The 140,181-nt window shown below is 52.6% G+C and overlaps 4 protein-coding genes, 3 long non-coding RNA genes and 1 other non-coding gene across 9 annotated transcripts; 4 read left to right on the top strand and 4 right to left on the bottom strand.

Moving 5' to 3' along the window:
- The first annotated feature begins 20,659 nt into the window (after positions 1 to 20,659).
- PDE8A (phosphodiesterase 8A) lies at positions 20,660 to 47,184 on the top strand. The gene is made up of 22 exons (XM_090263790.1): positions 20,660 to 20,712; positions 22,094 to 22,284; positions 23,878 to 23,934; positions 24,861 to 24,915; positions 25,190 to 25,278; positions 27,943 to 28,021; positions 29,421 to 29,558; positions 31,442 to 31,524; positions 33,030 to 33,081; positions 33,181 to 33,223; positions 33,735 to 33,812; positions 36,628 to 36,698; positions 36,958 to 37,122; positions 38,338 to 38,386; positions 38,595 to 38,730; positions 39,817 to 40,015; positions 40,909 to 41,126; positions 42,721 to 42,853; positions 43,479 to 43,646; positions 44,235 to 44,364; positions 45,203 to 45,314; positions 46,770 to 47,184. Exons 1-22 carry the CDS (start codon positions 20,686 to 20,688, stop codon positions 46,804 to 46,806), a joined length of 2,310 nt encoding a protein of 769 aa, XP_090119916.1. The 5' UTR covers positions 20,660 to 20,685; the 3' UTR covers positions 46,807 to 47,184.
- Positions 47,185 to 55,153: 7,969 nt separating this feature from the next.
- RPS17 (ribosomal protein S17) lies at positions 55,154 to 59,619 on the bottom strand. The gene is made up of 7 exons (XM_090263829.1): positions 59,586 to 59,619; positions 58,950 to 59,011; positions 58,019 to 58,267; positions 57,577 to 57,728; positions 56,959 to 57,064; positions 56,408 to 56,473; positions 55,154 to 55,282 (listed from the first exon to the last, which is right to left on the bottom strand). The coding sequence occupies exons 1-7, from the start codon at positions 59,617 to 59,619 to the stop codon at positions 55,202 to 55,204; spliced, it is 750 nt and encodes a 249-aa protein (XP_090119955.1). The 3' UTR covers positions 55,154 to 55,201.
- Positions 59,620 to 59,799: 180 nt separating this feature from the next.
- On the bottom strand, positions 59,800 to 103,255 carry CPEB1 (cytoplasmic polyadenylation element binding protein 1). 2 transcript variants are annotated; one of them, XM_090263859.1, is made up of 12 exons: positions 103,148 to 103,255; positions 93,120 to 93,294; positions 83,784 to 83,972; positions 72,762 to 72,988; positions 69,990 to 70,242; positions 68,016 to 68,129; positions 67,627 to 67,731; positions 66,636 to 66,772; positions 64,321 to 64,519; positions 63,199 to 63,293; positions 62,618 to 62,698; positions 59,800 to 61,273 (listed from the first exon to the last, which is right to left on the bottom strand). In XM_090263859.1, exons 1-12 carry the CDS (start codon positions 103,160 to 103,162, stop codon positions 61,163 to 61,165), a joined length of 1,701 nt encoding a protein of 566 aa, XP_090119985.1. In that variant the 5' UTR covers positions 103,163 to 103,255; the 3' UTR covers positions 59,800 to 61,162. The 2 variants fall into 2 exon arrangements, with proteins under 2 accessions (XP_090119985.1, XP_090119986.1); XM_090263860.1 differs by having other exon boundaries at positions 67,642 to 67,731; positions 103,148 to 103,254.
- Positions 103,256 to 103,726: 471 nt separating this feature from the next.
- Positions 103,727 to 108,732, top strand: LOC149992114 (uncharacterized). The gene is made up of 2 exons (XR_016508441.1): positions 103,727 to 103,834; positions 108,223 to 108,732. It is a non-coding gene; the product is annotated as an uncharacterized LOC149992114 (long non-coding RNA).
- A 929-nt stretch (positions 108,733 to 109,661) lies between these two features.
- AP3B2 (adaptor related protein complex 3 subunit beta 2) lies at positions 109,662 to 131,254 on the bottom strand. Its single transcript, XM_090263611.1, has 26 exons — positions 131,079 to 131,254; positions 123,679 to 123,754; positions 123,465 to 123,539; positions 123,057 to 123,152; positions 120,036 to 120,196; positions 119,738 to 119,804; positions 119,469 to 119,651; positions 119,097 to 119,380; positions 118,937 to 118,991; positions 118,555 to 118,626; positions 118,200 to 118,262; positions 117,767 to 117,899; positions 117,382 to 117,491; positions 116,653 to 116,829; positions 115,139 to 115,325; positions 114,031 to 114,149; positions 113,479 to 113,587; positions 113,041 to 113,152; positions 112,568 to 112,751; positions 112,388 to 112,448; positions 112,001 to 112,107; positions 111,592 to 111,820; positions 111,141 to 111,225; positions 110,880 to 110,977; positions 109,990 to 110,128; positions 109,662 to 109,892 (listed from the first exon to the last, which is right to left on the bottom strand). Exons 1-26 carry the CDS (start codon positions 131,189 to 131,191, stop codon positions 109,742 to 109,744), a joined length of 3,246 nt encoding a protein of 1,081 aa, XP_090119737.1. The 5' UTR covers positions 131,192 to 131,254; the 3' UTR covers positions 109,662 to 109,741.
- Positions 131,255 to 134,622: 3,368 nt separating this feature from the next.
- Positions 134,623 to 135,182, bottom strand: LOC149992112 (uncharacterized). Its single transcript, XR_016508431.1, has 2 exons — positions 135,148 to 135,182; positions 134,623 to 135,005 (listed from the first exon to the last, which is right to left on the bottom strand). It is a non-coding gene; the product is annotated as an uncharacterized LOC149992112 (long non-coding RNA).
- A 1,514-nt stretch (positions 135,183 to 136,696) lies between these two features.
- On the top strand, positions 136,697 to 138,657 carry LOC149992110 (uncharacterized). The gene is made up of 2 exons (XR_016508432.1): positions 136,697 to 136,796; positions 138,364 to 138,657. It is a non-coding gene; the product is annotated as an uncharacterized LOC149992110 (long non-coding RNA).
- On the top strand, positions 137,418 to 137,544 carry LOC149992111 (small Cajal body-specific RNA 15). The gene has a single exon (XR_016508551.1).
- Positions 138,658 to 140,181: the final 1,524 nt, after the last annotated feature.

The following is a 140,181-nucleotide window of genomic DNA, read 5'->3' as shown; positions in this document are numbered from 1 at the left end:
TGCCATGTTTCTCTGGAAACGTGAACACCCAGGCAGGGTCTCAGCGGATGTTATCCCAGCGTGCCTTCCAATTTCCTAGAATCACAGCTGGGATAACATTCTTCTTTCTCCTATCTTTAGGCAATGATTTATCTTTGGGTTGAATGGTAGTTTCACTGAGGAATAAATGACAGCATTTTATTTGTCTTCTACCAAAAAGAACGGAACATAGTTCACATGCTTTCTCATGTTTTGTTTTGGCAAATTGTCTACAGTTCGCCTTTTCATCAAGAAAGTATATGGAATAAATATATCATACACATTGCAGAATGCATTTGGTTTATCGTTGGGTATTTTCTCTACGTCGTGTACGAATTCTTTATTTCTTGAGTTGGAATGTCGCAAGCCCTTTTGGAATTTGAACAGTTTGTCAAAGTTGTTGATTTTATAACGCCTCTATCTTGGAAAAAAAAAATGCCACATGACATTGCTGAAAGAACATCTCGAGACACTTATGTGGTATTCAGTCAGGCAGCTGGAAAGAACCTGTTAAATATTTAGGAAGTATTGCTCAGGAAGCTGTTCTGCACCACGGGCAGCCGTCAGCTTCTCACACAGACTCCTGGTCCGGCTGCGGGGACAGACACGGGGACCCCAGAGCAGGGAACAACCTCATCGCTGGAACTGCCCTGCCTGGCGTTGTTTCAAGAAGGATTTGAGCTAACTTAGTACTTACTGTAGGATACGAACACGAGAGAAGGGAGTGGGGGCAGGGAACACAGGGGTGGGCTTGTTCCTGATGTCAGGAGCCGGGTCAGACGACCGGAGCCTGGTGCGAGGAGCTGCACGGTCGCCAGGGAGAGGGTCCCACATCTGGCTGTGAGCTTTCACAGCCTTAGCAAATCGGAGGACAGTCCCAAAGTCCCTGAGACTCAGGAGAAGTGTAGCTTCTGATCCGCAGCCTCTAGAAACTGCTGTCCTGGGCTCCTTTGAACAGACAAGGCACTCAACAATGGCCCCCTAATAAATGTGGGGTGAGTGTCCCTCACTGCCAGCTGCAGGCCCATGCCCTCTGTGAGCTGCAGGTGGGGCCACAGGAAATGGGCCAGGGCACCTGCTAATTTGATCTAGGACTTAAACTTTGTCTGGGGACATGTGCTATTATCAGTTTTGTCAACCATTTACAATTTCTCTTCTGTATATCGTCTGTTACTTCGGCCATTTCCTATTGGAGAATTGGAGGGCTTCTTTTTTCCCCCCCAAATAGTAAGAGATTTTTTAAAAAGTCAAGAATGTTAATAATCCATTTACCATTCGTGGCAAAAATGTTTTTCTAGTTTGGCTTTTAAACTTATGGTGAGTGTTCTTAGGATTGCTCACTGAAACGGGTGCGCAACCATGCCGAGGGGGACACGGGGTTAGGGCGGCCAGCTTGAGAAGGGACACGTGTGGAATCTCAGGAGGCGGGGAGTGTTCGGGGACACAGAGAAAGTACCTGGGCAGTTGGTGGCCCAGGGAGGTGTCGGAAGCCAGGTGACACTTGCTGTGTCGTGGCAGTGGGACGTGCCTGAATTCTGTGTGTTCAGAATTCCGTTCTCAGTCTGCTGACACCTGTGACCGTCTGCCTGGCTCCGTCACTGCCTGTCTCAAGAAACCTTGGCTAGATTTGCTGCCAGACCCTCCTCCTCCTGACTGTGTAATTCCCACCCTCCCTATTCACTTGGAGGAGATGAAAGTCATTTTATTCTAGTTCCATTCTCTGGGACTCAGGCCCATTTCTAATGCCTGGGCCTTGATGCTGTGGACATATCTCATTTTAAAATCGTACACCCCGTCTTGGCTACCTGTCAGCACCACTGCGTCCCCACAACTGAGGCCTCCTTTGCGTTCAGCCATCCCCTCTTCTGACCCTGGGCCTCAGGGATGAGCTCCTGCCGGCTGACAGGGGTCATGAGGTGGGAGCCCCAATGAGGGTGCATGGAACATTCTGAGAATCTACTTAGTGACCCAAATGGCCTTCAGAGTGTGACCTGCAGGAAAACTTCTGAGCCAGTGTTAGTCCATCAGGCAGTGCCCCTGAGCTGGTGTTGTATCCTGGGTCCACTAGTCATGTTCCGGAGAACAAACAGTTTATGTGACCGCGTTTGTTCTGGCCTTTCTCATGACAACTCTGAGGTCAAGCCTATTTTAAGCCTGAGAAATATGTCCATCCCTATTTCCTTTTTCTCTCCTTAGAAATGGAAATCTCGGCGACCCACCGCATTCCCTCCCCAGGAAACTGTTCTCAGAAACGGCCCTGAAAGTAACGTAAATCCCTCCGTGTCCATCTTCTCTGCACTTCCGTTGCTCCTTTTCACCTGGATGTGGGGGGTGCCCTGTTCTCCTTTGCCGCTCGAACCCGACAGAATCAAGCAAGAATGGTCAGGAGGTGGGTTCTGGACCCAGACAGTGCAGTCCGAATCCCAGCCCTGCCACTCCCTGCCTTTCGACCTTTGGCAAGGCACGTGACCTCTCTGGGCCCAAGCTCTGTTATTTGTAAATTGGGGGTAGGCATCAAAGTTTGATTAAATTGTGAATCTAAGACCATCTGTTCAATTCCTAAAAAATAATGAACACTCAATACATAGTAGTTACCTAAAACGGAAGGCTCAATTTTGCTGTTAGAAAAAGAATGGTTTTAATATATAGTCTTTATTATACTCTAACAAGTATATTAGGGATTTCTTATTAACAATATATTTGGAAATTACTTTTGGTGAGTTAAATGATTATTTAACACCTAGTTATGCACTCTACCCTGGGGAACAAGGGAAGAAATAGAGTACTATTATATAGGTGTCTATAATCCCCACCCCCCACCCCTAACTTTGAAAACAGGAGAGTGGGAGAGAATTCTGGAGAATCAGATCCACTGTCAACTCTAGCAATCATTTCCTGAAGAATAGCCCCTTGCAGAGTCCCATAGAAATCTGGACTGTGAACTGGGGCTGAGACCTCCAGAGGGTCCCTTTTCTTTCCTTCCGCAGTTTCTGGTTGCTTGGCATCAATGGTGACATTAAATGACACTGCATTTGCCGGCGGGAAAAGGGGAAGCAGAGGGGTGTTCTGCAAGAGATGGAAGGTGGTACTGACACCCAGAATGGACAGATTTGGACCTAAGCAACGTGGGTCCCGAAGGGCTGGATGGAGAAATCACAGGGTCAGCGGGACTCTGAGACGTGGGGAGAACTGACTCTCCGCATCCTACCTCCCAGGCTGTGCAGCTCAGACCAATTGGTAACTTCTCAGAGGGCTACTTTTCTTGGTGTTCTTACATCCAACCTTACAGATTTTTAAGTAGGATTAAGCGAAATGACATGATAACCATTCCCAAAGAGAGGTCTTATCAGTTCTCCATCATGTTAACCTCTTGTTTGTTTCCTGTTTAAAGGATTCTCTGTAATTAGCTGACTCATTCCTTTGAAACATTTTATGGTGGAGAATTTACAATATGTACAAAAGTAGAGACCAAGCGTTACATTTGTTGCAGAACTAATTAGCCCCAAATTCTGTGGCTCAGGAATTAGAGAGCAGCTTGGCTTGGAAGTTCTGGATCGGAGCCAGAGGTCAGCTGGGGCCGCAGCCACCCAACGGCTGGACTGGCCCAGAGGCTGTGCTTTCTGAGGTGGTCACGTTAGTGCTGGGTGTCTTGGGGGGGGGGGCTGGGGGGCTCAGTTCCTCTCCCTGTGCCCCTTCCTCACAGCGCTGCACAAGTATCCTCCCCACGTGGTAGCTGGCTTCCCCCGGAGCAGGCCACCCGGCAGCCACCACAGAGCTACGGTGTTCTTTTCCGTCTGGTCTGGGAACTTGCGTGTGGTCAGTGCCACCCGAGGCCACTGGTCACGTACATCGGTCCTGACTCACTGAAGGAGAAGACCACCCGGATCTCGTGATCACCATCCCACCTTTAATTCATTAGTCGTTGCAAAGGGTCATATTCTAAATCACTCCTTTCTCATTTGGATAGTATCTCCGTGCAATGTCAGAAGCAGAGAAGGTACTGTCTTGTTCTTCTAAAGCAGTGTCTTGTTTCTAACTCTGGCAGGGAAGTTCAAGTTTTTCTCCATTAAGATTTATCAGACTTTTACACCGACTAAAAGGGACAGTGGAAGGAAATTCTGTAGAGAAAACGGTGGTGTTTTTGTTGCGTTTTCTGCTTTTTGTTTTGCTTTTTTTTGCAAAATGTGGGTGAGATATATTCAACATAATGGTAGTAAATGTGATTGTCATCACTTGGGCTCACAGTCCAGTCGATGGCGTAGCTGCGGGGGTGGTGGTGGGGGGTGGTCACCGTCCTGTGCAGAGAAAGAGCGGTTGACCCGATCCGAGTGAGCATTAAAAGTCCCTGCCACAGTCCAGAACCCTTTTTGGCGCTAATTCTTTCACCTTTTCAGTTTCTCCCACGGTTATTGGCCTGTTCTGGTTTTATTCTCCTTTTATAAATTTCATCGTGTTTCCAGAACATTGTTGAAGTCAAGATTTTAAAATATACTTGCAACAGATCCCGAAAAAGCATGATGTGACGGGCATTTCAAAATGATCACTTGGATTTCGTCTTCATGATGTATAGTGACAGCTACTGAGTGGGAGAGGGCCTTCGCAGCTGTCGGGCAGAGGCAGCTTGTGTTTGGTGGCAGCGGTGGCAGCAGATGCGCACAGATCTGGGGCATGTTTTGGAGGTAGGATCTGTAGTGGTGGTACACAGGGTCGTCAAGCAGTTTCTTGCTGTTTCAGGACAAGATAGGCAGTTTGTGCCTGATGAAAATCAACAGACTGATTTCTTCACCAGTCATTTCTTGCTGTTGAAAACGGTTTGTGGTTGATTTACATTCTTTATCTTATCGTGGGCTGGTAACAGTTGGTTTAGAGGCCGCACCAATCTCTAGTGCTTCCATTTTAGGGGCCTGCCGTGATTTCAGTTACTGGTCTCAGACTCTTGGACATTTTGATGGTTTCCCTCCTTCCACCCCACATACAAGCGGGTTTTTTTTTTTTTAAAGATTTAGAAATAAGTAATATCGCTATGAGAACCTTATTTATATAATTGTCAATAGATTTTTAAAGATTTCTTTAGGATAGTTTCTGGAACTGGATTAAGGATTCTGGAACATATTGACAGATTCTTCTCCAGAAAGCTTGTATACACTTCCAAAGGGGTATTTTTTATCACCATTAACATTTTTTTTCTTTTTTCAAAAAAGTCTTTCCTAATCTAGATGACAAATAGTATGTCATTATTTGAATATTTACTTGATTACTATTAAGACTGAACTTTTTTCATGTATATTTTGGAATTGATATTTTCTTTGCCAGTTGTTTATGTTCTTTGATCATTTTTATTTTGGGATATAAGTACCCTTTACATTAAGGATGTTTACTCTTTGACCCCATAGTGAAAATATTTTTCTCTATTTTAAAAATAGGTGTTTGTGTTTTTTGCTTCATGTAGAAGATTATCCTTTTCAGAATCTCATAGCAGCATAGCTGCCTTGGGGGTAGTCAGGGCTCTCCGCCTGCTGGGGGGACTGCTGCAGTGTGAGGGCCCCGGGAGTTAAGAGCTCTTGCGTCAGGGAAACGTGTGTGGGTGATGGATGATACTAAGGGATTATTTTTAATTTTGTGAGTCGTAATAATGGAATTGTGGTTGGTAAGAAGTATTTATGGGTGAAAAATGTCAGATTTGCTTTAGAACACTAGAGCAAAAAAAGGATGGATGTATCAAATGTGTCAAAATTATAATACTTATTGAATCTGGGCAAGGGGCATAAGGAGATTCTTTATACTTTATTTTTGTGTATGTTTGAAAATGTTCATGATACAGATTTTGAAAGGGTTCTTGGGTCTTTGGAGGGCTTGGGGGTCGTGGTGTATCTTTGGAGTCCCTGAGGCTAGGATTGTCTTCTTAGCCCCTTTCTCCTGGCACTCTGAAGGTGCTGGGCGGTCTGCAGCACAAAGGAGCCACCCTTAGTCAGGAGTGAGTCCAGGAAGGAGGCGCATTACTGCCCCTTTATGTCTGTGGGCATTTGCAGATAACACATATCCTCTCTCAGGTACAAAGTTCCGAGCATATCAGTTAAATCAGTTTATTAATCTTCCAAATCCTGTTTCTGTGTTTGCTTTGGGAGAACCCAGCCTGCCACAGGAGGAGAGAGGCATTACCACAGTTTTGGTTTTGGATGGTTTCTCTTTGTGCTTCCCACAATTTGGGGCTTAAAAAAGGCAAAACTATTTTTAAATTTTGAAATAATTTCAGACTTACAGAAAAGTTGAAAAAAAGTATAGTACAGAGAATTCCTGCATACTCTTCATACAGATTGCCCAAATCTTAACATTTTACTGTGTGCTTTTATCGTTTAATTTGTCTGCATCCATACTGTTGCTTCCTAAACCATTTGGAAGTTGCAGACATGGTGCGCTGTTACCTTTAAATACTTCAGTGTGTGTTTCTTAAAAACTGGTAGTTTCTATAAGCAGTACAATTCTCAAAGTCATGAAATCAATATTGCTATAGTACTGCTGCCTAATCCATAGACCTTACTCAAGTTTTACCAATTGTCTCACCGATTTCCTTGATAACAAAATAAAAATTACTTTCTAATCTAGGATCCATCCTGAGATCACTCATGTCATCTTCAACGTGAGGTTACTGCTTCGCATTTGCCTTTTGGGGTGTAGGCACTTTTGAAGAAGGGAGGCCTGTTCTTTTGTAGAACTGTTATTTACTTCCCCTTGGCCTTTCTCTGCACATGGCAGAAGACATAAACAGAAAATAGTTTGCGTTCTGCGTTCCCCAGTTGCCCAGAATTTCCCAGCCTATTTGTCCACGCATCTCATTCTCCTGCTGATTGCTGCCGGTACCTACGTGCCCGGCAGCGGTCGGGGCTCATTCTGGTTTCCCTGTGTCAGGGACGGCTGCTGCTGCGGTGGCACTTAGGTCCTCCTGAGCAGTGACGTGAGCTGACCAGTGCCCCAGACACAGTTTGGCAGAAACTAATGACCTGTGTGCAGTGCATGTTCAAGAATACACTGAACAACAACACGTCCTGGTTTAAAAAAAGAACCGCCGCCCCAGATTACCCGATGCAGCAGTAGGACAGGCCCGTGATGGGTCCGCGATGACACGCCGTGACTAAATCAATTAAGTCAGTTTAGGCTCTTTCAATGGTTTCCAGGTCTACTTTCTGGTTGGCCTTTTCTTTCACTGTCTGAAGCTCAGAAGTGTGTATTCTTGCTTTTGTGGTCACTGAGAACATAATATAAATACGCTTTTCCTATCCCAAGGCCACCGTAAGTCCTGGATATGATTTGAGAGCTGTTCCAGCCCGCACTCTCACAGCCTGTGATGTGGACCTTCCCTCAGGGGCCTTCCCTGTGGTGACTGACTCCCGAGGAGCTCTCGCTGGCTCACACATCTTCCCTTCCCAGGGACAGGTCCCTCAGCCCTCAGCGCTCCCTGTGGAGGCTGTCCTTCCTGGGAGTCCTGTCCCAGTCATGAGTTTCCTGCCCCCAACCCCCTCCAGGGCCAGTACTATAAAATTAGCATAACTAGTTACTTTTAAGGAAAAAAACTAAAAGCCGGGTTAGCCAATTACGGTTAAGGTCTCTGGTCCCAGGCCTGCTGGGCACTCTCCATCCACCAGAAATGCTTCTTACTCTCTCTCCCATTTAATTTTTTTAAGACTCTGCTAATCCTTAACAGATCGATCTAACTTTTATATTTAGATGAAGGTTACTCATTAACAGAAAAGTTTGAAACTGTTCGCATGGCTGACAGCACTGAAGGTGGACAGAAGTAAATAGGCAGCCTTCAGACTGAAGCGCTTTTTGTGGGGCACGAGCCGCTTCACCGCCTGGTTTGACAAATAGATATGCAGGGACATTGGACCATCCTTGGGAAGCTGGGATACCTTGAGACTCAGACCAGAGTAGTGGGACCCACCTTTGCACTTCAGAGTCTGGCCCCAGTGGGTCTCAAGCTTTTTTGATGGTGGCCCGTTTACGTGGGCCAAACACCCCACTGTCTGCCTTACACCGGCTCACCCATCCCATTGGTTCCCAGCCACAGAAAGTCAACCTTAGGGAGCACAGAGGCAGCGGGGGCTCCGACTTCGCAGGGCTGAAGGCCAGGCTCCTGGCGTCAAGCCGGTGTTCTGAGCCCGTGGTTGCCAGACTGCTCCCCCATGGGTCGTGACATCACTGTTAAAGCTCACGCCCGGCACTATTGTCCCAGTTACTGCCGTGTGACCAGGCACCCCACGCTTAGTGGCAGCACACACCAGTCATTTTAACAAGGTTAATTCTTCTACCCGTGTGTACGGTATATCCTTCCATTTCCTTGTATCTTCTTTAATTTCTTTCTTCAACATCTTACAGGTTTTCAAATATAGGTCCTTTATCTCCTGGTTAAATTTATTCCTAGGTATTTTATTCTTTTTAATGCAGTTGTAAATGGAATTGTTTTCTTAATTTCTCTGATCATTTATTATTGGTACATATAAACGCAGCCACATGGACAACAATGTGGTGACTGCAGGGGAGGGAGTATAACGGGACGAAGTGGTAATGGAAAAAATACAATAAAAATAAATAAATAAATATTAAAAAAGAAAAATGCAACCAATTTCTGAATGTTAATTCCATGTCCTGCTATTATACTGAATTTACTTATTAGTTATAATGGCTTTTTTAGTGGAATCTTTTGGGTTCTCTCACTATAGTATATGTTACTGCAAATAATGACAGTTCTACTTCTTCCTTTCCAATTGGCATGCCTTTTATTTCTGTTTGTTTTCTGATTGCTGTGGCTAGGGCTTCTAAAACTATGTTGAATAAAAGGGGTGAAAGTGGTCATCCTTATCTTGTTTCTGATCGTAAGGAAAACATGTTCATCTTTTCACTGTTAGTGTGATGTTAGCTGTGGGTCTGTCATAGATGTTGAAGTATATTCCCTCTATTTTCCACTTTGCTGAGAGGTGTGTGTTTTGTTTGTTTTTTAAATGATAAATGGGTGCTGAATTTGGTGAAATGCCTTTTCTGCATCTATGGTAGCATGTGATTTTTATTCTTCATTTTGTTTACATGATATATCATGTTTATTGATTTGTGGATATTGAACCAACCTTGCCTTCCAGGAATAAATCCACTCAATCATGGTGTGTGATCTTTATAATGTATTGCTGAATTCAGTTTGCTAATATGTTGTTGGGGATTTTTGCATTCATGTTCATCAGGGATATGTAGTGGCCTGTAATTTTTTTTTTTTTTTTTTTTTTTGTGCCACTGTATTTCTTATTTGGCACCCTAGACTGAGGCCCAGAGTGGTAAGTGACTAACCTCCGGCCACACAGAGGCAGACAGGACTAGACCTCTGTCTCTGTCTCTCACACCTTGGTTTCCAGTTCCTGTAACACCACTCTGCCAGATAGTTTTGAGGGAGGGAGTATAATTAGCATCACCCATGGGTCTCTCAAGGGCTCTTGTTTCTGCTCTCTTCTCCTGGGTGCTTTTGTTCACATGGACCTTTCTCTGCCTCTCTGCTACCCAGGTCCTGCCTGCCTTTCCAGAGCCAGCCTGATTCCTGCCTCCCCTGCTTTCCTCCATCAAAACCACTGACCCTCTTCTGTGTTCCTGTGGCTGAGCAGCACACGAGGCAATACATGCAGTGACAAGCATGGGCCTTGAGAGTCACACAGCCTTGGGACCAAGTGCCACACCCCCAAGTACTTACTAGCTGTGTGACTGGCAAGTCAATGAACCTTGCAGAGTTCTATTGTTAGATCTGTAATTGTAAAGAACAACAACTGTTTCTACTCTATACAGTTGATGTGAGGACTGTCAGATACCCCCGGGTACACAGTAAATACCCAAGTGTTACACGCTATTGTGGGCGGCGGCCTGATTACTGTTAATAAATCACTAAAGGCTGATCACCGGCCTTCTCCAGCTCCAGTTCTTCCTGCGCCTGACTGCTTATTGCTGAATCCATGGCTACCCAGTTTTGTGAGGAGCATATCCTAGCTTACAGGCTACCTACCCTCACGCACTTCCTGGAATATTTTCTGTGGACAAATTTTACTTAAAGTCCTTGTACCCTGCCGCATGCCACTCTCTGCCCCCTGGAGTTTTGCTCATTTGTGTGGGGGATGTTTTGTTGGAAAAACTGTTGTCTCTGTAGTCTGCTGAGAGAAGAAACAGAACGTCTCCTTTCTTCACAGTTACAGCCAGCTTTGAGGGGCCCTGTCTGCATAGCTCTTAAGTCTGTTAATTATGGAACTAGAGGAGAAAAGACAGTTTGATGAACACTCAGACCGCACGCAAGAGCAGACACCCCCTCGTTGGACGCCACAGCACAAGCGCACCTCGGGCTTTGAAAGGAGCAGTCTGTGATCCTCTTGACCATTCTCCTAATTAATAACCTGTAGAGATTGTCCGTCCTTGTGTAAGACTTGGATAATTAGGTTGTTTGGATTTTCTCTGTCTTGTAAATGAAAAACCAGGAAAACACAGTGTACGTATTATACAAGGAACAAAGGTCCTGGAAACAACTTTTAACAAGAGGCCTTAGCTACCTAACTTTTAAAGACCTAGGTCTGCTTGTTTTATGTGTAAAAGCCAGTGGAATAAACCCTCATTTTCTCTCCTTTTACAAGGAAACTAAAGTGTGGAGCTTTATTTGAGGTTTTAAAGGGCATGACTTCTGGTTTACGAGATTGTTTATTTTAAAATTTAAACATTTCAGTGTCTCATGGTACTCTAGTAGGTAAAAGTTAGCATCAATATCATGTAAATATTACAATTATAATTTAGATCTGCCTTTTCAAGAAAATACTCAGTTTTAAGAGAAAAAGCATGGGGAAAGGCTGATTTATACCCATGTATTAAACAGGGATTACTTTAGGCTAATGAGATTTCAGGTAACAGCATTTTACTTTTTTCTTCTGTGCTATCTGGATTTTGGGATAACTATGTGTTACTTTATATTTAAAAAAATTACAAAGTTTTTTTCTTTTTGGAGGAAGAAACATAGAACTTAAGATTGGAACATGGTAAAGTAAGCCTTTCTCTATACTGCCCTGGAAAATTATCCCAAGCACCAGGGAAAAAAAGGAACAGAAATGTAAACTTTATAGTTGAAGAAATTCGATGTCTGAAACCCCAAGCCAGAAAATAAGTGGAAAAGGTTTTTGAAAGGTTGAATCAGGAGTATGGGAAGGAAGTGGACAGAAATCACTTGCAGCTGCAAATCTTGGGAAAAGAAAAAGAACGCCAACTAGCAAATCATGTTTTGCAAGGTGAGAGACGCACCCTGGAGTTCAAAACCAAAATGTCTTGTTTGCAATAGAGGCACTGAGGACCCGAGCTGGTGGGAGGAGCTTCACAGGAGCCAGTGTGAGTTCGAGACGCGGAGGAGGCTGCCTTGAAGGAGGGTGCCAGCAAGGGATGTCTGCAGGGGGGTCTGACCTGTGGTGGCAGACGGGAGACTCCACACTGGTTGGGGGCGGGTAGAGAGAACCTAAAGACGATCATCCCCCCCTCTGTGTGCACACATACACAGTCCTGCCAGGAAAAGGAGGAGCGCTCCTTCTCCCAAATGAACCTTCTTTAGGTAACCAACTGGACCGGGAAAAACTGCCTTCCAAAGTGAGTCATCACAAAATAGACCCATTCAGGATCTAGTCAAAGATAATTATAAGAAAAAATGATGAAGAAACATAAAAAAATAAAAAATAAAAAAAAGATGACCAACAGACACGGGAAAAATACTGGCCCAGAACAAACGAAAACGATGACCAAATATTTCACAAATGAAAACCCACAGTCCACCTCTGTAAAGACCTGGAGCACAGATCAGGAACACTGGAGATCGGGGAAGAGATGGCAAGCCAACAGGAAAAGAAACCTGAGTTCAGGAACAAATGAAAACGGTCAAGGAAATGAAGTTGAAGGGAAAAGGGAAACAAGACCTGCAGAGAACACAGGAATGAAGTGAGTGAGCCAGATGAACTAGAAACAGTTAAAAAAGATCACAGAGTGAATGCTGGGTATAAACAAAAAGTACAAAAGTTCCCTAAAGAAGGATACAAATAATAGAGAAAACAAAAACTTTAAAGGTATAAATCAAGAAAAGTTGCCAGAAATGAACTTGAATCTACAGTTTGAAAAGACGCACTGTACCCAGGGAAAATTAACCTAGAACCATGCGATATATCCCAGGAAAGCTATTGGATTTCAAATGTAAAGTTTTTTTGCAAAGACAGGCTTCAAGATCAACTTATTTATAAAAGAACAGATTTCGGTGCTTCATATCATCAGTCAACACGGGAGAACGCTGAGAAATCCTTTAGAAGAATCAGTTTGACCCAAGGATTTTACAGTCAATGAAATAAAAAAAATAAAAATTTATCGTTACCCTAGGACTTCGTTTTCATTGCTTTTAGAGAGAGAGAAAGGGAGAGAGAGAGAGATCTCAGTGCAAAAGCGAAGCATGATTGCCTCCTGCAAGTGCCCGGGCCGGGGATCACACATGCCCGGCCCTGAGGACGAACCCGCAGCCTGGGCATGTGCCCTGACCAGCAACCGGACTCCAAACAACAGAGCCACGACCGGCCAGGGCAGGGCCCTCATTAATAGAGTTTAGTACCGATGGGACCCGACTGAAAACGCAGGCCATGCAGCAGACACATCAACCCTGCCAACTTGAAGGAAGCTCAGAAGCCCTGTCGCCTTCCTTGGGGTCTCCCCCTGGTCCAGCCTGGCGGCCACCCGCCACCTCCACTCTGAACAGCGGTCGCTATTTGCGTCCTTTTCTCCCCGCTGCTTCCCCTCGATTCTTCATCCTACATCCTTTCAGACCACAGCTCCGGCAGGTGTCTGAGTTCTGGGAGGTCACCCTAAGTAAAATGGGGGCAAACCCTCAGGCCAGGCAGGCAGAGCCACCTTGCGTGAAAAGCAGTTGGCCTTAAACCTGCACGTATCCCATCAACCTCCCCTCCCGCTAAGCAGCACACTAGCGCTCGGAGAGCAGGGCCGGGTGCTCAGCGTGGCCGTGGGCAGGCGCTGGATCTGGGCTGAACGGTAACCCGAGGGTCCCCTTAAAGGTCCCAGCCCGTGACGCTAGCCCACCAGGCCGAGGGGACCCCCAGCACAAAGCGAGGGAGGACTGGGGCAAAGCTGGGAGAAAGGCACGGCCCCTCCGAGGGAACTGCAGTGGGAGGGACACAGCAGGAGCGTCTCCAAAGAAACCACAAAAATGCTTTAAAAATGCGACAGGCCCACTGGTGAGGAGCCGTCCAGCAGCACCAGCCAGGTGAGAACTTCCCTCTGGTCCTTTGCTCTGCGCCCTGCCTGGGAGGCGCGCTGACAGCCAGGGAGGACCTGAGGGGACAGAACCGCCCCCGCCCCTGCCCGTGTCTCCCAAAGGCACCCTGCCCAGGCCGCTGCCCTGCTGCGGGAGGGAGAGAGGCCTTTCCTTCCAGTGACAAATGAAGTGCTGATAAGGTATCTTTTTAAAGTCAACTTTTAAAAAGCTAAAGCAACGAATGCATACATCATTAGGGTACAGCTTGATGAACTTTGCCAGTGTAACCAGCACACGGATCAAGGGGCAGAACATTCAGGGACCCTATAAGGCCTCCTGGAATTTTCTCTCAGTCACCCCATCCCTGCAAAAAATCTGCTACAGATTCGTCTGGGCAGATTCAGACTGTATATAAATGACGCCGACTGAGCCATTTCCGTTACTGAACTGAGGCTGTGCTTGTGACTTGAGGAGGGGTCTGAGTCACAGGCTCCCAAACTCAGTGACTTCCACTGGGTGCTCAGGATGCCGGCCGTGCTGGGGAACAGGCTTCGCAGACGTGAGCAGTTAAGTCCCGCTGGGTCAGGGTGGGCCCCAAATCCAATGACAGCTGTCCCCCCGCCCAGCAGTGTGCTTCTCTGAGACACCCTCAGTGTGTGGGGAATCTGTGCCTCCCCACGTCTCTCAGCTGCCTCCCTGTTTACCGAAAACTCAAGGAGAAATTAGCCTGTGGTAAGTGAGGTGGTCTGCCTTATTTCATTTTCTGAAGGTAATTATAACTTCATGTTTTAGATTTCTTTCTTATCACTGCCAGGTATGTTTGATACCTTTTCCATTTCTAATTACTCTTTATTGGGAAAGTTTTCTGACACTATTAAATTCGCATGATGAAATTTGAGTTTCATTTTGCTAGTGTGTAAAGATATTTTAAATATATATAGATGTACATTCAAAATCTATTAATGCAGACAATATTTTTACTTTTGTTATTGGTCTTACACTTTTTTATTACAAAATCACATAATCGTATCTTAACGTTTTTCTATGAAAAGTGGCGTTTGAACCAGGATTACTTCCTGTTTGGTGCATCATGCTTCATATCAGATTCAGTCATGCATACTCAAAATCAATGCTGTTTTTTCACTTGTTATAATTTAAATGGAAAGTAATTTTTCAAAAGAGGCACATTCTGTGATATCTAAACAAAACATGGTTGAAAACAGCAACTGATACAGGGAGCCAGCATGCCCAAAGTAACACTAGACAAGAAGCTAATCACACAGAACTGTTTGAATATTTGGTTAATTGAGGATATACTCAACTGTAACAGAATTAAAGATTGCATCATTTCTTTGGAGGCCTTTGAGAATGAGATCGAATAGCCATTCACTGGAAAGATTCCACAGTGAAATGAGAAAAAGAACAGAATGATTTGTAACATAACCCAGTCAGGAAACCTAGCCAGTCTTCATTCCACTCGAACAATTTGTATTATTTAACCTTTTTTTCGTAGCTATTTCCTTTAGGAAGATGTGTTATCCAAACACGAAGCAGTGTCAGGCATGTCTGTTATTCAGTAACGGGGTCAGTCAGCCTTGACCAAGCACCGTACTTTTGGGGGTTCAAATTTTATGAAAGTGAGTAGAGCTCAGAAGCTCAGTTCAGGGGTGGGGGGGACGACAGACCACGGTTCTGCTGTGAGGCAGAGAAGGCCACTTGTCCGCAGGCACAGGTAGACCTTGCTCAGCTTGAGTCTGGAAGGATGGGGAGGAATTAGGGGAGAAGCGGAAGCACGCAGGCGTGTGCCCTGCTGAGCAAGCCGCGTGGCCGCAGTGCGGCAGGCAGTGAGGGACTCGGGCTTTGGGGGAGTTTGGAGAGGTAGGGGGGCGGGGGGTGTGCTTGCAGCATTGGAGGCCCTCCCTGGGGCACTGGAGCCCCTGAAGGCCTTCGCATGCACTGTATTTATGGATCATCCGTTTGACTCCTTTTGAAACTCAGCATTCGGATGCTTTTGTGCTTCAGATTAATAACTTAATGCACCCCCCACACACACACCCAGTACGCAGCTTATCTGTTGAACCCAGGTAGTAACGACAGCAGGGAGACAGAACTGACTCTGGACTTTGTTCAGACAGTTAGTACAGGAGAACTACAGGAGAACGTGTAAGTGTAATAGACGGGAAATGAGCAAAAAGATGTATTAAAATAGGTTGCGTTCAGTATTTCTGTACATCCTGTAGAGAAATATGTCATTCCCTACAGATTCTCAGGCACTGGTGAAATTTCGGGGGCCTGAGTCCTGTGTTAGGACTTGTGTGGATGTATTCTCATTACTAATTATTACTGAAGTCAAGCGGAAATGGTATCAGCAGATGTGCGGGGCTCGTAGTCACACTGAATACACTATTCATTTAGACAAAAAGATCATTTCTCAATTCAAATCGGAATATTCTAATTTAAGGCCTCAATTGGTGGGGTCACATCTCTATGGAAACAAAGCTTCCCACTGTACAGTGGCTGCATGAGCCGCTCACTTCTGCGGACACACAGAAGGGGGATGCAGATGCTGCTTTTCCATTATTTTTCCCCCTCAAAACTCTTACAAAAGAAGAGACTCTAGCTGGTGACGCGTGTTTATGTTTTATAAAATTTAAAATATCCATTCAAATTCCCTTGTAAATATTTGCTGTTCACGTCGACTGACGGGACAATGAGGGTTAGGCGAGGGGGCGAGAGGAGACCAGGACAGCGGTCGGTCGCAGAGCACTTGGCCTGCTTGGGGAGGAGGACCGGGGATGGCGTTGGCAGCTTTGCCTCCAGGCAGAGCTTGGTGCCATCTGGTGGGTGGATCTGGAAAGGACCAGGCTGCCCGGCACCAGCTTCTGTAGGCTCTGCCTTGCCGAACCCCAAAGCCCACGCGACACTGATATAAAGCTGCAAGTCACACATCAGAGCGCAGGCCTGGGAGTCAGTGGGTTTGATGGTGTGCTGCCCATCAGCAAGTCCTGATCACCCCCCTCCACAGCGTACCCCGAAAGCATCCACTCACCTCCGTGGAAGCTGCCAGGCTGAGCTGCCCCCCTCTCTCACCGGTACTTCTCTGGAAGCTTCCTTACTGCCCTCCTGGGCTCCGTTCTCACTCTCCATTCTCCACAAGTAGCCAAAGGGCTCTTTTTAAAAAATGGAAATTAGATCACATCACTTCCTGGTATAAAACTCTTCAGTGGCTCCTCATGAAAACAGAGTGACACTCACGTTTCTTGCCCTGACTTGGAAAATGCTCCATCTCTCGCCTCCTGCCTGGCCAAGACCTCACCTGCCGCCCTCTTTTCCTGCCTTCCCTCCAGCACTGCCCTGTCCCCACCACAGTCCTGAGCTCAGCCCTTCCCTTTGCCTGTGGTCCGTCCCCTGCCTCCTCCTGCTGGCTGCCCCTCCTCATTCGGACCTCGCCTTCCCCTTGCTGCATCAGGGCGGCCTTCCTTGACTCTGATTCTTGACTCGATTGAGTTTCACTGTGAACAGTCACTCAAAATACCTTTCGAATGCCTGCTGGATGCCAGGTGGTGTTTTGGGTATTGGAAATACAGCAATGAATAAAGCAGATACATTTCAGTCTCCCTAGAACTTCCAGTCCCCCACGAGACAATAAAGGAGATAAAAAACACAGTAAGTAGTGTGGCAGTTGGTGACTAATGGCTACGGAGGAGAAAACAGACCAGGTGAAGGATCAGGGAGCGTCGGGGCCGTGGGAATTTTAGACAGGTCGGAATTACATATCTATTTCCTCTTTCACCCACACTGTGATCAGGACTCATAGCCTAGTAACTCTGCCTTTTAGAGTCACATCTTAATGATGTTAGGGCAGGAAAAAAGGAGAGAGAGAAAAAGAAAGAAAGAAGTGAATTATGTGTTTCATCAAAGCTTCTAATAGTAATTTAGTTCATGTTTCTATAAGGCATGTTTACAAAAATCACTTTAAAATATTAAAATACAAATAGCCTACTCTGATATCCTAATGTTACAATCTTTTTATAACAATAAATTTAAATACATAAATATTTAAAAATCCAAGGCTAAACTCAACAACTTGTATAATTACCCGTACCAGCCTATGAACATACTGTTTGTTTTTGTATTACCTAAAAATAATCAGTTGCTTTTGAAGCTAAAAGATGAACTCAAAGCTACGTTATTAAGATTAATTAAAAAATAATTTTTCTCGTCTAAATATTAGTGTAAGAAATAAATATTAGTAAGAGGGCTATGGCCTGAAGCATGAGGTCAGTTTGATACTGACTTTCATACACAAAGGATGAGCACAAGAATTCCAGCAGTTCTGGTCCCCTATCCAGAGCGGCTGGGAAATTGTTTATTTTTGAGGGCCCACTGCTGACGTCAACTCACTGAGTAATGTCATCAGATTTCCTGGTGGGGCTTCTTTTGGGGGCCAGGAGGGGTGGTAAGCAGTTGTCCGACTTGACTGGGCCACTGCGGCACAGAGGTCCTGAGAGCCGGATGTGCCCCGCGGACAGGATGCGAGGTCAAAATGCAATCTCATTGAGTAAATAAAGCCTCCGTGGTAACACAGGATTGCCAAAACACCCATGTTTAATACCGATATTGCCAAAATTACACGGAGGCAAAACTCATAACCCTTAAGAAATTAATGTGCAGCTTCTTTTGTTTCTTAAAATCGAAGCAGCGGGGAGTTATTTTCGCAGTTGAGATATAACGTTCTGCTGTCCTTTGTGAGTTACTCACCACTTCGGGTGTAGATGGTGCAGGGAGTTGTTTTCCCAGGAGGGAGGGGGCTGTGGCCTTGAGCCAGCCACACTGTCATCTCGTCCCTCAGCTTGTGACCAACGCCGTGTACACGCAGATACGTATTTTTTAAGAACCATAGTAGTCATCAACATTTAACATTTTTATTAATTATTGCCTTTCACTTAATTTTTCTCTTCCTGGTTTCCTTCGTTTTATACTGTTGACTTTCTCCAACGTAGACTTGAAAGCTTATTTACTTAATTCTTACTTCATAACAAAAAGATTTAAGACTGTGAATTTTGTCTCTGAGTAAAATTGAACAGTATTCTGTAAGTCTTATTACATGAGTTTTCATTTTTATCACTTTCCAAGTAATGTGTAGGTACAGTTTGCATTTCCCTCTCTGATCCAGCATTTACGTGAATTAATATTTTAAATTTTTCCAGGGTGGGGATATTTCTTTTTGATTTTGTTTAAATGTATGTTTTTAATTTCTGCTTTGATTGCATTTTGATTAAAGAATAAAAACTGTATATGTTTTAATTTTAAGAATATGTTTTCAGGTTTTCCTTGTGATCTCATATATCATTCGTTTTTATACTATTCATAAGTATTTTCTTTCTCTTCAGACTTTATTTTTTATCTATTAGATTCTTTTTTTAATTATTAAAGGTTTTATTTACTTATTTGTTGGGGGCTGGGGAGGAAGGAAGAGAGGGAGAATAACATCAATCGGTTGCCTTGCGTATGTGCCCTGACTGCAGTCCAAACCCGCAACCCAGACGTGTGCCCCAACTGGGAACCAAACCAGCGACCTTTTGCTTTGAGGGATGACACCCAACCCACTGAGCCACAGGGTCAGGGCTGTCTGATTCTGCGTTGCAGATTTCATGAGTCTCCTACATCAGAGGCCGCAGACCCTGTGCAAGCAGGCACCACGGGCTGTCGACCTCCTTCTGCCGGGTTTTCTGCTCTCTTGTGGAACGGTCCCCACACTGCAGGAAATTAACAGGATGCTCTCTTTTACTTTCTTTTTTCTTGTCATTTTCTCCCTTCTCTTTTTCCTGAGTGGTGCCACTGTGTTCTCCAAACGCTAGGCCTGTGTCGTTCCTTGCTCTTTCTTTCATTCATTGCTTTACAGTTTGTTCATAAGAAAACAAAGACTCTTCTTCGCTGAGAGTGGCCGCTCTCCGTGCCTCTGCTGTCCCCTCTGTGCACCGTGGGGTGTGAGCGTACAGACCAGATCTCCCTCGAAGGCTCTCCTCTTGGACAGCGCCTCAGAAACCCTGGCTCTGCCGTCAGTGGGAGCCTGGCTGTAACTCACAGCCGGGGGGCTAGATGGTGCCGCAGGGCGGGTCTGTTCTCTTCTCCCTGCCCCATTCCCCGGGGTCCTCCTCAGTGTGAGGTCTGGAATGGTAGACCCTCATTCTTCTGCTTCCTGAAAAGCGAAACTCCTACAAAGTGAATCAGAAACGGGGCCAGTGTTCCATCCTTAGTAGACATCAGCCTCTACGGTGGTCACTGAGCACGTGCACTGTGGGGCGGCCACTGCCTGAGCGGGGAGGGGGCAGGGGCAGCACCCGGGCAGTGCTCTGTGGGGAGGCTCACAGAGCTAGTACTGCTGCTGCTGTGTTCTGGGTATGGGGTCATCCGGTCACCCAGAGCACCCCCCCGGGGGGGCTACCGGTGCCTTCCACACAGGCAACGTTTCTGGGAAATTGCCAAAATCTGTCTCTTATTCCGCGTATGGCTACCCAGTGCCAGGGTTCATGGCCAGGGGCTGGTTTCAGCCCTGTGTCCTTCCCAAACCTCCCAGTGGCCCTGGGTTGGCAGCCTAGGCCATGGAGCCCAGTTGCCACTTCCCAGCTGTGTGGCCTTAAACGAGGTACTTGGAGCCTCAGTTTGCCAGCTGAACTCTCAGCGCGTTGCGGTGACGGTCCGGCAAGGTGACGCGGTTCAGCCCTTAGCCCCGCGCTCGGTGTGCGCTCAGCCCTCCACTGGCGCTATGACGACGATTCACGGGGTTGGTTGTGACACTGTGTATTCGTCTGTGTCTTCTGGTGCTCCGTTCTCAGATAGATAAGCCTCTGTTGATAAAGCGCTCCGCTCCTCTGTCCAATGGAAGTGCCAGCCGTCTCTCAGAGAGCTTCCTCTGGCTCGGAGGTCCCACAGCTCTGGCCGCTGGCTGCCGTTAGGCCTGCGCCGTTTGAGAGGCAGGACTTCCTTGTCTGTCACGGGGAGAGAGACGTGGGCATGCAAGGGACCAGTGTCGGCCGGTGTCTAATAATGGGGCTCTCCTTTCGCCTTCGGCTGAGGGAGGCTGAGTAGCTCAGTTACAGCCACACGCAGGTGGGGAAAGAAAAGCCGGGACCCGACTCATTTCATTTCCCCTCCTTGCTCTCCACCTTTCCTGGGGTTACGAGGAGATTCCTGGGATCCCTCTGACTAACAACCATTTCCTCGATGAAATTCTTCTGTAGAGTAGAACTTTCGCTTTCTTCTATGGCTCTGACTAGAGAGAAAATGTTAACAAGCTTACTTTTTTCTTATATCGAAACAAATCTTTTTTTCCACAGGAAGCAGTAGCTGGTGTGCAACTTGGCCCCATGAAATTCCATCCAGATCAACTCCAGGTAATTATAAACCACACTGTCATTTTCTCATGTTGATTTTCTATGCAGAAGTGGAGAGGGAGAAGGTAGTCTTCTAGTTCAGATAACAGTATTGGCACTGTAGTTAAATAAGACAGGGTGCCTGTCTTCGAAATGTCTGCACCCCCTGTAAGAGGTTCAGCAAAAAAGAAAAAGATTGTGTATAATTAATTGTGTGTGTGTGTAGGGAGGGAGTGGGGGTGGCAAGCAAAGGTGGCAAAATATTCACCACAGATGAAACTAGAAGAAAGGAATCCTGGCTGCCACTGTCACTCACAGCCTCTGTAGGTCTGAACTTTTCTAACGTCAAAAGGAAAAGAATGTTCTTCCCTAGGTTTCTGAATTAGCTGTAACAGAGAAAATTTGCATAACTTGTTTAATCCAAAATATTAGATAAAAGTAACCAGTTGAAGTTTAGCCCCGAAGTTATTTGCTGCTTCCTGGGCACAAACACATGTTTACTATTCTATTGGTTTTTTTTAACGTGCGAAAAGACTGGCAGAGAGGTGCTCTCTTCGTTCCTTGCATTTGTGGTATTTGTGCACACGGGTGAACTTACAGGAACTAAGCGTCAGGGGACAGGGTTTTGATCAGCTCGGGAGCCTCTCCCTTCCCGCCCGGGCCCCCAGGAGTCAGCCTGGGTCTGAAGACGACGGAGCAGAGCACCCCTGAACCAGGTGTGGCCGGGGGGCCCAGCTGGATGGGGAGAAGCAGCAGGCCGTGGCCTCACTGATCCGGGCCAGGCACAGGGACAGCCAGCAGCATCCTGGGCAGAGGCACAGATGCTGCCTCTTGTACCTGGTGCAATTCCAGTGTCACTTAACGATGGGCCTTAGGTCTAACTCTCTGGTCTGCTTCTAATCTCCTCTGTTAAAGCCAAAGTAATTTCTTCACCTTGGAGGACTTACTTAAAATCTTGAGTCAAAACATTTAAGTACATTATATAAAGTGTTAAGCATTCTAGGAGTCTGACTGAAATATTAGTGTTTGCCATCCAAGGACTTGCCTAGTTAACATACTGTTCACTGAAATAAGTATTCGTGTGGCTTAGCTGATGGAGCATCAAGATAAAGTGCTTGATGAAGCCTTTGGTGAGTTCTGCCAGTGCGTTTTTTAGCAAAAGAAATAAGTATGTGACCCATGCACTTGGACTTCACTGAGAGCAGATACACTAGCACTGATTTCTAGGAGCTGAGCCATAATGTCCCGGAGTTTACGTAGAGGAGAACAATTTATATCAAAAGCTTATGTTTACATCTGTGCCCTTGCCTTAGAACACTTGGGGGTTTTCTGTAGCTAGTTAAGAAATGAAATTGCAACATCTTTTTATTTTTTTTAAGGTGTTTCTGCTTTTTTGACGCAGGTACTTTTAGTGTTTACCAAAGAAGATAACCAGTGTAACGGGTTCTGTAAGGCGTGTGAAAAGGCAGGGTTTAAGTGGACGGTCGCCAAGGAGGCGCGGGCGGTGCTGGCCAGCTTCCTGGCCAAACAGCACGACATCATCATCATCGACCACAGAAACCCCCGGCAGCTGGACGCGGAGGCGCTGTGCAGGTGAGCCTGAGACCGGCCTGCGTGGCCGCCTGGCATCTGCGACAGTCAGGCCGCCCAGAAACACGCGACGTTAAGTTCAGCCTCCTTTACGCTGCCTTCCATGCAGGTAAAACAAGCAAGACCTTAGATCAGCACATCGTTATTGCTCGGTCTGATCCTCATCGCTTCTGTTTTGTTTCGCTTTGCTTAAAATGGTCAGAAAGGATAGGTGAGAACCATTAAGTGTTAAGGTGCAAACCAGGATGGAATTAAGCACCGCTGTCACCTGCATGTTACTGCAACGAGTTACTATAATTTTCCAGGCATGTGAAAATTGTCTTCTAATGTTACGAGAATGTGCCTTGTTTATACTACTTGAATAATATCAGCATTGTGAGAGAATTCTAGGGAGCAGACATAAATCTAAGAAAAGTAATTCTTTAAAAAAAGTTATTTGCTGCTGATGGAAGCAAGGCAAAGTGAAACATACATTTTTACTTAATAGGAGACTTTAAACGTTATTTGGGGGAAGACAAATCATAATTTTAATATAATATAAAACTTTATACACTAATTTCAAGGACCTTTAAAGGCTTGACTTTCAGGAGAGAGAAGACTTAAACTAAACCTAAGGGTGCAAATGGAGTTAAGACGACGTGCTCTTAGGAGGCTGTTCGCAGAGGCGTGGGGACTCCCACGCGCTGGCTTCCTTGGTGGTGAGCCCACCTCTCAGGGGGTCTGCCCTCCCGGGGAGCTGCTCTCCCTTGGCCCGGGGGCTGAGTCCTCCCGCTTCCTGCAGCCTGCTCTTCTCCAGAGACCCACTTCTTCCCCAGCGCAGGATCAGTTCAAAGCTGCTGCACTCTCTAGTGAGCGGCTTCTCCTCCTTCCTACCCCTCTGCGTCACGCTTGTTTCTGTCCCCTCTGATGTCCTGGCTGGTTTCCATCCCCTGGGCTTCCTGGGAAGCTGCGGCTCCAGAAGCTTGAACCTACCCTCCGGGAAGCCTCCTGCCTGAGGGACAGCATCTTCTGCTTTCTCGGCCAGCCCTCCGTTCTGAACCTTTCTGCCCGGTGTTGGTTCTCCCCTGTTAGACTCATAGGAACACCTTGCAATTCCTAGTTTAGGTTTTTGATTGTTAGGGTTTCTGCCTCCATCCCCCCTGGGACCTCTTCTCTGCACTGCTTAGAACACAGGGGAGCCGCGCCTCGGGCTCTTCATCCTGCTGTCGCTGTGGCCGTCGCTGTGGCCGGGGCAGTACACTGGCGTTCCCTTTGGTCGGAAGAGGCAGGGGACCCACCTCACGTGAGCCTAAGGGAGGGAAAAGCTCCCCCAGAGACAACTAGGTGAACAAAGAGCAGCACAAGCAGAAGGCTTGTCCTCTCAGTCACGGTTACAGTCGTGCTCCGGAATTGTTAGGGTCCCCACGTCCACTGACCGGGAGTTTGTTCCCAAAAGGGAGAGATCGAGGGGCCGAGAAGGTGCATCCAGATCCAGAGTGTGAAGGGAGCTTTTGCTCCTCCTTGGCCTCTCGCCCCAGCTCTCACTGTTCTACCAAAATTGTCTTTATTTTTTTTAAGAATTATTTTAAATTCATTGTAAAATGTTTTTTTTAATAGGTCTATTAGATCCTCAAAAGTCTCAGAAAACACAGTTATTATTGGTGTCGTACGCAGGTAAGCTTTCATTTTTTTCCCTTGACTTTGAACATCGTGTGCCAGTGTAACACTTGCTCCTACCAGAGAGGCCTGAGCGACCGCTTGCAGGCTGGGGCTGCTCAGCCCTTTTTGGTCCGGCCTTTTCTTTCTTATTCTGTCTCACCTTCTGCTTTGGCGCTTAACTTCACGGTGGGAGTTTCTACCCTCACGCCTGGCCTTGTGACTCTGGACGGCTTTTCACTTTAGAAATAGGCACGCCGCAGAGGATTCCGTTCCTGAAAGTGTGCGTGTTTTCCAGGCTGTCTCCCTGGGGCCTTCTAACCCCACCCACCCACCCACGTGTGAAGGTCGGGATCGCACATAAGCAGGGGATAGCGTATGCCGCACCCTTACCCTGGAAGTAAGGACAGGGGCAGGGCAGTGTTCAAATGAATGTTATTTCCTTAAATTACTTATTTACTTTTATTAAAGTGACATCAGCTCATAACACTAGGTGAGTTTCAGGCGTGCAGCGTAATAGTTTGACATCTGCCTATGCATCCTCCTCATTGCCCTGCTCGGGTTTCTTTCTATCCCCGTCCTGTGGAGCCCCTTTGCCTACTTCACCCTCCCTCTGCGATGTTTGAAAAATAAACAGGCAGTAGAATAAGGAAACAGTTTAGTTTAAAGTGTTTACATATCAAATAGAGAATACGTTACTCCTATGTTTTGACTGTGAATGTGACCTCTCTATTTCAAGTATTACTATAAACTACCAAAAAGCTATATATGAATCTAAAACAGAAAACTACTTCTAATTTTACACTTTTGATTTGTATTTTACTCTAATTTATCCCAAAGTACTCATTACAGGACAGTCATAGCGTTAACGTAAATTCGTGAATGAAGAAGGGAGATGTAACTGATAAAAATCGTCTCTGACCATTTACTGTGTTCTCCCCAAGGGCGGACAGAGAAGAGGCGTCTGTGATGCCCCTCATTGCTGCCGGCTTCACGAGGGTAAGTAACCCCCTCCTGTATTAATTCCACATGAGAAAGTCTTAGCTCAGCTCAGAGCCAGCAAAGGTTCTGAATTCATTTGAAGAAAGAAAATGTGTTGTCCTAGCGCTGTGTTACATCTCGATTTAACTTTATAAACTAGTAATCTGATAATCTACAACACCCTGCTTTCTTAATCTCAGATTTCAGTTACTAAATTGAGCAGTCTGTTGAAAATAATATATTTACTGCTCAGCATAATAACTGAAAGGTACACTCTCACTTTCTGCCTTAGAGGTACGTGGAGAACCCCAGCATCGGGGCCTGCTACAACGAGCTGCTCCAGCTGGAGTTTGGGGAGGTGCGGTCACAGCTGAAACTCAGGTAATTCTACCTCTGGAAGGTGCCCCGCACCACACAGGGCAGTTGAAGCGAAGACTTGGGTGTGAAGCCAACTTTTGGGAGTAACTGACTGCCTGCTGAGGTGGGATGGGGGGATGGGGTGACTCCTCCTCCACAGGCTTTTGGGGTCTGGCTGGGTGCTCAACAAGCGGGCACGTTAGTAACTGGAGACTCAGATTTAAACATGGGGCTCCCGAACTATAGTCAGAGAAAAGCAGGATACAACAGTATACGCAGTCTGTCCAGAAGGTCTCCAGCCATGTGATATGCAAAAGAGACATTTCTTGAAGAAGATACAAGATATAAGAAACACTGTACACAGGACAATAACACCTCAGCCCCCTTCCTTGGCACCTCACACAGTTCTCCCAGTTGCCATCAGCTGCCCCGTCATATTTTTCTAAATCTCACTGACAGTCTGATATCTTTTCCCTTTCAAAGGTGATTTTAGTTTTTGGGAAAAGACAGAAGTCGCAAAGTGCCAAATATGAGCTGTAGAGGGGCTGAGTCACTTGGGTGATTTGATGTTTTGCCAAAAACCTCTGCGCGAGATGTGATGCATGAGCAGGCATGTTGTTGTGATGAAGCTGCCCATCACCAGCTGCCCAGAGCTGCGGCCTCTGAGTCCTCTGAATAGTTTCCGCGCAGGAATGTTCAAGCCTAATGCAAATTTGATGAAGATTCATTGCTCTGCTCGCTCAGTCATTTTGAATGTGACGGCCACACAGTACACACGCTCACTCAATGGCATCTACCGCCCCCACTGACTAGTACAGTGAAGTCATCACTGTTCACACACGCGCATTCCGGTCCCCTCTCCTTGGCTGCCGGGTTACATCGAAGTCGCGCAAACTGTTCTCGTTATATTAACAATTGGCTGGACTTTTTATGGACAGATTTCATACTGAATTATCTGTTTTGTTTTTTAAGAGAAAAAATACTTTTAATATACACCCATAGCCAACCTCTGAACATTGGTTGTATCTCTGGTAGGTGACATGTTTTCTTCTCTACAGTAATCACATGGTCATTTGCTCTTGATAAACAGTTTGTTTTTTAAGTGAAATGAGTGAAAGTCTAGCTCCTTGTCAAGCTTTCAAGAAAAGCAGAAAAGTTAGTAAAACTAGAGGACGACGACAGAAGGAAAAAGCAGTCAGCTGCTCCCGGGTGCACCCCCACTGGGAGTCAGGCCACCGCCCCCTTTCCATGTGGGGCAGGAGGTGATGGCAGGGCTGGTTGTTGTCGGTCAGGATCCAGAAACTGAGCCCCAGGGAGGCTCACTGACAACCAAGGCCTCTCAAGCAGCGAACAGCAAAAGCGGTGGTTGGTTGTCCCGCCTCACTAGCTCCCACCTCGCCTTCCTGAGACCCTAGTCCAGTGAACTGCGCATCACCTGCCCTGAGGCCCTAGACTGAAAGCCCCATGTCCCCTTCGCACTCCCCCGACTCTGAGCACACACCAGGTCCTGTTCGTTTTGCTTCCTGAGGGTCTGTGGAATGTGCCCACTCCTCCTCCTCCTCAGGCCGCTGTCCTCTCTTAGCTGGGTCCTGCAGCCACCAGTTCCCCGCGTCTGGTCCGGCCTCCTTGTCTGTTCTCCCCACTGCAGGAGCATAGAGCTCCGTTCACGTTTCTGCTCCGTGGCTGCCCTCCCACTGCCTTCAAGATACAGCTCAGACTCTAAAATGTGGCCCCCCTGGCTCTCACGGTCTGTCCGCTGCGTGCCCTCGGTCCTCGCCTGTCAGCATGCCCTCCCTGCCTTGTCCTCTGTGCGCCCGCTGACAGCCGGGGGTGGGGGGGTGCATTGTGAGGGAGCCGGGACACCTGAAGGGAAGGCGAACTGTGGGGCAGAGCATGAGGAGCCGGAGTCCAGACTTGTCCTGCGGGACATCAGAATGCAGTAAACTCTAACGAGCAACTCTGTGCTGCAGCGAGATCAGTGAAGTCTAGAAATAGAAGCGTATACGTAAGACTTCAGTATATGAGTAATAACGTCAGTTCAGATCAGCACAGAAAAGAGGAGACTCTGCAATGACCAGGATCGTGACAACGGTATAACTATTTGGAAAGAAAATTAAGTTATGGCCCCATCTCACATGCAGCCCCCAAGTAAACTCCAGTGAGTTAAACTCAACATGACTTAAAAGCCAGATTCCATGAAGGAAGAGAATGAGATTAGACAGTATAAAAATGTTAAGTTCGTCTACAGTTAAAACAAAAAACAAAAAAACCTTCAATAATGTTAAAGATTTAGACAACTATCCCTGGCTGGTGTGGCTCAATGGATGGAGCGCTGGCCTGCAAACTGAAAGGTCGCTGGTTTGATTCCCAGTCAGGGCACTTGCCTGGGTTGTGGGCTGGGTCCCTAGTTGGGGGCCCAAATAAACTCATAAAATTTTTTTAAAAAATTTAAATAACTAGACAACTCAAACTGTGAGCAGCATATTCTCACATCAGTGTTTCTCTCCCCCTCTCCCACTCTTCTTTATGCTTTTTAATATTTCCTCCCCTCTTTTTTGGGTTAGCATTCATTACCGTTATCATCAGACAAAAAACGTATTTAAATAAGTTAACATAATACCCAAACTTGCATTATATTTCGGACTATTTACAGTAATCCATCCTTTTTTCCCTCTCTTATCCATAAAGGGCTTGTAACTCAGTATTCACGGCATTAGAGAAAAGTCAAGAAGCAATTGAAATTATAAGTGAAGACCACATCATACAGGTTTGTTACTTCGGAAGTTCTGTCCTGGACTTCTGGGTGGGTTTGTTGGCACTTCTAGGACGGAACCCCTCCGATGTGATTTTGTTGTTATTGTTGGTGACGCTCAAGAGACAGTTTTTTCCATAGAGGATTTATCACAGCAAAGTCTTCAAAATGTATAACTTAAAACAAATTCCCTATACGTAAGAAAAGGTACTAGGAATTACTTTTTTGTTTAAGGAGAGACTTTCATCCAGAAGGATTAGTCCTGGGGGGGTTGGGGGGGGTCGCACAGGCTCTGACCATAGGCCTGTGAATTCTCGCCTTTCCCGCTGGTTTTGAAGGTAATTTACACTTACAGAAATTTACTAGAACTACTCAAAATTTCAAAAAATAACCTAGTAATTACTGAACAAATTACCCATCCTCAGCAAGGTGGGTTTATGTCCCTGACTTATGGCAACAGGGCCACCAGCACTTTCAGATGACACCAAAGGAGGGCTGTACCAGGGAAGCGCTCCTTGTGCCTGGGAACAGCTGAGCACCCCAGCCCTTCCCTTTCATCCGACCTGTGACTTCCTCGGTGCCCCGAGAGGCAGCACGGTGGCTGAGGGCACAGGCTGGGTGTCAGACAGGCCTCGGCCCCTTCCTGGCGGAGTGTCTGGCGGCAAGTTACTTCATCTGTCTGAATCTGCTCTCTCCTCTGTACGAATCGGAGAAGCATTAATGCAAACCACCACTAGCTTTCCTAAGGATGTTCCGAGGACTAAATGAGTCGATGTGTGGGAAGTGCTTATTACTACCCTGCCTGCCAAGGAAAATAGACAGTTTCGATTATTGTTTTGTCATCATCCTCACATTCATTATTATTATCATTATCATCATTAGCACATGCATAGCTTTCCCATACATTTTCTTCTAGTCTCCTAGGCCTATTTGAAATTTCACCATTAAAGCCTTGTATTGGCAAGCACTTCCTACCTAGGTCACAGCCTGCTTTCCAAACACGTTATTCGTTTGCATCACATGGGAGCGGCGGGATAAATGTCTCCTTCCCGTTAAACAGATGCGCAGTCTGAGACCTGGAGGGGCGAGGGACTTGTGGGTGTACGACCCGGGTGTTTCAGACCCCAGTCTGGCGCTTTAGTCCACCGTTCAGGATCGAAGCTGCGTCTCCGCGGGGCTTCTGTCCTCTGCGGGTGTTTCCGTGGCGGGGCTGCCGCTTGGTGCGGCCTCAGCAGCACGCGGCACTCCCGGGCTGTTCAGGCTGCGCCCTTGCGGCTTCAGAACCGCGTGCTGAGCGCCAGGCTCCTGTGCTTCAGCGACGACAGGTGGTGGCTTAGAGAACAGTCTTCATTGTCCTCTTCTCGGGATTTTTTTTCATTCACTCGTTTGTTTGTTTTTTTCTGCCTCCCCCCAGTATGCAAATCCTGCATTTGAAACAACAATGGGCTACGAATCAGGTGAATTAATAGGGAAGGAGTTAGCCAAAGTGCCCATAAATGAAAAAAAGGCTGCTTTGCTCGACACTATAAATTCATGCATCAAAGCGGGGAAGGTAAGTAAGAGGTTAGTACCTTTTTTATCTTCACGTAACAGAGAGGGAAGGAAGGAGACTCTGCGTTCGTTGAGCATTGCATGTGCCAGGTACTCTCAGCCTAACTCTTCCCCGCAGGGCGAGAGAGGAGTGGAGTGGTATTTTCCCTGTTAATTCCCATTTTGCAGATGAGGAAACTGAGGCTGAGAAAGTACACGATATGATTGGCCAGTAACCAGAGTGCCTTTCACTGGCACTTAAAGTCCTTGTTTTCACCTTCGTCATCATTAAGTCGACCTCCCTGACAGTTGCCCTTCTGAGTGGTGGGCTTGGGCAGACGGCTGTGGGTGAAGGGCTGCCAGGGAGGGCACGCGTCTTGGAACACCCCCAGGCCCGTTAGTTCTCTGAGCCGCGCTCCTTTATGCAGCGTCTTTTAACGTGTCCTGTATGCCAGGCACTTGGCTGGATTCTGGTTTAGAAAGAAAACCCAAACACAGAGTCCTGCCTTAGAGCACCCATATTCCAAGGTGCCGAACAGACAGGTGCAGGGAATGGATGCTCCACGGTGTGAGAAGTCAGGGGAGACGGTGCTGAAGGGCGGACAGAGGACAGGCCCTGGCCGCAAGAGTGCGCTCTCTCTGAACAGCGGCTTCTGCCACTCTTACTAGGTTTTAAAGTGCGATGAGAGGGAAAAGCCTCCTACTATTCACAGCCACCCTTAGTGTCCCCTGCTCGGCTCATCCTACCAGCCCTCCCACCCGCCCCCCAGATTTTAGTCCTGCCGCACCTGCCCTCTGCTCCTGGGCAGGTGAGCACCGAGCGGGGCGGCGGGCTCTTCTGAATTCAGCCCTTTCTTGGTGCCCACTGTGTCCGGAAGCACAGCAGGAGGTGCTGGGGGCTGCCCCCTGCTCTGCCGGTATCCTGGCTTCCTTGGAGTCTGGGGCTGAGACCTGACATTGGCGTTTCTGTGCAGGTCGCCACGCCCCAAGCAGGGACGATTTCAGGATGACCTTTAAGGCTTTGGACAGGAGACTGGAGCGAAGCCACCAAGGCTGCCACGAGTCCGCCCTGGGTCCTGTGGGACCCCAGGGGGCCGAGGTCATATGACACCCTTCAAGTTGTGTCCTGCAGTGGGTTTTAGGGACTGTCACAGCTAGAGAACCCTTGTGACTCTTGGAAGAACGGAGAACCTTTCAGGTGGTGACAAGCGCGGGCTTCTCCCCAGGCCTCTCCCCACCACCTCAGAACAGGGAGCCCTGTCCGGCCCCCGCAGCCGCGACCTGCGCACGCCTGCTCCCAACTGCCTGGCAGTTGCCTGTGTGCTCTCTGACCCAAGCGCGCCACCAGTGCGATTGCAGCCCTGCATTTGAGGGTCTCACCTGTGTGTTCTACCTGAGCCCAGCCCTGGCTGTCACCTCCTCGTCCCCACCCAGCTGCAGAGGGTGCAAAAGCCTCCCACAGCCCAGGCGGTGGGAGCAGCCCACCCTGCTACTGCTACTGGCCACAGAAAGTTCCCTTCTCTGCCTCGTCCTGTTCTCGCCTCCCAAATGCAGGGGGGGGCCACACGCCCCCTCACCAGCTGTAGCAGGGAGGAGCCACAGGGGGAGGAGCCTGCGTGGGGAAGTGAGGGAGTGTGCACCACGCGTGGGCCAGTGGCCTCTCTTGTCAGCAGACGGGTACATGTGACCGCTCAGATGGTGGTGACCAGCTTTTGTCGGCAGCCAGGAGAGGTGGACTTGGGGGGGTGAGACAGAGCTGTCACAGGGCCCAGGCGGTGTTTGGGGCCGAGATAACTTTTACGCTGATGACTTGAGCAATGGTAAATGAGTAGGAACCTGGAGGGGAGAATGTTCTTGGATTTATGTTTTCAACACAATATAATGACGCTTACATTCCATTTATAGGAGTGGCAAGGGATTTACTATGCCAAAAATGGAGATAATGTGCAACAGAATGTGAAGATAATACCTGTCCTTGGACAGGGAGGGTAAGTGGAAGAAACAAGCGCCCCAGTCAGCATACCGTGGTTGGTGTCTTATAAAATGTGCTTTGAATACGTAAGCAAGTTAAGAACTTCATGCAGAAACCTGGGACAAAGACCTGTAATAGGTCCGATGCCGTCAAACAAGGGCCATCCAGGGCGGCCTCCTGGGGCCTGCAGCCCGGCCCTGGGACTCCGGACCCTCCCGCTGAAGCCGCACAGACTCGCGGGGACTAGCACACTGCACTCGGGACATCACTGTATTAAACTGTGCAGTGAGAACACTGACTGACGGACTGCCCGCACTTTAAAGGTTTCTATCCAGTTGGGTAGCCTATGCGTTATTGCTGCATAGACTTATCAGATTAAATTAAAATATTTTAAATATTATATTTATGGAAACTCAGGTAAAACAGATGTGACCACAGATTGGAAAGCAGTGTATCAGGAGCCTAACCATCTCCAATGGTTTTTCTCAGAATCCATCTTAAGTGATAGGAGCAATGGAGAAGTAGGAACATGTTACAGAATAGCTAGCGATAAAATACGCAGCCATTAGAAATGCTGGAAAAGCAAATTACAAAGAAAATGCGTATGACAAATGCAAAAGTCAAAATGTAAAACTGCACCTAGCGTGGGATCTCAGTCCTGAAAACGGAGGAAGGAAAGAAACAGGTGGCGGTGTGGCCGTGGTGGCCGGACCACCCGCGTCTCTCAGTGCCTGCTACACATCCCTCCGTCCCACCCTCCCCGCAGCCTGCAGTTTCCAGGGCAGGAAGCTCAGGAGTGGTGGTGCGGCGCCCAGCCCGGGCCCAGCCATCAGCGCTCGGCGGAGCCAGGCCGCGGCCTCTGCGCGAACTGCACGGCCCACGTGCTCGGTGACCAGGCTCCGCTGCCTGTTGGCGGTGGCCTTAGGGAGACAGATCTCTGTGGGCTCTCTGTTCTGATTCTTGGCCTGTGTACGTCCTTTCCAAATTTATTTGTGGTAACTATAAGGGTTTGATTGTCAAGGGGAAAATCAGAAAAACATCAAAGGAACAGTAAGTGAGGAGAGTCGGCAGCTTCTGAGGTCAGTCCTGGTTGCTCTGCCTTCAGCCTCCAGCCGTCTGGGGGCCCCAGTGTGGCCTGTCTGCTTCCCTGGATGGCTGTGGGCAGGCTGCTCGCAGGGACGGGGAGGGCATCGACAGAAGGGGTCATGGAAGTGGAGACGTGTGAAGGGATCACAGGCTTCTGCTGGGGTAACCTGCAGTACATTTTTAACACTAGGTGTTTTTTATTGTATGTTACAACGACTTGAAGAATTTTGTCGTTTTTACTGAAGAGTCGACTTCTTTTCAAGAGACACCACAGGGTGTTTGTAGATGCTTGTTTATGGGTAATCTTGGCCACAAACCACAGAAGTGCTTTTCTCGAAGGACTTTGTGGAGGGGAGATGCTCTTTTCTTAACAAACAAATAGCTACATATCTTCAGACTAGAGTCAGATAAAAATGCCTTGTTTTCTACTTGCAGAAAAATTAGACACTATGTGTCCATTATCAGAGTGTGCAGTGGCAACAATAAGGTATGTAAGGGACCCTCGGGCCCCCGCCGCCCCCAGCGCGGTTCCTCTTACCGCGTTCCTAGGCAGTCAGAACTAATGGCTTTCAAAATTTATTTTTAGGCTGAGAAAATATCTGAATGTGTTCAGTCTGACACTCACACAGGTATGGTGCTCCCTATTCACTCTTAGGGGCCGTGGAGCTTCTCAAACAAATACAGGGAGGACAGCCCCTTACTCCAACGGCCCACGCTGCTGCAGCGGCGAGGCTGTGTCCCAGCCCCCCGCAGCCCCTTTCCCCAGCCCCCCGGGCCGCTCTGCGAGTCAGAGGCCCTCAGCACGCGAGGCGAGAGGGCTGGCCACCTCTAGTAAGGGGCAACGTGCTGAGTGACGTGCGGTCCGTTGGCCTGAACAGTGCTGTGAGGGGCAGGGGGTCGGGGGGTTGGGGGTCAGGGACCTTCCAACCTCACGTCCTTGTATAAGTGGGACAGTCTGAGAGAGGCAGGCCCTGAAATCCTCCTTTTCATAGCCATTTCTCTGAAGCACTGTGTTGACTATTGTGGCAACTTAAATGGTGTTCTGATTCTTAGGTTTTGTTTTTAAAAAGTTTTACGTCGGTAATTTTCTTAATGTGTTGACATCCCTTTGATCAGGCCATTTCTAATTTGTTTCCACAGATAATCAGTCAAGCAAACACAAAGACAAGAGAAAAAGCTCGCTAGACGTCAGGAGTATGGCCTCGCGAGCAAGTGAAGGTAGGTGCCGAAGAGACGCAACCACGCAGTGTCGCGCACACGCAGACCGACGCTCCCCCCACCTCATCTCCAGCCATCGCCCACCTCCAGTTGAGACGGGAGGCCCCTGCAAGCGGGTTAAAAAATAGTGATCTTGTGTGTGCCGCTCACACTTACTTCAGTGTTTACTATTAGAGGTCCAATAATAGAGTTCCGATATTAAGCGCTCAGTTTAATGACTTCCGACAACTCTACACTCACGTAACCACCGCCCAATGTAGATACAGGAACATACACACGGGTATACACGCATACACCCCTTTGCCACCAAGAGGCAACCACTGAGCTCTAGCCCCGTGAATTCCTGTGGCCTCCTGTGTGTCACAGAAATGGGGCTGGAGGGCGTCCCTTCCTCGTGCCTGGCTCCTCCCTGCGTGTCAGCAGTCCCGGGACCCGTGGTGTCGTTGGCGGTGGCAGCAGTACTCGATCGTGTCGCTGTGCCACCATCTGTTTGTCCGTCCTGTCCATGGGCATCTGTGTTCATCTTTTGACTTTACTGCTAAGGCCGTGTGGCTGTTTTCATAGAAGGCATTTTTTTATATGTACACGCGTGTTTGCTGGGCCCTTGGGCAGCTGCAAACGGCTCCCGCATGGGGGGGGTACCATGTTCCTGCCCATCCCTTGTCCACGGGAGCTCGTGCTACGTCCTCCCACACTTGGCTGTGCCAGTGTTTTACATTTCGGCCATGCTCATGGGTGTGGTTCTAATTTTTCGGATGGTGAGTGAGGCTGAGTGCCCCTTCCAAGTGTTTATGGGCCATTTGGACATCTTTAGTGAAGTGCTGTTCCGCTATTTTGACCATTTTTATAATGGGCTTGTTCATCTTTTTCTTGTTGGTTTGTGGGAATTCTTTCCATAGTCTAGATACGGGGCTGCTATTGGATGTATGTATCAAAGATAGACTTTTGGTGGTTTGCCTTTTCACTCTTTTAGTGGTATTTTAATGAACAGAGGTTCTTAATTTTAATGAAGTTCATTTTATCAGTATTTGTATTACAGCTAGTGCTTTTGTGTCCTGTTTAAGAAACTCTTCTCTATCCCAAGGTCATTAAATATTCTCCCATGTTTTCTTCTACAAGCCTTTTCCCACTTTAGGTCTGTGACTCATTTCAAATGAATGTTTTACTGGGTGAGGGTAAAGATCAGGGATGAGCTTTACCCCCACGCAGAAATCCAGGGGGCCCATCACTGTACTGAAAAGCCATCTTCTGTGGTAGCACATTATTGTAAGGCAGGTGACCATACATAATATGGTCTGCTTCCGGTGGTTCTGTCAGCGTGTGCTTGAACCAATGCCATGAGCAATTACTACGGCATTCGGGGAAGGTGTGATATCTGATGGTGTAAACTTCCTCACGGTTATCTTGGCTTATTCTAGATTCTTTGCATTTCTGTATAACAGTTGGAATCAGCTTTTTAGTTTACACACATGCACACCCCATCTCCTGAATTTTTTCTGGGAATGTCTTGAATCTATAGATCAATTTGGGGAAAACTGAAATCTCAATAATACAGTCTTTCTGGCCATGCAATGCTTGGTGTCTCAATTTAGCTTTTATTTTCTTTCAGCAATGTTTTGCATTTTCAGTGTAAAAATCTTTTCATTAGATTTATTCCTAAACATTGACGTTCTTTGATGCTGTCACAATGGTATTTTGTACTTCAATTTTCAATTGTTTGTTGCTCGCATACAGAATTACAGTTAACCTCTGTGTATTGACCTTGTTCCGAGTAAGTGTGATACACCTACTCGGGCATTGTAAGAGGCTTGTAGACTCTCTGGGACTGTGGACAAACACAGCCACCACAGTCTGTACATTTTCTAGCTTCATTGCATTTACACTATTACTTGTTTTTTGGGAGCAAGTCACTATCATTATATTTTTAAACGAGAGCAAGTCTTTTTATGACATAGTGATAAAATAGTGGTTTTTACTTTTGGTTTCATGACCACGTTGGGTAACATGAAAAGTTGGCAATGCTATGCTGGTCACTACAATTACATTGCAGGACTTTTGTTGGCCGCCAGCATGCGAGGCCTCTGTGAGCCCCCGAGTGGGTTCCTCTCACAGTACTTCCCGCTGGGCCTCAGCTTGGTAACACGGAGCGGCCACAGCGGGCTGTGAACACCCTGTGTTCCCTTAAGGCCTTTGGTGAAGGGTGTCGGGCCTGACAGGGACGCTTTCAGGGAGACACACAGGGGGCTCTGTGTGAACGTGTTCCCCTGCCTGGGCGCTGCCCGGGCTGCCCCCACCAGCCGCTGGAACCACGGCAAGTTAACAAACCCTAGAGCCTGGGAGTTGCAGCTTGCCTCAGTTAGGTATTTGCCTGCTGTGTCTAGATTAAGCGTATCGGTGGAAAACACCACAGGGTGCTTTGAAACTTGTGAGCAGAAATGTGTGCGTTTCAGTTCCCGCCGTATCTGACACGGACACTCTCACTCCTGGCCAGCAGCAAGCCGAGGAGCTATAAAGCCCCATTATTATAAACACACAAAGAGGCTGTGTGGCCTTGGCGTGCTGGGTTGTTTTCCGTTTTCCCTCTGACGTCGGAAGCTCAGGCTGGGGGACACGGGCATCCTGGTACCTGGAACCGAAGGAAGCAGAGTGGGCTTGTCCAGATGGGAAGGAAGCTCAGCGCCCTGGGTGGGGGTGGCCCTGACCCCTCATTGTGCAGCTGGGCACCCAGGCCTGGGCGGGGGCCGTGGCGCCCTGGCTCAGACAGGTGTGTGAGGCAGGGCCTCCCCTGATCCCTGCACACATGATCTCTCCACAGTGGCCAGCCAGCGGCGACACTCCTCCTTGGCTCGGATCCACTCCATGACCATCGAGGCGCCCATCACCAAGGTGAGGCAGCTTGCGGGCGTCTCTGCTGAGCAGGGATGTCCTGTATTCTCCCAGCTGATTGTTTCCAATTAGAAGCAGCAGGGACCCGCAGTAGTAACTATGCTCTCCTAGTCTAGGGGGCTGCGTCCTCTGCAGAGAGGACGGGAATGAACAGTGAGCGAGGCCTTGTCGGCCCTGAGCGCAGCTGCCGGCCTGACTCGTTGGGTGGATTTCGTTATTCTTATGTTATGAAACTCAAGCCTGTCTTTTCACGTCGTAGGTAATCAACATTATCAATGCTGCCCAGGAAAACAGCCCCATGCCCGTGACAGAAGCCTTAGACCGTGTGCTGGAGATTCTGAGAACCACTGAGTTATATTCACCACAGTTCGGTGTTAAGGACGACGATCCTCACGCCAACGACCTCGTCGGGGGCCTGATGTCTGTAAGTGCACTGGCCGGGCTCTGGGCTGCGGCTGCTGTCGCTGTCTGTCCCACGCTTGCCTGCACATCAGGTTCTGTCTGGAGCCGGTACCGCCTGCAGCCTCCCGGCCAGTGACCTCCCCACCAGCGACCTCAGTGTGGCGCAGAGCAGGGAGGGGCGTGTTCTGGACCGTCTGCTGAGTCAGGGCCCCACTTTGGCTTAGGGGTTCTAGGAGCAGTTTATTTAAATAGAACTTGTTTTCAAAATTTTGAAAACTGGCGCAGAAAAAAAAAAAAAAAAGAAACGCTCTATACAACATTACGAAACACAAAGACTCTATGTTTAAAGAGGCCCCATCCCTGTTCGTGGTTCCCTCCAAACAGCCCACACAGATCGGTGACTTCATGGGGAGTGTGGCTTCGGACTCTTTCATTTGAAGGGGGCTTTGGACTATGGGCTTTTGAGGGGTCCCAGGTGCCTCCTCCAGCCCATCGAGGATAGAGGTCTCGCAGGGAAGAGCTGCGGAAAACAGAGCAGGCCGTGACCTGTCATCTTTGTGTGGGTCAGAAATAAATTCCCCTTCCCTTCCAGTTCCTGCTACCTGAAGTCTTAATGTCTTAAACCTAAATTTTAAGACATCCAGGGACTTCAGAAAGAGTAGCAGGTTCCTGGTGACAATAATGTCTTAACGAGTGAGACTATAATGTCTAACGTAGGTCTGGCCTATTGATGCAGAGGCTCCCCCAGCCTGCAGGTGAGGGGCAGGGTGGGTGAGGGGAGAAGAGGGGCTGGCACGGGGGTACATCACTGCAGGATAGAAAGGGGGCTGCCGCAGGGGCTAGGTGGTTTGGGAGCAGCTCTCACCCCCAAGCCTGCTGGGCAGAGTGAGGTGCTTTAAGAGGGCGAGGAAAATCGAGCTTCCCAGGAGAAGCCTGCCGGCCAGGAGGGTTGAGGACAGAGGGCCACTGTCCCTAAGAAACCAAACCGCCTGGACTACCAGCAGGAAAGCCCCGCCTGCCCACCCTGCCCCGCCCCCCTGCGCCGTCCTGAGTTGAGCCAGTCCTTCGGCAAGCTTTGTGCTCTCCAGAAGGGGCAGGGTCTCCTTGGGGTGCACTGATGAGGCATGCGGCCCTTAAGTGTCCTCTGGGACTGACTGTCCTGGGGGCTTCAGGAAGCAAAGGAGAGCTGTGACGTGGTTGTGACTTTCCCATTTCTCGTTTCCTTGATTTTTATCAGGATGGTTTGCGAAGACTGTCTGGGAATGAATATGTTCTTTCAACAAAAGGTAAGTTTTTCCTTTTTAATTTTTTTGGATCACTATTAACATTACAGTCAAGCTTAAGTGATGAAAATAAAACTTCCAGGTAGTTTCTTCTCATCTGTTAGAAGTTTCTGGGCATGTCATAAACCTCAGGAGCACAGCCCCATCCCCTCAGGAACAGCTAACGCCATACTGCCTGTTAATGCTGCTCCCCGAACTCCTCACGCCCCAGGCCCGCACCAAGCGCTGAGCAGCGTGGTCTCGCCCATCTCCCTCCACGACGTCCCGCCGCGCATAGCGCAGGCCATGGAAAACGAGGACTACTGGGACTTCAATATTTTTGAACTGGAGGCTGCCACGCAGAAGAGGTGAGTCCATGCAGCACTCGCTGGGCAAGCAGACAGCTTGATGCCCAGGGCCTGTGGGGAAGCCACCTGAGGAGCAGTGTGGGCCCTGCACAGGGCTGGTCCCCGGTCCTGGCAGCCGGCGCCCTGACTCTCAGCGCGGGAATCTGTGAGAGGCAGGGCAGGTCTGCCTGATCCTGATCCTGAGGAGCCCGCAGACTCCCGGAGAGCGTGACACTGAGCAAGGGGCTGTGTCCCCAAGTAGCAGGGGCTTTTTTCTGTAAAATACGGACATTGATTTCTCCTGCAGGTAGTGATATGCTGAAATGGCAGCAAAGAGCCCCCACTCAGAGCCTAGAACTAAAAATTACAAATACACCAACACTCACATTTGGGAAGAGCTGTCCCTGGATCTCGGTTGCTATGCTGGTCACAGGCATGGGGACACCCAAGACTCTAGTCGCTCGCCACTAGTCTGCCTTCAGATGCACCCCATGGGCTCGACCTCGACGCAGGCAGAGGTGGTGGGAAAGAGTCCCCGTGCTAGTGACCTGGCATTCACATGAACTGGGCCGTGGCAGGTCGGTCCACATCCTGTGAGCCTGGTCCCCTCTGGACACGGCCTAAGCACAGCCGGCCTTCTAGACCCTCCAAGCCAAAAGCAGATCACGGACTTGGTAGCCAGCTGGTCACCTTCTAAGGAGGAACTTTTCCTCACAGTCATCAGCCACCGCCTTACTGTTGAGACCAGCACATGGCATGTGACGGTGTCAGGCTCATGTGTGGTCATGACAAACCTACTATCTCAGGCAGGACACCAGCCAATGGCACAGGTCTGGCAGGCCCAAAGGAGAAGCTAGGGTTCAAGGTGGCACACGTGTAACTTGGCTACAAACACAGTGACTGAGGAACCCACAGTGCAAGCAGGGGCCTGAGGCCTCACCAGCCAGCGGGGGATGCCAGGCAGGAGCGCTGAGGCCGGGCAGGAGCCGGGACCCCGGGAGGAAGGGCGACGGAGAGGCGGGCGCCCCTTCGCCGCCCCCGCTTTCTCTGAAGTCGGACTCGGGTCGGCTTCCAACACTTTAATGCTGTGCACGTTGTTCCTTCCAGGCCTTTAATTTACTTGGGCCTCAAAATCTTTGCCCGCTTTGGGGTCTGTGAGCTCTTGAACTGCTCCGAGACGACGCTGCGGCTGTGGCTACAGACCATCGAGGCCAGCTACCACCCGTCCAACCCCTACCACAACTCCACGCACTCCGCGGACGTGCTGCACGCCACGGCCTACTTCCTCTGCCAGGAGAGGATCAAGGTGCGCGGCCTGGCCCGCGGGGCTGTGGCCACGGGAGCAGTCGGGCAGGGGCCGAACTGTGCTCCGGGAGCGGCTGTGCGCGTTCGGGAGCGTGAGGAGCAGGAGTGGAGCCCGGGGAGCAAGCCAGCAAGACAGGAGAGGGCTGCTCCTCTGGGGGTCTCACTCTGACCCCACAGACAAGTCCAGCCAGCTAAGTGTCGGCGGTCAGCACTTCAGAGCCCCCACCTGTCCCCCCAAAGTCCTGGGAGGGACAAGGTCACGTATAGCACATGGATGTGTTGACCATATGTTAGTTCCTCACCCTGAAGGCGAACCTTCTCAGAGCTGGGTCTTGCAGCTGCCGACTTCTGGCTCCCTCTAGCGTCTTTGTTTTGATTTTTAAAAAGACCGTTCCCAAGACCTAGGCAGAGTAAGAGTCCAGAGTGGACTCCTTCATAAAGTAGAAAAATCAATGGCAGGCGAGGAACGTCCATGTCAATATGGATCAGTATACAAGGATGACCACATTTTTTGCTGTAATTTATAGCTTCTGAGCTACAAATTACATACATATATTCAGGAAGCTAACTTAAAACAAGTTTAACAGCATTTACTGAGATATAATTCACATTGTACAATTCGGCCATTTACTTCTCTCTGTTGAGGACAGCCTGTATTTTGGTAAGTTCTTAACTCGTGTGAGACTGAGAACCCAGTAATGTTTCCTAAAAAACATGCAAAAATATAACTTTGACAGTAGAGAGGTAGGGAAACTGGATTTGCTCAACAGCATGCTTTTCTCAGAAATCTGCAATACTGTCACCTTAAAGTAATAGGGCAGAAAGACCACTCTCCAGAAGGCGCCCTGGCTTTCAGCACAGTGCCCCCGTTTTTGAAAGATCTCTTTCTTGCAGCAAACTTTAGACCCAGTCGATGAGGCCGCGGCCCTCATCGCAGCCACCATTCACGACGTGGACCACCCCGGGAGGACCAACTCCTTCCTGTGCAACGCTGGGAGCGAGCTGGCCATCCTGTACAACGACCTCGCCGTGCTGGAGAGCCACCACGCGGCCTTGGCCTTCCAGCTGACCACTGGGGATGACAGGTGCAACATCTTCAAAAACATGGAGAGGTGAGGAGGGTGGCCACGGAAGCAAGCTCGTCCCTCCGTCTCTCTCTCTTTTTTAACATTTATTGAGATAAATTCACATACTGGACTGTTCACCCGTTTGAAGTGTACAGTGGTCACTATTCGGAGCGGGGCAGCCTGGCCACCGCCAGCTTCAGGACACTTTCATCCCCTCCCACCAACATCAAACTCACGGGCAGTCGCTCCGCACTCACCCACCTCCCCCAGCGCGAGACCACCACTAGCTACTTCCCATCTCCATAGACTCGCCAGTCCCAGACATGTCACGTCGACGGAAGCAAACGCCCTGTGCTGTCCTTGGGGACTGGCTTCTCTCATTTAGCACAGTGGTTTCAAGGTTGTGCTCCTTTGTGTCTCGACATTTCAGGACGAGGAAACAGAATGCTGACATTTTGAGCTTTAGAGACACGGAAGCTATCCTCTGCCTGGACGGCACACTCTGCCCCCCGGCGCGCGGCACACTTGTCCTCGTTGTCTATTCACACGTCACCCCCTGGCCCCTCACACTAACTGCTCGGTCACACGCTCCTTTGTGGCACTTGTCACATTTTTAAGTAATCGTTTTTCATCACGTGACTAATGTCTGATTCGATTCCTAAGCTAAGCTGTCACACGTCTTTTGTTCATCGCTGTCGCCTCAGTGTCTAGTGATAGGACCTGCACATCCCAGGAGGAGGAGATGCTCTGTCAAGAGGAATACAGGGGTGGGCAAAAATAGGTTTACCGTCGTGAGTATACGAAAGAGTTTATTCTTGTATTATTTGCTAATTATTGTATTATCTTCCATACAAACAACTGTACTTACAATGACTGATTCATTGGGATTTTTAAGCTAAGTTTTAATATGAGATTTTATAAAAAGGAGATTCCTGATTTTACTAAGCTCCATTTTGCCATGTTCTGGAATCTCAGAGGTGGAATTAATGTGGGTTTTATTCACAGTTACTTGCGTATGGATATATATATGTCAGTCCTCCCTGGGAAGTACACAAGATCCTGGTAACTGGCTATTTCCAGGGAAAGGAACGGGGCAGAATACAGATTTCATTTCTTATCCTCTGTACCTTCTGAATTTTCAATTATATGGTTTGCATCCTCAAAAAATAAAAAGTTGAAAACAAGTAAAAGCCACTGCCGGAGGAGGTGTGAGCACCCTGTGATTGGCTGGGCTGTGGAAGGCCTGCCCTCTAACCACCGGGCACTACCTACTGGGCCCTCAGTGGGGCGCCTTCTTCACCACCAGGGGCCTCCGTCTGCCCTGAGACAGCAGGCTCTGCTCACCCCTCCTGCGTGGTCACTCTGTTCTAAGAACGGGGTGCCTTTCACTGTGGATGACGACAACGTGGACAGCAGTCCTGCCCTTGGGCCTCTGATGTTAACTTCTGCTGGGGGTCCCTTGCTAAAGGATGGAGGCACTGACCTTTCACCCCCACGTCCGTCCACAGTGTGCCTTCCAGTGACCTTAGCGCTGTGGCCACAGTGGCCACGCATCCCAGGGACCGGCTCGTTCCCAGGTCCCTCCCTGTCTGTCTGGGTCTGTGATCAGCAGCAGCCTCTCCTTTGTCGTCTGAAACAGGAATGACTATCGGACGCTGCGCCAGGCTATTATTGACATGGTGCTCTCCACAGAGATGACAAAGCACTTCGAGCATGTCAACAAGTTTGTCAACAGCGTCAACAAGCCCCTGGCAGAACTAGAAGAAAATGAGGTAAGGGAGGCAGGACCTGTACCCCGTGTGTCATTGGCTCATTGAATCTCATTCCCACTGGCTAAATGATTTAAAGTACAAACTTGGCAGGAAAAAATAGGACATCCAGAAATAGTTGTAACTTGGAAGCGAGGGTCCAATTTTAGGTAATCATACATGAAGGGCGGACCACTCCCCTCTTCTTGGACATTCCGGGGTAGGTGGAGCCCTGGGGTCTCTCTCCAGCCACTCCCCACTGTACACGTTCTAAGGTCTAACGCCTCCTTAGACCACTGTGACGACTCACTGGAACCACACGACGGGCTCCTTTGGAAGCTGCATGACAGGTGCAGGCTCCGGAGGAGACGGGCTTGCTCTGGTCTGGGACAGGGCTCTTCGCCCGGCTCTCCCTCCTCCACCCTGCAGGGCCGCCCTCTCCTCCAGGTCCTGCTGGGATCTCTCTGGGCCTTGGTGCCCCTTCTGCGAGGTGAGGGGTCACACTCAGTGTCAGTCTGTGTGGTGAGCCCCTAAACCAGGAGGGCCCGCACAGTGCCCCACGGTGCTTTCCATTGGACCACCGCAGTAAGACAGGGCATGGCAGCAGGGGACCCACTGTGACTGCCTTAAATCCCGCTCCATGTTCCAGAACACGGATAAAGATCAAGAAGCCATCAACACCATGCTCAGGACTCCGGAGAACCGGACGCTGATCAAACGGATGCTGATCAAGTGCGCAGACGTGTCCAACCCCTGCCGGCCACTGGGGCAGTGCGTCGAGTGGGCCGCACGCATCTCGGAGGAGTATTTTTCTCAGGTGGGGCCGGGCTTCCCGCGCTCCTTGGTGTTTCTGCTCTGGCGGGAGCGGCGTCTGTGGGGCTTGGCACGGGTTCCCTCTCACCAGTCAGAGCACCTCGTCCTGAGCGCACAGGTGGCATCCCACCCACTCAGCCACCGAGCTGTCTCGGCACCGAGGGGCCTGTTTTTGTTTTTTTAAATACCCCAAGGATCTCAGGAGTTTTCAGAACCTTTCCAGATGCGGTTCTGTGGCCTGAGATGAACAGCGGCCTCTCGTCCCTCTGCTGGGAAGGGGCTGCTTCTCACCATCGCAGTCCTGGCATCAGGCCCTGGAGACACCTGCTGGATGGCGGGTGGCTGGGCTGTGACAGGGACAGCGGAGCAGTGGCAGCACGCGGGTGCAGTACAGGCACCGTCTGGAAGCTGAACTGAGGAGCTTCAGCAGGGGGCTTCCAGGGGGGGTGTCCTCAGGCCTCTCTGGCACAGAGCAGTCCCCGCTCTGGGAACAACTTCGTATCTGGTGGCAGGTCTGGGTGTGTTGGCCGGTGCTCCGCTGGAGTAGAGCAGACACTAGAGTCTTGTAATTCTGGCATTTTCTGCCCTGCAGACGGATGAAGAAAAGCGGCAGGACTTGCCTGTGGTGATGCCGGTGTTTGACAGGAACACCTGCAGCATCCCCAAGTCCCAGATCTCCTTCATTGACTACTTCATCACAGGCATGTTCGATGCTTGGGACGGTAAGAACGCTGCGAGGGCGTTTCCTAAGTAACCCGACGGCACAGGGAGTAGCAGACACTGCGTTTGACTCTAGATGGTGCTTGGGGGCTTAGACTTTCCAGGACGGAGGAAAAGGACAAGCCATCACCCAGGGCTGAGGGCTGGGGCTTCTGGGCACACCCTCAGGAACTCTCCCCAGGGCAGATGCCACCATGCCAGCTTCACAGGTTAGAGAACTCAGGGCCACACAGCGCGTATAGAGCTCCTAGGATTCAAAACCACTGCGGCTGACTTCACACCCCACGGCATTCCTCCAGAAGCTCTCTGCCATTTGCTGCCAGGCCTCACTCTGGTCCCTGATGGACACACAGCACCCTTCACCCTTCGGTGTCAGCCACGGAGCCCGTCAGGCAACGGCGTCTTGGAAAAGAGGCCCCGTTAATACTCCCTGGGAAGCTGCTCTGCCTGCCACGGGCCGTACTTGGGGGAAGCGCTGTAGGGCAGCGAACCACACAGATGTGGTCTGCAGTAGGGGGCGGGGGCGTGAGGCACCAACGGGGGAGATGGTCCAAGCCTGCTCCCTCCCGGTCACGCCGTAAGACTGGGGGCTCACTATCCTTTGTTCCTGACAGCCCAGCCCCGAAGGTGCTCACTGTGGTAACTGAGCAGATGAGCTCTGTCAGCTCGCTTACCAGAGCTGTGAGCTGAACAGACCCCAGAGGAGCTGCTGTGTGTGCCCCCGTGCCTGCTCAGTGCCCCGTACAGTCAGTCTGCAGATGCCCCGCAGCGCTCGCTCCCCAGCCTGAACCTCTCACCCGAGGCGGCGAGAAGGCCTCACATTCCTTTCTCCCTCTCCAGACTTCGTAGACCTACCAGAGCTACTGCAGCATCTGGACAACAATTTTAAATACTGGAAAGGACTCGACGAGATGAAGCTGCGGAGCATCCGCCCACCCCCGGACCTGACAGAGTACGTGACCCCGCTCCTTGCTTTTATGGGCGTCACGCACAGTGAGAAGACCGGCAGGGTGCAGAGCCAGGGAGGGCCACTGGCGCCACCACACTCACTGTGCTTTGAGTTTGCTGGGCAGGGGGTTCCCACCTTCAGCACTGCCATCTTCGCCAGCAAAGCGAGGATAAAGGCGAGGGTGGTAAAAACGGTGAGGTCTAGGAGTAGGTGGTGAAGATGATGGTGAAGGTCGAGGTGAAGGTGCTGAATGTCTGTGGTGAGGTGCAGGAGATAGAAGCGGGAAGGTCAAGGTAGTAGTGGTCCAGGTAAAGATGGCGGAAGTCCAAGTAAAGCTGGTCCAGGTCCTGGTGAAGTCATGAAGGTGAGGAACATGAATGTCAAGGTGGGAATGCTGAAGGCGGTAAAGGTGAAGAAGGTAGTGAAGGAGAAGGTGTAGGGATGAGTTTGGTGAAGATCAGGGTCAAGTAGATGAAGGGGATTATATTCAAAATCAAGGTGAAGCATGGGATGAACTGAAGGCTGAGAAGGTGGTGAAGAGCAGAGTGAGGGACATGCAAACCTCTCAGACTTACCCTGGAGCGTGGTCTTCAGACTCACCCTGGAATCCGTCTGGATTCAGGCAAGCCGGTTCTCACATGTGGGGTTCAGCACTGAGAACACCCTACGGCAGTCTCACCTCTGCTGGCTTTCCCACATCGTAGAAGGTGCGATCAGTCACTCTGGAACACTACTGAGTGTTCCAAATTTTAAGGTTGATCATTATGATCAATTATTTCAATGTTATTATAGCTTCTGTATTTTCTATGAGTTTAAAAATACTTCAAAGCCAACTTTATTTTTTAAAAGATTTTACTTTTTAGAGAGAGTGGAGGGAGGGAGAAAGAGAAGGAGAGAAATAGCAACCGGTTGCCTCTCACACACCCCCAGCTAGGAACCTGGCCCACAACCCAGGCATGTGCCGTGGTGGGGAATCAAACCAGTGGCTTTCAGTTCCCAGGCCAGCACTCAGCTCATTGAACCACACCAGCCAGAGCTTCAAAGCCAACTTTAAATGCCATGACCAAATATACATGGTTCCTATTCATTATGTAGTATTTGGTGTACACTCTATTATTTCCATTGCGCAAGTTAAGACTATAAGATGACATTTTTACTACACTGTAGAACTACTTGTTTTTTTTATATTTTAAAAATATTTTATTCATTCATTTTTAGAGAGAAGGGAAGGGAGGAAGGGAGAGAGAAACACCAATTGGTTGGCTTCTCGTAAGCACCCCGTTTGGGGACCAAGCCTGCAACCCAGGCGTGCGCCCTGACCGGGAATTGAACTGGCAACCTTACGCACTTTGGGATGATGCCCAAACAACTAAGCCACACCAGCCAGGGCTAGAAATATTTGTATGTGTTATACTTCTTTCCTGACTTAGGCTAATCAGGAAAACCTGTTTTCTACAGGAGAAGGGCTCCCTCGCTACAGAAACCGGACCTCTAAAACTGCTCAACCCACCCGATGGACTTGGCCGGGGACTCTGAAATTAACAGAAATAAGGACTGAACACATTTTTCATAAAATTTTATTAATGACTTTTCCAAAAGTTTGCCTTATTTTGTAGAGTGTTTATACCAAATATTCTCATAGAAACAAACAGCAAATATGGAATATTTACTAAATTGACATTTTAAAACCAATCTGTTTTCATTTTCAGTGGTAATCTTTAAATTTCAGAGATTTATAAAGGTTCTGTATCTTCACATTTTCAATAAATGTAGTATCAAAAAAATGACACATGATGACATATCAAAGTCCTTGTCATTTTAAACTTGCTTTTTTCCAAGATATAAGTGAAATTAAACTATTTGTTTTTAAGAATTCCTGTGTCACCTTTTCTTTAGTGTTTTATAAGACTTATAATATTTCATCTTTTTCTCCCTCTAAATGAAGAATATTTCTTTAATGACAGAAAAGATAAGTGACTATTTCAACATCACAAAAGGTCATGAACATGAGAAATTCTCAGAACTACCTTGAATTCATCAGGTGGATATTGGGCAGTCTGAAGAGTGGACCCCTCAGGGGTCCCTGTGGGGGGCATGTGCCCTCAGTTGGTAACCACAGCCTGAGGTGGGAAGAAGCCCCCTGCCCCCTGCCCCAGGTGCCAGGGAAGACCAGGAATGACCACCATGAGCACCTCCGCCATCATGAGGTCCAGAGAGCCGTTCAGACAACATGTGGGACCTGCACCACCGCGGACCAGGACTCATAGAACCACCTGAAGCATAACGTGAGTGTGCTTAATATATTTGAAGAGAGAAAGGAACAGAAACCTTGAGGCAAGCCAACATAATTTACAAAACAACAGATTTAAAAAAGAACCAAACGGACATGCAGAATATGAAGAATATCATCATCAAAACAAACAGACCTCTGCAGGTTTAACAGAAGACCAGACATGACCAAACACAGAACTAGTGAATTGGAGGCTTAAGGCAGTCAGCATGCAGCGGTGAGAGATTACATGTGGAAAATACGAGGAAATTAAAATAGGGAGGGTAGAATGACACGTTTCCAGATGCGTCTGAACGAGGAGATCCAGAAGAGAGAACACACGTGGACATGCACCATCCAAAGAAAGCCTACGAGGCCCTCAGGATTTGACGGGCGTAACTCCTGAGATTTGAAGGGCATGCTGATCCCAAGTAGGACCCATCAAATATATCTACGGGACACACACTGCAGAGCACTGAGCCCAAAGCGTAACCTGGAAGATGAGAACAGACAGACCAATTCCATAGAGCCAGTGTTAGACTGCCAGCAGGCTGTCATCTGCATCAGACAAAGAAATAACATCTTCAAAATACTGAAGGAGACCGTCAGCCTAGCATTACATACCTAATGAAACTAGCTTTCAGAGATAAGGTAAAATAAACAGTAATTCCAGACATACACCCACAGCTCATTATACACAGACCCTGCGGGGAGAAATGCCGAAAGACTATAACGTGAGTCCGGAAAGGAGGTGGTTGCAGAAACCAGCGGTAAGCAGAGATTGGTAAGCCCGTGGGTAAAACTAAAGGTCTATTGAGTGAGAAAAAAATAACAGTGGGGCATATTCAGCAGCTAATAACACACAAGGGGGCACAGACCCTTTAGGTGATGAGCTCAAGACTGCTCCCTACTTCAGATGCCAATCACAAGTACTGGGTCCCCAGGTTCCCCACAATTCTGACTTGGCTATAAATTGGGGGCTTCCATGACACCACCTCAGGTTCAAAAAATTGTGATAATGGCTCACAGAACTCAGGGAACAATTTACCATTACTGGTTTACTACACGGGATACGAATGGTTAGGTGAAGGGTTCAGCTTCTGTCGCCAAGAAATGTTGGATGTGCTACCCCTCCAGTAAATTCACCAACTTGGAAACTCTCCAAACCACACCACTTACAGTTTTTATGGAGGTTCAGTTATGTCAGTCGGCACGATTGATTAAACCCACCTCCAGCCCCTTCCCCGCTCCCCTGAGCTCAGTGAATGGGGCAGCAAGTGCCAATCCTCTAATCACAGGGTTGGTTCCACTAGCAACCCGCCCACTTCTTATAACTACCTAAGATCCCACCAAGCCACCTCATTAGCATAAACTCAGGTATGGCTGAAAGGGGCTTCTTGCCACTCACAAAACACAGTCCTCCCACCTCTGTCACTCAGGGAATTCCAAGGGCTTTAGAAGCTTTTGTGCCAAGAACTTGGAATGAAGACCAAATATGTACTTCTTATTATATCACAATATTACAACCTAAAGAATAAAATACCTGGGAATAAATTTAACCAAGGAGTGAAAAACTTCTTCCTGAAAATTATAAAACATCCCTGAAAACCATTAAGGGGAAGCCTGTGGCTCTCAAGCTGTGTAGAGGTGGGGTGACATTTGGTATTTTTTCAATTGCTAGTTTTATTCAAGAGTCTAAAGCACATTGTTAGAATCCGTAGGGGGAAGGGCAGTGCAGTGGTCACATTCACGTTTGCAAGAGGAGGAAGAGTCATTTACTCTATTTTTTCTGCACAGACATCTAGAAAGATCAACTTCGCAACATGAAGCTTATTCACTTTTTAGGGAGAGTAAACAGAACACGTGATTTTGAGAGAACACTGTTATTCATTGTTTCGAAAATGCTGATCATGATGCCGTAGGTATTAATGACTGCACCAGAAAGAACATGGTGCAGACCTCATTCTGCCTCCCAAAAGCTTGCAAAGTTGGGCAGCACTATACACACTGTACATAAATATGACACTGGACATAAAATGAAGGACGAGATCCTGACCAAAAACTTACACAAATGCTTAACCGAACAATAAACTATCAATACAATCATTTATTGACCCCACTCCACGCAGAATGCAGGCTCCCTGAGGGCAGTTTTTAATTAATTGCTATCTCTCAAGCACCTAAAAAAGTACCTGGTACACAGTATCGATAAATACTAAATAACTTTTCCTTAGATAATGTGAACTTCAGAAGTAATCAAGGGGACACTGCACCTCTCCCTGCATATACTTCTGTATCTATGAGGCGGAAGACTGGGATTTTCCACCTTCCTCTTCCTAAGAATATAACCGTCCAGGCCATTGCCCTTCCCAGGCAGATAAATAAATAAACACAAAATACAAATAAAATTCTTTCAGTGTAATCAGCACTGTGGGTGAAAAGAAACTACAGCTTTTGTGAATTAAAGGATACTATCAACAGAGAAAAGGCAACACACAGAATGGGAGAAAATGTTTGCAAATCATAGCTGATAAAGGATTAATATCTGGACTATACAAAGAGCTATAACTCAACACCAAAAAAACCCAAACAACCCAATTCAAAAATGGGCAAAGGACTTGAATAGACGTTTCAATACACACACTAAAAGATTCTCAACATCACTAATCATTAAGGTAAAGCAAACCAAAACAGTGCGATACCACTCACTTCATATCCTGAAAATTACAATTGCTGGCAGTTATGGGGAGAAATTGCACCTCTTGTTGTGCATTGTGAATGGAAATGTAACATGGTGCAGCCGCTGTGGAAAATGGTATGGCGCATCCTAAAAAACATTTAATTCCCTTATGATCTAGCAACTCCACTTCTTGGTATATAGTCAAAATAACTGAAAGCAGGGATTGAAACAGATACAACATTCCCTCATTTACCGCGGGTATTACGTTCTAGACCCCACCACAGTAGGTGAAAATCCACGAAGTAGGAACCTTACATTTATTTTAGTATTTATATATATTTTAAGGCTTTATAAACCCTTCCCACACACTTATAAACCGTTCCCAGTCCCTTATTAACCTTTCCCACTCCCTTAACCTTTCCCACACTTTTATAAACACTACTTATGTTCTTAAACATATTCTACACTCTTAAACCTATGTAACTTTAACATACACATACAGTACCGCAAAATCCCGCGATATAGCAAAAAATGCGCGATAAATAGAATATTTTTAAAAATCCTGCGATACAGTGAGGCCGCAATAAGTGAACCACGATATAGAGAAGGACTACTGTATTTGTACACCCATGTGCATAGCAGCATTGTTCACAATAACTGAAAGTAGAAGTATCCAACCAAAAAGTACACCAACAAATAAATGCATATATAAAATAATCTAGCACCTCCACTTTTTAAAAGATTTTATTCATTTATTTTTAAAGAGGAGGGAAGGGAGGGAGAAAGAGAGGGATAGAACCGTCAATGTGTGGTTGCCTCTCATACACCCCCAACTGGGGACCTGGCCCCAAACTAGGCACGTGCCCTGACTGGGAATCGAACCAGTGACCCTTTGGTTCGCAGGCCAGTGCTCAATCCACTGAGCCACAACCAGCCAGGGCGCAACTCCACTTCTTGGCATATACCCAAAATAATTGGAAGCAAGCATTGAAACAGATATTCGTACACCCATGTTCATAGCAGCATTATTCACAACAACCAAAAGTGGAAGCATCCAACCAAAATGTACACCAACAAATAAATGCATATATAAAATAATCTAGCACCTCCACTTCCTGGCATATACCCAAAATAATTGGAAGCAAGGATTCAAACAGATGTTTGTACACCCATGTTCATAGCAGCATTATTCACAACAACCAAAAGTGGAAGCATCCAACCAAAATGTACACCAACAAATAAATGCATATATAAAATAATCTAGCACCTCCACTTCCTGGCATATACCCAAAATAATTGGAAGCAGGGATTCAAACAGATGTTTGTACACCCATGTTCACAGCAGCATTATTCATAATAACCCAAAGTGGAAGCTACCAAATAGACTGTATACCAACAAATGAATGGATATAGTAAATGTATATGTGCATACACAGAGTGGGAAAACACAGAATTTATTCTTGTATTATTATTTATTTTCCATTTAAACAACTGTAAAACTACTATTGCCCCACCCTATACATACTGGGTTGGCCAAAAAGTTCATTTAGTGTTTCCATATGATGATGGCTCTAGTAGGGCTTAGTTATCTTTAACTTCATTTGAAACAATTTTGTTAAGATTATATTGTAACGGCTGTCACATCGCTGTGCATTTAATAAAAACTTATCAAAACTGGTGAATTTTTGTGCAGCCATTTTAATAGTGAAGATGGAAGAAGATACACAACATTTTTAGTGTACTCCACTTTATTATTTCAAGAAAAGTAAAAACGCAACTGAAATGCAAAAAAAAGATTTGTGCAGCATATGAAAAAGGTGCTGTGACTGACTGAACGTGACAAAAGTGGTTTTTTGCAAAGTTTATTGGTACTATTGATATTTTGGCCAAATAATTCTTTGCTGTGGGGCTGCCTATGCATTGGAAGATATTTAGCAGCACCCCTGGCCTCTGCCCACTAGAGGCCAATCAATAGCAGGAGACAGCCGACATACTCAAAATACCCAAATCAATAAAGTTACTGGTAAAAATGAAAAACGTCTGTTATTTTAGAGAAAAAACTCAATGGACTTTTTGACCAACCCAATACATTCTTTATCCATAAAAAGGAATGCAATTTGATATATGCTACAACATAGGAGGGCCTTGAAAAAACGACGCTTTGTGAAATAAGGCAGTCACAAAAAGTACCAGCACTATACGATTTCACTTAAACAAGGTACCTACGTGCAAATTGAGGGACAGACGCAGAATAGAGTTTATCAGAAGCTGGGGGGAGCAGGGAGAGGGGAGGGGGGAGTTATTGTTTAATGTACAGAGTTCCTGTTCGCATGATGAAAAGTTCTGGATGCAGTGAAGACGGTTTTACCGTAACACTGCAAATGTATTTCATGCCACTGCATTGTACACTTAGGCACGGCTAAAATGATAAATAGTGGCTTGGTCAAAAAGTCCGTAACCACAATTAAAAGCAAAACGTAAGCATCGTTAGCTTCATGAATTTTGGTAAAATCTGTAAGGATGAAATTCTTTCTTCACAGTACTGTTCAATTACTGACACATTTAGATATTTTCTACGCAATGGCTACTGATGAGCCACATAATAAAGAGCATAGGCTTAAAACACTTTACGCTTTTGCAAGATCTGAGAGGGACCCAACTCAGCCTTTTTCTGCTCCACACGTGCTTTCACCACCATCCGCCGTAACGTTAGCTCAGCCAATTCCCATTTAAAGTTACAGCGAATCAGTGATTTCTCATCTTTAAAGTTCTCACCTGGTTCTACGCAGACTTTCTGAGGCCGGTTCTTCAGTCTTCAAACGAAGGCGTATAGGGAAGGAAAACTATTGGTTTAAATTAACTACTGATACTGTTTCAAATGTTCTCACTTCTTCAAGCGACCGTTCCCACCTTAAACAAGTTTATTTTTTCTCGACGTGTTTTTTTTCAGAGAAAGTAACTCAACATTGGTATTTCCATGCTTAGTGAACGAATAAGCTACTCATACCTTAAGAGCACAACATTCAAAGCCCAGTTTTTAAAAATAACATCAGTTATGCAGCCATTTTTCTAAAAAATAAAATGCCCTAAAAACACTTTAAATTTATTATCTCTTAATATTTATTTATTTTTAATCCTCACCGGAAAATGTATTTATCGGTCACGTTATGAAATTGCCCATTTATAAATTCATTGCAACATTCCTTTACTCCGATTAGTCTTTGATTTCTCCGTTGAACTAACGTTTCTCTCAGTTCCTCACTTAACTTTTTAAAAATGCTTAACGTGCTCACTTTCTATCTGGCTGTGCGAGTCATTTCACTTTGAAAATTATCCTTTAACACAAATAAACGAAGATGGGAATAAAAAGTTTTACCTGAGACGATTTCCAGTCTCGAGCAGCTGAGTCTCTGGCGCCGGAGGCAGAAGGCTGTCCACGCATTTTACGCCGAGAGCCCTGGGAGGGAGCCCAGAGCCTCAAGCGGCCGGGCACCGGCAGCGCCGCGGGCCACCCACGCGGGCAACCCACGCCGGCCCGGGACTCCGGGGGCCGCGGCGCCTCAGACCCGCGCGCGGCGCCTCAGACACACACGCGGCGCGCCCCGCCCACACCTGTGCCCCGTGCACACCTGCGCCGACCCCGCCCACTCGCCGCCGGAACCCGAGGTCCAGCCCCCCCGGGGGCGGGGCTTAACAAGCCCCACGGGAAGTTAAACGAGCGTGGTGCGGCTGTCCCGGTAAGGACTGACGAGCCACCGGGCGCCTAAACAGCTTCTTCATGCGGCGCAGGGGCTGCCAGGTCCCCGCTCCTGCCGCAACCTGCCCTCGTCGCACTGAAGGTCCCCGGCGCGCCAGGCCCCACAGGTGAGCCGGCTGATGGGAGGGACCACACTGCCCCCCAGTGGGGACTGCGGCTGACTGCACAGCAGACACCCTCGCCGCTGCTTTACGGTTGGTTTCGTTAACCCGGCTCTTTCTCACCCACCTGTTCTCACCGCGGACACCAAAAACCTAACGGGGAGAGGGGGGGCTTCTCTACACACAGCTCTTAACTCAGCACCTTTCTGTGGCGCTCCTCCAGGAAAAGCGACGTTTGACCTAATTGTGGGGAAACATCCGACCCAAATCGAAGGGCATTCTACAAAATCAGCCAATGCTTCCAAAACTGTCATGGAAGACAGAAAGGCTAAAGGGACATGAAATCTGGTGATTCTGGATTGGATCCTGAACTAGGGGGGAAAAAAAAAGTCAAAGATATTGGGAAACTTGATTATGGACACTGAATGTTAAATTTCCTGATTTTGACCATTCCGTGATTATGTAAAGGAACTGACACTGAAGTAAATACTTTGGCCAAAGGGCACATTTCTGTGCACCTACACATTTTTCTAAACCACTGAGAATCAGAAAAAGAAAATGTGTATACAGAGAATATACTGTAAAGCCCTTGGGGCAAAGCGCAAATAATTAGTAGATCGAGGCAGAACATTTGGAAGTTCCCTTTTTTCTGTTCTGTAACTTCTCTCCAAATTTGAAATTATGAAGTATTTTCAGAAGTGCATCTATCTGACAGAACATAGAGGATCCGTGGACAGCCAGGCCGACTTGGGTTCCGACCCTTCCTTGCAGAGATCAACACGTAAGTGTGGCACACACCCAGCTCAGCACCAGCAGTAAAAAGCAGACAAGCGTGCACAACCCAACCCATCAGCTCCTCCTCCCACTACTCAACAAGAGGACCAGCCCAGCCCCTCCGCTCTCCCCATCCACACACAGCTGGACCCACAGCCTCAGCTCAGAGCCACACCCAGGATCCAGCTGGTGAGCTCCCTTCCTTGAGAAAGAACTCCTGCCCTTTGTCCCACCAGCTCCCAACCCCACAGATGACACAGGCAAGGCCTTCGATGGTTTATTGATAATATTACAGCACAACAGGAGGATTCAAACAGCTCCACGTGGTGTTTTGAAATTCATCCCAACGGTAGGCTGAGTGACCTGCAGGTTGGACAGACTGCCGAAGTCCTGAAACGACAAAATGGGTTCAGTGTTACTGTAGCAGCGAGATCTGTGGTCAGAGCTCCAGGACCACCACCGGGCCATGCTCGTCAGCCTCCCCAGCATGGAGTCAAGTTGGTGAAACCCTGAAGAAACCAACAAAGGGCCTTCTCCTCTCCACCCCAGAGGTATAAGCTCATAGGGGGTCTACTCGAGATCTCAAAGACCCTGCACTTCAGCAGTAAGCTGTGAGGGAGCTGTCCTGTGCATTGCAGGATGCTCAGCAGCATCCCCAGCTCCACCCACCCCTGTCTGCTAGGACCCTCTAGCTGTGACAACCAGAACATGTCCCAGGGTGGGGGTATCTCTCCCTGAGAATCACCGCTCTGGGGCCTACACGGTGCCAGGTCGTTTCCAGGACCAGCCTTGGGGGGCCTGCCTCACAAATGGAGGCCCTAGGCAATCAACGTGAGACCCAGGAGAGATGTGGGAGGGCAGGTGAGGGCCTAACTTTAAGCCAGCTCAGTCTGAGTGGGACAAAGAACTCAAGGGTCCACCAAATACCCGAAACAATTTCCCATTTTATCCTCAAAAACCACTTTTACAGTTGAAACAAGAAGGTTGCATTCATAGCAGACTTCAGCTGTACTGGAAATGCTTTACTGAAGTTGAATGGTGGGTACATGGGAGTTCATTCTGTTTAATATCTTTTTGAATGTCTTTAAGCATTTCATGATTATAAAAGATGAAAAGTAAAATTGCTCGAAAGCATCAACTGCCTACTGGACTCTGAAGCCCATGCTTTGCTCACCAAACTTGTGAAAGTATTCAGAGAAGCCACAGAAGACACGCATCAACCTGCTCTCGGGACAGCTAAACTATCTAAGTAGTGCCTGGTAATAAACACCTGGAAATGACACTATGGCGCACTTAAATGGTTAGCATACCGACAAAGGAATGAAGTCCCCAAGGGAAAGCCCACAGAATGAAAAAGGGGACCAGGGCTGCAACCATGGGGACCACTGTGAGGAGCCGGCCTAGCACTGAGGATGAGGGACAGTGACGTATGTAAAACACGGAGAGCACCTGGGGTCATTACAGGTGGTAGAGAAAGCACTGGGACGTCTACTTAGGGTTTCAGCAAACACTTACCAAGAGCTTCAGCATCTCCTTAGTGTCAGGATCAACTTCAATGATCTCCTGATCCAGGGCTGAGACCTAGAAGGAACGAGGAACAGCCCAAATGTCAATCAGTGACTTACCTCTCACCTTCCCTGCCCCATTCCCAATATTCTTAAACAAAAAAGGAGGGGCATTCACAAAGGAGACAGGCTAGGATCCCAGAATGTAATAAGCAGTCGGCTTGAGGATTACAGGCCTCAAAGACCAGTTCTTCTCGTTTAACCTTTGCAGGCCCTCGTTATTATCTTACTGGTATTCAGAAAACCTAAGACCACGTTATCAATTCGGAAATACTTATGGGAAGGCGAATAATCCAACCGCCAGGGCCGCATGAAACCCAGAGTGGACTTAAATGGCCCAAGTAGGGCAGAACAGAAGCTGCTCCGCAGGCAGGCAGGCAGGCAGGCAGGCTGTGGCCCTGCAGCTGACGGAGGGGATGTGGGTGAAGGGCCTCCTTCTCCAGCTCAGCTGAGGTCCCTTTAGCTCCCAGGAGGAGCCAGACCAACACCCAGGCCCTTTACCTCCGGCACGTAATTATCTCTCCTCTCTCTCTCCTCTTCCTGCAGCTTGATGGAGATGCCTCTCACGGGGCCCCTCTGAATCCGCTTCATCAGGTGCGTGACGTAGCTGCAGGGGACAAACGCCCGACGCAACACTGAGAACACGCGGGGGCACGAGCAGCAGCTTCAGTGTTCCCACAGCGAGAAGGGAGAGGCCTCGCGGACCCAGAGCCACACACAGCTCCGCTCCCTACTCACGCCTGTCACGCCCTCTATTCGAACCCTGTCAAAGCCATTAGATCTCCCGCCGTCTGCATTTTCCTCCCAGTCCCAACGAATCGCACTGAAATATTGTCTCCCGGAGAGTATAGGGGGTTTAGATAGTCGTGGAAGAACACAATACAAGTAATGTATATACATATATAGTCTTCTGGAAGTCTGACCGCGGCCAAGGTGTCACCGCCAGATGTGACACCGATGTGACAGTCCACAAGAAGCCCCGCAAAAGCACTTCTTCGGGGCAACGGAGGGACTCGCGCACGTGAAACCACCAGGGCAGCCCCCGCCCCCGCTCCAGCCCTGCGTCCGGAACGGCAGACCCCGGGCAGCCCCCGCAGGCGGGCGCGGCCCCCCACTCACCCCGCTATCTTGTTTCGGAGCTTCTTGCTGGGGATAATGGCGATCTCCTCGCACACGCGCTTGTTGGTGTGGAAGTCATTGCCCAGGCGCGTGTAGTACTTCTCGATGATGACCCGGGCCGCCTTCTTCACGGTCTTGGTGCGAACGCGGCCCTGTGGGTGGAGAAGACAGGGTCACCGCGAACCAGCACACCCCCTCCTGGGAAGTGTGCAGCGTCACGTCCAGACCGTAGCAGAGTCTGCGGGCTGGGGCCGAGCCCATGAGAGGAAAAGGAAAAGGCTGGCCGGGAGGCGCTGGAGCGCGGGGATGAACGCGGAAGCCAGCGGCCCGCAAAGTCTCTGGGCTGGCAGGGCCCGGCGCCCCTCCTTGTGGGCTGGAAGCCGCGGAAAGAGGTGGATGGAGGTCGATTGCGGGAGACAAAGCTTCAGATCAGAGCACCTACCATGTCGGCGGGTCCCTGGTGAAAGAGGAAACAGGAAGCACAAGAGAGCCCTATAAAACGCAGGCTAGAAAGCCGCTTCCGCCTTGGCCGGAACGCGCGGAACCAACGCAGGTGCGCGGCAGCGACCTCTGGTGGGACGGAGAGGAAGTGCAGGCGGCCGGCCACCACCGGTGGGCGGGGCTCCCGTTTCCGAGCCCCGCCCCGCCCCGCGTAGCGTTGTGCTGGGCCCGCTTCTCTAGCCCCCACGTTCTGTGACCAGATAGCCTGTTTGATGTGTCCAGGCCCGGCCGGAGGGGTGCATCTCCTCCTCACACGCCAGGGCGAGGGAGGGAAGCTGAGTCCCTGCGCAGGCCATTCGGGGACACGGAAAGGTGGGGAAGTAGGGGATGGCCCCCGCCCAGGACCCCTACCCAGTCCGCGGGGGGTCAGAGATGTATTTGTCTGGCCCGCCTGGTGGGGACCCAGGTACAACTGGGAAAAGCTTCTCATTTCTCCCCAGCCTTTGCTCAAAGGTCACCTTACGTAAGGAGCGGTCTCCCAACTTCTAGAGCATCACTATGCTTTTGAGGGTGCTCTAATCTCTCTTAACTACTTCTCACAGTGACGTCTTAGTTTTGTCCCGCGTCTGAGCTCCAGGAGAGCACGGGCCGTTTGCTGTGGGTGCTCACCAGCGCCTGAATGATGCCTGGCACAAAGCAAGCTCCCAAATTAAGCCAAGGGCCCCGTTCACCTGCAATGCTCCCAACCACAGAGGCACCTTCTGTCTTCAGGCCGTTCCTAAAATCGGGCCCCCTAAAGCCACCTTTGGTGGCCTCATTAGCCTACGGAGTCCTGGGCCCTCACCTGACTCAAGGAAAGGCTGGGCTGGCCCGGTTGGGTGAGCTAAGGGGCACAGTGCTGTGCCTCATCCCTCAACCTCCCTAGTTGTCACCTTGGTCAGTCGGGTCACGCTAAACTGATTGGGAATGGAAGGCTGCAGGACAGGAAGCCTCTCTACAGAGAGTAAGAGATGACCAAAAGGGAGGGCAGACGTTCCTCCGAGAGTTGCAGGAACTTCATGTATCAGCAAAGGTCAAACCAAGCTGCTACCAGCCAGGCCTCAAATGAAAGGTGAGGTCTCTCCTTGGCCAAGGGATTCCGGGCGCCCCTGAGGGCGCTCTTGCACCTGTCCCAGAAGGGCCCTTCAGCGTGCAGGGTTCTGGGCTCCTCTGAAGGATCAGCACAGCAGACTGCCCAGGCACAGCCTACCTGGTGACATCAGCAGACCCTTCCCAAACCCTAGGGGCCCCAGAGGACGAGAGCAGGTAGCAGGGCTCTCTGGAGAGCAGTGGGCGGCACGAGTGACCCCCTCCCTCTCAGGAAGAACAGGGGCAGCACATGTGCATCAGGGGGGACGGGAAGCCTCACGACACGAAGACACAGGTCCAAGGCTCACAGGAAACAAGACCAGCAGCCCATGTGGGTGTCGGAGCAGTGGTGCCCCAGTTCCACCAGGCAGGTGGGGCTGAGAAGGGGACCCTGAGCAGCCTACGTGGGGGCTGTTCACACCAGGACGAGTGGCACCTACCTGTCAGAGGCATCGCCAAGGTGCCCTTGACCATGGAAGTGGCCAAGAAGTACCTACAGGAACCGGTCCCCGACTGGTACCACCATCCACCTGGGCTGGAGTCTCATCACAGAAAATCCCAGTTAATGTGAGTTTTCACCCTTTACTCTGGAGTCTTATTTACGACCCCACTGCCCCCAAGTCCCCCCAGTCCCAGACACAGAGACAGTAAGAATTCTGCTGCAACGTGTTTATTACGTGCCAAAAAAAACTACACCACAGCTTACTCCACACATCTGTAGGAGAGTGCAGTCTTGCCTGCATATACTACAATGAGGTAGAGACTTCACACACAGCTTCACGAAACCCACAGAGTAGCTGGGATATGCCACAATGCAACATCAGCTCAGCGCGGGGGCGGGGGGGGGGGGACACTGGTTCTTTGGCACACAGCTTCCCAAAGAGGGGCAAGTTGATTTTTTTTTTTTGAAAGAAAGAAAGAAAGAAAGAAAAAGAAGTCAAGTTTTCAAATTCCAGTAGCACTTCCATCCAATGAACTGTTGCTCCACACATCTCTCAAATCAAAGAAACAGGGAAGGTACTTGTCCCTCTAAGAGAAAGGGCTCCTGTGAGCCTTCATCTGCCCCCACCGAAAAGCAGCCCTTTTTTTTTTTAGCTCAGTTACAAAAGAAAGAAGTCCTGTGACTTTGTGATTAAAAACTTCTATCAACCCCCCCCCCAAAAAATAAGTGCAACTTAAAAAAGGTGCAATAAACCATTTAAACATATATACAGCAGCCGCTCAAACACCCTTTGCCCGGCCAGTTTGCAATTCAAAACATTCTTTTTCTGGGTTGCAAGTTTTTTTCCTTCATTCGCAACTGTGAGAAACAATGACCAGCAGTCTCCCAGACACAAATTTGCTATAATGTTAAAAGCTGCCAGGAAAGAAAAAAAAAACAACAACTCTTGTTCCAAATGACTTAAAAACTATTTTAAGGAGTGTAAAAAGGAACCGGTAAAAACCCTCGAGCATAAAATATGAAATATGATTTTGGTTTAAATGAAGAGCAAAGTCTCCTTGTTGTTTACAGTAAAAAACACCAGCTGAACACTCAGTTTATGCCGTTCAGGTGGGGGTTAAATAAATGGAAAGGCACTGTATGGCAACTGCAAGGATGAAACCAACGAGACCTGCGCATCACCACCGTCAGTATTGCAAGGAATGTAAAAAAAGCGCTTTTAATAAATAAACCTAGATGTAGGCATCGTGTCAGTACCTTCTGGACACGTAGTTCTTTTTTGCTTTTCATTGGCAAAACGAGGAACTAAAAATCTGGGAAAACTACAGAGTCGCCTGGAGGCTGAACCAGAGGCCCTGGCCCTGGCCCAGCCCCTGAAAACAAACCTGACAAAACTCATTGTGCATTAATTAGTGCAGAAACAAAGACAGACTCAGCAGTGCAAAGGTGACTAGGGCTTCCCTTGTCCCTGGGAAGCCAGCTCCCTGGTCGCCGGGGCCAGATGGTGCCGGCTGCTGCCTGACCTGCCAGCCTCGGGCGCTCGGACACCACAGGCCCCCGGGCAAGGCCGGCGCTCTAGCTGGAATCTCGGTTCTTCTGGTTCCGCATCAGGGGGCTGTGGTGGCGCAGGGCCTCCACGCTGTGCCTCCAGTGCCAGCAGCTCCGGCAGAAGTACTTGAAGCACACCTGGCGCGGGAGAGAAAGGGAGATGGCGCTCCTGGTCAGTGCGGCCAGCTCCACTTGCGAGGGAGTGGGCCCTCCTGGTGGCCTCTGTGGGGCCAGAGGGTCTTGCAGAACCCTCCCACCCCAACACAGGCCTGAGCAACACGCAGACCCGCTGCCTGTGTTCCTGCAGGCGCCTGACCTCAGGAGACACGCTGGGCCCCGAGTGCAGAGCCCATGCCGCTGGTCCCCGCTGGTCCCCGCTGGTCCCCGCACCGCAGCTGCCGCCCCAGCCCCTGCCCTGCCCTCGCCCGCAGCAGCGGCATCACGCGGCTGCTCCTGTGCAGGAACATCTGAGCACGGTGACTCAGGAGCCCCACGCAGACAGCACGCCTTCTGCTTCATCTTAGTGAGGACAGGTATGCATTCGGTCTCCATCCCAGCTCCTGCTGAGTGGTGTAACCTCTGGCAAGCCACTGAGCTCTGAGCAACTACCTGACAATGGGGCGTCACCTGTGAGATCTGACACCCAGAGCCTGTATGGAGGCTGATCAGAGATGATCGTCCCTGGGCTTGAGCCCGCAACCCGAATGCACTGCACACCCTCATTTTGGAGCCTCAGTTTAACCTCCGTCTACCCTGAGACTCCACACCTGAGCGACAGCACCACTGGAGAAACCAGGCAGGGACAGTTTCACGGCATTACAGACCAGCCACACTGGCTCCACTGGGAAATGCGTCAGAATCATGGGGTCCCAAGCCCCACTCCAAACCCATGGAAACACAATCTGTATTTAAACAAGGTCCTCATGTGATGTATGCGCATTACAGTGTGAGAAGCACTTCTGCCGAGAAGCGCCCCCAAAGCTGTGTGCCACCGCCCAGAAACATTCGCCCCAAGCTGCCCATGTTGCGTTCTGCCTGGTTCTGACAAGCAGGGGTACAAACCAGGTACAAATATCAAAATGGGCCAGAGATCGGAAGTCAAGAAGGAGTCCCTGAGTGGGGGACACGAGCCTGGAAGGCCTCAGTATCCAAATGACACCATCCGGCTCACGGGTACCGACCACACCACCCAGGTTCCTGTCATCCTCACAGCCCACCGATCGGTCAGCACATGGGCCCCACTGCCTGCCAGCATCCCACACAAGGAGAGGCCCAAGGCTCAGGACAACTCAGTGAGCTCTCCCAAGAGGCTTGGGCCAAGCTGTTAAAGTGTGCCCCTGGTCTGACCATGAGCTCCTTCTCTGTGCTGAGCTGCCCACAGGGTGCCTGAGGACGCCCACCCTCTATGTGACAGACGTGGCGTGACCACTCCTATTTAAGGGTGGGGACGTCCTGGACACCTCAAATGTCCAGGGGACTCACCTGATCTCGACAGAAGAAAGGGCCAGCCTGAGAACTGCAGATATGACACAGAGAGTCTTCCAGGTAGGGGTCAATCTGAACCTGCACAAAGCAAGACAAGAGAAGGAAGGGGCTCTTCTCACCAGGAGGCCAGTGTGCTAGGAGGGAAGGGGCAGGGCTGGGCTCTCCGTGTAACACAGGGTGTTTCCTGAGTTAAAGGGGCCTGGAGAGAATTATGGGCGGAGAGGACAGATGAACACACCGTGCAGGGCCCGCCGGCGGCCTCTGCAGCAGGGCGACCACATGCATTCTGCCTGGCCTTCCCAGCACACTGTGCCCCACACGCTTCCACCCAGCAACAGGCGAGCCTTCAGAGAACACAGCCCAGGAGAGTGCCAGGCTACCTCGCAATGCTGGTCAAATGCCACAGCCAGAGAAGGCGGAGAAGGCTCAGCAGTGCCAGCCCCCCTCCAGAGTCACCACACCAGGGCCACCCCAGACCAGACCCCCAGGGTCCCAGCTTCCTGCCCTGGGCACACCCCCATCTCAGGCCTGCCCAGGCTAGTAACAGGCCCAGAAGAGAGCAGAGAGCAGCTCCTCACCTTCTTGGTGAACTTGGTGGTTTTGATCTCCACAAAAGCAGCGCTGACGGCTTTCAGGTAGCTACGCTGGTTACTGAACGTCACGCGACCAGACCCTGGTGTAGGAACAACAGGACAAATTTACCTTCCAGCCAGATTCCCCCAAAAAGTCACTTGCCGACCCTCAGGAAACCTGTTTCTAGACCAGTGAAGACCCTTAGAAATATAATGTGATCAACTTACATAATTTTAAATTTTTTAGGAGCCACGTTTAAGTAAACAAAAAAGTGGTGGAATTAATTTTAATAATTTATTTTGTTTAACCGAATATGTCCAGAATCTTACCATTTCAACATGGGCCACTGACCGCGCAGTTCAAGCGCCCAGCAGCCACACTGGCTGGCAGCCACAGTATTAAGACAGACAGAACCTCTCTCTGAAGGTGGCCCAGCAGCCATGCGCTCCTCTGAGGGACTCTGGGACCTGTCAGGGAGCCGGAAGAGCCCGTGCCCCGTTCTCAGTCTGCAGTGCAGCTCCAGGGAGCGCACAAGCTCCTTCCTGAGCAGACCAAGCGTTTGGGGAGGTGGGTTAGCCGCGTCTCCATCAGAAAGTGCCGGCTCTGCTCCACCTTCAGAGCCCGCCACTGACGGCATCTGGCCGCGTCTGGAGCCCTGACCCAGTGGTCGGGTCCTCAGATGCCCTGATGCTGGGACAGCGGCGGCACAGCTGCATGCTGCCTGAGCCACCCAGGGGTCTCCTTCTGCCTGACCCTACACAAAGCCCATTTTTCAAGAACTCTTAATAGAGGAAACCAGGCAAGTTCGGAAAAGTCCCGGCCTTATAATGAAATATGACCTGTTGTCTGTCCCAGATGCTTTGGCTCTGAGCTTCCCACTGAAGTTCCTGACTCATTTTCACTTCCCAGGTCACCTACGTCTGTGTGTCCCCCCATTCAGGGGAGACGGGGGAGGGCGGGTGCAGAGGGTTTGATACCGGGGGCTTACCTAGAAAGACACTGAGTGGTGGCGTGCGTCTGTCTGCAGACCTGAGTCAGCCTCCCTCTCCACCCCCATGGCAAGTACCAGAATCTTGGGCTGCCTCCCAGGGGCCCCGAGCCTCCCCACACAGAAGTGGGACACTCACCGATGGGATACTTGTGCTTATCCGTGTCAATCCCGGCGTAAACCACACCGCCGAACAGGTCGTTCAGAATGGCTGCCAATGCCTCGGCATTGAGCATCCCATGCAGGGCGCCCACAAACACGGTCCTGCTGGGCTCGAGTCTCTGCGACGGGCTCCGGACACAGTTGCTGTCGGCCAAGACCCAGGGGATCACCTGTACCTGAAAATCACCCAAAGATGTGTCACCTCCAGGGAGCCAGACAGAGGCCCCTGCGTGGAGAGGCATGAGCTACTAGAAGTGCTGGAGCGTGGCTGCTGGGGCCCAGACAGCGAGTGGGATGGTCCTATCACCCCAGCACACAGGCCACCCTCGCCCCAACCCAACTACAGGGACTTCTATTGAGTCTGTGTGACCAACTGGCAACAGTAAGTGGTCCCACAGCAGTCAGTCATCCTGGACAGCAGGTAGAATGGCACCCACCGGTTGTACCCAGCAACCCAGCACTGTGTCAGAACCCTCAACTGTATGGTTCCAACAAAGCACCAGGGACACTGATGGCCGGAGGGCATGGAGCCGAGTCCCTGGGACAGGAAGGACAGCCATGGAAATGTAAGGACAGGAGCTGGAGGCAGAGGGTGGATGCTAAAGGCATCTGGACAAGATGGTCCCTGGCCTCAGGAGCCAGGGGCCGTGGCAATGACTGGAGGGAGGCAGGCGGCCACTGAGGCTCACAGAGCAGAGGACACCGGGGCAGGTGCTGACCAATCCTTTGCCTCTGAATCCTGAGCCCAGAACACCACCTGGCAGAAGATGTCACAGTGAAGCGCACCCATAGCTAACCAGTAAGTGTTTGGGAAGATTGATGTGTAAAGATATAAAAAAAAAAGTCTCAAAGCAGGAAAAGAAACCAGCAAGAAGGCAAAACGTCATTCAGAGGACAGGAGAGAAGACGGAGCGGCCAAGACCACAGGCTCCCCCTGGGCCCAGGTGACCCTAGGATGAGAGCTCCAGCAGACATTTCCACGAAGGCCAGTTTCACCAGGAGACGGAAAGGCCTGTTTTGCTTTCCACTCCCACGGGAAGCACCGTGGCCATGGTCCGTGTCCCACGGGCCACCGGGCTCTGCAAGCTTTCTCTCACACTAAACAGAGGATGAACCTGGCCTTTCACTGAGCCAAAACATCAGCTCACACCACGACAAACCTAACAGCAAAGAGCCAGCTTTGTCACATGGGTTATTTAATTCTGATGTGACCATGTCAATAAAGAAGACAGCCCCCCTCCCACTCTGCAGATGCTAATAGACTTCACTTTCTAGAGTAGTTTCAGGTTCACAGGAAAACGAAGCTGGATGCTGCGAGTCCCCCCAGCCCCCCTCACTGCATGCAGCCTCCCTGCCACCAGGACCCACACAGAGGTGCCCTCGCAACAATCCGTGAGCCTCCACGGGCCCACCGTCACCTGCCCAAGTCCACAGCGCACATTAGGGCTCACTCCCAGTGTCGTGTACTTGATGGCCTTTGACACATGTATTCCCTGTTAGAGTACCACACGGAGCAGGTGCCACAACTGCTCACCCGCCTCTCCCCATGACCCCTGGGAACAGCTATCTTTTTACTACCACAGGCATTTCAAGGCCCCAATTTACAGATGAGAAAATTAAGTTTCAGATATTAAGTATGTAGCCCAATGTCACAGAAGTGATGTGTTCTGCAACTAGAATTTTAAAGAAACACTGGTTCCTAACTAAGCCCAACAACTTCCGTTAAGAGACGTGTGGTGACGAGGGTCCTGAAGGGAAGGAAGTCTGGCGCTCGGGACCCAGCGTTGCTCCGTTTCTCCCGCACCATGTGCTGGAGCCCCGTGGGAGAGAGAGGAGGTCCTTAGGTGCCACCCAAACGGATGCAGGATGTCTGAGAAGGGGCCCAAGAACAGGCCACGAGGTTCCAGGTGGGAAGGCAGGCTGGAGCCCCAGGACCTGAGGGGCACGCAGGGCGCCACCAGGAGAGGGGTAAGGGGCGAGATCCCACACAGAGAGGACCGCACAGCTAGCAGAGCCACAGGGACCCCGGGTGGGTGCGGGCTATACAGCTCGCCCATCACAGACGGGACGTCGGCTGGGAGACAGTTTGACTTCCATGGGCAGGAGCACACACACCATTAAGGCCCAAAGGTGGCTTGTTTTTGTTCTGAATGTCACTGAGAACATTCTGTTGCATTTGCTGTGAGGCAGGAGGAGCGGCCCTCTTGCCTCGGCAGCCACACTCATCTGCAGCCTGCGTGTCCGCCCACCCGAGGAAGCCCGGGTCTCGGAGAGGGCGTGGTGCCAACTCACCTCCTTGCAGCGCATCCTCCGGCTGGACATCTTGAAATAGTACTCGCTCAGGCCGTCTGGGCTCAGTGGGTCGTGAGAGCAGGCCTGCAGCAAGGCCCGGACGGACTTCTCCTGCTCGAAGACCAGATACACGTACCCTGTGCCCAACGAAAGGAGAAATGGCATTAAAACCCCCCAGTGGCGACTCCTCAGCCTTAGTTCTGAGCTGCGAGGGTCTGCCAAGAGAGGCGGCCTCGTGTGTAAGGCGCGGTCCTATCCTACTCCTGAGGAGCCCTGTGGAGTGGAGCCCCTGCTCTGCCCGCTGCCCAGGCCAAGGGGGGAGATGTGTCCATCTCCCAGCCAAGCGGGGACAGAACTGGCAGGACCAGACCCATCACAGCATACGGCTCTCCACCCAGGACACAGAGAGCGTGCGGGTGAGCGAGCCAGGCTTTCCTGCCCAGAGGGAGGGCGGGTCTGTGGGCCACCTGCCGGGGTGGGGGCGCTGCTCTAAAAGCCTAGTTAGGCCACTGGTCCAGCTCCTCGGAACATTTCCAGTGGAGACGGTGCGGGGTGATAACAGCACGTGCTCCCTCTACAGGGAAGGGATCTCATTTCAGACCAGTGAGGAATCAGGTGCTTGGTCCTCATTCCCGCCAACTCCAAAGGGATCTCAGAACTAGGTCGGGCGACAACGCAAGTGGGCAGGGAAGGCAGGAGAAGAAAAGCTCTTCAAATGCCTCATTTTGAGAAGAAAAGAGCTGCTGGGTCCAGGTTTGGGGGCAAGTACACGGGAAGTTTTGCACAGGGTTTCAAGGCAGGTCCAAGAGCAGGTAAGTATGGACGGACGGACCGTTAGTGCAGGAGAGATGGGGACATGCTGGCTGGAGGGCGGGGCTGAGCCGAAGCCGGTGCTCTGAGTGCCTACACCACGGTCCCAGCATGCAGCGGCGACACCTCGGTGCAGTTAGGTGCTGGGGGAAGAAAAAAGCTCCTACCATGTCTTTATTACCTTTAGGCATATTACCTTTGGGAGGACACCGGGGGTGCTTGCCATCCTTACCAGGCCACTCCACATTCAAAGAGCCAAAAACACGGAAGGTGTTAATCAATCCGGCTGCAAGAGATGGAAAGAATGGTGGGAGCTGCGGCACAGCCTTCCCAGGACGGCCCGGTGTAGGCCACCAGGGCTCTCCCAGGCTTATCCCTCTCAACAAAGACGCAGAATGGACCCTGGTCTCAGAAGACAGTGAGCCCCAGACAGAGAGCGAGACGGAAATCTCGGTGGTGCGCTGACGCCCAGTGCTCAGGCAGAGGCTCCGCTGGCCTCAGGCCCGAGCTCCACGCCCCTGAACGACGTGCCCCACCTGCGACAGAAGCAGGAGGTCTGAGGCCGCTCACCTTCCGTAATGTCCCAAGGCACGCCTCCTAGGAACACTTTGCAAGAGTAGATGGGGTTCTTGTAGTTCCGGGGAGGAAGCTGACCACTCCAGGTACAGGTAGCTTCGTTTACAGCTTTGGTGGAAGGGAAAGAGAGAAACAGGGGTCAGAGAATCAACAAAGCCACTGCCCCTCTCTGGGTAAAGCTGTCTGGGAAGAACTGGACAGGCCACAGTCAAAGCTGGCTGACGGGAGAACACCCACGACTATTCTGAAAGGTAGGAAAACTAACACATCACCAGTCCGATAACCCTAATTCACTGACTGTCTCCACTAAAGCCGAGAGACGTGTAGGGTAAAATCGGTCCCAATGCAAGTAATTTTCAAACACGTAACTGGTTATTTAACCACGAAAAGTTCTACCTAGTCACTGCTTAGAATACTAATTAAATTAAATTAAAAGCACTTAAACGTAACAGAACAATTTTGTATACAATATCCCAAGGGCTGACTGGCTGGTCCAGAAGGGCCTTGTCCCCCAATGTTAAATAAGAAGTATTTGGTTCCAGTTTCCGTCTTCACTCTGAACTCATCAATCACAGAAGTTAGGGCACAATCAATAAAACTCACACTAGCAACCCAACAGATAAGGAAAAGAGTGTCACAGATGTCCCCAAGTCAGTACCGCGCCCCAGTGCCACCAGAGCTCTCTGTGCAGTGCTGAGCCGGCACTGGGCCATCCGTGAAATAATGGATTCCCCCAACCCCCCAGCACCCTCGTAACACCAAGGGCGAGTCTGTCGAGATCCACTGGGAGGCTCTTCCGAGGGCCTCAAGTGCCCCGGTAGCAAACCCTTGCTGCTGCAGGGAGTGGAACCGCTCTTGCTTGGCCCTGACCATTTCTAGAGGCCTCTTTGTACTTGGTGAGCAGTCCGGCCTTCTGTCAGTCCTTCATCCGTCCCCACTCAGTCGGTGCCATTCCAGACCAAAGACTGACCCTGTGGGGAGGACCGGGCCTTGCCCACTGTGCTCCCTGCCCACAGCACTGGGGCAGGGAGCTGGGGAAACAAGCATCATTGTCTCTCAAGGCAAAGACATGGAAGCCACTCTCTAAAAGGCAGAGGCCCAGTGTGTTACTAAAGCAAGAACCTGGGCACCATCAGCAGTATTTTGTAAACAGAAACAGAAGTCGGTCGGTATGATGGCCTTGTCAAAAAGCGTGGCAATGTCATTTCACAGGAAACAATGGCACTGGAGAAAGTGCAGAGACAGGCTGCCAAAGCCATTAGGAGAACAGGGCAGAGGCGCTCTCAGTGGAGGGTGAGGCCAGGCCCAGCTCGGGAAGCACGGGGAACGGGCACACTGAACGCCTCCGAGTCCTCAACTCGGGCACCCAGAACCGCAGGCGGGGGCACCCCCGGGAGCCTTAGTAAGCAATGGCTCTGTAACTCAGCGGCATCCAAGCACGACTGTCGTATGACAGAACCGAAGGGCCTGCGGGAGACCAGGACAGCTGGGGACATCCCTTGGCTGAGGAGCCACCCACCCCAGGGCACCCCTGGGTCTACCAGGCAGCAAGCCTCGGGGAAGAAAGCTCCAGCAGGGCTTGTGTGCACACATCTCTAGTCGAAGGGGGAAGGGGGGCAAACTGAGCCTCACTTTCAGGGCTTCCCTTGAAGATGCCCATCCACTGACAGAGAATGAGAAGGGACAGCTGTGCTCGGCCACTGTCCAGGGAGGAGCACAGGGGAGATGGATCCACCCTCCTGGGCACAGGCCTGTGCCCGAGGGTCCCCACCTCCTCCCTCTTTGCCAGCCTCGCAGAACCTGACTCTGACCCATTAGCGCTCACTCCACAGAACAGACCAGCTCTGCAGATCCAGAGCCCTCACCATGCGACCCCGTCCTCTCCGCGACAGTCTTCCTGTCTGACCCAGGGCTGCCCACCCTGCTCCCAGCATGAGGCCGGGGCCTGCCCGCCCGCCGCCCACTCACCTGCAGCCTGCCGGTGCAGCCGGGCCTCTCTCTCTATGCTGAAGGGGTCTTTGGGAGCTTCTAGGAGGTCCCAGGAAGGCCACACAGAAGCTCCTGGCCACCTCTTTGATGCACTGGTTGGGGAAGGAGTGACTGCAGCGAGAGCGGCTTGCTCTTGGTCCATCCGGGACCCAACCCCCATCTTTAAAGACTCTCTGGGGCCACCCCCTGTCAGAGACAGGAAGGGCAGAGGGGGGGAGATGCGAAGGCTTGACTAGGGGAGGAAAAAGGAAGACACAGGTTTTTAAAGGACAGTTTTGTTATAACAGTAATAACCACACTGTGGAAATTACGAAAAATACCCTTTAGTTCTTTTTAAGATTAGTTATCCCCAAGTCAACTATTTTTCATTTTGCCCGACAATCTTCATAAATATTGCCCTGGCTGGTTTAGCTCAGTGGATTGAGCGTCGGCCTGTGAGCTAAGTGTCGCTGGTTCGATCTTCCAGTCAGGGTACATCAGAGAAGGAAAACTCTGACTCCAAAAAACCTCCGCTGCCTTGCGGCGTACCTCTTCAGGGGAAAGGCTAAGGGAGTAAACCCTGACAGAAAATCCGGAGCCGGAGTCCCTAAGGCGGTTTGACGTTGTAGTCAACACCGGCAACTCCTGCGGCGCACCCGAAGCCAAGCTGTATTGACTCCGTCTTTCCCTTGGACCCTTCAGCTGCGAAGAGAGGGGGGGTCTGCTGCATGGGCAACAGCAGACCCTCCATATCACCCTGCCCAGGCTCTGTAGCTTCAGCTCCACTGGAGAGGACACTCCAGCGTCATCGCAAGATGTCGATCCAACACGGGAGGAGACAGATGCCGTGTCACTCCCGAGTCGGACTGCACAGCCATTCTCGGCGGTGCAGATAGACACTTAAGAAGCTACACCATCGTCTCTCGAGACGGACGGCTGCCGACGACGGAATTTATGGTATTCTATTTTGGGAACAAGTTATACTTCCCTGACCTATTCTCTACTGATAAACACTTAGATACTTGCTGAGTTTTCAAGATTATAAAGACAGACTTTAAAGATGTATCGTCTTCATATTTTGTATTTCCTTTGGTCAGATTCCTAAGTCTAGAATGTCAAAACGCCTTCTGTGCAGGGTGGAGGGGTGGAGGGTACAGGGGAGGGGAGGGGTTCTATCAGAAATGTATGAGAGCCCTGGCGGGTGTGGCTCCGTGGATTGAGCGCCGGCCTGCGAACCACAAGGTCGCCGGTTCCAGTCCCAGCCAGGGCGCAGGCCTGGGTTCTGGGCCAGGCCCCCAGCTGGGGGCGTGGGAGACACAACCGACTGATGTCTCTCTCCTTCTCTTTCTCCCTCCTTTCCCCTCTCCCTAAAAATAAATAAATAAAACCTTTAATAATAAAGTGGACACAAGAGACCCTTTAAAAAATATAATGCATGTATGAGGGCATTTCACTACAAGTTTGTGCCAAAGCGCTAAACTGTACTGGTTTACATGGATAAAATGACCTCACATTATCCAAACAGAAACAAAAACAAAACCCTACAATAATTACTCAACAGAATATTTCCCCAAACTTCAAATACTGCCTCTCGTTCCTCTTCTGTGATTGTCCGTCCAATCCCTTCATCCATTCACTCTTGGGGTGAGATTACCTGAGAAAGTTCTTTAAACAAAACCCCAGAATATTAAAGCTTTATGAGGTAACTCTCAAAGACTGAGCCCCATCACAAGTGACATATGCAGGAGCAGCTCGCCTCACTCCATTTACAGGGGAGGAAACTACGGCCCCGAGTAGCAAAGGGCCTGCTTGTGGGGACCCCTCTGGAGGCAGCCTGAGCTGGGGCGAGTGGGGACACACTCTGGTCAGCTGACAGGAGACAAGGTGGGTGCTACTGGTCAAGGTCGAATGGGAAACCATAACCACCCCCGAGGCCACCTATCCTGGACACGAGAGAAGGGGGCAGGGGAACACGCCATCCCAGTCGCTGGGTAGTTGGCACGGGGAGTGGCGAGGCCAGGACGAACAGGACGGTTTCTCGCAGCTGTCTCCATGTACGCACTGGGGCAGCCCCTGTCCCTCATCTGTCCTAACCCACTCCGGGTTCCACTCAGCAGGGGAGCCACCAACCCACAGGGCTACACATAAGGAGTGTGGATGCAAACTGACTCTGTGGCAGCATTTCCCAGACTCACAGCGGCCTCAGGCTGGGAGCTGGTGTGGCCCAGAGGCGAGAATTCAGGAGCTGGAGTCAGAGGCAGACTCAAATCCTGGCCCCTGAATGACAGGCACACCTTGAAGATACTGCGGGTCTGGTTCCAGACGCCACAATAAAGTGAGTCTCACCAAAGAGCAAGTCAAAAATCTCTTTCCTGGTGGTGGCTCTTGCCTTAGTTTGTAAACGACATGACATCCGGGTGCTGCTAACTGGTGTACTAACATGTCATTTTTTTAAAACCACCACTTAAAAGTTTTGAGATGTCACACATAAAAGTACACAAATGATACTGTTTATAAAGACTCGAGAATCCCCGTATAGGTCAGGAAACAGAACAGGGCTTGGACTCCCATGTCTCCTTGGGGACAACCGTTACCCAACGACTCCTGGAGTCAACTCATCAAAACTGTCCTCGGCTCAGGTCCCAGCATGCCCAGCTCATGAGCAGACAAGGCACCCATTTTCCTGTTGTGACGAGAAGCTCTGCACGTGCCCTCCCAGCCTGCGTGCCAGGGACTCTGTGCCCACGGCCCGCCCCCCAGCAAGCTACATACAATCAAGTCTGAGAGGTGATCCGATCCAGAGCTGAAGCCACTGGTGTCTGAGTCAGAGGGGCTGCTGGACCGGGAGTCCAGGATGGGCCGCGTGTCCAGGCGGGAGCCTCTGACTACGGGTGCTGGGAACTTGTCCGCCACGTCAGCTCCCAGGGGGTCCAGCGGCAGGAAGCTCAAGGGGGACTTCCCCAGGACACTGCCCAGTGGGCTGTGCAGCATGCTCAGTACTAGGAAGGAAAAACGAAGTCTCGTAACCTCTTTGTTTTCTTCCCGGCCCACAGCCCTTCCCTCTCCTCCCACAGCCACCCAACAAGACAAGTCGAGGCCTGGCAACTGAACGCACCCCAGAGCCATAGTGAGCGTACACTGAGCAGACACACAGCCGGTACCAACATCGGCCACCGAGCCATGAGGGCCAGTTACAGGACAGCTTTCTGAAGACAGACCAGAGGTCCTGCTGTGACAGAAGCAGCAAGTCTCTTCCTCTTTGCCACCCGGGCCTTGGGGTCAGTGCCAGCACCAGGGAAACTGCCACCAGGGACCCCGGTCTGGATACATGCACCCACGATGCCCTCGGAGACGCCTCCAGCGCAAACCACACTGCTTGCTCCCTGCCCGCCCATGTGTGTCAGCATCCCCACCCTCCCACACTCCACAGCCCGGCGGAGGACTTCGTGCCGCACCCCGCGGTCGGCGATGGCACAAGTACACCTCTCCTCTGAGAGTCACATTACGCAATGCAGCACAGGCAGACTCTCTTCCATGCACCCCCGAACCTCGCTCATTCGGGAGGGAGGAAGAGTCATGTTCCGGCTGAGCCCACTCTGGCTTGAGACAAACGCGGAATGAACCCAAGGCCAGACCCTCCTTGGTGGGCCGTGGGCTCTGGCAGCTCTGCCCTGGCATCTCGGGAGGAATATGTACCAACTATTTCACGACACCGTCAGGAGAGCACTCAACACACAGGCAACATGTAAATGTGAAACATCAGGAGGGAAGCAGGGCCCAGGAATGACAAGGGAGGCACCGTGCACAGCAGAGGAGAGCACCCCTGCACTTGACCTTGGGGCACACTGTTTGAACTGAGGGCACGAAGTCATGGGGCTCTGCCATGGAGCTAGGATGGCACGAAGGCTAAGGAAGAAGCCTTCATCTGTTTGTTTGTGGGTTTTTTTTTTTCCGTCTGAAGAAAGGGGAAAACACCCACTGCAAAATGGCTGTGAGGTGAAACCAAAGCCCTCGGTTGGAGTGTGTGTCCTGTGAAGGGGGGCTGTGACTGGGGCCACCTCAAGGAGCAACTGCGCCCAACACAGGTCGCCAGAGCTGGCTCCTCTTGGGCACCCAGTCAGTCTCCGTGCCCGGCTGGGGCTGCACTGGCGGTAACGATGCTACAGGCGTGACAGACATGCCTGAGTACAGCAGACGCATAAGGAAAGAAGTGAAGACTATGATGAGTGAAACCAAGGAAAATCCACATGAAACCAGAGGAGAAGGGAAAGAAACCAGGGTTCAAACCAATGATTTGGAACATAAGGAAGAAAAAAACAGTCAACCAGTACAGAATGAGGAAACAAGAATTGAAAAAAACGAGGAGAGGCTTAGGAACCTCTGGGACAACTTTAAATGTGCCAACATCTGAATCATAGGGGTGCCAGAAGGAGAAGAGGAAGAGCAAGAAACTGAAAACTTATGTGAGAAAATGAAGGAAAACTTTCCAAATTTGGGGAAGGAAATGGACATACAAGTCCAGGAAGCACAGAGTCCCAAACAAGCCAGACCCAAGGAGGACCACACCAAGACACATCATCATTAAAATGCCAAAGGTTCAAGATAAAGAGAGAATCTTACAAGCAGCAAGAGAAAAGCAGCGAGTTGCCTACAAAGGGGTGCCTATAAAACTCTCAGCTGATTTCTCAAAAGAAACTTTGCAGGCAGGAAGGGACTGGCAAGCAGTGTTCAAGGTGATGAAAAGCAAGGACCTACAACCAGGATTGCTCTATCCAGCAAGGCTATCATTTAGAATGGAAGGGCAGATAAAGTGCTTCCCAGACAAGGTGAAGCTAAAAGTGTTCATCATCACCGAGCCATTATTATATGAAATGTTAAAGGGACTTACTTAAGAAAAAGATCAAAACTATGCACACTAAAATGACAAACAACTCACAATTATCAACAACTGAATATAAAAATTAAAAACAAAATCCAACTAAGCAAACCAGAACAGGAACAGAATCATAGGTATGGGGATCATTGGGAGGATTATCAGCTGGGAGTGGGGAAGGGGGAGAATGGGGAAATGGTGCAGGGACTAAGAAGCATAATTGTTAGGAACAAAATAGACAGGGGGACGTTAAGAATAATACAGGAAAGGGAGAAGCCAAAGACATGAACTAAGGGGGGTGGGACTGTTGGTGGGAAGGGGGGTCACTGGGTGGAGGGGAGCAAAGGGAAAAGAAATTAGGACAACTGTAACAGCATAATCAATAAAATATACTTTTAAACAAAAGAAAGAAAAAGAAATAACCTTTGTTAGACTCTGCAGATGCTCGTGACAAACCTGTCCTCAACAAAACAGAGTCCGAGCCCCGGGACTCGCCTGAGAAGGCGGGAGGCGGGCCGGGGCTCCTCCGGGCCCTGCAGAACCTGGCAGCGAAGAACCATGAAAATTAACAGACCACATGCATCCATCTGAGAAGTGGTCCCAATGCTCCCGGGGCCTCCCCCTCCTCCACATCTTACAGGACACGTCTAGGGTGGGGAAGAAAGTGCTCACAGCCAAACCTCACCCAAGGTAAGGTGCTGAAGGCACCTGGGAGACACTGAGGAGCTGGGGCGGAAGGAGGCTGCCGTGGGCACCGGTGCCCAGCTGCGAGGACACTGTGTTTTTACACAGACCTGGGGTCAGGAGAGACACTGGACCCACACAGGGCTGGGACCTGTTTTCCAAAGAGGCCGTGACGGAGGACACGGGACAGTAGCCACAGCGGCGATGAAGAATGGGTCGTGTGTGATCAGTGGAAGACAGAGTGTCAACGGGGTGGAAGCAAATGGCACCCCAGCCACCCCCAGGGGCTGATGGCTGCAGGAGTTACGCAGGGGCAGGCGGGGCACACAGCAGGCAGGCCGGGGCTGGGCCTCAGGTGGCTGCAGTGGGCTGTGCAGAGTCTGAAATACTGGATGATCGGTTACCCACACAGGCAGCACGGAAACCATGGCGATCACTGGGCTTGGGGTTAAAACCACGATCGCAAACAGGTACCGAGACCTTCCGAGGAAGGGCTGGGAGAGAATGTGTAGCCCCGCTCGACACAGCGGCGTCCTACGGAGTCAGAGGAGCACTCGCCAGAGACAGACGCAGTCAAGGACAGCGTGTCACCCCCCCAAGCACAAAGCAGCAGGCACAGCTGCCCTCTGGCTGTCAGATCAGATTCCTGTGTCAGAGCTAGGAATTACCGCTGCCTCCTCTTCTGACCTGATAACCGGCCTGTCCAAGAAGCAAAGGGCAGGACAGCCCGCGCTGGCCACCTGTGAACAACTCCGCGTCCTTGCGTGCTCACGGTGCGGGTCAGCCGTGGGCTCCCACCTGCACCACGCTCGATCACGCCCCTGCCCCTAGCCAGCAGCGGCTTCCATTTGCTGCACCCCCAGAATGTGCCGGCACCATCAGAAGCCCTTTCAGTAAATAATCTTCCCTGAATCCTAAGGGGGTGCTACTACCCCATCTGAACAGAGGGAACCCGAGGCTCAAAGAGCAAGCATCTGTGTAAGTTAACAGCTCATGCGTGACAGTGTGGGCCCGACTCTTCCGGCTTCCGAGCTTGAACTTCCGGCATGCACCTTCACTAGCAACTTGTTTTTCAGCACACGCAACTTCACATCTTCTCGTCTTCGTGTCCTTGACCATCATCTAGAGACAAGCTGTCTCACCGACCGGAGGCCCGTGCCTTGGGACCTCCTCCATCCAGGCCCGAAAACATCTCTAGGGCCTGGCCACTGTAGGAACTCATTAAAAATGCATTTGGGGCCCCACTCCAGACCTCCTGAATCAGAACCGGCATTTCAACACGATTCCCCAGGAGACCTGTGTGCCCATTAAAGCTTGAGAAGCCCTGATCTAGAAAAACCCGAGGCCTGCTGCATCAAGCTCCTAACGGCCGCCTTTGCCACATCCCCAAAACCTTTCACGTCTAATTATTTCCCTTGACTTAGAAACCATACGTTCTTTAAATACAGCTCCTGCGGCCCAATGGCAACTGCTACCCAAGAGAAGAAACAGGAACCGGTGTGGCTGCGAAGGTCGTTTCACGGGGAACGCGAGCTCGGAAAACCCCGGGCGAGGGCGGCAAGCAGACGGAGAGAGAGACAGGGCCGTTCGTTATCATGAACGTAAGAACATCTTTATCTTTAGCCGTTCAGAAATTACACATATAGACACATACAGGGTGGACCAAAAGTAGGTTTGCAGCTGTTCATATGGAAAACAGCACAAGAATTAATAATGACCTAGGAATAAACTCTGTGTTGCGTGCTCACACCGGAACCCTAACTCGTGCCCCACCCTGCAGAGAGACAGTAAGGTCAAGGCCAAGGATGGGAGAATCCCGACAGAAGGAAATACCAGTATCCTCTGCATTATCTCTGTTTCGTATGTGTAGATTCTGTCAGCTTGGAATTATTTCCTAACAAAAAGCTGTGTTTCTTTTGGTGACAGGAAAGAAAACGAGTCAATTCCCTTTTGACCCGCTTTGCCTTTTCTGAGGCAACTGATCTAAGCAGAGTGTCAGTGAGAGAGGGCCTGGCCTCCCCAGAGGAAAAAATGGTACCCGAGTAGCTTCGGGCTCTGCCCAGGAGAGATTATCTCATTTTAAACAAGCTCTTAAAATACGTCTGTACAGGTGTCCGCAGGCACACGCAGGCGTCCCCACAACCCACCCAGCAGCACTTGGCTCAACGCTGGCCAGAAAGCAGGCTCATGTTTGCTGGACGCACTGAGAGGGACTGCCCCTAGGCCTTGGAGCCAGAAAGCGTAGGGAGGCCACACCCTTCCTTTCAGAGCTATCCAACTTAAGGACACAGTGCTGACTTACATCCAAATCAGAGGTGGGGGAAAACCTTAGCTTGTGCCTGCCCAGCCCATCGCCAACACAGGGGCTGAGAGGGTCCAGTTTGGGACAACACCCCTTCCCCTCGTTTCAGATACTTTATTTGAAGACTGAACAAGCGCAGATACGGGCTGTAGTCACCCTCCCCTGCCCAGACCCCCGGGATCTGCTGGGGCCCACCCAACCACCCATGCCACTCCTCCGTTCAGGGGCAGGGAGCAGGCACAGAGCCTCACCGAGCTGCCAACCCCACAGGGAAGAGGGGGCATGGGCTTGGGGTGATGGCCCGGGAGGGGCAAGGGCCCTCAGCAAGCGTGTCAGATGCGGGTGCCCCGCAATGAACACACTGGGTCACGCCGGCACCGCCGCGCATCGTGTCCTGTGGGCAGGAAACCGGCAGGGCCGCAGCTGCAGTAGGAGCCCAGCTAAAGACAAGAAAACCAGGACCCAGCCGCCTGGGGCTTCCCCGGTGGTTTGACGCTTCCTTCAACCACAGAAGCAGCCAAGTTTCTGGAAAGCGTCACCGTGGTCAAGTGCTGTCTCTCTATAAGCCGGCAGCACCCAGGGCTGGCCAGGTGGTTCTCAGTGTCCACAGGCCAAAGGGATGAAAGCAGCAGACAGTGGGGTCCCCTGCCCTCCCCCTTTATATGTGTGCTGAGTAAGCAGCACTGACTTCCACCCGCAGCAAGTCAAGAGGGAAGACGCAAAGCAGCTGGTCATCCGCCGGCGGGGCCCTGCTCCTCACTGGAAGGAGGGACGACGTGCCGGGAAGGCGTCCTCGTTCCGCGCGGAGCCTGACGTCCTGTGGAAATGACAGGTCCGTACGCTGCAGGCCAGAGGCTCTCCCCCTCCGCTCCCCGGTCACCTCTGCTGAGCTCCTGTCCTGACAGAACCACTCAGGGATCACAGACAGGAGGCTGGGGGCTCACCAGGTGCCTCCAGCCCCGGGGCCCAAGTGCTCAGTGACGCCGGAGCTTCTGCAAGTGACTGAGAAGCACAGAGTGGTCTTCCTGGAGCGGAGGTGCCCGTGCCCGCTCACACGCTGGCAGGAATCAGCGCCGGCCGCAGTTAGCACTCAGGGAAGCCACGGGAGGCGAGGCGCTGGCGGGGGGCTCCCTCATTAATGCTCCCTTGGAGGGTGCAAGAGACCAAATCAGCAGTCATATTTTTAGACCAAATTGTTAACTTTCTCCGCTGTCACCCTTCTGTGCCAGCTCCTGTGGGTTTCACAGCTGAGTCACTGCTGGAATCTTCTGAAGCCTCGCCCAAGAGGACAGAGGCACCCGGAGCCTGGCGGTGGCGGCAGCAGCGGCAGCCGCAGGCGCCTTGTGCTGGACAGAGGCCTGTGTGGGGGCCACAGTCTGAGCATGAGCTCAGCTTGGGAGACGGAGACCCAGACACCCAGTCCGACACCTGTTAGGTAACAGGGGGAGTCACTGAGAGGTAAGGCCCCCATCCTTCCTCCTCCAACCTTTGGTTCGAAGCTGTCTGTCCAAAATTGATCTGAAGGCACAGGAGTTGGAACGTGGAGGGCAGCACTCATTCATTCCAGACCCCAGCCTACAACTCGGGGTGAGCTCCTCAGTCTCAGCTCCCTCCTTTGAGGGTCCCATAGGTGCAGGGGTCCCCCACCTCGATCCCTGAAAGTTTCACCGATGGAAGAAACAACATGCCTTGCAGGCCCCACCACCCCTCGGAGGGACCCCACTGTCACACGGCTTCCCAGGAGCCCCTCTTCTCTCTGCGTGGAAAGCGACTGCTCAGTAGATGACCTGACTCTGAGACAAAAACTTCCCGAAAGGGCAGGCCCTGGGAGCTGTGAGGATTTAAGAGTCACTGATCTCGAAGAATCTGCCCATCCAGCTCATCAACACGAGCAGAAGGCAGGAGAAGGGGAGAGCCCTCGTCTGAAGGGCGCAGTTCGGACACCCCCAGGATGAGCACAGGGCCTCAGCACTCGCTCGAAAAGCCCGACCCAGTTCCGTGCTCCGTGCTGGGAATACGGTGGTGGAGAGCGGCACAGCCGAGGAAGGTTTGCAGGAAGCCTGGGGCCTGTGATGTCCCTGTCACACAGAGGAGGAACCCAACCCCATCCTGGATGTTGCCTCAGACAGGTTGTTTGGAAGCACAGCAGCTGCAGAAGGAAACGCAGCCCCGGTCGGCAGTCAGGGCAGAGATCAGAGGCAGTGAGCAGGCCAACCCTGGGGCCTGCTGTGGAGCGGAGGCAACAGGACACATCCTCTGGGATCCCAGGCCCCGGCGTCTGGTCGGACCCTGGGCTTCTGTACAAGGCACCCCCTTGTTTCTACTTCCTGCAGTTTGCCACACGCACGTGGGAGTCACCTGGGGCAGGCTGGAAGACAATCCACTGGGCGGCACAGGAGATGAGCTGAGACCTGCCCGGCGCATGCCCTGGCCTTCAAGGCCTTTGGCAACATGTCATCTCTGGCTCGACAGCCCCTGAGTCGTCCACAGAGGCCCCCTAACCTCAGTGTTCTTGCCCCATAGGTTAGGGTTCTGCTCGTAGGAATGCAGGTGTAAGAGAAAGCAGGAGAGGTGCGGAACCACCAAGACCTGGGCTGGAAGCTGGCAGCTGGGATGCTTTGGACACCTGGCACCTCTGGGTGTCTACTTCCCCATCTTCACGACCGACCAGTGTCAGTGCCCATCTCCCGGGTCCGTGAACCCATCTCCCGGGTCCGTGAAGGATCACAATCACGTGGTGGACTTAGCACAGGAAGCGGTCGATAGTGCTGATGATTAGTCACAGGACTCCCGTTCCAGGACATTGAGGATGGCATTCACGGGGTATGCACAGTCTAGAAGGCGGGGACCCCACAAAGTGCCCCATCCAAACCAACACTGGCCCTGCAAGCACAGCCCCCAACGCAGATCCTACCCCAGGGTCTTTCCTGCGCTGCAGCCTGTGAGGCCAATGAAATCCATGCAGCAAACAGACCCACCCCTAGAGAGAGACCCCAGGTACCAGTCTCAGGCGGAGAACCGGATGCAAAAAAACCCACCACAGCAACGACCACGCTGCGCTGGGCACTTTCTCACTGCTTTCCCTTGGAGGTCAGGGGGATCTTTAAGGGCACGATTTTATTCACTGCGGCTATCTCCAGTGCCCAGCATGGTGCCTGGCACACACCAGGTGCTCAGTGTTTGCTGAATGAATTTAGCCAAGATTTTTCAGTCAAGGGCCCTGGTCTCTCCCGGCCTGCTGCCCCTCACAGGGTTGGGCACTTGAAGTGGTAGCAGATGGGCAGGTGGAAAGGCCCAGATGCCTGGGCAACAAACACATCCCCAAGCAGAGCCCGGGGAGCAAGTCCACAAGAGGCAACCCGCTACCAGGCTGCCTGCGAGGATGGCTCCTCATTCTCCAGGGCCCCGTGGAGAGATGGAGCTAGCTGGTCCTCAGACAGGAAGGCAGTGTGGGCCCTAGAGCGTGGGCTGCATGTTCCCGCACGGCTGGCAAGGGTGCCCGCTGCAGCTGGTGGTGGGAGGGCTGCACCCACTCCAGGAGGTGGCACTGTTGGGAGCAGTCCGAGAAGGCCCAGGACGCAGGAAACGAGGTCACAGCCCTCTTCACAACTCCCAGGACAACGTGGGGATAAGGGACGGTGTGTCCCCACCCGAGAGAGAAAGGCATGTCCACACTGGCCCTGCCCATCACGAGACCACAGAACTGGGGCCACCCCGGCCCCTATGAATGCAAGGGCCACACTGCAGTGCCGCCCTGACCCACAGAGTCACGCCGAGCCTGAGAAGGCAGTGGGAAAGGAAACCCACGCCTGCCCAGGAGACAGCTACAAGCACAGGCCCCTCTGGGGGTGGGAAAGCTGGGGAAGTTAAGGCTGGGCCCACGCTGGTTTTTTATTAAAGTGCAGCTGACATACAGTCTATCAGCCTCAAGTGCAGAGCACAGCGGTGCACGTTTACAGACCTTACAATGTGGTCGCCTTGGGGAGTCTAGCGCCCGTCTGCCTCCACACCGTTCCTACAGCAACACCGGCCACACGGCCGACTGCCTGACTCTCTAACTGGGCGTCTGCACCTCTTACTCCCGCTTACCTTGCTCACTCCCTCCCCCCCCCCCCCCCCGCAACCGTCAGTCTGTTCTCTGTGCCTCGGAGTCTGTTTCTGCTCTGTTCTGTGTTTGAGAGCCCACCTATAGGGGGGATGGTATGGTGTCTGTCTTTCTCTGCCTGACTTATCTCACTGAGCATAACACTCTCTGAGTCCATCCATGTGGCTGCAAATGGCAGGGTTTCACTCTTTTTTTAATGCTGAGTAATATCCCAAGCTATTTTTACAGCTTAATTTCACAGCCGCGCTCAGGCCAAGCCCTCCCAGTCCCCCCTCAATGGGCCACCCTGCACATCTGTGTGCGGGGACTACATTTCAGAAGGACCCCTGCAGCAAAGACCAACCAGAGCCGCAGAAGGGCCACACCCCACCCTGACACACAGGCCCATTTCCCGGGGCAGCTTTTCTTTTTTTTCTTTGCTCAGATACAGTGGGATGGAGCCCAGGCCAGTTTTGCAGGCCATGCAGGTTGGCTTCAGAGTACCCCCAAAGGAAGCCACCACAGCCTCCCACCAAGATCTGCAAGCACAGGACACTACATGCCTGTCCAGAGCAAAAGGGCCTTGAGCCCCCTTTCTTGGGGGAGCCCCTTTCTGGGGGGAGCCCCTTTCTGGGGGATCCAGAGCCCACTGAAGGCCTGCGCTTCCACCCTGAGGGAGCTACTTAAGGCAAAGCTCTTCCCCACCTGCAACCAAATTCAAAAAACCCAAACCCGACCCCCAATCCAGTGGGATTTTACTGAAATAAATGGGCATTGAAATGCCAGCAGACACAACAGTCCCAGGCTCTGCAAAGTATTCTAAAAAAAGCCTTGCGTCAAAGAGGGTGGAGGCCAGAGAAGTCAACAAGGCAGTACCTGGCTGCCTGATGGCCAGCGTCTGGGGCCGGGGAGGCAGGAAGGGCGGCAGCACCACCAGCAAATGGCTGCCCCGCCCCCCCATCCTCCTGAAGTAGCTGCTGCCGGCATTCTTGTTGTTAAGGCATAATTCCCGTAAAGCAGAACACGCAGATTTTAAGTATACCTACAGTATTTCTTAAGTTGGCCTTCCTTCCTGAATGCGCCAAGACTGCATGTGACCGGCCCTTCCCTGGTACCACAGAGGGAAGGGCTGAGCAGAAGCAGTTCAGGGGGGCCAAGGCCCCTTCTATGTGTCCCCATCGAACCCCTCCGAGTGACAAGAGATCCTGAAGGGCAGTGGCCCTTCCTTCGTCCCCTTGGCTACCCTTGACACAAAGAAAGGAAAAAAGGCCTCTGTGGCCCACAGCTACTCCACCCTGCTCGCCCTGCCTACCCTCTCCCAGGATCAATGCTCGGCACCTGTGTTGAGCCAATTCCCCGATATCCCAGGATTACCCAGCTCACTTGCCACGACTCGGGGACCACCCACCCTGCATGAGGGCTCCCTAGCCTTAAGGCCACTGAGAAACAGAATCTGGACGGCCGGTCATCAGCCCCTGAAGTCCCCTCCCCCACCCAAAAGTGTTTTGCTTCATCATCTCTAAGACAGGCCTGGGCACCAGGGGGTTTATCTGGATCTTTTCTGCATAAGGCTTATCCCCTCGGGGACCTTTCTCAGGGCCACCCCAGGTGCAGGCTAACAACTCCAGGGAATTTGTCAGGGTAAGTGGAGAAGCTGTGCCTGCCCTCACGAGCAAACCATCTGCCCTGCACACTCACGGCCAGCATTTCCATCTCTTGCAAAACAGCTCCATGTTGTGTGTGTGTGTGTGGGGAGGGGCTGCAAAGGGGACAGAACAACTGTTGCTGTGGCGATCCCCACTGGCCACCCGGGCGCCCCCTCCCCCCGCCGGCTCGGTTTCTGGCACTCACCGGAGTGTGCACTGCTCTGGGCTGAGGAGTCAGAGTCCTGGGTGCTCCAGGGTCGGTCCCAGCCTGTAAGACTGAGGGACTGCAGGCCAAGGCACAAGTCCTCGGCATCCGGGAGGCCCCGGGGAGGCTCTTGCGCAGAGGTGGGGAAAAGCATCCTGCTTGTGACTGTCTCTTCAGAGTCCGGGAAGTCTGTTTCGGACAGGAGGACGGCAAAACGCCAGAGTTAAGGAGCTGCTCGCCTCAGTATGATCAACAGTAAATATAATAATAGTTCCCCCAGGCTCCAGGACCAGACATCCAAGCGGGCAGGATGCTGCAGCGCTGCCTCTGCACTTTGGGGGCGTTAGAGCGAGAGCAGCGGCCATGCAGCCCCCTCCCCACGCACACACCCCATCCCGTCCGCATTACAGACTGGCCAGCATGTGATCAGGCTGCTGATGCTTCCCGCTGCCAGTGACATCAGCCGGCTGAGCGGCTGAGCGTGCAGCAGACAGCGGCATCATCCCTCACAGCATGGGGAGGAGCAGGCGGGGACAGCGGGGAGGAGACTTGCCTCCCAGGGAAAGGCAGCCCAGCAGCTACTCGGAACAGTGGCTGCGGTGCCGGTAAGTCACGGTTGCAAGGCAGCGCCCTCCGGTCCGGCAGTGGTGGCCCAGTGGCCCTCAGGCGGGACTGAGGTCCTCGCTGCCAGCCACAGCAAAAGCCAAAGCTGCGCCTGCCGGCTTGTGGCGCTGCCCTCCTGCCCCTCCCGTTCCCTCCCTCTGCTCTCCACCCCCAAACCCAAAAACACTCTAGTCCTGGACTCTCTCCAGCTGCTTGCTCAAGCCCTGGTTTTGCAGCCCAATGCAAAGCGCCGCGGTCCTGTGAGCAAAGATCCATGTGCCCCAAGTGGCCCCCGGGCAGCGCCCTGACACAGCACTGTTTTCCGCGGAGGGAGCGATAACCTTCAGAAACACAGTGCACTCGTGCACCAGGAGCAACACCACCTGGTGCTCCGGGCGTGTCTGGAGCAGCTGATCGTGGAGAAAAGGGGTCAGTGTGGGCAGCGGGAGGGGGAGCCGCAGGGCTGCAGGAGGTGTGGCCCGCAGCCCACACGCCACGCCCAGAGAGCCCTGCCCTGACCAGCACAGCCGGCTGCTGGCTGCCTCACCCCAGGAGGATGGGCATCTGTCAGGAGAGCACAGCTATCAGGCCCCGCGCCTCCCTCCCTCCTGCAACTACAGGCCCAGAGGCATGAAACGCTCCCCCGTGTCTGAGAGGCCAAAACACGAGCAATAGTCTCAGAAGGGGCCGCATGCCTCACAGAAGCCCCGTTCAGGGCCGTTGTGTCCCGCCCTGCCTGCCCAGGGGCCTCAGAGCCATCCTGCCAGCTGTGAGCACCCCTGATGCCATCAGCTGCCTGGTCCCCTTGTGTCAGGGGCCAGTGTCTGTGACCACTCACAGCTCCAGCAGCAAAGGCCAGCTCTGCCCAGAGCCTCTGGAACCTCCGCCATCTCGTCCTCGCCAACGTCCTCGCTGCATTCAGTCTTTTCCCAGCACAACCCTCAGAAAGGAGGGGCAGCCAAGGTCCCAGCCCCGACAGGCAGGCTGCACCCGGAGCGCAGGCCGGCAGCAGCTAGCCTGCTGCTCCCCACGTGACCAAGTAACCAGATGCTGGAAGCAGGCCCACCTGGGACCACCCGCCCGCCTCCACAGGGTCCGAGGTGGGCAGAGGGGGGGACAGTGCTGTCACCCGGGAAGGCTGGCCAGCACCTCCTGCAGCTCGGCTGGTGTCCCCAGGCACCCAGCCGCAGCTCAGAGGGGCATGGCCAGCCTGTGGGAGGGACGTGTCCCCGGGAGGGGTTCAGCACTGTTCTGCTGTGTCATGCATGCCCACTGCTCCTGTTTGCTCCCTGGCTGTGTCTGTCAAGGCCTCAGTTCCCCACCACACAGCCTGGCGCTGCCCCCACCCCAACCTGCTCTCTGCGTCCACCCTCCCCCAAGCTAAGGATACACTTCTTAAAATGATCTGTATGTATCAATCACAAAACATGATGCTTCCTTTAAAAACATCCAGACTTAAGTGCCTATCCCCCTGAAACCAGCTGTCTGTATGGTCCCTCCCTGCCACTTCAACGCAGGGCACCTATGTGCAGAGGCTGCTTTCCCTCCCCTCTCGTCTCCAGTCAGTGACCCTGTGCCCCACGCAGAGAGGACCTCCTCATCAGCGGCTCGTATCTTGCTGCCCAAAGTCTAACGGGACAGACCAGCAGTCTCGGCACCACTGGGAGCTTGTGACCGACGCAGAGCCTCAGGCCCCACCCGAGACTGGTGCGGTTTAGCCACCTTCCAACAAGAGTCCCGCTTGAATCTGTAGCGCATGAGGCCTAAGCAGGAACGACCCGTACAGCTCCCCCTGCCTTCCCTGCGGCCCCCGACGGCACACGTCTCCTCTCTCCGGGTCCGTTCTCCCTCGCAGTTCCCACCACGTAAAGGGCTCCGTCGCTGGTTTCTAACACCCAGGAGGCTCTGTGCCCGCGGAGCCCTCGGGGCGGCGGGCGGCAGGCGGCGGCTGCAGAGCGGCCTTGCTGTGCAAGTCTGGCGGGCCTGGGTCTGCTCACCGGGTCTGCACGGTGTGCCCTCGGTCTAGTCCCTCGGCCTTCCTGAGCATCTTTTCACCCGCAGAGCAGCCACCGCGGTGACCTTTCAGGTGGTGCGTGAGGGCTGCACAAAGCATTCGGTGCACTGTCTGGCACAAAAAATTTTGTCCATGTTTTACTTCCTACAGAGTGACCATATAATTTATCACCCAAACGAGACCCTTCTGAGAGAGAAAGGGGCAAATATTAGTAACCATGGTAGGACAGCAGCTCAAACAGAGACTGTCCAGGTGAAAGGCAAGCAGGATCCCTATCTGCAGCCTCTTCTGGTCTGAAATATTTTACCCCAAAAGCCTCCTTTCTAATGGCTTCCTGGTCTGGTCTCTCCCATCGTACCCCGTCTGCCCCATCGGGAGAAAGGGCGACCAGTGAGCTGGCAACAGGCTAACCTGCAGTGAGTTCGAAGGTCTGAAAAGGAAAGGCTGGCCTTCCTGAGCCAAAGCCCACCTCTGCCGCTCAAACTCACACCTGACGCTGGACAGAGACTCGGCCCTCTTTACTAGAGAATACGCTTTATTACCCCCGGTCAGCACCTCCGGATCCTCACAGCCATCTTCAGCGCCAGCACAAGGCGGAGTGACGCTTCCCACTCTAAGGCCATTTATCTGAACCCCGTCTCAGCTTAACCGCTTCCTCCTCTCAGCCGCTTCTATCAACACCTAGACACAGTTTCTCATGTAAGTTCCTTAACTTGCTTCGAAATTTTAAATATCGTTTCCCTTTGAAACTATCAGTTACCCTGTTCAATCTGCCAAATCCCTTAAGCAACAGAGCTCCGGGAAATGTTAACTGAGCTGAAGTCCAAAGTTCGCCACAGTCTAAGCTAAAGCATCCCCGGGGGGGACTCAACAGACAGGTGAGCAGGACCTGGGCCCAGGGCGCAGCGTTCTGCGTCCTCAGCGCCACCCTGCCTGCCCTCTGGTGACCCTCTTTTAGCACAGCTCGCACCCGACTGCTCAGGCGCCTCTGCAGCCGTCCCTCCCGAGCATCTGGCACACAAGGAGTGAGACGAGGACAGAACAGCGCCCTGTGACACCGTGGGGCAGACACCATCGTGAAAGCCAGGTGGTGACAGGAGGAAGTCAGGAGGGCGCTGGGAGCCCTGAGCAGGCGCGTCACGAGCTGACCACAGGGAACCAGAGGTGTTGTTTCGGGGAGGTGATGGGGGAGAGGGGCTAGTCCAGCCAGGACGAGCAGAGGCTGGAATAGCAGACGGATGGCCAGGCACGTAGTGAGGCATCTGTGGAAACTTCAGCAGAAGGCAGGGTGGTAGAGGCTCAAGATGAACCAGAGGTCAGAGCTAGGGAGCCCAGGGGTGAGAGGAAGAGGAGGGAGAGAAACAGCTGGAGGGGTTGGGAAGCTGAATCTTACACCACGATTACAACTATGTGAAAATTCTGTATGCTGGTAAAAATGTTGGTTAAAAGAAAACAACACAGAAAAATGCAGCTACTGTGTGAGGGTAGCAGGCTGTAATAGATTTTCCTTTAGTTACTGCACAAACATAACAATACAAAATAAAATCTGCCCTCTGCTTTTTTTTTTCCTTTTTAGGTTTTAAACAAGCACACTGTTACAGTATGTACAGCAAATACACTCAAGCTCTTTTACAAAATCTCAGCTCCATCCCCAAATCCCAGTCCCCAGAACAGCAGAGAGAGGACGCTGGGTCATCTGTCCCCGTGCAGTTCTTCCAAATGACTGCCCTTACAGTCAGCTGAAGACAAGTGTTAACAAGTCCATGAAGTAGCATGTGTAAGGCTGCATTTCTAAAAAGATGTTTAAAAAACTGTTTTCGCCCCCAAAATCAAGAAACCCAAAATGATCATTTTGAAAATCCATTTTGGCAACTTCAAGAGCAAACGAACGTGCAGGAAGTCAGACACCTGTCGAGGTCAGTTCACCTGCCCCGCCTGCTCTGGGGCCTGCGAGGCCAGCGCTGGCAAGCTCTCCAGGGCAGCCTGCTCATGCCCTAGGGGGCATGCAGATGACTCGGGAACCTTTCTAAAACAGATTCCGATTCAGTGGATCTGGGTCATGCCCCAGAATCTGCATTTCTAACAGACTCCCAAGTGCTGCTGAGGCTATCGGTCTGCTAAGCACACTTCAAGCAGCAAAAGTTTAAAATGGTTTTTCTACCCCAGATTCTCTCTTCCAGGTAATTCACCCCGTTCTCATGGACCCTCTTTCTTCATGGTGTTCATCCTGCTAAACAAGGACCTCCAAGGTTCCCTGTGGCCCCTCAGATCAGAGACCCTGGTTCACTTACTAACTGACACTACTCACTGATGCTGAAAAGCTGAGCTCCCCAGCATCTCACACACTAGGCAACAACTTCTGTTAACCTCCGTGCCAATAAGGGCAACAGTGATTCAGAGAGAGTGCGCGTGATGGGTAGGATACTCAATGAGAGCTGCCTTATAATTTTAGGTATATACGTTAAAAATCACATGACAGGGTAAGGTATAACAGAGAACATCAGGTTTACTTTCTATGTCCCATCATAAAAATATGATCATTGTGTTATTTCAGTCTTGACTGCTTTTAATAATCTTCAAAGGAGTTCTGCAAATTATTTCAAGGTGATTTCTGTGATATTTCTTACAATAAATCTCACAAATGTTTAGATTTTACAATGTTGTACACCATGTTCACATATTGGAATATTCAATATTGTTAAAAAGCTAATTCTCACCAAACTGATCTATGCTACCCCAGCAGGAGACCTGCATTCAGGCAGGTCAGTGGGGCAAGACTCTTGAACAGATGGTGCTGGGACAGCCTAACAGCCATATGTGGAGAAGAAATGAACCTGAATGCCCTACCTCACACCATACACGTGCACTCATTTCGTATGAGTCAGACAGACCTATAAAGAAAAGTTAAAATTGTAAAGCTTCTCTGGGCAAAAGAGAATACCTTCGTGACTGGGAGTGGGGGAGTGCAAGGTTTCTGACAGAGGACACAGGGAGCAGTGCTCACTGAGGAAGAATCAGGACGAATTGGACTTACCAAGACAAAAAACTTCTCATCAAGACACCATTAAGAAGATAACCAGGCAAGCTGCCAAAAAGGAGGAACTATCTGGGACCATATTTGAGAAATGGCTAATATCTAGATTATATAGAAAAGGTAAAAGAAAACAAAATTTTTTAAAGGGCAGAAGATCTTGAAAAGGCCTATCACAGAGATATATAAATGGCCAGTAAGCGCTTGAAAATGTGCTCAACATCCCTGGCCACCAAAAAAGCGCAAACCGAACCGCAGTGAGGAACGACTGCCCCTCAGCACGCACCGCAGCTAGAAGCCCTGCCCCACGCTCGGGGCTGCGAAGGAGGACAGCGCTGTACAGGGGGAAACAAGGGCACGTTTTTCCTGACAAAAGGCAAGCCTGACTGAAGTAATTGGTTTGACAATCAGAACTGGACTTCATTACATTAGATTTTATGGTTGACATTACCACAGCAGATTAAGTTACAATCCATAGGCCCAGGGTTTTGACAAAGCATACTTAAAGCAAGTAATAGGATAAAGAGCATTTTAGAACACTGTATTGGCAAAAAAGGTATATTTTTTAATTTATTAGATTTCTAGAGAGAGAAAAGAAGGGGGAGAAGGAAGGAGAGAGAGGGGGCCAGAGAGAGAGAAATACCTATTTGTTGTTCCACTTCCCCATGCACTCACTGGCTGCTGACCAGGGATGGAGCCCCCAACCTTGGTGTGTGGGGATGGTGCTCTAACCCACTGAGCTCCCCAGCCAGGGCTGCAAAGGTATATTTTTAAATGAACAATACTTCAACTCTCCCCATTCTTCAGGTAAACTGAGTTAAACAAGGTCTCTAAGTGGAAGAACAGTCTTAGTAGTCATTTGAAATCTTCATAAAGCATTCTTGGTATATTTCCAAAAAACCGAGAAATTTGGTGACAGCTGAGTTAGGTAACAAATCTTTTCACAAATTGGATGGTTTTCTAGTTCCTTCTTCTCAACAAATATGCAAGAATAAATGGAACTGTCAGCATACAAATGACTAAAAATAACGACAGATGACTGACTTTTTTGCACAAACCTCACGGAGTTCACACAATTGAATGACCCTGCTCTAACAACGCCTTCGAGGCCTATGTGCTGGTTTGTGTGAACAGTTTACTCAGCACCCAGACCTATGAAAACAAACAACAGGAATATATCTGGCACTGAAAATTCTGAGTCACCCCAGGAATAAGTGAGTCATCTAACATTACGTGAGTTTTTTAAATGCCTCATTTATCTCATTAAGAAGCATTTCCAATAAACAACGATTAACTAAAGAATAAAATTTTGTCAAAATCTGTCACGTTTGGGTTGTCTTAATCAATTCCCCTTGCAATCAGTGCCACAGCAATCTAGAACACGTACAGCCTTCAGTCACAGGAAATCATTTACAATTTCAATTTATGTGCTATTTCTGTTGCAGAGAGGAATAACGTGATCAACAGAAGACTCAAGTGTAAAGTGTTACATTAGAATAAAAATCTGTGGGAGAAGCAGACTAGAAATACGAACGAGTAAAAAAAAAGGGGAGGAATAATGAGAATTTTCCCGCTGTTAAAGAAGTGGTTCACATATTTTTAAAAAGATGATAGGTACCAATCCCTCTCTTATTTCGATTCTGCTGGATATATTTTTACTTACGATGAAAATCAGATATCAGGTTAAATGTGCCAGGAGTACTTTATATTTTTAAATGTTTTTTAATGTGGCAAGATATACGTGACACAATTTACTTCTTAGTGTACAGCTCAGAGGCATTTCTGTGCCCGATCACCACTATCGACAGCCAGACCTTCTTCATCGCAGATCGAAACTCTGTACCTATTAAACACGAATGTGCCACTGAGCTTCCAACAATCACTCCCTGTCCCTATAAATGCTATTACAGCAATCCCTCACTTATCGTGGGCATTACGTTCTAGACACCCCCGCGATAGGTGAGAATGCGCGAAGTAGGAACCTTACGTTTATTTTAGTATTTATATATATTTTAAGGTTTTATAAACCCTTCCCACACACTTATAAGCTGTTCCCGGTCCCTTATTAACCTTTTCCACTTCCTTATTAACCTTTTCCACACTTTTATAAACACTACTTATGTTCTTAAACATATTCTACACTCTTAAACCTATGTAACTTTAACAACATATGTACACAGTACCGCAAAATCCCGTGATATAGCGAAAAATCCATGATAAATATAATATTTTTTAAAATCCCACCATACAGTAAGGCCGCAATAAGTGAACCGCGATATAGAGAGGGACCACTGTATTCTAAGTCCCTCACAAAAGTAGAATCAAACGATTTTGTCCTTTGTGACTGGCTTTCCTCACTTAGCACAGTGTCTTCAGAGTTCAGCCATATTGTAGCAGGTGGCAGAACTTCCTTCCCTTTTAAGGCTGCATAATATTCCATTGTATGAATGGACCACGTTTTGTTATTCATTCACTGGTTCATGGCCATTTGGGTTATTTCCACCTTTTGGCTATTGGGAATAGTACTGCTATGCACATCAAGGTACAAACGTGTCTTCATACCCCTGCAAGTGTCCCAGTTTCTCTACATCCTCACCAACACCTTGCATACATACGTTTTGATCAGTGACTATCCTAATGGGTATGAATTGGTATTTCATTGTGGGGTACACTGTTTTAAAAAAAAACAAGATGTATATAAACAGATGTTTGAAGATGCTGCTGTCTCCTTCATGAATCCCCAAGAACATGTTTTTAAAAATACACCCACCAGGTCTTTGCTGAACTGTTTCTTCCTATGCCATCCAAGTGGTCCTGAAGGCAAATGCCATCCTCTTGCAGGCTCTGCTCAGTGACAACTGTGATGGTCCGTACATCCGGCCCAACCTGGGCCACCATAACCCATCCCTAAGACTACGTGCACAATGCAGGCCACACTAACTGGGAGCCCTTCCTTGAGATGGTTCCAGCTGGATCTAGTGCACGAAGAAGCACTACCTGACTTCATGGCACCAGAAGATGTGAGCATACCCCTTCCTCAGATAATAGGAAACTGTGCAAAAGATGAACATGAAACCCAGGGGTCCAGGCAGCAAGGAAGCAGTCTTGACAAAACCAGAGGCCCCTGGATTCAGTGTCTTTAGTTTTTCAGAGGTTTCTTCCTCTCCTGTGACCTATATACACACCAAGAGCCTTCCAACATCCCACATTTTGCTAAAGTTAGTTCTAATTAGGTGTCTGATCACTTGCAAGTAAGAGTGTTCTCTGTAATTCAGGCCCTTTGGCAAGGACTGACCGAACGAGTGATGACACAGGCAGGGTGGGACTCTGGGACACAGCCCCCAATGCCACTGCGCCAGGTGAGTCAGCTGCAATGGAAAGCAGGAACGGAGCTCAGACACCAACTGGTTAAATCTCTTCTTGACTAAAAACCAAGCAAGGCCAAGAGAGGTCCAAACTCACAAAGCAGGTAAGTGGCAGAGGTGCTACCCAAATCTAGGGACCGGCTTGGTGTCCTGCCTCTCTCCTGCTCTGCGGCAGTCTTCGCCCAGGGGGCACCCACCAGGAGACTACAGGAGGGGCAAGGGTCCCTGGAGATTCAAGGCCATCCTTCACCGGCTTCATAAGGAGGCTGCAGAGTCAGCTCTGCATACAGGCCCAGAGCACCAAGTTTTCACATCTAACTCACCTGGCAAATGATCATGAACTTCTCGATGGACGGGTGTTGTGCAGACTCTACTGAAATCCAGAGAATTATCCAACAGGGCGTTTATCCTTTGGAAGACACTGGCGTTGCTACACGTGGAGAGTGCGTGTGCTTCCTGGTTGCCCCAGCAATCTTTGATCCTTCCCGCTTCCTCCTCCTACACACAGAACGAAGACATTTAGGTTGTCCACCCTCCTTGTGACAGGTGGAATCTTCACATCCCCTTTCTCCTAACCCAACACCATGAGTTGGATAATGTAACGAGGGTCTGCGTTTCCTGCCTGTATGTTAAAATACGTAATGACTGTTGACTGGGAGCAAGGTGCCCTGAGAAAACTGCCTCAAAAACCGCCTCCTCTAACGGGACATATGCAGGAGTTACGCAAGGCAGCAGCAGCATGAACTTTAGAACCAGACATAGATCGTTTGGAGCCTGGGCTACGTCTCTACAATACCATGTTAGTTACCTATAAAAAGGGATGAAGCAGCGATACATGCTACTGCACAGACAAACCTCAAACAGGTCACGCTGAGTGAAAGCAGCCGATCACAAAGACCATATATTACACAAGCCCATTTATATAAAATGCCTAGAATAAGCAAGTCTAAAGTGGATCAGCTGCCTTCAACTAGGGAGGGGGTAAGAGATCAGGAGGTGGTGGCTAATGGGTACAAGGTTTCTTTCTGGGGAAAATATTCTAAAATTAGATTACTGACTGTAAAACATAGTAAAAATCATTGAATTGTATACTGAAAGGCGAACTTTATGTAAATTATATCTCAATACATGTGTTTAACAAGTGTGGTTCAGCCATTTATTGGCAATTACCGAACCTCTGTGCCTCGGTTTCCCCACGTGTGAAAGGGAAGGGAGTGTCTATCACCCTCTTGATGAGATACCTGAAGTACAAGGTAGCTGCTATTGTTATACCTGAAGGTACAGTCACAGCAGAAGGCTGGGAAGAGGGGTGCAAACACCGCACAAATGGATTGTTTACATAAGTGGTGGGATTCCGTGTGGTCAGTAAAGGTACATACAACTCCTGCAAGTCATTGCCAGATGGAAAAAGCATTCCTCATGTGCAATCGGGAACTGACCGCCACAAAAAAGCGCCCCTTTGGGTATCTCCAGCTCAGTAAACACCACCACCACCACCCAGCAGGTGCCCTGGACCAAAGCTGAGGTACACGCCTCACTCTCCCACCTCCCTCACGCACCACATCCAGCGCCCGACACTGGAAGCTACAAAACACTGGCTGACAGATCACCTCTGAAGGACGGTTGGACCACCAGCTCCTTCATTCCCAGTTACCTTGGGGAAAATAAGCTAAAAACAGACCAAGGAAGGAAACGAGCACCTAAGTAAGGCTTTACGGCCTATTAAAGCCCAGGTGAGCATGAGAATGACCACAAGCATTTGGTTTTATGAACCCTGCAGGATGGCCTTAAAGGGACCCACTCGAGTCCCTTATTCTCAAGCTCTTGAAAAGACCAGTGTCCTCTGCAGGCTGTGAGGGCCAGAGGAATCCGCAGTCCACGACACAGGCCTCTCACCACTGTCGGCTTCTCAGATTCCCCACGTCACTAGGCAACTTCACAAAGCCCAAGACATGGGCATTTGCAATCTCCCTGCGGTTCTTACGGCTGCACGTTTCCCTGACTCACTGCCTTATAATTAACACTCGCCCATTGCCTGCCACCTACAGTAAGCAGATTGGACAGATTCAACGAGAAAGGGAGCTCAGCCCTCATCACGCTGTGAGCACCCACGGCACAGGCTACAACGTGCTGTGCGTGGCCCTCTGAGCCGAGGGGGCTCGGAGGAAGAAGCTGTGCCTGGAAGTGAGGGACAGAGAGACATGATCCGAAGTGGCCAGCGTATGGAGCATTAGGTTAAGGAGAGCAGACTGCAGAGGCAGCCTCACCTGCCAGGTTAAGGTGTTAGGGTTGCTTCCTACAACAGAGATTTCCAAATTTTAAAAGCCCCCAGTTAATACATAAAACTAGCCCAATTTTAATTTACTGTAACAGATGTGATATATATGGGTCCCCAGCTCCTGGCCATGCTTATAGGCAGGTCAGTGACAACTGCATGTGAGTGTCAGAAGGAGACCATGAGCAACCTCAGGAAAGGTGGGGGAAGGAGAGCCAGGGAGGAAAGTCCCCCTAACAGGCCCCAGCCCTCCACCCCCGAATTGGGGAAAAGGTACAGACCTGAGGTCTAGGGGGGTAAACCTGCTTCCCCAGGAGGAAGGAACTCCTGAGAATGTTACCATTGGAAGCAGTCTTTAAAAAAGAACCTCCCTGGGAGTATGTCTGGCCAACTCCACCCACTCCCAAACCTTCTCTCAAGGACACCAAACCAGAGATTCAGAGGACTCCGTGACATTAGCAATGTCAGGTGGGAACTTCTGTGAATCCACAGGACATGCTGGGCACAGTACCTGGTACATAATTATGTGCTGAACAACTCAACATGGCTATCCGTAGTGTCCTTATTATGACACCAAGGGGCCAGAGGCCCCGCAGGGATCCTTGAAGAAAAGAATCTATTTGTTCATAAAGGAGAAAAATGTACTAAAGACCCAGGCCAAATATTCCTTTGAAGACTCCAAGCCCTTTCATGTCAAATTTTGCTAGTCAATTGATTTTAAAGGCTTAACTGAAAGACTAAAAACATAATAGAAATCAGATGGCCTAAACCTCGACCTACTAGAGAAGACAGTGTGATCCTTTTAAACTCTCTAGTTAAATGAATTCATAGTTTTTCTTTTTTAAAACACACACCTTCTATCCACCCTTATACTTACAGACCCATTACTCCATATATTCTATCTTAACTTTGATCGATTTATAGCTCTGAGTTCACGCCCATGTTTTACCCCAGGAAAAAACACGTTTTCTTTCCCTTGGTAATGCTATTTCCTGATAGCTTTCACTGTGATTTTTGGCATATTTTGCCATAAAGTGAGACTGTTTACAGCTTTTTTTATTTGGTCTTTCCCCAGGGATGGGAAAGTAGTCTTTAGAACAAACCAAAGACTTATAAGAGAGGGCAAACCTTAGGGCTACCGTGAATCATGGATCAACAGGAAGAAATGACTGGCAATGCTAGCAAAGAAAAACAACAATTCTTACTGTTACTGGCTAAAAATGGCCTCAAGAGAAAACTAGTTATACCTACTTAGTCAGAAAGAATGGCTCACGAGAAGTCTCTACGGATACAAGCTATTTTTTTTAGTAGGTTGCAATTTTCCCTTTTCAACAGGTAACAGTTGACACTCCCATCACGAGAGTGATTCCTTAAGCATCCTTGAAGAAGAGGGGAGGGGAGGGGAACTCCTGTCTTTAGAAAGCATCCCCCTTTTCCTCAGGGGAAGGATCTTCCCAAAGCTGTGATTCACTGTTCTGGAAAACACAAAGAAGACAGGCTTTGGAGTATAAACACTAAGTTTCACTACTTGAAGGAGCTTCTCTGAGCATCAGTTGCCTCAGGCATTACATGGGGGACCACCTACTCCGCAGACCTGCGGTCATGAGAAACGTGTGAGGCGCCTGGATGTGCTTAATAAATCACTTATTAGTGACAGATGTCCCCCAATGCCACGCAGTTGTTAAGTCATTGTTCCTCAGAAGTACACGTTCACCTATTTGCCCTAGTCAAGTTCACCAGGAAGCAAACGTGGTTATTCAGCATGTAACTGGACAGTCTGCTGGTTTGGGGGAGGGATTTTATTTTATTTTTTTTTTACTTTTGATTTTTCGCATTTCTGAAACATTCAGAAACTTTGGCGCTGAGACTTTCCCAAACCAAGGCAGGGCAATGTGCGCAGGAAAGCCAGCAGGATGATGCAGCAGCCATAACCTCCTCAGCAGCAGCGCTAAATCCAGCCTCTTCAAGACCAAAACCTAAGGGAAGGTTGCATTTCATCTTAAACTCCTAAATTTAAATTTAATCAAGCAATACCACGCCTCTCATTCCTGGGGGCGGGGGGAGTAGGAAAAGGCTCTCTCACCCACAGATCAGCACTCAGCTTGGGGGCACAACCGCCCATGACCACCCAAGGCCCCAAAGTCAGAGGGACATGTCTGGGAGCAGCAAGACCACCATTGTGGCAAAGCTCCACACAGAGTGATGGGTGTGAACAGACAAGCCTAGCAGCCTCTACTGGCAAAACACACACACACACACACACACACACACTCTCTCAAACACAGTTTTTTCCCCCATGAGAACACAAGAGTACAGGTGAAAAAAAAGCAGACTGAGTGGGTGGAGGGGAGAGAGTCAGATGAGGCCCAGGAGATGCGTGAACGGGACACCGGTTCCGCTCTTGGGCCTGTCCAGTTTGAAATGCCTCAGACACACCCCTTCACTGAGGAGGCCAGTCAGAACCAGGGGTCTCAAGAACAATCAGAGCTCAAGAGCTCCACCTAAAACCCGATCACAGAGAGAGAGCCGGCGCTCCAGGAACACACAGGCCCTCTGTGTAAGAGGGCGAGCGCGAGCCAACAGAATGAACCACAGGGAATGTGGCATTCAGGGGGAGCAGGAAGCTGTAAGAGCCAGGACAAAAAAAGACCTTATGAACCAAGTGGGAATTTCAAGTAAAATGAAATCATCAGAGATCAACAGAACAGCGGTCGATGTGTGTGATGAACTCTAGAGCTGACAATGCTAGTCTAGGAATGAAGAGACCTGGGTTTCAAGTCTGAGTCTGTTGTCCACATACCGTATAAACTTAGAACTCACTTTTCATTCTAACCCTAATTCTCTTTGTCCGTGAAAATAAGAGACAGACAATCTGGGCTTGGTGTCACCTCCAAGTTACACCTGCGAGACAGGTCTCTAATACCTTTTGAACTTCCAAAATGACAGCTTAAAAAAAGACAATTCCAAAATTACAGCTTAAAAGAAAAAAGTCTCAAGAGAAAGGGCAAACTCAGGAGACAGATGGTGCCAGAGCCAGAAGCTGAGACGACAAAGCCAGAATGCAGAGAGCACAGGTGTTTGGTAAGAGATTAAGTGTTCTGTCAAAAGAAAAAAAAAGAAGAAAAAAGAAAAACCCAACCTGCAACCTGCCGCTTCAGGTAACTTCCTTCCAACAGACAGCTACTCCCCCACCTTTATCAACGGAGACCTCAGGCCAAGGTGCTAAACCTGTCGGGATGGCACCTGTATCAGCATACTGTGCTGCCCAAGAATAAAGAAACCTTAATACTAATACAACCAAGTTACTTTCAGAATCAACAGCGACATGCCACTGTGACCCATTTCAGCACACAAATCAATCTGTAGACCTGCGCTCTGGGGATTCTCCAATTACCTCAAGGAAAGGCATCACAAAAACGGGCCTTAAAAACCAAAACAGTGTTAACTCACTGAAACCTGAAAGGGTGCTCCAACCATGCCGGATACCACAACACTAAGTAGAGGCAGAGGTTATCCATGCCCGAGCGTCTGTACAATTGAAAGCAAAGCCCATTTAATCAGGAATGCCACCCCCGTGGCCTGTGTTATTTAAAACACAGTACATGTTAAGGAAGCCAAATAATCCCTAACCGAAGCCTTTCAAAATCTGAATAGCAAAACTCACTGGAAATTATGTCTGCAGTGAAAATTTAACAAGTGAAATGTGGATATGAACTCGTTTTATGGGAAGTTAGGTAATTTTCTTATGAACTACCACATACATTATGTACCTTCTAGTTCAATCTTTTCAGCCAGTTTACAACTGAGAATTGCCATATTTTGGGGGGTCTTATCAAACATAAAAACTTCCAGCATTTGGAATCTGCTTATAGAAAATGAAAAGCTCTCATGAGCAGGTCTCACTAAAAACAGGCGGCAACAAAGGCAGGAAAGAAAACGAAGTGGATTTCCAAAGCTGCAAAGTGGGGGGCAAAAGGCTTAATAAATCCTGAATGGGGCCATCGGTGCTTCTTGGTTTCAACGCAAACAGAAACAAACAAAAATTCTTTATGTAACCCTCTTCCACTCCAACCTCAAGGTCCAACCACTTTCCCACCCCTCACTCCCCACCGCCCTCCCCTGCTTTCTGGCGAGTTCACCCCAGAGTCAGTACAGCTTAGAAACTGGCTAGAAGCAAATTTGCATAACAGGATGGGATTAGCAAAGCTCTTCCACAGGGGAGAAAATAATTTGTTATCTGATCCCGTGATTGTTTTACTACCTCCACCACCAGCTACTGAAGACAACAGCCTAAACACCCATCTCCCAGTTTGGTATGCATTCCTGTCCCAAACTTGCAACCAGAACTACCAGTTCACTCATTAATTCTCCTTTTAAACAAATGCATAACAACTGTAGAAAGAGTGACTTAGCTAAGGTACCTGGAGGCAATGGAGGAGAAAGTCTGTGCGGATATTACTAGCACATGAACACCGACATAGCAGCAGAGAGCTGGTTTAGCCACCCTGCCTCTTCACCCCCAAATTCCCAAACATTGAACGCAGAGAGAGTTTGGGAATTTGGGGATTGGCCTGTAAAGGCTATTACAGAAGCAGCTGGGACAGGTGGCATTTTAAAGCTTCCATTTTTCCCAAAGCATCCCAGACCACAGGTTTAAAAAAAAAAAAAAAAAAAAAAAGCTACCTAGTTTGTATTTGAGTCTGCATCCTACAGAGAAATCACTTTGGCAAAGGCTCCGAATACGCTCCTTACTGCTTCACGCTTTAACTCCTTTGGGAACGAGATACAGAAATAAAGGCATATATCCTTTTACGTTGCCAGTGCAGCTGTGATTCTAAATTTTGCCCAGAATCTAAGACCAGACCCTCTTTCTTGGTGCCAGGCTATGCGATGCCCCGAGAGCACATCCCAGAAGATGTTACCCGGTGGTGCTAAAACCCTTACTAATTCTTCCTGGAAATCTCAGAGACGGGATTATGGGAATTTCAGCTAAGAGAGAAGAGGTGAGATGTAATGAGCCCTATTCTCCTTTTCCAGGTCTTAAAACGACGATATAATTTCAAATTTTCCTGTCTCAGAAGGAAAGACTTATTGAACCTGTCCTGAAAAAAGCAACAGTTGGGGGCAGAGGGTCAGGCCCACAGGGGAAGCGGCTGCTGGGACCGCGGGTCCCCCCAGCGTCAGCCAGCCGCGCTGACCCATCACAGAATGACGGACACAGCACATTCCTCCCACCGTCACACGGCCACGCTGAGGCTCAGGAGACCACACTGCTGTCCCCGCCACCGGGCCGTCCACTGCAGCGAGGTTCACTGTGAGCAGCCCACGGGCCACTGCGCTGCCTACACAAGGGGCATGGCTGACAACCCCCGCCCCGCTGACACACCAGAACATGGGGTCCTGGGTCGAGCGATGGCACAAGACCCAGGTTTACACGCTGGTTTATGACGTAGCAGCCTTGCAACATGATTTCCGAGCTCTTTTCATCATCTGCACAACCGGGGGCCAGGGGAGGGGGAACCTAAAGGGAGTGTCTTAAGGCAGAACCGAAACTGGCCCTCATGGAGCGCCCACCCTTCAGAGATGTTACTTTTGGTCCATACGGTGCTTGCTTTTTAATTGCCTCATTGAAAAGAAAAGATTGCCAGCTTAACTACGGAAAAAAAGCCAAAGATCCATCCACTGGGGACCCACACGTCCGCACGGCGACACCAGCCACCGGCCGCTCCCTGCACTGGCACCCTCCTCTCTCCTTCCCTCGACCCGGTTAAATTACTTCCGGCCCCTAAAGGGACTTGGGTTTGCAACCCATTGTGAAGATTAAAAACAAAATAAACAACCTGGTGGCCCGGGAACGTGCTCAGGTGGCTATTACGTTAGCGTGTTGGCTAGTCTGGTGTTGCCCGCAATCTAACTGCCTTTATGGCCTCCTTCCACGTTCTGCGCACCCGTGGAGAGGACCCCAGAACCGGCCCACGGCAGGCACCCAGGGCCCGGGGACCCCAGAACCGGCCACCAGCAAGCACCCAGGGCCCGGGGACCCCAGAACCGGCCCACGGCAGGCACCCAGGGCCCGGGGACCCCAGAACCGGCCACCAGCAGGCACCCAGGGCCCGGGGACCCCAGAACCGGCCACCAGCAAGCACCCAGGGCCCGGGGACCCCAGAACCGGCCCACGGCAAGCACCCAGGGCCCGGGGACCCCAGAACCGGCCACCAGCAAGCACCCAGGGCCCGGGGACCCCAGAACCGGCCCACTGCAGGCACCCAGGGCCCGGGGACCCCAGAACCGGCCACCAGCAGGCACCCAGGGCCCGGGGACCCCAGAACCGGCCACCAGCAGGCACCCAGGGCCCGGGGACCCCAGAACCGGCCCACGGCAGGCACCCAGAGCCCGGGGACCCCAGAACCGGCCCGCGGCAGGCACCCAGGGCCTGACCCTCCACCACCACCTCGTGCATCAGCTCCCGGCGCCCTGCCCACCCAGGGAGAGGGTCCGAGACGTCGCCTCAGAGGCAGGAGGACGGCCTTCCACACGGAGCCGTCAACATCCGAATCCTACAGTTCCCGCCAGCAGGCGGCCGCGCACGAGTGCCAGTGAAACGGCCGTGACGAAACCCCACTCGGCGAGCTCGGAAAGCTGAGTAAGGGACGACAGACCCGCGTGAGCCTGCACACCTGTCCCCACAGCACAGGTGCCCTGAGCCCCGGGAGCACGAACGGCGTCCCACCGACGGAAAAACCACCGCGGCGGCAAACACCGCCGACCTGCCTGTCCCGACGCATTGCCTGCGGGCGTCCCCACACCGGCAGCTGGCACCTGTCAGCGCGGGCACCTGCGGCGCGGCCGGCGGCAGGCCTGGGGCTGCGGGGCCCACCTGGGCCTTCCGGAGGCCGCCTCCGCCCTCGAGCCCGCGCCGAGGAGGCAGGTGCCAGAGACGGGGCGCCGCCAGGGGCAAGGCCTGCACGGCGCACGCGCACACGGGCCCCTCGGCCTTGCCTGGCCCTCTGGGAACCAGGCACGAAAGTCCGGGTCGGCCTGACCGTGGGAGGCACCCACGCGCACGGAAGCCCGCGGAGGCGGCCGAGCCCGACAGGCCCGGCTGTGTAACCCCTCCGTGGCCCGAGCCACCAGCAGGCTGGCCAAGTGGGCAACCCGTCTGACCCTCCGCTACTGCTCCGCCAGCTCTGTGGCCACGGCCGAGTCCGCGGCGACCCGCACCTGCACCTGGGCCCCCGGTCCAGCTCCCGGCTGAGGAGAGCACGACGGAGCCGCGGCCCCGTGCACGCCTCTCTTGGGGACGGGCGCCATGCCGAGGCCACTCCTCAGCTGCACGCCCCCTAGCCCTCGTGTGCCCAGGGTCCACCTCAGAGCGCGAAGCCTACTCTCACGTGCTCCGCCACCCATCCTCGTGACACCCACCTGCCCAGCCCGGCTCCTGCGCCGACTGAACGTGTGAAGCCACGTGACCTCTCAGGCTAGGGAAGCGCGCGCAGCACGAGGGGCCGATCCCTCCGCCTTAAAGGAGCCGCGCATCTGCCGTCGTGGCGTCCGGGAGACGTCCCCTGCCAGCAGTCCCGCCCTACCCGGCCCGCCCGCCCCACCGCCTGCTGGGTACCAGCAAGACTCGCTGGGGGGCGCTGCGAGACGCGTGAGCTCCCACGGGGCGCCAGAGGTTTCAGGGCTCACCTGCGACGGCTATGAGAGAAAGCAGCTTTGCAGGACGGGGCCTTTCTTCCGTGCACTCAACTCCCATCTGGACAGACTCTCGAGGCCCCCGGGAGTCTGCAGCGTAACTCGGAGGCCCTACTGGCCGCCCCCACAGGGCCGCGGCGCCTTTAAACCCAAAGGCCCTGAGTCACGAGGAGACGCCCTGCCCCCCCCACCGCCACTTACCCCCCCCCCTCAGCTAGGCCCCACGCCCGCAGGCACGTGACCCGAACACCGCCCGGGACCCGCTCGTTCCGGGGCGGGGGAGGGGGTCCCGGGACCCGGCTGAGGCGGCGCGCGGACCGTTAGCTGCCACGGCCAGGACCGCCGCTCCGCCCCGCCCCGGCGGACGGCGGCGGCTCTTACCAGCGGGAACGCCATAGGGCCGGTGCGGTCCTGCGGGACAGACGGGCCGCCGGCGGACGGGCGGCGGGCCGGCGCGGCGGAGGACGCGCAGACACGTGCGCACTATTATTGCAGCGCGCCGCGAACAGCGCCACACCCCGGGCCCGCTTATAAAGCCCCGCGGAGCCGCTCCCCCGGCTGGATGCGAAACACCTGTGTGGGCCCCGCCCGGGCCCCCGCCCCCGTGCCGCCCGCCCCGCCCCTCCCGCCGCGCAGGGCCGAGGCTCGGCCGCCCGGGGGCCCGACGCCGGGACCGGGCGGCCACAGCCGCACTCCGCTAGAGGCCGAAGGCCCGAACCTGAGCGCGCCACTCACCTAGTGACCCTGGTCAAGTCACTCATCGCGCTGGACCTCACCTTTACGCCTAACGAGCTGGGGCGAAATTTACAAGCCCTGCGACGCGCCGGCGCCGATGCTGTCGGCCAGGAAAGCCCTTTTCCAGCCTCCACGCTCCGCTCCTTCCGAGGATCCCTCCAGGACGGGAGCCAACCCTCCGCGTCCCTGTCCGCGCGAGAGCCTGCGCCCCGGCTCTGGCAGGCGCCAGCCGGCTGCTCCCGGGGCTGACAGCGGCTGCGGGCGTCCAGGGATTCGGAGGCCTCCAAAGACCACCGGGGAGACCCCGCTCCAGCACCCCTGCCAGACTGATCGGTAGGTTCACGGAGAGGAGACGGGGAGGGGGGCGCGGTTGAGAGAGACCACCGTGGGCCGGGCTGTGGTCAGGAAAGCGTCCCGGGTTGGGTGGCTGGCACAGGGGCGGGGGTCGAAGCCCCAGAGGAGGTGCAGCGGGGGGGGGCTGAACAGGCGGCTCCCTCCCACCCCGACCCCGACCGGCCGCCGGGTTTCAGAACGAAGAGCCTTTATTTTGCAGACAGCAGGGAACTGCTAACCATTGTAAACAGGATCAAGTTCTTTTAAGATGATACCGGAGACTTAGTAGAGGTGGCACAAAAGGGGGAGAAACAAACAACTAGAACGAGGAGGCAAGGGACCAGCATTTGTGGAGCGTCACTGAGTTTTGTACATATTACTCATCATCATGTTTCCAAAGCACCTGCTGTGTTCCAGGCTCCTCCAGGCTGATACAGTGGCTGAGGGCAGGGGGCCAGGAACTGCAGGTTTCTGCAGTGGAAGGAGGGAAGTCAGTGGTGTTTCAGGAGGATTCATGGGAGAAGGTGGCCAGGGTAAGAACCACACTGGAGGACTCCGAGTGACAGTGACAGCTGGCCCGTCTCCATCCACAGAATATCCCCCCACAGGACTTGCTTGGGTTGCCGAGGTCATGGGCAGAGGCTGATGGCTGCAGGAGCAGGCCAAGAGGGTCCCTGGCACCCCCTAGCCATCGACTGCTTCACCCCGCCTTCTCCTTCAGGGCTGCTGAGCCAGCGGTCCCAGGGCTCGGTCCAGCTTCCTTCTCCAGAAGCAGCCCATCCCCAAGTCTCACCCCGGCCCGCAAGCAGCCCAGGACAGCCACTCCGAGGGGTGCACCTGGCTTGTCCTCTCAGGGGTGCCTACAGCTAAGGAACCAAGTGACAGGGGCAAGAGCACCTAGAAGGTGCATCAGAAGGAGCAATGATGAGCTGAGAGATGCCGTGTAGGAACAAAGTAGGGAAACTTTCCTAATTTTAAATGCGATCACTAACTCAGAGTAAGAGCCTAGCCAGTCCCGGGCCCATGCAGCTCTGGCTGCCAACCTGTGATCCTTTCCATCCCTTCCTAGGGATCTGAAACCTGAAATAGTGCCCAAGGGAACAGGTATCTGGGAGCTCTTTCCTATTTTAAAACTCCCAGCCATGAGAAAAGAAAGGCACCTTTCAGGTGATTTAGAACAGAAATTTCTGTTGCCCAAACCCCACGAGAATAGCTGGCCTTCACTGAGCACTTACTATGTGCTTGGCACCGTGACCCCATTTTCCAGATGAGAGAACTGAAGCTCAGAGTAGTTAAGTAACTGGCCCAAAGACTCCCAGCAAGGACTCGAACCCAGGTAGGCTTCTGGTTCCAGAAACTGAAGTCTTCACCAGATAAAACTCGTAGCACCCTGATGTGTCCACTTTGTGCTTCCTGAGCCCAGGCCTCACTGTGGACAGTGAAGGGGTGGACAAGTTCAGACACAGTATGAGCCAGGCCTGCAGCATATACAAGGACATCAGTACCTCTGACTAGGCTTCCACAATCCACAGAGCAGGCTGCAGAAAGTGGTAGAGGTGGAGATATTAAATGACTTGGTCAAGTCCCCACAGCTGGTCACTGGCGGAAGTAGCAGGAACAAGCAAGCAGCATTATCCATTCTCCCCGTCAACAAACAGCCTTTGAGCCCAGCTACGCCTGGCACCGTCTCTGCAGTCAAGCCTCAGATTTACGATCCAGGTTTTAAGTGGATCTAACTGGGTGGACTATTTTAAATGCACGTACTATGGTGACAGGAGGGACCCTGCAGTCCTTTATATGCTCAGGTGTTCCACGGCAGGCGAGCAGCTGAGACAAGACTGCTCGGAGAAATGGTTTTCCTGCTTGGAAACATCAGAAAGCATATTCCCTTGGGCGCTCAGGACCGCAATCAACTTTTGTCAAGCTCTGTGCAGAAGAAACCCCATTCTGTGTTTTTTCATGTCCCTTTAAGTGGGAGAAAAGAAAGTGGATCAGCCCTACCTTTCATCACAGATGTCAAGTTAAAGTGAGTCGAAGACATAAATGTGAAAAGAGTTATTTGGACACTTTCTAGAAAAAAAATTAGAATATTTTTATTACCTCAGAGTATGAATGCATTTTGTAACTATGGAACCAGCAGCACAGGATAGAAATGAAAATTGACAAGTTTGACATTAGAATTTTAAAATTTGGTTTATCAAAAGATGTTTAAGTCTTGAAAAGACAAGCCAGAGACAGGAAAAACAGTATTTCCGATACATGATCCACAAAGGTCTAGTTTCCAGAATATATAAGAACTTCTAGAGTGAGGAAAAAAAAGACAACCCCATAGAAAAATGGGCAAAAGATGGGGACAGGCACTTGACCGGAGTGGACACCCCTCAGCCCATAAACATATCTTTAGATGCCTGCCCTCACCACTCACCAGGAGACGCGCGTGAGACCACAGCAGGATCCATTTCACCGTCCCAGATATGAAACCTCACTGTGCACTGGCAGGGTCACTGGCAGTGAGTGTGTAGACTGGTTTTTGGTTTTTGTTTGTTTTCTACATTTTTTTTAATTGAGGGATAACCCACATACAGTAGAGTGCTCAAATCTTAAGTGTACAGCTTGAGGATATTTTTACCTACCTGTATATCCAGGTAACCTCCAGCCATAAGGTTCCATCATGCCTCTTCCTGCTTTAGACCGTCTCCTTGAGGTAACTACTACTCTTACTGCTTTCCTCACAGATCCATTCGGCATGGTCTAGAACTTCATAGAAGCCCTTGGCTTCTCTCATTCAGTGTGGTATCTGTGAGATTCATCCACGTTGTCACATGTTCAGTCCTTCTTTACTGCTAAGTAGTATTCCATCGTGTGGACATACCATCTTTTCCTTCTCTGGTCTCCTGTTGACTGGCCTTTGAATTGTTTCCTATTGGGAGATGATTATGAAGAAGGATGCTGTGACCTTTTTGATGTTCAGCTCACAGCTGCTCTGGGGAGCAATCTGGCGATGTTTTCAAGTTGCAGATGTGTATGCGCCGTGATCCAGCAACTCCACTCCTGGGATAACACGTTCGTTACAGCAGCTTTCACACATGTTAAAAGAGGCATGAGTAAACATTCTGATAGCTATGTTATTCACAATTGCAGAAATAAAGTAATCTGAAATGCTCACCAACAGGAGAGTGGATCAGTAAATTGTGGTATAGCCATACAATGGAATACTACATATAAGTAAAAGTAAATGACATAAAACTAATCATATCAATGCGGATGACTCAATATTGCATGGGAAAAAGCAAAATCTAGGAGCATACATACTCTACAGCGCCATTTATATACAATTTTAAAACACGTAATATACTACTATGATTCAACACAACACTATTGGCTAGGAACACATGTGTACGTGATGAAAGCATAAACCATGCATGGCATTGATAAAGAGAAACCAGAATAGTGATTTCCTTCAGGCAGGGAGGGAAGAGCTTGTGAAATGAGTGGTACAGGGAATCAACTGAATTCCTGAGTGCCAAACTTATTCAGCCAGGCGATCAGTACAGAAGTGGTTGGTATTTTATTCTTAAACTCGACAGAGGTCATAATAATTCTTAAAAAGATAAAGGGAGGGTGCTGACTACAGGAAGTGGTGTTCCAGTGCGTGTTTGACAGTGGCTGTGGGGAGGGGAGCGTTTGTAGGATTCACCGATGTCTATGGCACAGAGACGCCCACAGTGGCTGATTTCTAACTACCAACGTGACACTAACGGGCTGAACTGAAACTCCGAAGAGCCTGAGAGCAAAACACTCGGCGTTCACGAGCCCGCGCGAGCACATCACTCTCACTGAAGGTGGCCGCACCCGTGCCCACAAGCCCCACGTCCATGCCGACCTCTGGGTCGGAATTTTCCTATTTTCCTTTCCTTGTCCAGTCAGGCCAGACAAAGTCCCGTGACATGCCCAACATCCATCCCTCTGGTCTGCAGGCAATGCTGCAAGGTGACCCTCAAGCTGCCCAGTATGAGGTGCTGAGCAGGCACAATGGCTGGATGCGGGGTCAGCTGTGGCCACAGCCAGCCCTGCCCCTCGGGTCCATGTAGCTTCCTGGGCGTCCCTAGATGGAGCTGTTCCCCAGACACTGCAGCTCGCCAGTTGCCTCCGCCTGGCCAGACACAGAGGCCATTTCTCTTACCCACTTGCCTCCTGGACTGGGTTCCCGTTCCTGACCCCTCACCGAGCTCACTGGCCGGTGGCCATGCTCAGACCACAGTGACCCTCGCTGGGGACTCTCTCTGCCTCTGTGCCAGTCCCCGTGTGTCCGTCCACTTCCACTCCTCCCCCAAGCCCTCTGCAACTGAGCTTCTTAGAAAATCGCCCCCACCTTCTCTCTCTCACAGGCAGTGCTGACTCAGAGACAGACCTGGAGTCCCCTGTTCAGGGGCCCTCAGCGGGGGATCAGTTCTACCTCAACCTGCAGTGACAACAGCGACCCCAGGGACACTCTGGGGCCCCCAGGCTCTCAAAGAAGCAGGAGCTCCAGCTGCTCTCTGGTGCCACGGAGCCCAGCAAGTCCCCGGAGCCAGAGGCAGAGCGTCTCCTGGCACTGCCTTCACACCTGCTTCACACTGGACACAGCTGCTCAGGGCGCTGCAGCGGCCAAAGAACTAGAGACCTGGTCACAGAGGGTCAGGGATGGAGGCCCCACACTCCAGCTGTCACTGGGGTCTGTTCCTCGGAACCCAGCCCATCCACATGTCCTGGGGAAAAAGCATTCCAGGGCCCATACAGAGCTGGGTAGCGCTGAGCTCCAGCCCCTCGGGGGTGGGGGGCATCACATGCACATAAGCATAGTAAAGACTCTGAGAAGACCTGTGGGAAATAAACTTATTTAAATCCATGATTCCTCAGCTTACTTGGTCATAGACTTTTTTTTTTAAAGAATGCAATGCAATGGACACCTTTTACACCTTTTGGAAACACTGCTCACGCAGCCTGTTCACTCACCAGGGAAGGTGGCAGGGGGCCCTGACCTTCACTGCCGCCCCCAGAAGGCTGTCCCAGGTGTAGAAGGCTCTGTAGCCTACCCACTCAGTGTCCACAGGGCAACCACCTTAGTGCTGGGAGCTTGTTAGAAATGCAGGACCTCAGGCGCCACACCGGGCCTCCTGCTCTGAGCCTACAGGTAATACAACGGGGGCAGCCCTGCCATTCGCCCTCCACAGTGGCTGCTTGGTCGCCTCCCCGGCCAGGTGGGGCTCTAGGCCCCGAATCCAGATGTAGTTGGCGTATTTTGAACTTCGTGCCTGTTTGGGGAACTCCACACATCATGAATGAGGATTCATTCATTCCCAAGGGACCGGGGGGGCTGCCAGCCATGGAAGAGGCTCATAGGAAGGACCTGGGATCCTCAGCTGGACCTGTCATCCCTGCTCAGGTGTCTCTTCCACAGAGACACCTGGCGACTCAGAAACTGTCATCTTGGCCCAGGGGGTGGGGGGATCCATTAGAGTCACCTCTGGGAGTCAGGCACAGCCTCCCTGGGAGGTCAGCGGTGATGCTTCACGAGGGTCAAAGACACAACCCGTAGCCACTCTCCCCGAGCCCCTTAGAGCCCAGAAGTAAGGGTGAGCCAGCATCTAGGGAGAAGACATTTATTGAGAATGTACTCCATAAATAGCTACAGAAAGCTGGGGGGACCAGGGAGCCGCTGCCGCGTCCCTCTGCACACTGGGTCACCGGAGCCCACGGGGAGGGCCTGGGAGGGAGCCTGTTAATGACCAGAGGGAGAGAGGGGACCTGGACGCTCTCCGGCACGAGGAATCTAACATGAGGGGGGAAGAGAGAGAGGGGGGCTAACAGCCCAGGTGTCACGAGGGGGAAACAAGCGGGGGTCTAAGCAGCCAGAGTGCCTGGGCATCACTGGGAGAGAGCCTGCGCCACATCCTTCGCCAGCATGGTGCCAATCACCATCTTTTCGCTGTTAACTGTCAGCTGGGCAGGTCCAGGGGGCCGCGCGACCAGGGTCAGCAGGACCAGGCTCCCGCTGGTCAGCGTCCTCCCCGCAAACCTGAGGCGGGGTAGAGGGAGGGGCTCAGCCCAGGACATGGGCGCCCCCCCTGAACCAGGCCCAGGAGCCCCTCTCCTCCTCCGTGCGGGCCCAGTACCTGTACTCATCAGACGTCCCACAAGGGACACGACCCAGGTTGGCAGTCGCGGTCACTTTCTGCACTACGACGTGGTCACTCCGACAGGTGTCCAGCAGCGTGAGCTTCTCTGTGATCTCATTCATGCCCGTCAGCTTTCCTGGGGGCAGAGATCACGCTGAGGGCAGAGGCCGCGGTGGGTTCACCTGGGCCTGCCCGTGGGGCTTCCTCACCAGGCCTCAGGCCGGGCAGCCTCAGTCTCCCTCAGCGGTCCTGGGGACATGGACGTCCCGCTCAGGCCCGACCCTCCCGGGGCTCCGTCCACGTTGCTGATCACAGGCTGACTTGGCGTTTCCCCTCCTTTCCTCACGAGCGGCATTTTCTCGCCCGCTCCTCTCCAGAAGCAAGATTCCTTGTTGTGCGAGGCTGTGCCCCTCCCCTCTTGCGGCCACAGCCCTCCTGGGGGACCCGTTTCCTCGGCGGGGCTCCCCCATCCCATGGCAACTGGCCTCTGCCCCCTTTTGCAATGACCTGCTCCCTGAGGCTGGCTCTGAAGGGCTGTGGTCCCGCTGGCCTGCAGACCCCCACGGCCCTGGTTCTCCCCACACCTCGTACTCTGTCCCTTCTCTTACCGCCCCCCCCACCCCGAAGAATGCACGTTTTCCCCAAGGAGGGCCCTTGGCGCTCTCACTGTCCCACCCATCTCTCTCCCTCAGTGACCTCCCGCATTCTCACAGCTTCGTCACCACCTCTGGGCTCAGGACTCGAGCCCAGAAGTGTTTCCTGGGCACAGACCCACATTTTCCTGAACTTCCCAAACGCACTGCAAAACCAGCTTTTGCAAAACCAACCATGGCCTTCCCAGCTTCCCCGCTCACGAGACGCTCCCTGTCCCCCCGGCGAGCACTCACCCTGCTCCTTCTTGAACTCATTCTCACTCATGAACACGGGGGCCATCAGCTCCCCAACAGGTGGCTGGATGGAGACGTAGAACTGTCGTGTTTGGGTGCTGGGGCAGAGGGGAGAGGAAGAGACAGTGAGGCCTCCCACTTTGGGGGCAGGGCTGGAGGCCGCAGGAGCCCTCCGCATCATGACGCTGCCCCATCTACCCCCACCTCCAGCTCCAGGCCACTGTGGCCCCACCTCCCACCCCCCGCAGGATGGACACACACCACAGCTGGAAGTTGGCCGCCTGGGTTGAGTCGCAGAAATTAATGCCCATGACAGCAGTGGCAGACTCTCCGGGTGCCAAGGATTCTGCAGAGGGGTGAGGCGGGACGGGGAGACAGCATCACCCAACAGGTTGGAATCCCAGGCCCACTCTCCCCTTCACCGCCAGAGCCAACCGCTCCCTTCCTGGGCCCCTGGAGGTGGTTCCCGGTTTTCTCCTTAAACCTAAACACCCTTCCCCCACCGGCCAATAACCATGTAAGTCAGTCTTGAAACAGCCAAGCTTCAGCACCCCCTGCCCTGATCAGGACTCGCTCATTTCCTGGTCTGTCTTGCCCACCAGGGCAGGGGATGGTGCTTGGTGTCCTCTCCATGCCCCCAGAGCCTGGCCCCTGGCCGGGCACAGAGACGGTCCCAGCAGCCATGGAAAGACTGACTGCCCTGGAGCCGCACCGATTTCAGGGAACTCCTGGATACTGATGCCAGCGGGCAGCTTGGGGGTGCCCACGCGCAGGCCCTTGATGGGGGCCTCAGAGCTGTTGGAGAAGTGGATGTGCAGAGACACCATGTGGGGGTCCCCGGGGAAAGGCTGGCGGCTGAAGGTGTAGTCCACGGCCAGCCCCTCACCCGCCACGCGGTGCAGGAGCTCCTGCCTCCCAACACCCGAAACCGGGCTCAGCAGCTGGAGGGGAGGAAGGCGAGGGGCACGGAAATCAGCAAGAAGGAGCCTGCCTCAGCCCTGTCCCCACCCAGGGTCACCCGGCCACAGGGGCTGCAGCCGTTCCCTTCCACCACACCCAACACCACGTCCCACCACAGCACGCAGCACGGAGCTGCGCCCACCCAGTCCCGGCCCCCTCACCGAGGGCACCAGCGGGGAGTCTGTGAGGGTCAGGCCCTCCAGGTCGGCGGCCAGGCTGGTGGACACAGCCGTGGGTGGGGACACGGGCTGGACACTCGGAGTGGCGACTGTGGGGTAGATGAGGAAGGCTGCGATGGGGAGAGGGCGTGGAAATGGCCTGCACCGAGCTCAGCTTTGGGAGCATCCGTTCAGCACCATGGACAGCGGGCCCTGGCAGCCCAGAGGCTCTGAGTGGGTACCCACCCTTGACCCCAGCACCGTGCCCGGTGCCCTCTCAGGTCCGAGGAGGTATTCTGTTCCCCGCACCCCCGAGCCCTGAGGGACCCGGTGCAGAGCACCCGCCGGCCCTGCTAAGTCACTGCCCAGGCCTGGGCCGCCCAGACTCACAGTCTTCCAGATCCAGCAGGGACACCTCCTTGGCTGCAGGGGCGCTTTTGCGGCTGGGAGGCTGATGGAGAGAATGGAAGTGGGTGTGGGGGCAGCACCGGGGGCAGACACTGCGGCGAGCTCCGGGCGGAGGGAGTGCCCTGTCCCAGCGCCCGCCCTCCTCGACCCCAAGACTCTCACCGTCTTCTTTCGCCAGGACGCAGGTTCCACCGGCTCCTCCTCGGCCTCTGACGCTTCCTCGGACTCTGAGGAGCTGCTGCTGGAATGGCTGCCCTCCCCCGAAGATGAGCCATCGCCCTGTCCCGCTCTCGCCTTCCTCCTCTTCTGCGTCTTGCCCTGCTCACCTTCCTCCTCACTCTGTTCACTGGGGGCACGGGGCAAATGGCACTCGGGCCCAGACTGGACTCCCACTCCTTGCCTCACAGGAGAGTGGGGGCACCCTGAGAAGTGGGGGTGAGGGTGGGGAGCCTGGGCCAGCTCCGGCCCCGATCGCTTCTCCATGCTGCAACCTTGGGAGCCGCCACGGCAGATGCAGATGAGGGGTCTCGGGCCCCAGCAGCGCGGGAGGCTCAGGGGCTCTCGGGAGACTGGTCGGGCCGCGTGTTAGCCACACCCCGGGCCTCAGGGAGACCTCGAGCCCCACTCTTTCTCACCTCTCACTGCTCCTCCCCTTCTCCTCATCCTCATCCTCGGACTCGCTGCTGGACTCCCCGGAGCCGCTCTCACTGCTGCTCTTGCTTTCCGACTCGCTCTCAGACGCGGGGTCTGCGGAGCGCAGTCTCAGGCTCCCCGCCAAGCGCACAGGCCGCCCTGGGCTCCCAGCGTCAGACCGAGCACTGGAGCTGCGGCCTCCCCTTCCCCCCAGCCTGACCCTGGTTCCAGGGGCCACTATGGACCGCCTGGGACACAGGTGGAGATCTGCGTGCGCACACACCTGGGACCCAAGTCCCTCAGGTGAGTCAACACGTGTGCAGGTACGCAGCAGGTGCACAGCCCCGTGGGTCCACAACTGTGTCGCTCACACACACACACACACACACACACACGGCACACGTGGGGAACACCACAGGGCCCGCCCTCAATCTCCTCACCACTGTCTGCAGACTCCGTGGGGCCCGACTCCCCCTCCGAGTCGGAGTAGAAGGGCTTCTCCTTCTCCTTCCTCTTCTCCCGATTGGAGCACTTGGTCCACTCAGGTACCTGGGGATGGGGGTGGGTGGGAGGTGTATTAATCACGGTTGGGGCGGGGGAATGAAAGCACAGGGCCTTCTCATCCTTCACCCCAGCTCTTCCGGGGCCATAGCTGGTCCCGTCCCAGAAGGGGCCCTGTCCCTGGGGGGAGGGGCTGCTGCTCAGAGGGGCCCTGCCACACCGAGGAGGGGACAGAGGGGAGGCGAGGTGCGGGGGGCAGCCGGAGCAGAGGGAGGTGAGAGAAAGCACTGCACGCGGGCAGAGGCACACGGCACACAGGGCGGGGGGACCTCAGTGTATTCGCCCAATAGGCCCACGTGCGTCTCAATAAGGGAGAGGTCTTCTTCCTGCATGCAGGGAACGTGTCAGCAGGGCTGGGCCAGCACTGGAGACCCTGGGGCCCTGCCGTCTGTCCCTCCACCCGCGCAAGTCAATCCTCCACCCCTGCTGACCTCCACGTTGCGCACAGATGGGTCCGGGGCTTCCTCTGGCCAGTCTGGGAGCTCCTGGTAGCCCGTGGCCTTGGCATTGAGCAGGTGGGACAGTGAGCCCAGCTGGAAGTGGTCCCGGTCTAGGGACAGGGTGAGAGGTCAAGCAGGGCGGCAGTGAGGCATGGCCTAGGGAGCTGTTTCCAAGAGGGGCCAGGGGTGATTCTGGCAGGGATGCCCTAGCTGGGAGGATGGAAGGGGTGGACGTGCCCTCAATGGCTCGTCCGGCCTGACCCCACCTTCAAACCCATGTGCTGGAAGAAAGGGACGTCTGGCCCAACCACAGCACAGCTGAGGGGCAGGGCAGGAGGGGGGCTGAGGGGTTCTGGCCCCACAGCTGCTGCTGGCCGCCCCACTGGGTCTGCCTGCTGGGGCGGGGGGCTTCCCTTCCAGCCCCCTAGGGGCTGCATGCTACTGCACGCCTGCCTGGGATGGGAGCCCGGCGGGGTGAGCAGTCCCCGTGAGCGGCAGTGGGAGGACGTCAGGCCCAGGAGGGCAGCAGAGACTCGTGAGGGGGTCGGTGTTGGGGAGGAGAAAGGGATGGTTCCCATTCTTCCCAGGGGATTTTCAAATCTGCCCCTCCCCTCATGTGGGTTTCAGGGAAGAGAAAAAGCAAAAGGTACCAGGAGAACAGAGACTCCCCTCCCAGCCCCACTCAGGGCCCCGTTCCCAGAGGTGAGCCGAGGCAGAGGCCAGGCGAGGGCCTGGGCCCTGGATGTGGCCTCCGGCGGCAGCCCGAGTGTGGTGACTGCTTCGTGAGGACCCTCACCAGCCTGCGCCTCTCCCCGCGTGGGTTTACTTCCCGCCTCCCTGCGCCCTCATACTTAAGACTCCTGTTACAGAGAGGCGGGCAGGGTGGGGTAGAGAAGAGCCCAGAAAAGAGGGGCCCACCCCCTGGGAGGGCAGAGCAGTGCCGGTGGGGGGGCCTCGAGGAAGCTGGGGGCGGTTGTGGGTAGGCAGAGAGTGGCCCTGGGTGCTGCGGGACGGGCACAGGGGACCAGCTGAGAAAGAGGCCTCAGCGGAAACTCTGGGACCAGGGTCCTGGCCACTCCCCCCTGATTCAGGCTCCCACCTTTGAAGGACGACTCCAGGACGGGGGCTGGTTTGGGCGCCAGGAAGAGCTTCTTGGCGTGGCGGCTGAGGGCCCCGCCCTGCTCTGAGGGGACGATGAGCTGCCGGGTGAAGCGTGCGCGGTCGCGGATGTCGTAGTTCTGGTCGTACTTGGCCAGGCTCAGCACGTACTGGGTCAGCAGCTTGGTCTGGGGGATAAGGGGGCGGCAGCAGTGCTCAGGGACGGGGGGACACAGGAGACCTCAGAACCAGACTCGGAGCCGACACCTCCGCTCAGAGCTGCCCCCACCGCTGTCCCTCCCGCCCCTGACCCCAGACCCCAACTCTGACAGCTGCCTCAGGTCTGTCCTTCTGGGCTCTCCTCCTCTCGGCCCTGGACTCCACTTGTCCTCAGGGCTGTGGTCCCTACGGGCCCGGGCCCAGCTCCCACCCACCCAGTCCAGGCTGCGCCAGCCTCTACTCTGGGGTGTCAGGGCGAGTGGAGGTCTGCAACATTCTGCTCAACCTCAGCGCTCCCAGGTGCCACCACACAGGAGGAAACTAGACAAAAGCTGTGGCAGGGGCTGCCCTCATGCTCCTTGGACCCCGTAGTAGATTCTGAGCAGCCCAGGGACTCAGCGGCCACGACCCTCCCCTCTGGGCTTGTTGAAGTCACGTGGGATTCTCGGTGCAGTCAAGGCAGCCATATCAGGAGCCCAAACCCCTCGAGGTTCCACGAGGTGGAGCACCCCGAGGCACTAGCAAGACTCCATAAAGCCACCGTGACACCTCTCGGGCCTGTGACATGGCCCACAGGACACTAGGGAGTCCAGGGCCTCACGCCAGCTCAGTCCCTTCCAGCACTGTCCCACCTGCAACACTGCTCCCACCAGGGCCCGGGGCTGTCACAGGGGACTTCATCACAGACCTGCTGCGTCCCTGGCCACACACCAGGCCACCAGCCAGCGCCTGGGACGCCCTCATCAACAGGGCCCGTTTTCAAGATGCTGCTGACTCTCCTCCTGATGGAACAGCCTCTCCCTCCACGGACCTCCTGCCTGGCTGCTCACAGACTCCCTCCCCCTCCCACCACGTGGACAGAATGTTCAGGATCTGCATCCCTCTGTCCACAGCACAACTGCATGTCAACAACCCACGGAAGACCAGCCTGGTCTGCCCACTTCTGCACCACACTCCCTTACCATTCTCCATCCTGGGGACCCTCCTCCATCCCCGGACCCTCCCCCAGGATGGCGGCATCGAGCCTGCACCGGCAGGGCCCTGCCTCCCCCGCCTGAGTCCCTGGGGCCACTCCAGCACCACGGATCGCAGGAGCCACTGGAGAAGCACAGTGCCACCAGCCGAAGACCCCCACGGGGAGCCGAGAGCCCACCGTCAAGGCCACCAGGCCCTGGGCCTCAGAGTAACCATGGACACTGGGGGAACACTGGCTGCCGGGGTAGACCAGGCCCCCAGAGTCCTGCCTGGGCTGTTTCTGGGGACCAGAGAGTTTCAGGGCCATCGCTCAGTCTTTACCTGCTTAGAGTTGGTCAGATAGAGCTTGGCCGCCAGGTTGATGACCTGCAGCTTGACGATGTCCTCCTCGGCGGTGAAGGACTTGGCCATCTTTCTCAGGACGTCGGGTGCGATCTTGGGGACGTGCTCACAGTACTCACCGATGAGCCACAGGATGCTGGCGCGGGCCATGGGCACCTGTGGGCGTGGCAGCGGCATGAGGACCGGGCGGCCGCCTGCGGTGCCCGCCTGTGAGTGAGGCCCTCCCAGAATGGGGGCGAGGGCGGTGGGGGAGAGAGTAGAAGGGGGGCACTTCCTGGACAGCAGCTCCCCTCCTCCCTGGGGTTTCACTGGCTTCTTCAACCCCCAAAGTCAGTCGCGGGTTAAAAGACAGATTTTATGGACCCCCTGGACCCTCAGTGCTCATTGCCATGTGAACCCTTCCTGAATGTTCAGGAACACCTTGTCTGGGAGTTTCAACGTGGCAGAAAAACACGGGAGTCAGCAATCGGCCACCCTCGGCCAAGGGCTGGAGAAAACATGAGTTGGGGCTCAGGGAGGGGTCCCACAGGGAAGGTGAGTCTTGGGCAACAAGGTCAGGGTGGCATGGTCCCATCTTTGCCCTCCTTCCACCTGAAGGCCTTTTGGAGCTGGTGTGGAAGGCTTGCAGGCTGGTTGTGTTAATTACAGGGTCTTCACATCACAGGGATGATGCTGGGGTGGGGAGGGGGCACGGGGGTCCTCCCTCACCTGGATGTTGTCGGTAAGCTTGGCCAAGTGCTTGATGATCTCCCCGTGCTGAGCCGGCTGCATCTGCAGCAGCTTCTTAATGACGACCACCGACTCTGCCACCACCAGCTCTGTGGACAGAAGGAGCGTGGGGACCCCGGGATCGTCAGAGGACAGACACACTGCAATGCCCCCGGCCCCCGGCTCTTCCTCAGCCCCCTGCACTTCTTCACTGGCCCTCAGAGACGCAGGACATTCAGATGCTAATTGAGGCAGACAGAGGCAGACAGACTGATGGACACACATTGTGCCTGAACAGACTGGGGGTAGCCACCGGCCGTGAGAGGCAGACACGCAGACAGACACCTAGGGGCCATCAGAGCCCAACACTCAGACACACACTGACCATCACGGTTGGACAGCAGCTGCACCAGGCCGTTGAGGCAGGTGTCCCGGACCCGGCCTATGTTGGTGGCACAGCGTCCAATGGCCTGGATCGTGGCTGCCACGAAGTCCTTGTCCATGCTGCGGATGTAGGTCTGTGGGACACAACAGAGTGACCGCTATAGGCAGTGACCCTGCCGTGATGCTGCAGGCTCTTGGGTGACCTTCCGGAAAGCTGTCACCCCTCAATCAATGACTCATCGTGCCGGAGACTAAACTCTGGGAGAGGGAGTGACACCCTCACTCCCAGGGGTCCCAGCCGACGGCACTGGGAGAGGAACTAAGAAACTGCTTTCCCACTTTGGACCCTTCAGGGAAGATCTGACCACAGGGCAATTCTCCCTGTGCACACGGAGCTGGGGCAGCTCTCCTGCAACCCTCCGGACAGCCTATACCTGGAATTCCCGCAGGACCGTAGGGATGTTGGTCTCATTGGCCAGGTTGGTCAGCACCTCCAGCTGCAGAGAGGCAGAAAGTGGGCTTTCTGGGCTCTCACCCCCATCACTGCAAACACATGCCCCCCCACCAGCAAGCAATCCTCGGGCAGCCCTGCAGTGTCCTCACGCTGGCGAGGAAACAGATCGCAAAATGCATCCAGAATTCAGGAGGACCATCTCGCCTGTTCAGTGAGGTCAGTGACAGACCCAGAAACAGGCAGCTCCCACCTCCCGGGGCCACTCTGGATATCAGAGAGGGTCTGCAGGTGGGGGTAGTGGGGCAGCAAGGCAGCCGCCTCTGCCCCTCTCTCACCTTCAGGACCTTGATCTGGGTGGGGTCGGTGGACCTAATGTAGAAGCTCTTCAGGTAGGGCTCGAACATGCCCTGGAAAGAGAGGCAGCCGGGGAGTCCCACCTCGGCCCTCTCCACCAGAGCCACACTCCTCCTGACCCAGCACTGACTTGCCAAGGCACGGTCCTCCACTCCAAAATTTTCCCCCCTTCCTCCTAGATCTGACCGGGTCTTTCTCCACCTGGCTTTCCTTCCTGAGTGGCCCTTAGCATCCTGCATTTGGGGGCTCCCCTCCACCATGCCACACTGTCAAGGTGCTCCCCCAGCCTGCCTTTCCCAACGCCCCCAGCGCCACAGAAGCCACCCCTGGGACTGGGAGGGCAGTCCATGGCCACTTGCTCACCCGGCGCTTGATGGACATGGTGGCCACGTTCTGGAGCACCACGTACTGCACCTCACTGCGGAGAGGATGTCAGAGGTTGTATGGGACCCTCGGCGGGGGCGGGGCCCCGGGCAGCAGGTGGGCGGGGCCAGGGCAGGGTGTGGGCGGGGCGGGCACGCACCTGTGGCTGCGCAGCAGGCGCACCAGCGCCTTGGCGATGACGCCCACCTCGGCCTTGGGTGCCAGGTGGAAGTAGAGCTGCGCCACCGCCATGACCACCGCGGCGCTGCGGCTCTGCAGCAGGGGCTTCGTGTTGCGCAGCAGGAGCCGGTGATCGGGGTCCATGACGTAGGGCTTCCTGGCGGGCAGCGCCGAGGCGGCCGCCTCCTCCGACCCCGGACCCTTGGCCTCGTCCTCCTCGGAGCCGTAGAAGGCTTTCTCGGGGTTCTCCTCCAGCAGGGATTCCTGTTGGGGAGACACGTGGGGCAACGGACGCCGCCTCCCGGCGACCCTCCTGCCCACCCTGCGGGTGGGGCGGGGTGGGCGCACTCACGTTCTGGGTGGGGCTCAGGAACTGGGTGCGCGCGTAGCGAGTGAGCATGCTGATGATGACCACCTGGCCCCACTCCTCCACGTCGATGAGCAGGTTGCAGAGTTTCCGGTAGTTCTTGTGGATCAGGTCGATGCGCTCCGGGCATACCTCCTCGAAGGCCATCACCACGCTGCCTGCTACCAGCTAGGGGCCGGACAGAGGCCAGAGGGTCAACGGAAGGCCCCTTCCCACCACCCACCCTGTGCATCCCTGTGCATCCCTGTGCGCACCGTGGTCTTGTCAGCCAGAAGCTTCTCAATGACTTCTATCAGCTGGTCCTTCTGGTCAGGATCCAAACTGAGGGAGAAACCGTTGAGAGGGATCCCCCTTGCCCCCTGCAGCCACCTCCCTTATCCCAACCCTATTCATAAAGAGGTGCGGGCCGCCACCTCCACGGCCCTGCATCTCTGGAAGTTCTCCAAACCGTCTTAAACCACTGAAGAGGGAAAAACCAGGCCTGAGACAGGCCAGGGCTGGGCCGGGCATGGGCACCAGTCCCCAGGGCGGGGGTAGGGGGGCGCTGGGCACCTGTAGAGCTTAGGGATGGCGTGCGCAGCCGTCTTCCGCACGTAGGGCGACATGTCCGAGGCGGCCTCCTTGATGGCCAGCATCATGATGGGCACTATGATGGGCACGCGGATGCTGGAGAGCACGCGGAGGGCGCTGGCGCGAATCAGCTGGTTGGGGTCCTGAGGGCAGAGGTGGCGGCAGTGCCGTGAGAGGACACACCTATGGGGCCCGCTCTCCCTGGTCACCACCATCTCCAACTACCCAGCCTCTGGTCCCGATCCTGGACGACAGCCCCCGTCAGGGACCTGGGGGCACTGCTTGAGGGCACGGACGGTGGACCCTGGCTGCAGAAATCTGACACCTGGACAGGCATGGCCAGGGGCTGCTCCACCTTCAGGCAGAGTGGAAAACTTCCCGTCCTTACCTTCGCCTGCTCAAGCTGCTCTTCCTCCTCCCCCAGGGTTTCGAAGAGGATGGTGTGCCCCCTGCGCCGCCCTTGCTCCTACAACTCCCTATACACCTGAGCAGGACCTTGGACAGCGCCCCGCACGCCTGCGTTTGCAGCAGCAGCAACTGCACATCTCGCAGAGCTGCTGGACACTCAAGAGAGACACTACCCTGATTTTCTAAAACGGAGGAAGGACCACAAAGTCCCAGGTAAAAGCGATGGCAATCCCTGTCCAAATTCTGGAATTGATTTTTAAACAGATGGTCTAAAAGCCCTTGTTTAAAAAGCAGGAGTCTGCACTTTCTTAGTGTCAAATCATATCACATGCTCCACTAAAACCTACAGATTTTCCTTAAAAAAAAAAATACATATATATATATATATATAATCTGAAAATTATTATGGAGTCACAGGTAATTACCCCCCAAAACTCTGTTTTCCCTTCCAACAGGGTAACTGGGCTTGTAGGGATTAACGCTATGTATCCAGATTTCCGCAAGGCCTTTCTGGGAGTCAGTTTTGGTGCGAGCCTTTTGTTTCCCTGAACACGTCAGCATTTTAAGAGCTCCTTTCATATTCATTTCACTTCAGTGTCACCACGTCCCTTTGCCCACGAAAGGTGTTAAGAAAGTTTTTGCTCTTGAATGAGATCCTCCCGAACAAGATGGGAAAATGCCGGCTGATGGCACAATTGGGTAGACACACGACTTGGTAAAAAGTCATGCTTGGGAAGGTCTGTGAACAGATCGGTGTCAGCCTGGGAACGTGATATCCGCAGGGCTGTCTGCTGCTCCGGGGCGGACAGCTTATCAGCATCTTGGAGGCAGACGCACCATCAGGAGGCCAAAAATTAAGATTTAGAAGCGCCCTGTGCTAAACCACTAAAAGGAAATAGAGGCGGTTCACAGAGGATTCAAGGGACCAGTTGCACGGAGACAGGATGGAGGGAGACCCAGCTAATCTGCTTGCCCACTGGAGGTTTGTCTGAGGGGAGCCACCACCATGTGAGGGGGCTCCCGAGAAAGAAAAAGGAGAACCCTGGGTGGAAACGGTTGGTACTAATGTTCAGGGGAGACAAAAACCCAAAACTGAAACAAAACAGTAACAATAACAAAAAGAAAATGGGTTACAGAGGAACACATGTATCATATGATACCACCTGTAAGGCAGTGTTATACATTGTTTCAGAACAAGTAAATCAACAGAAGAATAAGTACATAGGAGTGATACAAAGACCCTGGCTGTTGGATATTGTGTTTTTTGTGATGGGTAGGGAGCCGTTCATTATATTATTCTTTATGCCTTTGGTGAGTCTGAACATTTTGGAAAAAATGATAGCTGGGGAGATTGCAATGCAATATAATAGTTTTAGAAACTGTAGCTGTCTTAAAATGGAGCAAGCTGCCTAGGAAGGCGTGAGGCCTCAGTCACCGTGAGACCGTCTGGAGCAAAGGTCACACTGAAGCCTTCGGGCCACGTCTGCCTTCTGCCTTTTTTATAAATAAAAATGTGCTGGAACCCGGCCGTGCCCCCTCACTTACGGCTGCTTCCGCACGCCAAAGGCAGAGCTGAGCAGCCGCACGGATGGCACTGGTGGCCTGCAAACCCACAGTTATTCTCAGGCAGGACCCACAGGAAGTGTGCTGACCACTGTTCTAGAGGAACCATTGAGCTGAGAGGGACTGGATCAGCTCTGGTTTTCTAAATGGTTGGGATAGAGCCGACTGGAGAAGTTACAGGTAACTGTAAAATCCATCTGTGCAAAAATTCCAGAATGGTTCTAAGATGACTTAACCCTGATTCAAGACAAAAGATGATTTGCCAGCCTGAGACAGATCCTTTGGTTTTGACTTTGGAAGAAGAACCGAGCACATGTGTGTACACAAGTGCTCCCGCTTCCCAACCCACCGGAGAGGCGGACGTTGTCTAAAGGACTCCGCTCCTCCCAGCCCCTTCCCTTGGGTGCGTCCAGCTCCCCGCCTGCCCCAAAGGGCAATCCCCAGAGCAGATGGACCCGGGTCTTTAAAGGTGGCTGTTCTACATGCACTGGGCATCCGGGACGAGGCTACACAGGGCGAGGAATCTGTTCCAGCTCTAGAGGAGTGACCGACTGTGCTGAGCTTGCGGGAGGTGGACGGTCACACATGTGCTCACCCTGGAGCCCAGCCTCCGCTGTCCCTCCCACAGGGCCCATTGGTTTGCAGTAAACCTTTGCCCTCCTCGCCCAGGTACAGGGGAAAAGATTCCTCAGTCAGATACCTGGGTGAGGTGCGGCCACCGGGGCCCAGGCTCTGACAGCCAGGGGCGAGGCCCCAGGTCAGCAGCTCCCCTCACACAACTGTCTTATGGAGCCTGACTTCTGTCTGCCGGGCCAGTGGAGTGAGGGCTGGGGGCTCAAGGGGTTCCTATCTGAGGCAGCCATTAACACGGGCTTCTTCCTCAGAGAAGAGACAGTCTCTGTACACCCACCTCACCCCTCCTGGACTCCAGGCAGGAAAGGGTCTCCAGAGCTCAGGCCCCTCCCTGCGCCCACTGCTCTGCACAGCACCCACGCGGCCCAGGCCCCAAGGCGGCGCACCCAGACCACTGACCTTGAGGCCGCGCTGGAAGGTGGATATGGACAGGAGAGCCAGGTCCTGCTGCTCCTCAGCATAGCGCACCAGGTACACGTAGACAAGCTTCTTCACCTGGGGGAGAGCACGTTTCCCAGCAGGGATTGGCGCCCCCACCCCACGGGATGTCATCGCCCCAGCCGGCTGCAGTCCTCAGGGACAAGATGCTCCAGCGGGGACAAGCATCCCTAGTGGGCCCTGCCTTCCCTCTGCTCTGTGTCTCATTCAGGGACATGTGGACAAGGCTTCGGCCTGGACCAGGGACATTTCTGGGCAGGGCAGGCCCCCAGGGGCTGGGTGGTTTCCTTCCTCGACTCTGACCAGCTCAAGCTTACTCCCAGTGGCCATGAGCGTGCGGGACCAGGATCCCTTACAGGGAGCACTCACCTCTATGTTCTTACAGGCCACATTCTTCACCACGGCGGGGAACAGGTCAGAGGCATTCTTTCCCCGGGCGATCATCTGGGTGGGGAGGTCAAGGTCAGGGGAGGAGGAGAAGGGACAAGGCTAGCACTTAATAGGATCAATCTCCTAGGGACAAGGAGAGCTGCTCTTGGACCCCAGGCCCCTGCCCCAGGGAATGTCCTCCTCCCCCACTTACCGCCACGATCCTCTTCATGGCCTCCAGCTTGAGGGAGTCCTTGTTGGTGTCCAGCATCTCCTTCAGGTCATCGTGCCTGGTGGGAGGCATAAGAGGTTGGCCGAGGGCACGGAGTGGGGGTGGGGCTACCACGCAGGGCCCATCAGAGAGGAAGGGAGTCAAGTATAGATCAGGGGGTTTGGAGTTGGGAGAAACATGGCTCAGACAGTGTTCTGTGTTGAATTGTGTTCCCCTCAAAAAAGACATGTTGGCACTCTACTGCCTAGTGCCCCAGAAGGTAACTTGATCTGCAAGTGTAATTACTTGGGATGAGGGCCTACTGGAGTAGGGTGGGTTCCTTATCAAGTACGTCCACGGTTCTTCCAACAAGATGGCCTTGGGAAGGGCCAGACACAGGAGAACTCCGTGTGAAGGCGAAGGACTGGATTGATCCTTCTATCAGCCGAGGAATACCAAGATTGCCAGGAAGCTGCCAGATCCTAGGTAGGGGCAAGGTGGCCCTACGACACCTTGACTTTGGGCTTCTAGCTCCTGAACTGTGAGACAATCCATTTCTGTGGCCTAAGCCTCCCAGTCTGTGCTACTTGTTACAGCAGCTCAGAGAAACTAATACTGCCACGGACATAGAGCCAGGAGACAAGAGGAAGGGTGTGCAGGGGGATAGGTAGGGACTCTGCCCAGGAAATGGCCAGATGGACAGATGCGAAGGACCTGGAGCCAGCAGAAAAGAGGGGGGTGTCAAAGCAAAGAGCAAGATACCCTGACCCCACAGATGAGGCCGATGCCAAGGACTGAATGGCCCCAGAGGCTCCAGTCTGCTGTGCGGGCCCCCCAGCAAAGGCCAGACCTGTCCGTCAGCATGCAACAGTCCCCCAAAGAAGTTATAAGCCCTCATGGGAGAATTCAGGGAAGGTTTGAATAAATGGCCCCTTGCACTTGGCCGAGGGAAATACAGCCAGTCCCCAAGCCGGCACACAGATTTCATGCAATAGCCATTGAAATTTAAACAGAGGCATTTTGTCACACTTAATGAAGTGACAGCAAAATTCACCCGGGGAAAAAAAAACAAAACCAATAGCCAATAACTCTGAAGAATATTTTGGCGGAAAAGAAGAGAACAATGGAACAGGGACAGACAGCTCACTCTACCAGAATCCAAAACACAAAAACAACTTGACAGTAAAAGCTCTATGGTACCAGGTTAAAAGCAGAAAGTCAGAGGTCAGGGGGACACTTCATAAATGGATCTACAGTTGATATTTTAGGAACACATGAGTCACCAATGGAAGGAGAAACCTTCCCACTCCCCAAATAAATGCTGTTGGATAAGAGCTAGGCAGCAAATAATTTATAACTTATAAACACACCTCACACCAAAATAAACTTCACATTTGTTTAATAGTTCAATCATTTTTAAATATGGAAGAGGAAGGGGGATTTTTCTGTCTTCAAGATCATAAAGTTATTTGTGACAAGATAGTTAGATTCTTTTTTTTTTTTAAACTTCGTATATAAAAACTACATTTAAGAAAAACAACTAAGGCAACTGTATTCTCGTGCTATGGCGTCCATAACAAATGAGCACAGACTGGGCGGCTTCAACAACATGAACTCGTTTTCTTACAATTCTGGGAGCCAAACGTCGGGGATCCAGGGTTGTGGGCAGGGCGGGTTTCCGCTGAGGCCGCAGACGGCTGTCTGCTCCCTGTGTCCCCACATGGCCGCCCCTCTGTGTGTGTCTGCGTCCCGCTCTCCTCTTCTCGCAAGGACATTAGCCATACAGGATGAGGGCCACCCCAACGACCTCATCTTAACCCAATTGCCTCCTTACAGGCCCCGTCTCCAAATACAGTCCCGTTACGCGTCACTAGGGGTTAGAGTCGCAACACACGAACATGAGTGCCAAACACATAACGGTGCCCGAAGGAAAAATAACTGAGATTTGGTGAATAAAAGTCTGACATAAACGTACAGGGCCCACGCTCAGCATTCCCTGTCAGGGCAACGCTTGCCCCAGGTGGGCAGCCCCACGCTGCTGCGCCCCCTGCAGTGACGGGACCATGGCCAGGCGCCCAACCCGCCTCAGAGGTCCCGGGGCCGGTGGTCGGAGAAGTGAACAGAGAACTGAATAAACCCACGGGAACATGTGTCCGCAGACGGCGGACCGAGTTGTGGGACAACGGGCGCACTCATCCGTCACCAAGACAATCCCAAAATGCGGGGAGCTGCATGGGGACCTGCCTGCTCCTCATCTCCCACGTTGCGCTCCAATACCCCACAGCTTCTGAGCAGGCGTAAGCCCCCAGCCCGGGAAGCTACGAGCAACGGCAGAAGTGGAAAAGCGGTGTGTGCAGGGTGAGTCACAGAAGTAGGACCCTCAGAAATAACAGACTCAGAAATGGGGGTGGCGCTGGGAGGAGAGGGAAGCGTGTGGGAATAGTCGCTAAGGGGCCGGTGTGACTGCTGCTGAGTAAGGAAGAGAAGAAGGGGGGGACCCCGACATCACACACCCAGTCACAGGGCTGCGCTTTGCAGAGACCCATGAGAACTGAACAGGTCAAAGCAGGAGAGACAGAGGGTGCTAAGAAATTCACGTTCCGAGGAGTTCGGAGAGTGTCTCCTGAAGAGGTTTTCGATGGACAGGAAAATGGAAAGATGGCGCCTTCTAGGACACAGAGGCCTTGTGAGCGGGCAGATGCAGGCCGGGGACGCCCAGCTGCAGCCAAGCCGACCTAAAACGCCACTCCCTGGGAGGGACGCCCCTGAACGATGGCCAAGCCAGGTGCAGACCACCACCTTGCCACTCCCCCAAACACAGTTACCAGGGGGGCCAAGCTCAGGACAACAGGGGTAGGCAGGGGTACAGAGCATTCAGCTGGGCCCGGGCAGCACTGAGCTGGGTGCCACCTTCTCCAATACACAGACAAAACCAGCTGCACCCCCAGGATCTCCCACAGATGGCCCACAGTCAGCTCACACCCCACAGATGCCTACATTCCCCACCACCCCCACCAAAGGCCGGTACCACCCACACGGACCACAGACACTCTTATATGCCTCCCAGACACACCTGCACCCTCGGATACACATGTGGTCCATACGTAAACCCACACCCACCCACGGTCCCCACAGAAACACAGAGTCATAGGCACACATACCACACAGGCACTTTCCACGGAAACATCCTCTCCACATGTTAGACCCCACGCTCACCCCCACATCCTTCTGGACACCCACAAACCCACACACACAACCCTACAGACACACACCCACTATACAAGACTTCTCCCTGCTCCCCCCTGCCCCTCAAATAGACACCCGCACACACACAGATGCACACCCACTACACACAGTCACTCCAGGCTCATTCACCAAAATGGCCACTGGCCTCCTACTTTAGATTCTTAATGATACATCTAGGCTTCTAAGATCAGATACATCCAGCCTCAGGGGTCCTATGCCCTCCTGAGGGGCCAGGTGGGTGTCCTGGCTTGTCATCCCGAGAGCCCTCCCTGGGAGCAGTGAAGTCTCTTTTAACTCTGGGTGCTCTCCAAGCGAAGTTCCTCACACCCAGGTGTCCTTGCCACACCCAGATGCCACAGGCACTTGTCAAACACGCACACCCCACCCACCCGGCCTGGGGCACACACTCGAGGCCCCTGAAGGCTCCGGGCCCTGGGCCAAGGAGGACACCGCAGGGGCAGGCACCACTGGGGCTATGGCAGGCATGCAGGCAGGACTGTCAGACACCCACTGACAGACAGCAGCAGTCTCCTGGGGTGAGACCCCCAGTGCCCTCGTCCACTCCCACCAGCCTATTCCCCAGAGGAGAGGAAGCCAGAGATGCCACCCATGCCCTGAGGTCATGAAACCTAACTCCCTGTGGTCAGATCCCCTTACAGCTGCTCACTGACCTGACCCCTCGCCTGGCCTGGCCTGAGGGACTCTCAGGGTTGGCTGGGGCCAGTCAGGGGGTAAAACAGGCATTGGAAGCCGGTGGTGCTCACCTCTCCTCGCCACATGCACTGGGAGAGGCTTGCCAAACCCTACCCGAGCGGTATCCTGTCCCCAAACCTCACCCAGAGCCCGACCTCGCCAGGGCCAGGGGAGGGAAAAGATCTGTGTGGGACCGTGACCCTCAAACCCTTTGCGACCCTCCTCCCCCCAGAGTTCTGGGGGGCTACACTCATCACACCCACTCGTACCCAGTCCCCATGCTGTGCCCCCACCTGGCCCACCTGGCCCCTAAATGCCAGCCCAGCCTTCCCCTTGAGGAGCTGGGACTGAAGGAGCCTGGCCTGAGTGGCACCTGCCCATGCCTGGCCTTCCCGGCTGTCTGGGTGGGGGTCCCTGGGGCCCTTTGTACCGTAGCGGCTGGCTCGGACTCTGGCCTGGGCCAGGCTCGGGGCAAGGCTCTTCCAGGGACGCTTCTGGGGTTGTGCCTTCCTCTGGGGCCTGCAGCCACCGAAGCTCCTCAGGCTGCAGGGCCTGGTACCAGGGAGGGGGCCCGCCTTCGGGGGCCAGAACAGGGCTGGAAGCCTCCTGATCAGCCCCAGAGGCCCCTCTGGCCCCCTGTCTCGCCACCACCCCCGGGAGCTGCAGGAATCGCTGCATCAGGTACCAGGTCCTGGTCTAGGATGGGACTGAGCTGACCAGCGCTGGGGACGCCTGGCACTGTTACTAGATGGCCCGCCCCCGAAACTCGGAAACCGGACCCTGGCAGGGAGAGAGGCTCTGGTTTCCTCCTCCCCGCCCAGAGACAAGGACTCAGGAGGGAGGAGACTGGGCACTAAGCCACCCCTCAATCTCTGAGCCGGAGACGAGGGGATGAGCAGAGAGGATCCAGAGAGAGGTGAGAGTGCCCTCCTCACCTCTACTCACACCGCACGTGGAACTCTGCCTCGCTCCCCAAAACTGCTCTTCAGAAACCCTGCACACTCCTTCCTCTGACCCCAACCCTCTAGCCCCTTCCTCCCTGCCTGGCCCAGCCCCCAGGTCCCCCCCACTCCCTGCTCACGCACATCTTCCTTGGCCCTCTGGTCCTCACTGTCCCGCCCCTGCCAGCACCGCTCCTCCAGCTCCTGCCCCAGCCGGCCTTAGATAAAATCCTTCGCAGCTCCCGAACATGGGTGCTCACCTCTCCTCCTGCCCTCCTGCCCCTGGGCCCCAAAGCCAGGCCGGTGATCCCACTCAGCTCTGCAAGCCCCCCACCCCATCCCTCGTCCCTCTGGCACATGCGCCTCCTTCCATTCCCTTCAGCCTCTGCCCCTCCACTGGCTCCTGCCCATCAGCAGTTCAACCTGCTCTAGGCGCTCCCATCCTAGTAAACAATAAAAAATAATAACACAAAGAATACAGACAAACCTCCCTGCGCCTGTGTTCTCCCCAGCAGCTCTTTCCCTCTTTCCCTTTGACAATCAGACTTCTTGAAGGCAAAATTCCCAGTCACCGTGTTTTTTAGAAATTTACTCAGCTCCTAGTCACTTACCTGTTCACTTTAGTCTGGCTGTAGAGGCTGATCAGAATTTAAGGCTGAGGGGTCTGATGTCTGCGACTTGCATAACTCAGCCAAAACCATGTGTGGCCACACGGCTCGTTAAAGCAGCGATGGCGCGGTGCCAACAACAGCCACGTCTAGGTGAGAGGGGTGCACGCTGCTGCGTTACCCATTCAGCCCTTCTGTACGTTTAAAATGTTCATAACAGGGCGCTGGGGGAAAAGTCATCTAGCTCTTCCTGTGATGTCACCGGGGCCGGAGGTGGGGAGAGGGCAGGGCGGGGCGGCCTGCTCTCCGTCACACCGGCAGCCACACGTTTCTCTCCTTGCTTGACTGGACCTCAGTGGTGCCCGCTGACAGCACTGACTCCACTGGTCACTTCCTCCTGCTTTTTGGTTTACTTTCTGTTACCTGGAAATGCTTTGCCCCTGCTCTCTGATCACCCCTCATACTGGTATCTTCAGGGTTCATTAGTGCCCTGCCTGAACTCAGACACCCTCCCTGGGTTAATCTTCACTCCTTTCTGTGGCCCTCATGCACACACAGACACACACACACACATGCATGCGTGCGCACACACACATGCACACACCCCTCCTAGAGTCCAAATCCTAATACCCAGCTACCAACTGGGCCTGAATGCCCTGAGTTTATAATCCCAGCAGGTCCAAAGCTGGGCCCCACACCGGTTCCCACAAATCAAGGGCTCTGACAGCTTTATTTCCAGCCACACTGAACAGCCCGCCAGCTGCAGTCACTAGTAACCTGCGGAACGCCCTTGCCTCTCCCAGTCCCTTCCTCTCACCTCTTGCCCAGCTAATTCCAGGTCCCCAGCTCGTGAGCTCGTGGCCCCTGTTCTAGGCCATCACCATGTCCTCCCCCAACCTCAACCCCCTCCCCCACCTTTAACTCAGTCCGACACACCTGCCGATCTCTTCCCCACAATCCAGCCTGGGATCCTTCTAAAACGCAAGCCTGGCATCAGTAGGTCCCCAGACCTCGGCATCTCCCCATGCTCATTTCTGGTCACTCCAGCGGTTTGCACGGCGATTCCGGCCACAGAACCTGCGGCCCCGCTCTCCTTCGCCTCCCCGCCTTCCTACAAACCCCTCTGTGCCCTGGAACATCCCTCACTGACCCTCTCCAGGGCCAACTGCTCTCACCTCCGCACACTGTCCCCACTGCACTGAACTGTCACCCACAGTCTTCCTCTGCGCTCCCCTCTAGAGCAACTCGAGGACAAGGCCTGTCTCCTGTCCACGGCTCTGTTCACAGGGACTAGGACAAGACTTCCGACAGCAGGCCCTTAAATATGGTTGTTCCAGAATGTACGACTAAATGAATGAATGAGGACTAAGGCAGGATGGGAGGGGCAGAGGGAAGCGAAGGTGGGGACGACCCGCAGGAGCAAAGCAGCAGACGGAGAGGGGCAGGGAACGCGGGCACGTTCATTGTCCAGAGGGGGGACAATGGGTCTGCAGGAGGAGCCAGGCCTGGCAGGCGCGGAGCCTACAACCCCGGCGGCTTTCCCTGCCAGCGCTGACCCCTCCCCAGGTTCTTTGGGAACCAAGCTGCCAGGGGGGGAGAAGACCGAAACCGCCATCCAAACAACTGCAGAGAACACCCGCGGGGCCGGAGCGCTGGTCCTTCGGGAACAGAGGGGGCCAGCCCATCCCCCACAGCCCCAAGCCCCTTCCCGGGCCCCAGCTCCGCCCCTGAGTGGGGAGCTGGCGTGTGTGTGTGTGTTGGGGGGAGGTTAGGTTAGGGGGCCCCGGGACCTCCGCAGACACGGCTGGGCGGGCCTGGGCGGGCGGGCGGGCCGGGCGCTGTCCATGGTGCCGGCGCGCGGCCGCGGGACCCGCAGGCCCCAGGCCCCTGCCCACCCTCCGCCCGGCTCCCTCACCGCTTGTAGTCGGAGGAAAAGATGCCGCCGCTGGCCGGGTCGTGGCCATACTCCGGCTCCCCGGGGCCCGCGGAGCCGCCCTTGTCCTCACTGTAGGCGGGGGCGGCCGACATGGGGCGCCGAGGAAGGGACGCAGGCGGCAGGTGCGGGCGGCGGCGCGGGCGCTGCGCGCTGCAGAGGCCGCGGTGCGGGGTGCGGGCAGCTCCGGCGCATCAATCAGGGCCGCGCGCGAGGTTCTTAAAGAAACGGGCCCGGGCCCGGGGGCGTGTCCACGGAGGGTCTGCCCCGCCCCAACCCCGCAAACCCCTCCCTCCCATCAGGACAGAGCCTGCCCCGAGGGGATGCACCTCCAGGTCTGCGGGGGGTGGAGGGTGCTGAGCTGATGGGACAGCCGTCCCGGGGCTGCAGGGACACCTGCGCCCGCCCTCTCCCCCACCCCGACCTGGTCCCCAAACGTCTCTAGGGGCCGCGCTGAACCCAGACTCAGTGGATGGAAAGAGGGGGACCGAAGACAAGACTGCCTGAAGCCTGGGGGTCCTGCACTGACCCCAGACAGCAAAGACGCTTCCTCTCCCTGCTCCACCTTTCGTAGGAATCTGGGTTCCTCTGACTAGTCCTGGTTTCTCACCAGGAAGCCAGGCGACCTCGTGGAGGTTAGGGAATTTAAGGAAGGCTGGCCCAAGAGCGCCGAAGAGCCCATTGTGGGTCACGGGCAGAGAAGGGGACAAAATAGAGGGGCGGTGAACCCCGACTTCACCTTTGGAAAATGGTTTAATGACCACTTCTGAAGCCTCCATGCGCACCCTGGAGGGCCTGAGGTCAGCCTCGTCCACCATCAGCTCCATGCCCACTGGCACCTAGGAGGAAGGGAAAGAGGCTGGGAGAGCGTCTGGTGCCACCCCATGAAGTCTCCAGCTCGGATCCCAAAGTCCAGGAAACTCCAAGGAAAGACACCTGGATCTAGAAGGAAAGGAGGGACCAGGCTGGGGAAGGGGACAGGTCTGGCTGGGCCTGAGTTAGGGGTATCGGTGGGATGGCTGGGGTCTGTCCTCAGGTCAGGAGAGCTGGACTTGGCAAGTGGAAGAGTCTGTGGGGCTCAGTTTGATGTACAGACTGGGATCCCCATCTCCAGGGCCTGACCTGGTGGGCCTAGGGGGTAATGGGCAGGACCCAGGCAGGCAGAGCTGGGCTCCACAGGTAGGTCCCTTTAGGTGAACAGCACTGGGGTTGCCCAGGACTGCAGCAGCGCCTGGAATGGGAGGCGGGGAGGCTGGCGCAGGGATGCGGTGGGGGTCTCTGAGCAGGGGCTCTCCTGGAGCGGGCACAGTGCACCCAAGGTGAGCAGGCGGGCCTGCTTTGCTCCCACGGGCTTTGGCTGTGCAACCCACCACGGAGGGGCCGTGGCTCCTACTTCCCCCCTCCCTCTATCCACTGAGCGGTGGAAGAGGGTGAACTGTCCTGGCCCCTGTGGGGGGCAGCAGGCACCCTACCTGGGGAGAAGACAAACTGAGCGCTGTGAAGCCCGCCGAGGGAGGAAGAAAGCAGCTGTCACCACCCTGCTGCTGAGGAGTGAGGGTGCAGCTGCCACGCTGCTGCCTCACCCCTCTGGCCGTGCACCCTCGGTGTGGGACTGTCTGGGTGAGGCACCTCCTGTGCGCGTAGTGCGTCCGTGAGTCTGTGCTGCAGCCCTGGACACAGGACAGGCAGACCTAGTGCTGGTGGTGCTCCTTTACTGTACTGGACATCAAATCAAGCTCTTGTTCCCTCGGGGCCTCAACTTCCTCATCTGTGACTGGGGACAACGCACTTGAAAGGCCAGAACTCTTTGTGAGCGGGACAAAGGGAAGGGGAAGATTTACCTTAGATTTGCTCCTCAGTGTTTAGGGTTGGGTATCGGGGGACAAAGGGCAGAGAGGGGGGTCTTCCTCAGCTCAGAGAACTACAGGACCTCAGGCAGGCTGTCTCCCTGTGACCCCTGCCCCGCAGCTGCAGGAGTCACCCAGCTGGGAAGTCCCCTGACTCTCCCCTGGAAAGTTCCCCAGTGGGGCGGGGGTGACAAGGCCCTCTGGCCGCCATCAGTGAGGCCCCTGGACTTTGAGTCAGGGTCTGGGTGAGGAGAGGCCGCTTCACATGTGGTGCTCCGTCCATAGGATGGCACTCACTGCCAGAAACTGCTACAAAGCCATCTGACCCTAACAGCAATGCCATGAAGACACCGTTGTCATTCCCATTTTACAGGTGGGGAAACTGAGGCCAGGAGAGGCTGCCACGGCTAATAAGTGCAGGAACCAGGATTCAAGCGCAGGCAGTCTGGCTTCAGTGCCTGTGACCTTAACCACTGTCCAGGATGGCCTCTTCCTGCTGCCAGCAAACGAGCATCCCCTTCCCTCAACCCTGACCCCTGCAGACATCCCAGTCTCTGGGCACCCAGCCTGACAATGCTGCCCAGCCTATCCAGGCTCCTTGCTGGAGGCCTGAGCTCTCTGTCCTCTCACCCTGACTGAGGCTTTCAGAACAGGGTGGCTACGGTGGCCCTGAGGTTGGGTGTGAGGGTGACAGGCAGTCTTTCTGGGGTCCAGGACCCTGTTCTTCCCTGAGAGGTGCCTGCAGGACCTCAACCCAGCAGGGTTCTGTCACTGAGCACAGGCCTGTGGGGCTATCCTGGCAGCCCTTGGCTCTGTGGCTGTGGTCTGACCTGAATTTCCAGCCCCTCCCGTCCCCTTTGGGTCTAGCCCTGTACAAAGGGTTCCTCTGTGAAAGGTGAGGTTTTGGGGTCAGGGCTCCCTGCTGGCCACCTTCAGCTAGAACAAAGGCCAGGGCTCCCTGCTGGGGCACAACAGGCCCCTCCCTAGAGTCCCCAGCACACCCTGTTGGCCCTTCCTTCCCTTAGGCAGCCTCTGATCACCCCCTCTTGGCACAGTGATCCCACCAGAACCCCAGCCCCAGCCCCAGCAGCTCACCTTGCAGCAGCCACGCTCTACACTTTGCTAAGTGCTCTCCTTCCATGGCCACAGCAGGGAGGACAAGCGGTCTGCCCTCAGTTAAGGGGAAGGAGCCAGTCAGACAGCAGCACTCCCTGCTCCTGGGAGCTCTGGAAGCAGGTGGCAGCCAGACTGAGGCTGGGGTTTGGGATGAGTAAGTGGTACCCTCACCCACCCTCTCTTCCCTCCTCCTGGCGCACAGTCCCTGCCCCACACTTGCTTGTGCCAGCCAGCCCCGTCGTCATGCCTGCTCTCTGATCAGGTCCTTCTCCCCTCACTGGCCTCCCCAGGGGACCCAGCTGCCCCAGCCATCCTTCTCAGATCCAACTGAACTACGCTTAAACTCACTTCTACTACAACTGTTTGTCAGCTGTTGTCTTATGATTTTAAAAAATTTATTTCAGAGTGGAAGAGAGAAACATCGATCTGTTGATCCACTCACTGATGCATTCACTGATTGATTCTTGTATGTGCCCTGACCAGGGATCGAACCTGCAGCCTTGGTGTATGGGAAGATGATGCTCTAACCAACTGAGCTACCAGGCCAGAGCTGGTCAAGCCTACTTCTTTTTTAAAAAAGGTTTTATTTATTTTAGAAAGAGGGGAAGGGAGGGGGGGAGAGGGAAAGAAACATCACTGTATAGTCCTCTTGTGCACCCCCAACTGGGGACCTGGCCCGCAACCCAGGCCTGTGCCCTGACTGGGAATCGAACCGGCGACCCTTTGGTTCACAGGCCGGCGCTCAGTCCACTGAGCCACACCAGCCAGGGCTTGCCTACTTCTTGACAGCTGTACTGGGTTGGACACTGTCCCCCCTTTAATTCGTGTCCTTCTTGGAACCTCAGAATGTGACTTTATCTGGAAATAGGATCACTGCAGATGTAATTAGTGGAGACCAGGTCATACTGAAGCCAAGTGGGCCCTTGATCCAAGAAGACGGGTGTCCCTGTACGAGAAGAGACAGAGCCGGAGACACCCAGTGCGAGAGGACATCATTAAGAGACTGGAGTGGAGTCGCTGGAAGCCGAAGAACGCCAAGGAGTGCCGGCCACCACCAGAAACTCGAAAGAAGCAAGGAAGGGGTTTACCCAGTTCCAGGGGAAGCACGGTCCTGCCGACACCTCGGACTTCTCGCCTCCAGACCTGTGAGAGAACAAAGCGTCTGGTGGTGAGGCCCCCTGCCGCGGTGCTCCGTTCCGGCGGCCCAGAAGCTGAGACAAGGACTGGCACAACTTCTAACTTGTCCCCTGGCCCCACAGTGCTCCTGATGGCAGCCATCCACCAGCGAGACGTGGGGCTACGCAGACGCGCAAAAGGCGGAGAGAAACTAAATTCAACAAGCGCAGGCGGAGCACAGGCAGAGACGGACAGCTGACCGGAGGTCGCCCGGGAGGAGGCAGTTTCTGAGGCGATGGAGTCTCCGAGCCGCTCTGCCAGGCCCCGCCGAAGGACTCCCGGCCCTCTCCCCGCTCCTCACACCCACGACAATGACCTCCAGCCGGGACGTCCCTCGGTTTCATCCGTTTGACCGCCAAGGCTCTCCCGACTCCAGTCAGAGTGAGAGGCACCCACGTCATTACTTCTGAGCCGGCGCACGGCGCCTAGACGCATCTTTACGTCACGCTGTCCCGGAGGGCGGGACTTCCTTCCCACGCCCCGGAAACCAGAAAGGGTTCCCTTCCGCCGGAAGGAGACGGGACTTGCAATGGAGGACAGATCCTGGAGGGCTAGCTGCGTCTCTGGCGTGGATTAAGGCCGTTTTCTGGCCACTCGGCGGGGCGGGTGACAGCAGCGACCTAGTAGACAGGCATGCTGGCGGGTCAGGTTTTAGGGGATGCGGCGGAGAACCGGAGTTTAGGGGAGGGGTCGGTGCAGCGGTCGGAGAGTCGGCGCCACCAGAGACCTGGGTAGGTCTCATCCTAACTCATTTTGCTCAGCTCTCTCGATCTTGTTTGAAAAACGAGCACAGAGCAGTGGTGGGGATAGATGTGGAAGGGGGAAATACACAGGACAAAGTTTAGTCTTTAAAGTTCAGTTTCTTATCGGTGGTATCCTGTGTCGAAGAAGGGATGGAACGTGAGGGCCCGTACGAACCCAGGTATTCTGAATCGGGGACTCCTGCGTGAGGAGCCATCAGCATCAGTTGCATTAATTTGGAAACACACTGTTGGCAATTTTGAAGCTTCCTGAAGCTGCCAGGGAAGTTATTGGGTGCCAGAGGCGGAAAGATCATACCGACACATAGTGAGAGGAGATAATAGGGAGGTTAGTGTGGGCCGGGACTAGAACCGAGACGTCTTCATTTGCCGCCTAGAATTCTTTGCTCCACCGCATACTGTCTCTTTGGATTACTGAACAACCCACCTTTTGCGGGGAGTGAGGAGTGGCAGGGGTGGTCATATACCTAGGTTTCGGTGCAGTGTGATGCCATCGAAGGCGAAGTCAGTGTCAGGGGATAGAATGTTCTTTTTCTACATTTTGGATGGAGATGAGCCATGTCGCTTCCGTCATTTCCTATTCAGCAACATATGTGGACTAACAAAATGTGAAGTTGGAACTTTGACCGCTTGTTACATACCTTTACACAGGAATGCCTGGGGTTCATAGGTATGTGCTCATCCTGGAAGACTTTAGCCATCACCTGAGCTCTCGCTGTGAATATTTGCTGTACCAGGCAAGAACACATTCTCTGAATCTAAGACCAGCTGTATGAACTTGGAAGTTCCCCCGAGTCCAGGTAAGCTGCTGTGGAATGCACTGCAGACCTCAGCCATCTAACATTGTTGCACTCGGTGCTTGTGCGTTTAAATGTGTTGTGTTTTACCTCTGTCACCTTTCTCATATTAAATGGAAATACCTTGTAGGACATGAGCAAGTCTTACAGGTCTAGAAAGCAACCCGAACATGAGCAAATTTTGAAAAACTGTTAGCATCGCATAGAGGAAATCTTGCTACTACTGAGGAACTCATTCGTCCAGATTTTCATTGTGAAGGAGCTGTAAATACTGTATGTAAACTGTTTTCAAACATGGGTACTTCTCTCAGTAAATGGATTAATTCTTGCCTCCAGTCCAGTCTATTTGAATTTAAGGGCTTCTCCTAAGCTTTCAAAAGAGAGCTCCACCTCTAGGCTTAGGAATAAGCAAGATTAGAATCCAAATTCATGCTATCAAGAAAAGATGTTGGCTGGATGGAGTTTTCTTTCCAAATCCTAAACTTTTATCTTGGCACTTCGATTCACTAACCATTTATTGCAGTGAAACAAGCATATGCAAGAGGTCAGATTTCTTAAAGCTTAAAAATGACTCTCTGAACCATGCTAGGCCATGTTCTAAAAGCTGGACTTGATTGTGTTCTTCTGGAGACTAAGAAAATAGAGTCCTTGAAGTCAAGCTGACTCAGCTTTTAGCCTCCTAAATAAAAAGGTAGATAGAACAGGTCTTGTCTGCAAAATCAATTCAAGACCTACTTATCTACCAACAGCAATTACGCACTTTCCATTGTCTTACTATAAAGAATAACTGGTAAGTTTATAGATCACACAGGGTGAACCCATGAGAATCTTACTGTACTCAGACAGGAAGGAGACCAGAAATTGCAGAAATTGTTTAGGAAAAAGAGAGGACCTTTCTTTCCTGCAGCGCAGTCTTCAGTGGGTCCAGGAAGGTTTTTAGTAGCTAAGCCTCCCTGGGTAGAGACCCACAGTCTGACAGAAGGCCATGCTGTGGTGCACCCCGCTGGGACCACCTGCCGGTGTGCGAACCTTGTAAAGTTAGGATTTTAACACATTTTGGAGGATGAGAAGTATTAACAAAAAGGCCTCATTCCCCATGCAACCTCTCTGCTTATATGATGACCAAGCACATGCTTCAGAAACACTTTACTGGATGTGTACAAGTGATTGCCTGTCATTACTTCAACCAGCAGGAAGTCATTATTAAATTTACACTTTTCCAAATAGAAGACAATCTAATTACATCTAAATCCAATGTCATTTTATATGCCAAGTCTAACCAACTTTCCAATCCCATCCAATAAGGTACCTTAAATTCTTAGTATTCTGAATTACTAAACCCGTTAGTTTATATCAAGATAATGTGCTCCCCCCCGCCCCCCATATTCTTTTTCCCCTTTGTTGACGGAAGCCAAAGCTTATGTTAATAACGGCTCAGGAATTACAAAGTGATAGAGGTAAAGCCAAGAAAAGAACAGATTTGTTGTCTCTTATCTGCCCAGTGTCAGGGATGGTGGCTGCAATGGTCTGGCTTTTTAAAAATGTTTTTGTTTTGTTTAACAGGTTGCAGGTTGCAGGTGACCATGGCCTTGAGGTAAATCCTGCCCCTTGTTGAAGTTTAGTTGCAGCAGATTATTTATGGGAAGAAATTGCAGTATTTACAGAAAACAAAAGTTTTGTTTGCTTCTGTTCTAGACTTTTCTTCTTGTAGAATTTGAGAAACAGTTTAAACAAAAATTCTATGTAGTCAGTAACCATGATGCATGAAATTGGTCATCTGCCTTGCTTAAATTAAGTGGATTTTTAATGTCAGAGCCATTGTTAGATGTTTTCCTTGATCAAATAAAATTTTACTAAAACCTTCTCAGTGTTGAGTTTGTATCCATTTTATCCACATTCATACTGTGTGTGAAGTCCTGCGTAAAGCCTGTGAGAACCCCGAATGCAAATCTGCCTTATCTGGGTTACCCTATGGCCCGCCCCATGGCTTCTGCAGAGATGATTTTTCAGTGAACACGTATGTAGGTTGTATTGTTTATAACATGAAACGTCTGTGTTTACATGGGCTGTACCTTCCATGTTTCAGGGCAGGGATCTAGCTCGGCCAGGCAGGCATGTGCGTTCGTGTGTGTGTGTAACAAGCTGTGAGATTGTCAAGGTGAGTTCACTCAGGAACCTGAGCTGCTGTCTACAACAAGAGGCAGTTCTGAGACAGGAGATGAGAGGTGTTCACTGGGCCAGACTTCACGTGTGCTGGAAAACACGAAGGTTTGAAAGCGGAAGATTTTCAGTTAACAAAAACCTTAAGTGTTGAGAGGAGGGACTGTGGTTCAGAGAGGCATCCAGGGGACATACTAACTGCCTCTGGGGACTGCTTCCCAAACGGAGCCAGTTACTCTCACCTTGACCTGTCGGCTTGCAAATGCTGTGTGTGCAGGGCTGTATGTGCGACCGGAAACCTGAACAGGAGAAGCAGGGACGTAGCCAGTGGGGCTGGGCACCAAGGTCACAGCGTGGCCTGACAGCAGCGAGGCAGGCTGCCCCAGAGCCGCGGCCGGGACCACTTCTGCTGCCAGGCTCAGCCTTGCGCTTGGGTGGGCTGATATTCTAAGAACTTGTTGTGCATTCGCTATGCATGCTCACATCTGTCATGAAACCTCCCAATCCTATGAGACAGGAATAAACTTTTTTTTCTCTGCTTAAAGGATAAAGTGACTTATATGGCAAGTAAGAACAAAATAGCAATCAAATCTAGGTCTTGATTTCAAATCTGGCTCTCTCTACATTACAGGACATTCCTAGTCAGTTACAGCTCGTTTTCTATCCCCCCCCCCCCCCCCCCGTCTCTCTCCCCACCAAATACACAGCGGGAGCACTGCATTTATGTGTAGACGTCTGCGTGACTCGAGGCAGTGTGCAGGGCCGCTGGTGCTCCCCCGCCCCCTCCCCTGTCAGGCCGCAGGTGCCCTCCTGGCCCTCACACTGCCTCCCGCCAGTTCTCCACCTGCAGGCCGCCCTCACAGGGAGAGCAGAGAGAGGCCGAAGAGCAGTGGCTGGAGGAACAAAATACTCATTTATTCAACACATATTTGGTGCACCCTTCTGTGTTAGCCCTGGGGGACAGAGCGAAAAACAGGACACACTATCCTGCTTCCATGGAATCAGGCACAGAGGTTGTTTCAAAATTAGATGGGGTAAGCGCTCTGAAGGAAGAATGGGTGTTAAGAAGAGCACATGTCGGGAGGAACCACATCGCAGTGCCGCTGACCACTGGGGAGACGCAAGGAGGACACATGGCTTCCGGTTCCCCAGACAGCCTGCCTTCTCAGGTCTGTCCTTGGCTGGCTAAGGAAACGTCATGAGCGTGCTTCCCTGTCCCCTGCCCCAG

Source organism: Furipterus horrens, unplaced genomic scaffold, assembly GCF_987537825.1.
Source record: "Furipterus horrens unplaced genomic scaffold, mFurHor1.1.pri manual_scaffold_16, whole genome shotgun sequence".
Taxonomy (NCBI): Eukaryota; Metazoa; Chordata; class Mammalia; order Chiroptera; family Furipteridae; genus Furipterus; species Furipterus horrens.
This window is presented reverse-complemented; position numbering and strand designations above follow the sequence as displayed.

Excerpts from the sequence above, each read along its gene's own strand:
- PDE8A (XM_090263790.1), top strand. The coding sequence starts at position 20,686 with ATGAAATTCCATCCAGATCAACTCCAG. Across the intron at positions 33,082-33,180 it reads TGTGCAGTGGCAACAATAAG|GCTGAGAAAATATCTGAATG; the intron begins GTATGTAAGGGA and ends ATTTATTTTTAG. Across the intron at positions 45,315-46,769 it reads CCACCCCCGGACCTGACAGA|GAGAAGGGCTCCCTCGCTAC; the intron begins GTACGTGACCCC and ends TGTTTTCTACAG.
- RPS17 (XM_090263829.1), bottom strand. The coding sequence starts at position 59,619 with ATGGTCAAGGGCACCTTGGCGATGCCTCTGACAG. Across the intron at positions 58,268-58,949 it reads GCGTGACCCGACTGACCAAG|AACGTGGGGGCTAGAGAAGC; the intron begins GTGACAACTAGG and ends ATCTGGTCACAG. Across the intron at positions 56,474-56,958 it reads GAGATAATTACGTGCCGGAG|GTCTCAGCCCTGGATCAGGA; the intron begins GTAAAGGGCCTG and ends CGTTCCTTCTAG.
- CPEB1 (XM_090263859.1), bottom strand. Across the intron at positions 83,973-93,119 it reads AGTTCATGATCATTTGCCAG|ACTTCCCGGACTCTGAAGAG; the intron begins GTGAGTTAGATG and ends TGTCCGAAACAG. Across the intron at positions 68,130-69,989 it reads GCTGCACCGGCAGGCTGCAG|CTGTAAACGAAGCTACCTGT; the intron begins GTGAGTGGGCGG and ends CTTCCACCAAAG.
- AP3B2 (XM_090263611.1), bottom strand. The coding sequence starts at position 131,191 with ATGTCGGCCGCCCCCGCCTACAGTGAGGACAAGGGCGGCTCCGCGGGC. Across the intron at positions 112,449-112,567 it reads CGTCCTGGCGAAAGAAGACG|CCTCCCAGCCGCAAAAGCGC; the intron begins GTGAGAGTCTTG and ends TCTCTCCATCAG. Across the intron at positions 112,108-112,387 it reads CCTGCTGGATCTGGAAGACT|TCGCCACTCCGAGTGTCCAG; the intron begins GTGAGTCTGGGC and ends TCTACCCCACAG.